Consider the following 119,270-nt stretch of genomic DNA (forward strand, 5'->3'; position numbering starts at 1 on the left):
ATCATTTAATCATGTCGATTCAAACCAAAAAATTAAAATACAAACAAGATGAAACTACAAGAAACCATTAAGGGGAGGAAATGTTACCAAAAGAGCTATCAGAAGAAGAACCACTATAGCAAAGGGGATGATTAAAGAAAAATCGAGCGAGAACCACTAGGGAGAGTCTCTGCAAACAAGAACCACTATGTCACAATGACAATGGAAGAGCTATGAAGAAGAAGAAAGATCGAGGCTTACAATTTGCAAAGAGACGTCAAGCTAGGGCGTGCGAAAATCTAGTGGGAAACTGGAACGAAGCAATGACATGGGTGGGAAAATGAAAGTAAATGAAATTGTATGAGTGATTATATAATTATATAATTTTAAATTTATTATACACATATCATATTTTTAAAATATAATGAAAGATAAAATATAACTTCAATGTGCAAATCATAAAATATGTTCATCAAAATATACCTATAAATAAAAATCGAATTAAAATTTCTTTATTGTATATTTCAACATTGCCTCTAAACCCTCTATCACTAAAATTGCCACGTAAAGCACTTCATTACTAAATGAAAATGAAATAATTCACAAAAAAAATGCAAAAAGAATGGTGATTACCAGTTGCTAACATTTAAATATTAATTTGCTAATATACATATTAATTTAAACATTCGTAGGTACATTTTTTTTAAGAAATTCATAGGTTTAAGTTTTTAACACTTTTGTTATAATTATTTTTAAATTAAAATAATTAAAAATTAACAAAACCTTTACATGTTTTGTATACACCTCACGCTCACACTTAGTTAAAGGGGTTTTGAGGTGCAAGTCCCACTATAAAAGCCAAACAGAGAGAAAAAACAGAGTATACAGAGATAGTCTAATTAAAGTACTTAGATCAAGGGATTTTGTGATCGTTCTTAATTCATAAAAATAATTTTTTTTATTAAATCATGAAATGAAATTAATAATTATTGTTTATAGTAAATAATCTTTCAAGTAATTTATTATGAAATTAATTTATAACTCTATCTTAATTTATTTACATTTTATAAACATATTTAAAATATGGCATCAAATTTATTTAAGATAGTTTAAATATGGATTATCAAAATAAGATATTTCCATTTTTTAATAATATCGTAACGATATCGAGAAAAAAATAGATAAAGTAATCACTTAACCCCCATGGTTTCAAATTTTCACGTAGACCCCTTGTGGTTACAAATTTTTTCACTTAAACCTCTTGTGGTTTGAAATTAAAAAGATTATTTCAGATGAAATTTAAAAAACATTATTTATGATCAAGTAAATAGGTATTATCAAAATAAGATATTTACTTTCTCTAAATAGATAAAATTAAAATATTTCAATTCAATTTATTTTCTTCATAAAATTAAGTTAATTTTTTAGAATTTTTTTTTTTTTAAATCTTTAATGCATTAGGTGAGAATATAAAATAAAAAGAGGTGAAATTTATTTTCCTATTATTTATGTTTTAACATTTTTATTTTGTAACAAGGGGTGTAAGTGAAAATATTTGTATCCACAACAAGTGAAAATTTGTAACCACATGGGGTTAAATGATAAAATTTTTCAGTACAATGGGTCTAAGCGATAAGTTTAAAACCACTGAGGCTTTTCTTATCAAATGTCACAAAATCTCAATGAGTGAAAATGAAATTTAGCCTCTTTTCTTACATACTCTCTCTGTTACCTCCATCGTTCTCATAGCCAACACTCCCAATCTATCGGTCACTCTTTCTTCCCTTTTCTTTCCACTGAACCAACATTGAAGGGGCAAGAGAAGCTTGTCCAACCTTCTTGTGTAACATTCTTGTCTCGGGCCAGTTCAATTAACATAAATATAATATGTAATATGCATCAGCGAAAGTCTTACTTAATCTTTTAACTCGATTAGCGGAAGTACAAGCCAAATTTTTCTTTTCTTTTCTTTTCTTTTCCATTAATTCACATGATTTATTGCAACTCATACATATTTTCTTACTTGTTCATAACATACTTTTTTCTTTCCTTTCATTATGTAATACATATGTGATCAATGACCAACATGATATAACCACAAATGTCATTACAGACCGAGGAAAAATTCATAAAAATGATTTCTTTTTGATTAATTTTTTTGTAATAATTTTTTACGGAATTAGTTTTGCGTCAAAAATCTTCGACGTAATTCATTTTCCGTCGAAAACCTTCACAAAATCAATTACCTTTCCATTTATTTTATTCATCCGGTTTCGACGGAATTTATTTTCCGTTCAAAATCTTCGACGGAATCCATTTTCCGTCGAAAACCTTCACAAAATAAATTTCTTTTCCATTTATTTTATTCATCGATTTTCGACGGAATTCGTTTTCCGTCGAAAACCTTCACAAAATCAATTTCTTTTCCTTTTATTTTATTCATCTGTTTTCGACGGAATTCATTTTCCGTAAAAAATCTTCGACGGAATCCATTTTTCGTCGAAAATATTCACAAAATCAATTTCTTTTCCATTTATTTTATTCATCCGTTTTCGACAAAATTCGTTTTCCGTCAAAAATCTTTGACAAATCCTTTTTCCGTCGAAAATCTTCACAAAATCAATTTCTTTTCCATTTATTTTATTCATCCATTTTCGACGGAATTTGTTTTCCGTCAAAAATCTTCGACGGAATCCATTTTTCGTCGAAAATCTCCACAAAATCAATTTCTTTTTCATTTATTTTATTCAACCGTCTTCGACGGAATTCTTTTTCCGCCAAAAAACTTCGACGAAATTCATTTTCCGTCGAAAACCTTCATAAAAATTTTCGTTTCCAATTTATTTTATTAATCTGTTTTTGACGGAATTCATTTTTCGTCGAATATCTTCGACGGAATCCATTTTCCGTGGAAAAATTTTCGACGAAATCAATTTTTCGTCGAAAGTTTTTGACGGAATCTGTTTTGCGTCAAAAAAATTCAACGATAAACGAATTCTGTCGAAAATTTCGTCAGTAATTGTCACGAAATTTTTTTCCGTCGAAAATAATGACTTTTCTAGTAGTGGATATGTAAAAAAAATTAATTAATAAATAAAATTTAATTCTATTCATTATGATTTACATGTTCAATAATTAAAAATAATGTTCTTCTTATTATTAACTAAATAAAAGTTGGACACTATATTATAATTGCATTCTCTAATGATATATAAGTAATGGTCGGTACATTACATATGAATGTTGAAACAAGAACAATTATGGATTACACGATATTATAAATTTTTAAGTAATTAAAATTTTACATAGAGTTTCTTTTACATGAATATGTATTATAAATAAATGTAATTTAATAATTAGGCAAAATTTTATCCACTAACGTTTTCTTATAGTCATTAAATTTGTCTTCTAAGTTAACTTGTAAAAAAACCATTGAGCGATGAGTGAGAGAGAGAAAGGTGATCATGGAAAGAATCCTGGCAAATCAAGTGAAGAACTTGACATTCTTCAAAGAAGTAATAAGAGGAATAAAGGTGAGGGAGATCAGTTTTCAAATGATGTATCTATGATACCTAGACATGAAGGTTGGATGGAAGATGAGAATGGCCAACGTTCAACCTGGAGGGAAATTCTGATGCGTCATAATGGAGAAGATGATGAATGGGAAGGAGAGGCGTCTGCCGAGGAAGACTTAGATGGGGAGGAACCTGCTGAGGAGGAGGATGTCAACCATGGAGGAATTAAGATGTGGGAGGAAGACGATGGGCGTACTTATTTTAGTTGCACCAAAAGAGCAAGGAAGAGAATGAGGAAACCTTGGGAGAAAGCTCTGATTGTTAAACTCCTTGGGAAGAAAATTGGGGTGGAGTTTATGAAGAAAAAAATAAATGTCTTATGGGCTAGAAAAGGCAAAATCAATGTCACTGATATTGGCAATGACTTTTTCGTAGTCCAGTTTAGTGAGAAAGATGATCTCAATTTTGCGTTGAACGGTGGTCCATGGATTGTTTTGGGTCATTATTTATCGTTGAGGAAGTGGGAACCAACTTTCAGACCTAATAGTGCTGGAATTGCTAAGATTGCTGCTTGGATTCGTCTACCGGATATTCCCATTGAATTCTATGATGAAGCTTTTTTTAGAAGGATTGGAAACTGGTTAGGCAAGATGATCAAGGTAGACAGCAATACAAATGCTCATGTAAGAGGACGGTTTGCAAGAATATGTGTGGAACTGGACCTATCTCAGCCATTAAAGGGTGATTATGTTCTGGAAGGATTTACCAAACAAATTGAGTATGAAGGATTAGGGCTCATTTGTTTTGGTTGTGGGAAATATGGACATAGCACCGAGAATTGTTCAGCTGCTCCAAAGCAACGCAGTTCATCCGATATTCATAATGACGATCAAATTCATCAAGAGGAACCTGGCAACTCAGAATTCCATCGAAGTAAAGGATTGGGACCTTGGATGGTTGTTAATCGTCAACGCAGGAGCCGGCAACCTCCTCAGACGGCCGGTGCAGTCCAGCCAGGCGCTGGTTCAAAAACGTTACAAAGGAATAATGATAAGGGAGTTATGACCAGCGATAATCATGGAGATAATCATGGTGATAAGAGAGTTATGACCAGCGATAATCATGGTAATCATGGTAATAAGGGAGTTATGACCAGCGATAATCATGGTAATCATGGTAATAAGGGAGTTATGACCAGCGATAATCATGGAGATAATCATGGTGATAAGGAGGAAATTACGCAATCACGGTTTGCAATCTTAACAGCTGGACCTATTAATGAGGAGGATCATAATCAAATAATTAATTCTGTTACTCCTCATATGGGGGCCCCTCAGTTTGAAATTCCTCAGAAAATATGGACTAAATCCAAAAAGTCCAAAGATACCCCTAGGACTAAATCAACGGTTCCTACTATGCATGCGGCTCATTCTTCAAGCACGGGTAAGAGGTGTCCAGTCCAGAGTGAAAATCGTGAAGATCATACTCCCGTTCCACCATCTCCATCAATTGCTACTCCCATGGCGGTTAGTCCTATGCAAACAAATCAACATGATCAGGAAAATGGGATGAAAACAGATAGCACTTTGAACCAGAATCAAGAGCAGTTATATGACACATTTCATAAAACTGGTCCTGATATATCAGTTGACAACAGCAGCGACATCCAAAATCCTGAAACCTCAACCATCTCTACGTGCATGGAGGTGGACAGAGTTCACCAGGAAGATATTTCAAGAATGAAGGATGCAAGAACCTTGGAGTCTTGCGTTCAACATAGTTTTTAATGAATTTATTCTTCTGGAACTGTAGGGGAGCAGTGAAACCCCAGTTTCAAAATTCGCTTTTTCTGTTTACTAGGAAATATAAGCTTAGTATTGTAGTGATTCTAGAACCTCGGTGTAGTGGTCAAAAAGCTTCTGACATTATCCGAAAATCTGGGTTTAAGCATGCTTTTGTTCAAGAGGCAGAAGGTTACTCAGGGGGTATTTGGATCCTCTGGAATGATGAGACGGGTCTCGTTGAAATTATTAATCACACAAAACAGTTTGTTCATTTTAAAGTTCAGAATTTTCATGTTCCTTCCTTTTCTTGCACGGCAGTTTATGCGAGTCCTAGGGAAGAAAATAGAAAGGAGCTATGGGATGATCTGCTAAACATTAGTCTCCATTGTAATGGGTCGTGGTTGGTGGCTGGGGATTTTAATGAAATAGCAAATCGGGATGAGAAGAAAGGTGGCTGTAGAGTTAACTTAAACAGATGTTCCAATTTTGCAAATGTTCTTCATAATTGCAAGCTGCTGGATCTTGGAGGATCAGGTCCTTGGTTTACATGGAAGGGTCCGAAGTTTCTTCATCTTGATCGTGTTTTTAAGAGGCTGGACCGAGCCTGTGCTAATGCAAGTTGGAAGACTACCTTTACTGATGCTGGCGTTAAGGTACTTCCACGGATTTATTCTGATCATAGTCCCATTTTGGTCTACTTGTCTAACTTGGACACAGGTTGGAAAAATCGTCCCTTTCGCTTTGAGATTGCTTGGATGGAGCATTATAACTTTACTCAGTTTCTGGCTAGGAGCTGGAATGTTGTGAAAGACACTAGAACGAATCTGCATGATCTGACTCCAAATTTAAAAAGATGGAACAAGATAGTCTTTGGCAACATTTTCAATAGGAAGACTAACCTATTGCATAGTATTGCAGAAATTCAGAATCATGTTGATTATCATACCAACTTATCTCTCCAATCTAGAGAAAAGGAGGTTAGGAAGGACCTTGATGCGGTTCTCATACAAGAAGAGATCTTATGGTTTCAAAAAGCCAGGGTGAAATGGATAAATGATGGGGATAGAAACACCAAATTCTATCACATTAAAACAGCTACTCGAAGAAGTTCGAATAGGATTCTTGAGTTAAAAAATTCTGATGGGATTTGGGTGAAGGAAGCTAGACAACTTCATCAATTGGTAACAGATTTCTATAGCAACTTGTTTAGTGAGGAAGTCCTTAATCGTGATTGGGTGAAATCAAAGACTACTTGGCCCCTTCTGCACGATGATCTGCTATCTAATTTGACTCGTAATCTTTCGGATGACGAAATTTCAAAAGCTGTTTTTAGTATCAATGGGTCAAAAGCTCCAGGGGAAGATGGTTTTCCAGCTGCCTTTTTTCATAAGAATTGGAGTCTTATTAAGACTAATGTTATTAAGGATGTTAACATGATGTTTCAGAATCCCAATCTGATTCACCTTGTGAACTCGACTCTTCTGGTCCTCATTCCAAAAGTAAAGAGACCTGAAAGTGCTAAGCAGCTCAGACCAATCTCTTTGTGCAATGTCATTTATAAAATCCTCAGTAAAATTCTGGTTAACAGAATGAAGCCCCTAATGGAAGAGATGGTGTCTCCCTTCCAAGCTAGTTTTGTTCCTAAACGACATATCCAGGACAACATCATCATCACCCAAGAGCTGATCCATTCAATGCGTAGAATGAGAGGAAGAAAGTGTTTCATGGCAATTAAAATCGACTTGGAAAAGGCTTATGATATGTTAAATTGGGAGTTTGTTCGTAAAATTTTGGATGAAATTCAAATCCCACACGGGTTCACAAATATTATCATGAATTGTATCAACTCTGATAAGGTCTCAGTGCTTTGGAATGGAGCCATTGCAGGTGACTTCCTTCCTTCAAGAGGAGTTCGTCAGGGTGATCCTTTATCTCCCTACATTTTTGTTCTAGCCATGGAAAAATTGTCTCATCTCATTCAAGATGCGGTTGACAATAAGAGATGGAAGCCAATCTCCGTGGGATCAAAAGGTCCTAAGATAGCCCATCTGATGTTTGCTGATGATTTGATGTTGTTTGCAGAAGCTTCTCTAGATCAAATCAAAGTTATAGTGGATTGCTTGGAGACTTTTAGTTCAATGTCTGGCCTAAAGGTTAGTATTCCGAAATCTAGTATTTTTTTCTCGAAAAATACAGATGCTCACATTGCAGATGATATCATAAATGTGTGTGGCTTCAAGCAAACTCACAATATAGGGAGATATCTTGGGTCCATGATGAAACATGGTCGAGTAACCAAAGACCATTATGCTGATGTTGTTGCAAGAATTAGGCACAAGTTATCTGGTTGGAGTAACCAGGTCTTATCTTTTGCCGGTCGAATTACACTTTCCAACTCCGTTATTTCAGCAACTCCTATATTTCAAATGCAACACAGTCTGCTTCCTGTAGCCATTTGTGATGAAATAGAGAAGTTGCAGCGTGCCTTTATTTGGGGTGATAAAAATGGTCAAAGGATATCTCATCTGGTTGAATGGGATAATATTTGCAAGCCTAAGAGCATGGGTGGCTTAGGGGTGATTAACCTTCGTGTCCAAAATATGGCTTTCTTTCACAAGCTTGCATGGACGATACTTACTTCGCCCGATTCGTTGTGGGTTCGAGTTGTAACAAGTAAATATAAGAGAGGTTTGGATCTTCGGAGGGAAGTAAATCATAAAGCATATGACTCATACTTCTGGAAAAATCTGTGTAGTGTTTGGCCATCTTTTCTTCAAGCAATGCAATGGGAGATTGGAGACGGTAATGATGCATTATTTTGGACAGACAATTGGTTGGGTTTAACTGAGTGTCTTGCCTCTCTGGCTACTCGTACTCCAACTGGTTTGGAGTTGAATCTCCCTGTTAGTGCCTTCGTGAACAGCAATACTGGTCAATGGAACTTTCCCTATATTCGTCAATATCTCAATGATCAAGCTGTTGCAAGGATCCAAGCTGCTCTCATTCCTAGCGCATCGGATGGAAATGACCGCATTATTTGGAGAAATCAAAAGGTTGGCTGCTCTTTAGTTAAAACCGCGTATTATAACATGCTTGGTTTCCCTCTCATGCCGTTGAAAAATTCTTGGACTACCATATGGAAATGGCATGGGCCTCAACGTGTTAAATCTTGTATGTGGATCATAATGCATGGCCGCCTTCTTACTAAAGACCGCACATCTAGATGGAGTGGGGAATCTGGTCATTGTAAAATATGTCCTGGTGAGTTGGAAACAAACCTCCATGTTCTAAGAGATTGTAAGCATGCTAGAAGTGTTTGGAATTCTCTGGTTTCAGCTAATCGGCAAAGCTTATTCTATAGCTTGGATCTTAGAGATTGGGTTGAAAATAATATCTCAAAAGCTTGGAATCAAAGTAATTCAGATGATTGGCGTGATGTCTTTTTTATCTCTTGTTGGTTCATTTGGGGATGGAGGAACAAAAGTGTCCATGATACTAACTTCAAGCATCCAACCCATGGAACGCACATAATTGCTATGTATATAGAGGAAGTTCGTAACTGCATGGGTAGGAAGGCTATGGCTACTACTAGCATTCATCCAACTCGTATGAGTTTATGGAAACCTCCAAGGTTAAATTGGGTGAAGATTAATATTGATGGGGCAGTTGAAAGGAATACTGAGGTGGCTGCTTGTGGTGGGATTATCAGATCTGATGATGGCTCTTGGTTGGGAGGCTTTGAGTATCATATTGGTGCTTGCACTCCTTTAATGGCGGAGCTTTTGGGAACTCTAAAAGGTCTGGAATTGGTTTGGCAACTGGGATTTAAGAAGGTGGAACTAGAAGGAGATGCTTCTGAAGTATTCTCTTTGCTTGCTGATTGCAATGCAGCTTGTCAGCCTCGTATAGTGGCTAAGATACAAGCACTCATCGGTCAGGATTGGGAGGTAACGCTTTCTCATATTCCAAGAGAAGCTAATTCCTGTGCTGATTGGTTAGCCAAGTCTGCTCTTCACAAAGATACTGGATTCTGGAGTCATAGAGTTATGCCGTTTCACCTTGCTCAGTTATTTGATCACGATCTTCAGGGAATCTCCTCTTGTAGGGGTATAGACCCTGGATAGTTATTTTTTGTTTCTGGTTGTTAGTTTGTTTTTGTTTGGGGCTTCGCCCCTTAATGTTATCAAAAAAAAAAAGTGTATTTAGGGGTGGCAAAACGGGCCGACCCGCCAAAAACGGGGCAGGGCGGATTGACCCGCATTTGGATGGTGGGTTTAAAAGTTGAACCCACCCCGTTTCAAAGTGGGTTGGCGGGTTGACCCGCATCTCACCAAAAAAATAATTGGGTTGGCGGGTTGACCCGCCAAAATGGTTCTTCTTTTTTCTATATAGGAAAAAAAACAGTGGAATGGTTCAAAATAACAAATTGGTGCTTTCAGGGTTCAAAATAACAAATTGAAAGCGAAGACATGAAAACATAAGTAACAAGATCTAATAAAATATTTACAAGAAATTTAAAAGAGATTAAGATCATGCATATGTTATAGGAGTTCAAAATATATACTTCCAGTAGCATCAAATGCACAATATATCAAATACTTCAATAGGAAAATTAACATTAAATTGAAATACCCAATCAAGTTCTATAAGATGGACATGTCAAACTCAATATTTTGAATATACCTGAATTAATATTCCAAGTGTTAAAAACAGATGACTACCGAGCACAGATCTCAAATGAGTTTTTCCCTTACACCGATGAGCCACTGTCACACTCAAGGAGAAAGATTAGAAAAAAATTTGAATAAAGTGAGTGACAAAGAGATTGCCAGAATACCAGATAAAGTGAGTGAGTGCTAACGTTGGAGCCTTGGAGACTTGGAGTGAGTGCTGCGAGAGTGAGAGTGAGAGTGAGAGGCAGAGACGAGAGTTGGAGGCGGAGGACTAAAGTTGGAGCCTTGGAGGAGCTCTTAGGGTTTCAGATCAGAATCAGAAAAAAAAAAAACGAGGTGAATCTGTGAATGATAACGTTATATATTTTTAATATTTTTAAATAAAATAAAATAATAAAAACCCGTGGGTTAACCAGCCCCGCCCCGCCCCGCCCATAACCCGTGTTAACCCGCTACTTGACGGGGCGGGTTAAGGTGGGTTGATGAGTTGTGGTATGTATCCCGTCCCGCCCCGTTTTGGCGGGTTGACGGGTTGACCCGCCGGGTTCAACCCATATTGCCACCCCTCATGTAATCTTATATATATAGCCCTAGTGACCAGCGAAAATATTAGCTTAGCATATACTAAATTGACTATTTTTCTTTATAACAAACAAATATTATCTACACTTCCCTTGGCTTCTTTGAAACGGCTGAAAGAATCTTATATTTCAAAACTGAAAAACTTAAATATATAACATAATGCAATAATAGTTTGATACACAAAATTGTAAATGTTGAATAGTCCCATTTCTTTCTTTGATGGCTACAATGACCAACCAACAAGAACTATATCAGCTATATATCTATCACTTGTTTGCAGACATTTCAAAGGCAATAATATTCATGACTAAAAGAATTGCCTTATATATGTGGACAATATATAGCAGGGTGAGGGTCAATCTTCTAGTTCTAGAGGCAGGGCACGTGACTTCTTCATGATCAGCAAAATTCACACAAAAGCAGCCTTTACTACGTCGTTTGCAAGCTTGCTACTGCTGCAGCCTAAACCCCATGATATTGACCTCAACATCTTGCACATCCCTTTGCAGCTTCTCCTCGCTTTGATCTTCACCTCTTCCCCTTGCTCCGGTGCCGGAAACATCGTCGCGGGAACCCTCCTGCTTTGTCTGTTTCTAATGTCTCTAAGTTCCATCTCAGTGGTGGACAACTTTGACATCCCAAACATAAACAAAAACCACCTAGACTTTGTGGTTGACCTCATTAGCGAGACCTTCCCTATTGATGTGTAATCACAAGCAAAACTCTTTGAACCCTTTGCTTCTTGTCCCTTCTTGAAGCTACCACCACCATCATGAGTAGATATTGTCACAGCCTCTTGAATATCGCTAAGGCTCTTCCCTCTATTGTGGACATGTGGATGATCTTTGAAGGGAATGAGTTTGCCGCAAAAGATTATATTCTCTGCAGTTGCATGAGTACTTGAGGTGGTGAATTCTTCACTGAAGAATTCAAAGAAGTCATCATCATCACCGTTATCCTCTTTGTTATAGGATCCTGCTGAGTTTTTTCCATCTTCTTTGGAGAAATCACCCCTTTGACCTGAATTTGAATCACTATGAATTGGAAGGTCACTGAGGGATAGAGTTTCTTCTTCTTCATATGGATCTTGAAGCAGAGTGTTCTCTTCATTTCCTGCTTCTTGGTCTGAGTAAGATTCTTTTGCCACCATTGATACTTACACAAGAGATAGAAACAAAAAGGAATGAGCATATAAATGTGAAGAATATTTGGTGACTTGATCTATTAGAGTATTCCCAATATATATATATATATACAAATATACATGGAGGATATAATTTATAAATTAGACAAAGAGATAAAAAGTTGGAAGCTATTGATTCGATACCTTCTAGATGAATAAATAGTTTAGGGAAACAAGGTACTCAAATTTAACAGTTTAATTATAATCATCTAGAAGAGCAAAAGTGCCAAAGGCTAAAAAGGTATAATTATAAAGTGCTTCTAGATGAAAATATTAAATGTGCATTTGGACATACCATATTTCTCTCACTTGAAAATTTTATTTTGTTTAATGGAGGCTGCTTGTGTTGTTTACACATGTCTGAGCTAAGTTTGTGTTTGGCTCATACCATACTAGTCAATATACCAAGGGCCCACCAGTTCATATATAGAGGGACTTAATTTATATATATATAATGTTTTGGGTACAGTTGAGGATTGTGGAGCCGGCATGTTAAGCCTAGAAGCATATACTCTTCTGCATTTTTGCCTATGCTCAATATGAGCGCATTGAGATTGACTTGTTTTTTGTTATTTTATGCTATCGAAGAAGATTTGATTTATTGTCTATGACTTGCTACATATCCAAGACTTTATTATTATTCATGGCCTAATTTTACATTTTGAAACTTCAGCAAAACATGCAAAATCTGCAGTCCAGAATTTTCTGTAAAACAATTTGTATACAATTACAAACACATCTCAAGTAGGGATTTTACACTGGGGAAGTTATATTTATAAACTTTTTGTTTACAAACTCTTACAAACTACACTATGTCTGACCTGTCATACACTAATCAAGAGTGTATGACCGGTCATACTTAGTGTAATTTATAAAAAAAAAATTGTAGATGGATACTTCCCCTTTTATATATGACATAAATTTGCAATATGAAGCTTCAATAAAAACATGCTAAAAGTTGCAAATATAATTTCGTAAAGTATTTCCATAGTGCTATTTGTTTTTCCAGTGCATTAATTAATTGTTTACTTGATTAGGTGATTGATTTAGTCTTTTTTTTAAAAAAAAGGTGAAACAATTAACTGTGCAATGGCCATTCAGCTTGGTCGGGTATAAGAAACAAAACAGGATCCAGAATTGTTAATTTTTGTTCAGAAAATCTAATTACTCCATTCAAGGTTCGGAAATGCTTATCCTATATGATTTATTTGCTGGGTGAAAATATGTTCTTGTCGAATTTAAGTTTTATATATTTCTGTTCAACCTTTGGCAAATGACTTTTTGAAGATGTTCCTAAGTCAAATGATTTGAATGGCCTTTTTTCATGAGATAACGTTGTGTGAATTGACTTTTAGTAGTGATGAAATCTAAATGTATAAATGTGAGTTCAGATTTTTGTTGGAAATTGAAAATCACACAAATTGTAAACGAAAAGAGAAAGAAAGAAAACAAACAGTGATTTATCCTGATTCACACACAATCTAAATGTACTATATTCATCTCAACGCCACTCGTTACAAGTCTAGAAGAAAAATATAAATAGAATTAGAAAATTTTAACCGCAACTATTCATGGGTTCAAGCCCAAACTACTAAAAAAATAAAAAATTATATAAATCAGAGACCCACAACAATATCTAGCCTCTACGGACCTGGAGGTATTGCCCCTCGGACCCCGCATGCTCAACTGGAAGCAGGATCCTAGTTGCCTTTCTGCTGACCCCGACAACAAGAATCCTCGTTAGCATGCGAAGTATGAGTCATACCCAACAATTTTAACTTTATTTTTTTATGGTACAAGTATTTTCATGTAACTTTCATATCATTGTAACTTTCATATCATTGAGATTAAAGTCCACACTAAATAATATTAAAGGATACTATGTACATATATCACCTTGTGCATTTAGAGAAATTAATTATCCTAAATACTAACATTAACCTGACTAACCAAGGAAAAGCACATCTTACTTACAACCAACTCTATAATTTCAGCTTTTCTATAATATTGTTATGAGGCTGAATGAATAAAAACCTGTATTGTAAAATACTATAAGTAAGGAATTTACAGCAACAAAGGTCGATTCAGCTGGTAGAAATAGCAAAACTTTGTAGCCCACGTGTACTTCTCGTAAAGTTTTTTTTTTTTTTTTTTTAAACTTAAGACAGGTAATGTTACATTTTAGTTCAGGTAAGATATATGTTAATTTTAATTCATACATGTTGAATGAAAAGTTTCAATTTGCATATGTCTGTGTTTTTTATGCAAAAAAATACCTTTCGTGGCGCTTTCTTTATATGCTTCAACTATGCAAATCAAAATTTTCAAGAATCCATAATCAAAGACATAAACTGACTCTTCATTCAGTATAATTTATAGCTTTATTATTGTTAATATTCTCAGAATATTCTAAATATATTTTAAATTTGCAACACAAATATGATGCGAAAAATATAAAACATATGTAGAAGTCACAAATCAGTTGTATGACAATTGACAGCTATTAGATATTATTTCTCAAATAAGTAAACATATAAACGAACCAAGCCATCCAGGCCAACATTTTATGGGCCTTATCATCGGAAGGCTTAGCTTGCAAAAATTTATGGGCTGGCTATTATATAGTCCATACCTGTCATAAAGAAAATGAAAGGATATGTTTAAAATTAAAAATTAAAAATAAAAAATAAAAAAAAATCCCTTCTATTTGCATATACAGATTGCCATCTAAAACTTTCAAGTAATGGAAATAATTTTATATGGATAAAGGATATTTATAAATATTATATTAATTATTTAAAAAATATTTACAAATTTTCAAAATGTTATATGTCATTTTATGATTCTTTAATACTATCAAATAAATCATGTGGAGTGATTTTTTTTACAGTCCATTGGCGGTTAGGGTAGAGAGGATAGATTATTATATTTTTCTTTAATTTATTGTTTGTTAAATCAATATAATATGATAAGTGTTATTGATATATATCATATCCTAACTAACTACCTAAATATCCACTAAAAGATAAATACTTATCCTAACAAATATCAAATAACAAGGCTACTCAAGATAAAACCTCTATCTCAACAGAAAAAAAGTTGAATCCTACTGCAACTGTAACTGAGAGATCTACACAAATCCTAGAGATAACCCTTATAAATAAGAGGCTAAAGACCCATGTACACACTTTTTGACCTATTTACTCTTACTGCCAACACTGTGCACACACTCTCATCTTGGCTATAAGCCTATTGCTTGTGCGCAGTGATTGAGATACTGACTATAAGCCAACCAAAGTACCTATTTATAGAGTATCTCTGAGCGCATACCATTCGGTATAGCAATACGGTCTTCTAGGACCTAACAATAAGTTTATGCCATTGACTCATTATTTTTTGTACATGACATGATATATTATTATAATGGAGGATTCAAGTAAGGAATGAACCAGATAAAACAACCAATGTCATCCCCCTGTCATCCCAAATAATCTATATGCTTTTCCCTTAGGTAGTGTTTGGTTGGGGAGAAATTTTTTAATATTGGGAAAATGTAAATACTAGGGATCTGGAGGAAAAGAGAGTTAGATAGAAAAGTTTTAAAAAAATTGTTTGGTTGGGCAAAATTTTACCATGAAAATTGAATTAAATTTCTGAATGTGTGTTTGGTTGAAGATAAAATATTGATGGAAAAATTTAATAAAATTACAAAACTATCCTCATAAAAACACCTCTGTTTTATTACATCCTTCGAGCAATCAAGAAACCAAGCCTGCAAAATTCACGAATACATTTTAACACAAGAAAAATGAATATAGGCAAAGCTCAAAAGGAACAAAATACTTTACCAATCCAACAGTGTACTGTACCTGAAAACTCCAAGTGCCATTTGAGTTATTCCTGCGCAAAGAAAGTTGCAGTAAATGCAAGACGCATGTTCAAATTTTCCTTCCACAGACAAATTCAACTCTTGTGGAGCTAAAGCCAAGCCATTGTTACGAGAGTATCTCTGCAAATGCCCATTAGTACCTGGTGCTTGAACCCTTCCCCTTCCTGGCATTGGCCTAATATCCCTGTATGGTCGAGAAGTCTGCAAAATTATTAGATTAACAGGGGTAAACTTGTCATGCGTAGAAACACCTTTTTCATTTATCCGATTTTGAAGATCAATTCCACATCTTCAAATGGCTTTCTCAACAGTGCCTTTCTCCATATTTTGGTCATCTTCCTCGTTTCCTAGCCAAGTGAGTTAGATGGGAAAATCAGCGTGAAACCTTCAACCAAACGTGGTTATGACAGATACCCACATACACTTAGCCATCAAAATTTTCACTTCTCCCCAACCAAACACTACCTTACAAACTTTGTTGGGTACATGAAGGTTAGTCATTGCCATCGATCAACTATTGGTCATTTCTACCATTTATTATTGCCACCAACTTTCGTCAGCTAGTCTTCATCATTGTAAGGTATCATTCATCACCGTTGTTATTATCACCACCACCATTGATTATCCATTGCAAATTCCATTGGTCATCGTCAGTGTTGCCAGAACCACCCTTCATCACCATTTTCACTAGCCACCCCCACTTGCCATCACCACTATTGTTGTCATTGGCCAGCGCCACCACTATCAGCGCCATCAATCACTCACCACAATTGCCACTAGTCACCGCCACCACTAGTCATCATCATCACCAACTCCCACAATCACTACTATTGCCACTTCAACTTGTTACTTATCACGTCAACCACCAGCACCAGCCATTGTACTAGTTTTTCGGCCACAAATATTGACAATTAATTTAAAACTTAATTTCAAAAGAATATTCGATGAGAATATACTTTTTATTTTAAAAATTTTTATAAGTTATTTATGTATTTTATTTTAAATTTTGACCCTTAAATTTATTTAATAACTAATATGTAAATAACTAAAAAAAGTCATTTAAAAATGAATTTTAAAAAATCATATAAAATTATATTGAGAATGAATATTTTTATCCATTTATATTATCTGTTTATTTAGTTTTAAGCACTAAATAGAATAATATTATCTGTTTATTTAATATACATCAAATATATTATACAATATGAGTTTATTATACACATATCATTGTTTAACTTTTATCGAGCCCCTTATCCTATCCATCCATATTCTATCATAAGAGACCAAACAAGCTCGTAACATATCTTAAATAATAATAATAATTTTTGTATTAATAAAAAAATAATTTTTTTTATTGTACTAACATATCCCTTAATATTTTCTCAGCAATAAATGAAGTGAATATTATATACTTTTTGTGTTTTTAAGATATTAAATATTTTGTGTGTTCACTTTATCAAATATTTATTTTAAAAATATATATATATATATAAAAAGAAAAATAAACAAATTGTTATTATTTAAAATGGGTTGATGCCTTGGTGGACACGCTTACTTGGCTCCCAAGTCACAAGTCACAAGTCACAACCAGAATGTTCTCTCTCCAACATATGCCGTCGGAGGAAATAACGCGACGCGTGAGAGTGGACTTTGAATTAGCGCCACGTAAGCGGAATAAGGATACAATTGGAAATAAATTGCAAAAAGCAGGAAAATTCTGTCATCAAAAATAAAGATTTGTTTTGTGCTATATAATCAACCTTGTAAGTAACCACCTATTTCCCAGTCACTCTATTCCCCACACCCTTCTCTCGCGTCTATAGTTTTAGCGCAGCTTCTTACTTCAAGGTTATCTCTCTCTCTCTCTCTCTCTCGATTTTCTTGTCATAAATTTTCTTTATTTTTTTCGTGCGGTTTAGTTTTGAGCTTTGGTTATGGTGGATAATCGATTCTTGGTTTGTGTTAATTTTTGCACTTCTTTGTTTTGTGATGTAATTTGATTTTGATTGGGATTTTAATTCTTGTTAACTTGAAATTCTGTATCCAGATACTGTGAAAATCATGTATACTCGAAGCTGGACATTTTGTCGGTTCTTGATGTATAGACTTGGGTTTCCATCTTTTGAATCATATACCTTGCTTTAGTTTTGATGCCATGCTGGATTTGCTTGATATGCTGTTAACATGTTATATCTTCTCTGTTTGATCTGTTTTGCTGATTTTGATTGCATGCTTTTGGATTTGTCAGCATGGGTATATTGTTGGTATTTATTTAGTTCATCTGAATTGTTTTCTTTGTGTATTGATGTTTGTTTTTTGTGTTGAAAGGACAGATCTTTATTGTTTCTGAAGCTTAAAGTGTAATGGGTAAGGAGAAGGTTCACATTAATATTGTGGTCATTGGCCATGTTGACTCTGGGAAGTCAACTACCACTGGCCACTTGATCTACAAGCTTGGAGGTATTGACAAGCGTGTTATTGAGAGATTTGAGAAAGAAGCTGCTGAGATGAACAAGAGGTCATTCAAGTATGCGTGGGTGCTTGACAAGCTTAAGGCCGAGCGTGAAAGGGGAATCACCATTGATATTGCCTTGTGGAAGTTTGAGACAACTAAGTACTACTGCACAGTCATTGATGCACCTGGACACAGGGATTTCATTAAGAATATGATTACTGGGACATCCCAAGCTGACTGTGCTGTTCTTATTATTGATTCCACTACTGGTGGTTTTGAAGCTGGGATTTCCAAAGATGGTCAGACTCGCGAACATGCTCTCCTTGCTTTCACTCTTGGTGTGAGGCAGATGATTTGCTGCTGTAACAAGGTATATGAATTTTTTAGGCCTCTATCTCCCCTGCACTTGAAAGTCACATTTAATTATTTTTTCAATTAATTTATTTAAGTTCTCGTTTATGTCTTTTTTGAACAGATGGATGCCACTACACCCAAGTACTCGAAGTCTAGATATGATGAAATTGTTAAGGAAGTTTCTTCCTACTTGAAGAAGGTCGGGTACAACCCAGACAAGATCCCTTTCGTTCCCATCTCTGGTTTTGAGGGAGATAACATGATTGAGAGGTCTACAAACCTTGACTGGTACAAGGGTCCAACCCTTCTTGACGCCCTTGACCAGATCAATGAGCCGAAGAGACCATCAGACAAGCCCCTGCGATTACCCCTCCAGGATGTCTACAAGATTGGAGGAATAGGAACTGTGCCTGTGGGACGTGTTGAAACTGGTGTCTTGAAACCTGGAATGGTTGTGACTTTTGCACCAACTGGACTGACTACTGAAGTTAAGTCTGTGGAGATGCACCACGAAGCTCTCACAGAGGCCCTTCCTGGTGACAATGTGGGATTCAATGTTAAGAATGTTGCTGTCAAGGACCTCAAGCGCGGTTATGTTGCCTCAAACTCTAAGGATGACCCTGCCAAGGAGGCTGCTAACTTTACTGCCCAAGTTATCATTATGAATCACCCTGGACAGATTGGAAATGGCTATGCTCCTGTTCTTGATTGCCACACCTCTCACATTGCTGTCAAGTTTGCTGAGCTTATGACCAAGATTGACAGGCGATCTGGTAAGGAGCTTGAGAAGGAGCCCAAATTCCTGAAGAATGGAGATGCTGGTTTAGTTAAGATGATTCCCACCAAGCCCATGGTGGTTGAAACATTCTCTGAGTATCCTCCACTAGGTCGTTTTGCTGTAAGAGACATGCGTCAAACTGTGGCTGTGGGAGTCATCAAGAGCGTGGAGAAAAAGGATCCTTCTGGAGCTAAGGTCACCAAGGCTGCACAGAAGAAGGCCAAGTGAATTGTGCAGGATTGTTTATCAAGGGAGGTCTATTATTATGTCTACAATAAAAATTGGTTCGTTGTTCGTAGTTCTTCTATTTGTTGTCTAGGTAACTTGTTTATCGGACATTGTGTTAAGTCTGCACCATCATCTCGCAACTTTTGTTCCCAGAACTGGGTTCTTGATCGACGGTGGCGAGGCTAGTTCTCTTAGTCATAATTATCTAGAAGAGCAAGCACCAAAGGCTAAGACGGAGATCATACAAGATATAAAAGTGCTTCTAGATGAAAATGTTAAATATATATTTTGATGTACCATATTTTTCTCACTTCAAAAATTTATGTTGTTTAATGGGAGATTGCTTGTGTTGTTGTTTACACATGTATGAATTAAGTTTGTATTTGGGTCATAGCATACTATTCCATATACCAAGGTCCCACCAGTTCATAGAGGGACTTAATTTGTATACTGTTTTGGTACAGTTGAGGATTATGTACCAGCCCATAAAATGTTAAGTGTACCTGCATATATTCTTTCTTCTGCCTTTTTTGCGCGTATATACTCAATTGGAGTGCATTGAGATTGACTTGTTTTTTGTTATTTTATGCTATCCAATAAAAATATTTCATTTGTCGTCTATGACTTGATACATATGCGACTTATTCGTGGCCTAAACTTGTATTTTGAAACTTAAGCAAAACATGCTAGAGAGTTACAAAGATAATTTCATAAACTTCAGCAAAACATTGAAAATCTGAAGTTTAGATTTTCTCTCAAACATTTTCATACAACACATCTCAAATAAGGTGTTTATATATACCTAAATTTACAATTTGGAACTTCAACAAAAACGTGCTAAAGAGTTGCAAATGTAGTTTCCTAAACTATTTCGATTGTGCTATTTTTTACTTTACTAGTGCATTAATTAATGGGAAACGAAGTTTTTTCTTTTTCATGCACACTCTTCAATTTTCATACTGATTCTTTCTTTTTTTTCTTTTTTTTAACATATGGGTCCTATACGATTTTTTTCTTTCTATGGAATAAGACGATATTTCTCATGTAATATGAGAACTGAGAAGTATAAAACCTTTAATTAATTGTTTACTTGATTATGGCTTTAAAAAATTGGACAATGAACAAAGTGCCACACTTTTTGTAAAAATTTACCTGAATGTCACATTTTGCAAAAAAAATAATTCAAAATGTCACGTCACCTAACTCGCTATAACACCTCGCAAGTTAGGTGTTGACATGTGGCAGAAGATGCATGGCCACATAAGCCGATGCGCAGTGCAACGAGATTACGTGCCATCAAACGTGTTATGCAGCATAGCATGTTTAGTCATCTTTTCTGACACATGGCAAACAACGTGCTATGCAGCATAACATGTTATGTGTGTGTCATGAAATTAATCAACGCTCCTAAAAATAATTAACTAATAGTTATAAAATAATTTAAATTAATAAAATAATTAATTTAAATTATTTTTAGGAGTGTTAATTAATTTCATTTAATTTAATTTAAGTTATGTTAAAAAAATTTGAACTGTTAAGTAATTTAATTTAATTAAGGAGTGTTAATGAATTAAATGTAATTTATGTTTGTTAATTATTTTAGTTTAATTCAGTCTATATTAATTTAAATTATTTTATAACTATGAATTAATTATTTTTAGGAGTGTTAATTAATTTCATTTGATTTAGTTTAAGTTAAGTTAATTTTTTTTGAACAGTTAAATAATGTAATTTAATTTAGGAGTCTTAATGAATTAAATGTAATTTATGTTTGTTAATTATTTTAGTTTAATTTTATATTAGTTTAAATTATTATATGACACACACGTAACATGTTATACTGCATACTACGTTTGTCATGCGTTAGAAGCTGACTAAACATGCTATGCTGCATAGCATGTTTGATGTCACATAATCTCACTGTGCAGCGGCTTACGTGGCCATGCACCTTCTGCCACGTGTCAACACCTAACTCTCCAGGTATTGTAGCAAGTTAGGTGATGTGATATTTTGAATAAAAAAATTACAAAATATGGCATTCAAGTAGTTTTTTGCAAAAAGTGTTAAACTTTGGTCGTTGTCCCCTCAAAAATACAAAGAGAGAGAGAGAGATAAACAAACAATGTCAATTAGGGGTGTCAATTCGTGTTAACACATAAAAATATATTAACATGACCACAACAAGAATTTTTATTTATGTCAAAACCTTTAACACAAACACGATTCGCAAATTTTGCGGGTTGACACGACACAGATAATACATAAATTCAACACGAACACGATCCACAAATTTTGTGGGTTGACATGACACAATACAAATAACACGTAAATTGAAATTTATGAGTTCTTGACACTAACCCAAATCACTTTTTACATGGGGCGACTCAACATTTCATTTTACACATGAATTGGTGAAAACAGTAAATGGTTAAAAAATTGGATAAAATAAAATAAAATAAAATAAAAAATTACGAGTCAGATGTGAATTTGCATGTTGATACACGGCACGACACGAATTTTTCGCGTATCATATTTTGACCAAAAAAACACAACACGAATTTAACTATGGATCAACTCGGATATGAATTTTCTTGTTGGCCAATATTTTATGACCATCTGAAGGCTTCGCCTGCAAAAATTTATGGGCATATTGTATAGCTCATACATGTTATAAAGAAAATGAAACAGAAATGAAAGGATATGCTTCTATTTGCATTTACAGTTTGCTATCCAAAACTCTCAAGTATTGAATTTACACTCAAAGTGTGTTTGGACGTGCAATTTATCTTCTTTTGTCATTTCATAAGTTTCAATAATCTTTACAATAATACACACAGTTAATTTATTAATAAAATATTAATAGAAATCGACCCTAAAACTTTTTTATTGACATTGTCTAAGAAGAATTAATGCTTTATTTATGGTTCTAAAATAAATAAAATTTAGATAAAGTTCTATAAATACATGCGGGTTTATTTTATTTTATTTTTGGGGTGAAAGAGTGGTGTTGCTCTTTAATTAAAAACATAACATACGCATTTTAAATTGTATTAAAAAATACATGTATTATGTTTTTATTATACATTAGTACATGTCAAATTTTTATTATTGAAAAATTAGAACAATCCAAAAGTTAAATGGTTAAACTATTAGAATCTAAACCATAATTTTAGGATTTTGAACTGAAACCCCATGGGGCATGGGAGTGGATCCTCTCATATGTTAGATAACATAATCATGTCATGTAAGAAGATCATAATCATTCATGTGTAAATCAATAATGATGATCTTGTCACTCCCTATTCTACTTTTTTTTTCTCTCGTTCTTCATCACTATTGATTTACCCATAAATAGTTAAGATCTTCTTACATGACATTATCATATTAAATAATACATTATCTGATCCAATTCCTATAAAGCACACATGTCAAATAATTAGAGGTGCTTAATGTTTTACAATGGAACAAAGGGTTTTTCAGGCAAAAACTAAAATAAAATAATGGGTTTTATTAAAGAGTGTTCTAGCTTCTAAGGACAAATTTTAAGAAATTAAAAAAAATACAACATTTAATATGTTAAGAATACTATAAATTATTGTTTTTATTCAATATCTTGATATTTTAAATCCTTGTCAAAATTTGAAATGTTTTAGGTTAGCATTTTTCTAAAATAAAATCACAGAATAAATGTGAAAATAAAAATATAAAACATAAACGAGATGTAAGATAAAGTTAAATGATATTTATTATCAAACATGTGGATCAACTGACAATGATTGTTTGGACTTAAACAATGATGTCAACTTTAAGTCATTGATACTCAATTGTGTTAAAATCTTGGTAAGTAGAGTTTACTAACTCCCATGGTTTTGCTTGACTCAAACTGAATTAGTCGATAATCGATAAACTTATAGATAAATATTTTAAAAAATAAATGATATTTAATAAAATGCAGTGTTGATAAATGCCTTGAATTTCTCATATTACACTGTTGTATAACACTTTTTTATTTCTCAATCAATTCATCAACTATCCAACTAGTCTGATTGGAGCAATATCATATTATGTTAGGTGGGTTATCTTAAGATTATTTTGTATATAATAATGACACTAAGACTTGAACATTTAACCGTGTGCAAATTATATAAACCCCTCGCAATTAGTCCAGCCTCATTGGCTTAATGTTATAAACATTAAAATGCCTTGAACTTTCAAAAAAAAATATCGATGTCATTACCACCATGTGTACCTTAGAAAATGAGTTAATACCAATGTGTATTGAAAAAATTCTGAATTGCAGTTTAATCGGTGGATAAACCAGACAGATTGAGTTAAATCATGTTTAAATTGACAGGATCAACTTACACCAGCGTAAAAATAATAAGTCTTACACTCAATATTAGCTATTAATTTTCGTGCATCAGATTAGGGGTGTTCAACCGATTCAAACCATGGTGACTGAATTAACCGAACCGAAAAACTGAAAATCGAAAAAAAATCATAAATTTTAATTGGATTGGATCGGTTTTCAGTTTAGTTGATTAAAATCGATTCAATCCAAACCGATCCAATATATTACTTCCCTCTAGGGGTGAAAGCGGGCTAGGCTAGGCCAAGCTTTGCTACGAAAAGCCCAAGCCTATGCCAAAAAATTTCAATTTAGCCTGGCCCAAGACTAGTACGAGTCTAAATGTTAGTCTGCCTTGGCCCGTTTATAAACAGAATAAATGGTCTGGCCTAGCCTGTTAGTTCGTTAATTTTTAACTCCAAGCAGAACCATGAATCAACTTCACAAAATACTCAAATTCTGTTGCTAAACCAAAAATCACAATTTCAACATCCAAACAGAATCATGAATCACAACAAAACTCATCACAATCTGCATTTAAGTCATTTTCATAAGCAAAATGCTCAAACTAAATAACATATATTTCATCAGATCCAACAAACAAATTCATACTATGTAAATTAAAATAACCACATCAATCCAACAAACACATCACGATGCTTGTAGTAAATATAACCCCTCCCAAAAACCTTTTAATATATTCATATACACAAACTAACATGCTAAGATATTGATTCCTCCTACATAAGAAATAAAGTTGATTTCTATTAAAATATAATCGAATATAATTGAGTTATAAATAATTGCAATTGATTAAATTTATATCTTTTGTTTTTCTTCGAGACATACTTATTCTATTTTATTTTATTTAAAATAAATAATATAATATAAGATGGCCTGTAGGCTTATAGGCCAGGCCTTACAAAAGTGGGCTTACAAACTATTTATTAAACAAGCTTTTTCAAGGCCCAAGTCCGGCCTATTTTACGAAATATACTACGTCATGTCTAACCTGACGTAGGCCAAGCCATAGGCCCCTGTAGGCCGGCCTGGCTCAGTTTCACCCCTACTTCCCTCTACTTACTTGGGCCTATTCCCTAATCATACTCCAAAAAATTCTAAACCCAAGACTCATTAACCCATCAGCTAAACCCAAGAAAATTTATTGGTAAATTCTAGCAAGTTTCCGTTACTACTGTCATTGTGATTTCAACATTTGTATAAGATACTAAAAAAGTATGAATTTTTTGCTACATAAATATAGCATTTGAATTGAGTTAAGGATTTGTTTTTATTTAGTTTTATAATTTTCACGTGAATATGATACTACTATAAAACTTATGTGCCAAAATCTGAAATAAAAAGTTGTTTTAAGATCTCTCTGTATTAGTAATTGAGATTAATTTTTCTTACTTTGTTATTGTCTAATTTTCCTTCTTATCCAACAAGTGAAAATACTTGAAATCGAGTTTACCCAATTTCAACTTTTTGTTGTACTATATTGAAAATTAGATTTACTGATACTTCTAGATTGCATTGTTGTCAAAAACTAGTGTAAAAATGTAAAAACTTACGTTTTTACTAGAGTTGTGCGTGTTAAAACGCAAGTAAAAACTGTGCTTGGTAAAAACTGGTAAAAACACCGTGTAGAAACGTAAAAACGGTAAAAACTTACTTTTTTACCGTTTTTACTTAAAATAAATTAAAAAAAAAAAGATTTACAAAAAAAGAAATTAAAAAAAGACGCAATTTTCATTTTCCCCAAATCATATGCACAAGGATCAGGATCATTTTATACCAGTGTAAGTTACACTCTTAATCTTGATCGTTGATCCTATTTCTATCTAATGGTTCTAATTTATTAGATATTTGAACCGTTAGATTCAAGTAAATCAATGATTCAGATTTGGTGTAAGACTTTTAATTCTTACACTGGTGTAAGAATATCCTGCCCCTATGCACAATATCTTGATATCTTTTTGTTTGGATATATGTCTTTTATAATTATGTCTTATAAAGCTGCAATTCTATTATAAGTTATGCTATGAGAATCGTTTTGTATTTTTGGATCATTGTGTGCTTTGAAAGAAGTGGAATTATATCTTAATGAGTGATGATCCAAAATCTAAAGAGTGTATGAAGCAGTTAGAGCAGATTGGTTATTCATTACTTGTTAGTTATCATTATTTATAAATTTGATAATTGGTTATCAAAAAAAAAATTCCATTTTAGATAAATAAGTGGCTCAACACACATGTTCATTATGTGATATTCTTTTTACATACATACATATGTATATATATATAATTTTGTATCTTGACCTTATGTAGTAGAAAGTAAAAACTTTACGTTTCGTGTCGTTTCTACGTTTTATATTTCTACCATCCATTTCTGTTTCTACGTAGAAACTCGAGTTTAACAACATTGCTAGATTGCACAGTAATCATTATACAAACTTACAAAGTCAATACATACAAAAGATATGTTATTTTCACAATAATCATCATGCAAGTTTTAGGCTTTTCAAAAAACTGATTCAATCCAAACCGAATAAAATTAGGTTGGATTGAATCGGATTTGAAAAAAATCCAAACCGAATGGATGATTAGATAATCAAACCGAAGGGATTTGATTTTTTCCTTTCAAAACTGATCCAATCCAAACCGCGAACATTCTTACATCAGATAATTGTAATTTATTGTGTTATACTTATTAATTAAATTCGCAATAAAATACCATTGTCATATGTACAAAAATCAACGCTGAAATTTTGTGTAAAATTTATTATTTTTACACTAGTGTAAGAAAATTTTACCCCTAAATTGATAACGTTCTTGTTTATCTCATTTTCTCCTAAAAATTTTTTATCGTGATTTATCTCTATTTCATGTATTTAAGATACATTTGAGATTTACATATTATTTTACTCATAAATTTCATTTATTTCTATCAAGAATTTCCTTGGAATAATTAACTTTGAATCGCTAAGAAAAAGGAGCATTTTTATACCAAAATCATGTTAACATATATATTTGAAGAGCGTGTAGATATTTGAGCAATGAAGTGCTGAAGTTGTTTTGAAATTTGAAAATAATTTTTTTTTAACAACAAAGATAATATTTTGAAGAGATGATATCCCATGATTTATTGATATTATGGTAAACCAAATCATAATAAAATAGCGATTCCTTACGCTATAAAACTGGGGCCAAGGAAATAATAACATATCCCGTTTGGTGGAGTATAAAAAATTTTATGTTAAAAAAATAAATTTCTCAAGAATGTTATTAAAAAATTATTTGGTAGGCTAAAATATTATAAAGAATGTTATAAAAAAGTTGTGTAAAATTTTTCAATGTCATGGAAATCCAAAAATATCACCCTCATGGTGGTATTCTTTTTTTTGAAAACCTCGTGGTGGTATTTTTGTATAGCATTTTGGTTCAAAAAGCTTCAAAAAACAATTTCCTGACAATCTGATTTTTTGGAAAAAAATTTAACAATTCTTATACCAAATATAAGTAAATAAGATTATCAATTTTAATTTTTCAAAAATTTAAAAATTTTCTTTATACCAAACTCCGGGGAGATGAATTAACACGAGAGGAAAACAATTAATGAATGACAATGGGAGAATGAGCAATCTAGAGTGGAGACATCGGTACTAACATTATTCCTCAATATCTTAATGGGTATTTTTTTTTTCTACTTTATTCTTTCTTTATGGTTTTCTAGTTTTTTTTGTGTGTGTGTGTTAAGACTAGATGAAACCCAAATTAATTTTGTTATGAATTAATTCAGTTTTGATTCAAAAAGATTCTATATTGAGTGATATGTCTTGCGCTTAATACTTTCATGGCTTTGTATACCATCAATTGATTTTAGGATTGTATATTATAATATGGTCGTTGACATGTGAATGTTCGCCATATTTCGTATATTATATAAGAGAAACATATGAAATATGCCACCTTGATAATTCATAATCTTAAGCCTCGGGCCCGTTTAGAGCTTATGAATTAAGGTGTGTTTGGTGCACAATATATAATAAGATAGTTTGGTAAGAATATGAAATGATAAATTCATATTTATTCTGTGTTTGATGTCCGCTAAATAAGTGATGTGATGAGATAATATTGTCATATTATAAATAGACAAAAATACCTTTTTCAACAAAATTTCATATGGATTTTTAAACTTATTTACACATTAGTTTTTTATTCTAAATTATTTAAAAAAATCATAATCTAAAATAAAAAATATTAAAACACATAATTTATAATAAAAAATTGAAATAAAAAATTTATATCCTCAACAAATAAAATTTTAAAAATTAAGATTTAAATTGATTGTCAATACTAATGGACTGGTGGCTACTGACCAGTGGTGGTGGTGGTGGATGGTGTGGTTGTGTTGTGGTGGCAAGTGGGGATGTAAAATTGAAGTGGTGGTGGTGGATAGTGGTGACAATGTATGCAATGACCAATAACACCTGTATGGTTGATTTAACGTTGCTGGTGGTGGCGACGGCAGTGGTGGTTACTGTCTAGTGCCTGGTGGTTGAGGGTGGCAGTGGCTTGAGGTGGTGGCTAGTTAGTAGTGGTGGCTTGTGTGGCAATGACAAGTGGTGATGATGGAGGTGTCAATAGTGATTGGTGATATTTTTAGGGGTTGCTTAATTGCTATGGTGGCAGCTAGTAATCCATGGTGATGGATGGTGTGATGGTGGTGGATGGCTATGTTGCACCAACACCGACACGGGACACGACACCATACAGCGACACGTTAATTCTAAAATTTCGACACGTTTTGATTTTAAATAATATTTTTAATATATATAATATAGTTTACATTTAATACATATAGTCGCCCATAATAAGTTATATAACCTATCAAATATTCAAATTTCATAACATAAATATAAAACAAAAAAAATATAATGGACGACGGTGATTGCATTGGAAGGGGGCTGATCAACGGTCCCTGTTTGAGATAGGAAGGTTATGGAATGGGATAGGGTAATCCCACACTTGATGCACTGATTGGCTGCAAATACGACTTCTACATTCCCATTGGTTCGTGATATAGGTGGGATAGGTCCACGAATAGCAGGTTGGGAGTGGGACGCGTTTTTTGGGAAGTGGAATGTGAGTCTCGAGACCCACTCCTTATGTCCTTTCGTCTGATTTCTCATTCTCATTAATTGGGGTATTCACGGGTTCAAAACCAAAATACTCACAAGATTGCTAAAGGGATCCCTCGCAACGAAGCTCCATTTGCTCGAATCAACACTCTCTAACCACCTCTTAGGCCTAAACTCAGCCCAATCATCTCCCCAAATACTCTACATCCTTCCCATCGCGTACACGTGATATGCGACCATTGTCCCTTTCTTCACCACAGTCGAACGTAACGTAGATGAAAGATGTGGGCGACGATGACAGACGACGGACGATGGACACATAGCTGCTTGAGAAGAGATCGAGAATGAAAGGCGGCAATTGAGGGTTCAAAATCAAATTTTGATATGTTTCGTGCCTCTACTTTTCTGTATTTTGTCTTTAATCGCTATTATTTTGGTTTGTTTCGTGCCATTGACCGTGTCAGACTCGATCAAAAATGCGTGTCGACACGGTCAACATGTCGAAGAAAGTTGACCGCATCTGACACACATGTCGGAGCTTGTCTGTGTCCGACACGCATTTTTTTGAAAGAAGTGTGTTCGTGCTTCATAGGTGATTAGTTTGTGGCTAATGGTGACAGTAGTGGGTGGTGTAAATGGATAATTTCTAGTGGAGGTTGGACGATGACATGGGTTGACCCTCATTTGTCGAATAAAATTCATAAGAAAAGAGCTTATGATTATATATTATATTGATTTAACCCGTTAAAACAATGAATAAGAGAATGATATGATAGTTTGTCTTATTTATCCTACCCAACAATGGGTCTTAGAAAAATCACTCCACGTGTGTTAATTTGATAGTATTATATAATAACTCAAATAACTAAATTACACTAATTATAAGTTAATTGTAATTAGAAGGTTAATTAGGTGAAAAGTCTTATTTAGAGTCAAAACACTCTTTGGGTCAAGAGTGCAAATTATGCAAAATGGGAGTGAGACCTAAAATAAATTAAGTGTGATACATTTTGATTGGACCCAAATAGCTCAAGCAACTTAGAGCAAGTGGTTTGAATTAATAGTTATAAATGAGAGAGGGATTGAGGGCAAAATAGTCATTTTATCTCAAAAATATCCTGAAGTATCTACTAGGGGTGGCAATACAGCTATTGACCCGAGGGTTGACCCGTGACCCAACCCGTCAAAATGCGTGTCGTGTCAACCCACGGGTAGGAGCGGGTCATGTACGGGTTGTATAAATGTGACACGTTTTTTTTCGTGATGGGTCACGGGTCAACCCGCGGGTTCACGTGTCAACCCGTACAAGGTTATTTTTGTAATTTTTATTATTTTTATTCATTTATATATTGATATATATAGTCATTATTATTTATATATTATCATTTTTATTCATTTATTTTTGTAATTTTCTCAAAAAACTTAAGCTAGTTTATTTTTGTTGTTTTAAATTTATTTATTTTTTAAAAAATCTCACTTTTTTCTTAAATTTTAAATTTTGCGGGTCGTGTGGTGTCGACCCGTGACCCGCAATGAGTCGTGTCCGGGTTCGTATTTTTTGACCTATTTACAAAACGTGTCGTGTACGGGTCGTGTCGAATAATGTACGTGTCGAACGTGTCGGGTCGTGTCGGGTTGACCCGTATTGCCACCCCTATTATCTACGTTCTCTCTCTCATTTCCCCTCACCCTCACTTCTCCTCTCATTTTCTTCCTCTCACGGTTTCTCTTTCTCCCTCTCTTCTTGCTTGGTCGATCCCTCCATTGGAGAGCAAGAATAACTCATCCCACTTAGTCCCTCTTATTAGTTCATCCTTTTTTCACCCATCACCACTAAAACCTCAAAAAATACCAAGAGTTGGGAGAAAAGAACCCACCAAAAAACCATACCCATTATCTTGCATCTCTTTGGGGTACTCAACAAAGGAGGTTTTGGGTCTCTTGGAAGCTTGAGAATCTCCCTTTTCTCCTCGGTTGAAGCTTTGATGTAAGGAACTATGAAATTCTTTGAGTTATCTTAAGATTCATGAGTTATGGTTTCAAAGAGGATTTGGGGTTTTTTGGAATTGGTGTTGGATGATGAAATTTGATAGTTTGGATATATTATTGTTGTAGGAATATTGATTCTAGTGGTGATATTGAGTTGGAATCACCATCGGAACCCTCATTGAGAGAGGATTTGGTTGTAGAACTTTAAAGAAATTAGGGTTACATGCCTTTTTCTTGGTATATGAATATTTGACTAAGATTATTGATGAATACATATATAATACAGGTTGTTGAGTTGTTGGGTTTCCTTGAAATAGGTGATTTGTTGTGAGTTGCATTGGTTGGCTATTGGACTTTCCAAGGAGAAAGGCTTAGAAAATGGTCACCAAGATAAACTCTTGGACCTTGAGATTAATCCTTTTTGTTGTTCCACCATTCTCCCTTGGAGTTATGGTCATGTTATTGGAGGATTGGTGGTTTATTTGTTGAATGACATATTTGCATTCATATAAAGTTGTTGTGCATTGGTGTACGAACCAATGTACAAGCATTAGGGGTGGGATTGTATAGTTAGTGTATGGACTAATATATAGTTGAAAGCTTAAATTGATTATTTAGTTCTTTGGCCATTTGAACATGCGTATAGACTTCCCTCGGGGAATTTTCCTAAAAGGTATGACTCTTAGAAGTTCCATACAGACACTAGCTTTGAGGTTCAACTCATTTAAGTGGTCCTAGTGTACTGGATGCACAAGTGATATCAATTTTATGTTACCTTTGTTTATATGATGCTTAATATGCTATGTATATTAATCTCTCATACAGGAAGTTAACTTAATGGTAGAGGAGTCTATCAAGAACCTAAGTTTATTGAGATTGTAATCTCACCTCGTTTGGGGAATTATGTTTCAGGTACTCCAGGTGAAGGAATTGGAACCTCTCAGGGCAAGAAACCTGTATAGAGCATGAAAGCTTTATATTTTGGATTGGCATATTTGAATAGTTAGTAACATGATAGGGTTATTCTTTTGGATGTGTATATATGAATGCTCATATAATGATTGTATATTTGGTCATGTTATATCCACGTAAGAAGAAATCCAAGTATGAGATAACTTTGATTTTGGCCAATTTGATGTCAAGAGTAATCATTGTAAATAGTTAATGGCTTGTTGCCAAGAATATTGATTCGTGGATGAAAATGTATATTGATGCTTGATTATCATGGATGTTTGACTATATGGTTCATTAGGTGCTCGAAAGAGTGTATATGAACTTGAAAAGGGGTTCAATTCTCCAAAAGGAACCTTTCAAATTCGTACCAAGTGTGCACAAGCGCCAAAACGCGTTGTGGACATTTTTCTCTGGTTGAGCGTGCTTGGAAATCAGAAAATGACTTACTCTAGCACGTTATAAGGCATTAAAACGCGTTATGAGATAGTAAGCAACCAATTGAGGGTGCTATAGCGTGCTAGATCACGCTGCAACGCACTAAATGCGAAGAAAATACCTGTCGAGCGCGCTACAACGCGTTAGACAAAGGCAAAACTAGTGCTACAGTGCGCTGAGCCAGTAACTTCAATTTATATTTCTACCCCTTTGGCTTATGTGAGCCATGAGGTTGTAGGCTAATGTAGGATACTTTTATTTATTTATTTTGATAAAAGTGTTATGATACTTCTAACAAAATAAATATAATAACAAAGTAATTATATGCTAACGAGCATGAAATGAATTAATTTAAAAAAGGAAAAAATGTATTCATAATTTTATTATAATTACTCTAATTTTAGCTGTGTTTAATATCATAATTAATGTTAATACACCGAATGCACCATATTACATAATCATAAACAAATGGTATATAATATTGTGAAAATTTGTAAATGTTTTTTTTAAATAGTTAAAGATGATTTGTATAAGTATCTTTTTTTTTGGAGTTACCCAACCCTAATTATCTCTTTGAGACGAGTTGGCTCCCTCCGGTATCCCCACGAGCTTCGACTCTTTGAGCCGGCTATGGGACTAATCCGGAGTGCGGGGGAACAGTGATGGCTAAAGGTTCATCCCCCTCCCCAAGAATGCATTCAGCGAGAATCGAACACATATCCAACCCCACTAACTCAACGCCAAATTACCACTTGTATAAGTATCTTAAATTTGTATAAGTATCTTTTATCACTTGAAAACTACTTTAAGAATAATCTTAAATTTTTTTAATCAATCGTCCAAGTTGTAAATAAAGAAGGTATTGAATGTGAAAAAAGTACAAGAAAACAATAAATGACAATAAGTAAGCACAAACAATGAAGGTGAAATAAGGAAAAATGTTCAGTGGTTTAGTTTTTATTTCTCTCTCTCTCTTCTCTTGATATATGCTCTCTCTTCTCTTGATATATGTGGGTCAAAATTAGGTATGTGCAGAGGTTGAATCGAACCAAATTTTTGAAAATCGAATCGAATTGGTTTAAATGGTTCGGTTCGGAAGTGGTTCAGTTCGGTTGGAAACGGTTGGCTTCGGTTCAGAACCGATTCAAGTCAACTCAATTTTGAAAAGAAAAAAATTAAAAAATTAAAAAATTAAGTTATAAAAATCAATTTGGTTCGGTTTGAAAACGGTTCGGTTCATTCAAACTGATTCGGTTCTTAAACTGGTTCTAAAAACCGGTTCGGTTCATGAACAGGTTCTTTAAAAACCGATTCGGTTCATGAACTTTCTTTAAAAATCGGTTATTTTAAGGGCGGTTTGGTTCATGATTCGATTCAGTTTTTTGGTTATTTTGCACTCCATAGTCAAAATATTCTCTGATGTAATCATATAATATCTTTTGACTTTCCAATTTTTTTTTGGGTTACAAATAGTAAATGAATAGCTAAGATCAAACTAAAATATACTAATTTCAATTAATATCCTTTTTATTATATTATTGGTTCACCGAATAATATACAAGAGCAACATATAATAATTTATTATATCTTGTCCTTTTTAAGTAAACATGCCGTGAAAGGATAGCATCGCATCTCTATTAAATTAGGTAAATTAATTGATAAAATATAATAAAAATAAATATTGATTGAAATTGATATATTTTAATTATATTAAAACAAAAGAATATTTAAAAAAGTTGAAACCTGTAATATATCATCATCATTTACTGTTTTGAGATGCCTTCTTTCACATTTAATACCTTCTTTATGTATAACTTACAAGATTAATTAAAAGAATTTAAAATTATTCTTAAAATTTTCAAAATATTATATGCCATTTGATTATGACTATGTAATACTATTGAATTATTTTTCTGACATATCTTAAATAACAATAATTTTTGTATTATACTTTAATATTTTTTTTTTAGTATAAAATGAAATGAATATTATATACTTGTTGTATTTTTAAGATATTAAATATTTTGCGTGTTCACTTTATCAAATATTAATTTTTCAAAATAAATAAACAATTAAATTGTTATTATTTAAAATGGGTTGATGCATACACGGGGTGTATTGGATTAGTATTTTTAAAAAAAAAATTGAGATAAAAAATCTTATAAATTTTGAAAGACCATTCAAAATTGGAAAGACTTTAAAGACTTTTTTGACAATCAATATTTTATAAGATTATATTTTTAATTTTTTTGATAGTATTGGATTAGGATTTTAAAAAACTTTTTTTGAGATAAAAAATCTATAAGATTTTGAAAGATTGTTCAAAATTGGAAAGACTTTAAAGACTTTTTTGACAATCAAGATTTTATAAGATTGGATTTTCAAATTTTTTAATAGAATTTATAAGATTTGAAAGGACAATATGAATTTTTAAGATTTTAAAAAACATATGAAATTTTAACAAACATTCAAAATTACAAGAGTCAATAAAAAAAGTTAACAAAAAAATGCAATGATATTAATAAAAAAAAGTAAAACGTAATATAATTTTCTCAATTAGTAAAATTCATGATAAATTTTCGTTTGAAATTTTTTGCAATTGATCTTGTAAACCTCGGCGTATTTGTTCTACGTGATGAGAGTTTTCTAACCATATATCACATGCAAGTTTTTATTGAGTATTCCAAGAATATTTAGAATATGAATTTTTGGATTTTATTACATGAAAGTTTAAAAAATTTCTCAAATTATTTTCAATCGATACATTGAAGTCTTAAATTGCTTTGGGGGGTTTTGAAAAATAAGTTTTTAGTTATCTATTAAAGCAAAAATTGTTTGAAATTATTTTTCATAGCGAAGGAATTTCGTTCATGAATGTATTATTATGAAACATAGGGTTCATATGATGAAAGTTTTAATCTTTCTTTAAATTGATCTTATTTCATTGATGTAAAATGAAAATTGGTTTGAGGCTTCTTGTTCCCTTGTTGTTTTTCCCACTACTTTATGTTGTTTTTAATACAAAAATCACACATTTTCTTACCAAGAAAAATCATGACCAATAGCTTGAAAAATCGTTTTTAAACTTTCAAAAATTCTTCAAATTTTGCTATTTTTAGATTAAAATCTTGTTGGGTTGTTATTTCTGGGTTGTTTTGTGATGGAAATTGCTAAAAAATCTGTTGTTTTTGAGCTTTGACAAAACTTTCATGGTGGAACTCAATTTCGAGCGGGTCGACCATCAAAGGAAGAAGAAGACACTACAATAGAGGAAATATCAAGAAATCCTAGGGGTTAGGATAAGATTTTGAGAGAGACATCATATTTATATTTCTCATTAAAAAGTCTCATGAAATCTACACCAATATAAAATATATTAAAATCGTAACATTTTTGAATACCACCAAATTGTTTTTATTATTATTTAAAATCTTAATTGAATACCAACGGATTTGGACGGATTCTGAAATAATCTTTTAAAATCTTAATCGAATACCACATTATTTTTTTCAATCTTAATTAAATACCAATAAAAATTTTTACCCAAAAATAATTCATTAAGGACTCGTTTGGTGGACAGGATAAGATAAGGGTAGGATATGATATGAGGCCGATAAGCCTATATCATGCCCTGTGTTTGATGAGCACCTGATTAGCAATCTGATAAGATTATGTAGAAGGAGAAAGGAGAAAGAAAAAACAAAATATAATGCAATAAATATTGTTATGGACCCGTATAATGGGCTCATTAAGTAGCAAGCCCAACAAGGGACAATCCAAGATATGGATTGATGCTAATAAAGGATACATATCCAACAAGGATACTAATCCTAATGCGACAGCATAGCTATCAGGCCTGGACCCTCACCGTGGGAACCAAAAGCCCATCCACACTACCTACAGGTAACCTCTATAAATACAAAGGCAAACCCTAAAGGTACACACATTTTCTCTCTCTTATTGTTATGTTGTCACTGTACACACACACACCCATTGGCTAACGCCGTTATAGTATTATGTGCACAGTGATCTGCTTGACTCAAGGGTATCTCCTTCATAGATACCTTGGAGAGAGCACCAAATCCAACATTAACGTACTAGCCTAATTGGGCTAGACATCTCTGTCTCAAGGACAAAACATTGGCGTCGTCTGTGGGGAGTTCTTTTCTTTGAATCTGAAGTTCCCACCGAATCTGACAAGGGATGGCAATCCAGACGAGGAGCAGTAGCCAGCAGCCACCCCCAAACCAGAATCAATCGTTGGATCCAGTCATTGAGGAGATAAATCAGCCCCACAACCAGATCGGAAACAACGTGGATTACGACCACGTCCAGGTCGAAGACGATGTTTCAGACACCGCTTCGTCTCCGGTGCGTCGAAATGGGGGTGCTGCGGCGAACGTAGCTCCAATAAGAAGCAACCCTGCCCAGCATCCTGGCGACCTGGCTGCGCGCATTGCTCAATCGGCTGATCTGGATACTCGGTTGGCCAACAACGCGTTAGCCGCAATCATGGAGCGAATAGCAGCGCTGGAAACCCGTACTAACTTGCAATGGCAACAAGATTTCAGGGCTATTCGAGAGGAAAATAATAGAGGGATGCAAGACCTGGAGCGGCGATTAACACGGCGGACTACGCCAGGAATAGCCAATGTCGAAGGCCAACCTGCCAATGGTCGAGAAGAACCTATGAACTCGGTTCAATCATACTAAGTTCTTCATGCAGAAAACCCTGATAACTTGGTGAACCAGGGATACCAGGTCGCTGATGGCCAAAATGCACAAAACCATCAGGCACATGCTGACGGTCAGGAGGACCGGGTTAGAGCTCAGTATCAACAGGATCCTCAAAACATCCGAGGGCGAGTAGAACCTGGCGGATATAGGATGAAGTACAGCAGGGGGAAGTACAATAACAGCCCATTCACTACTGAAATATTAAACGATGTCTTTCCTGAGGACTTTGACTCGGCACGCCTGCCGAAATATGATGGGAGCCAGGATCTGCAGGTGCACATAGATGCCTTTGACACGGACATGTACATTCGGGGAATTGATGAACCTCTCATATCCTGAATATTTGCTATAACACTAACTGGGGCAGCTCAGGCGTGGTTCTCAACCCTGCCTGCTAATTCCATCGGATCCTTTGAGGAATTCGGACATAAGTTCCTATTGAACTTTGCAACCAGCAAGAAGCATCCAAAGTCCGAGTTTGCTCTTGGAAAGATACGACAGCAACCTGGAGAAACCCTCCAAAAATACCTTAACCGATTCAAGGACGCTGCATTGCAGGTCCCAGGGTTGCAAGAGAATGTCCACGTCCACCTCATTGTGGCAGGTCTGGATGGTGGATCCAGACTCGCCAAGTCGGTCTATAAGGACCCAGTAAGAACGTTGGAGGGATTTAGAACTCGTTCGAAGAAATATCTCGAACTAGAGCAAATGAAGATTGTAAATGTGCAATCTGATGAAGGCAAAAGAGCAAGCCCGAGAAGGAGGAGCCCACCCCCGAAGGGAAAGGAACGAGTTGACAACAAGAAGAAAAATCAACGCCAACGAATCCCGGACATGAGGGACCGCATTGGGAGGTATGACAAGTATACACCTTTGAATGCATCGCGTTCTCAAATCTGGAGAGAAGTAGCCACGACAGAGATGAAAAAGGCGGAGAGACATCGCCCCATATTTGACAGAGGAGGATTAGATAAGTCCAAATACTGCGCCTTTCATGATGGGCCAGGTCACACAACTGATCAGTGCTGGGATCTTCGAGATGCGGTGGAGAAGTTTGTAAGAGATGGTAGATTACGTCAATACGTAATAAAAACCCAAGGTTCCAGAAACAACAAAAGGAAGTTGGGAAACAGGAATCGAAGCAAAAGTCCCGTTCATGAAAAGAAAAATAAACAGTATAAGAATCAGAAAAATGATTCCAACTATGACGAATTCCCAGAAGTAGAGTTTGATTATAATGTAATTAGTGGAGCCTTGGGGGGAGGAGGAGATACTGTAGGTGCTAGAAGAAAATACCTGAAAGAGGTACTCTCTATTCGAGATCGTCCCAAGTTCAAAGAAGACCCAACCAAGCCAGATCCACCTCTTTTACACTTTACCAAATAGGACATGTGCGAGGTGTTGCCGGGTCATGTTGACGAACTGGTCATTGCGGGGACCCTAGTGAATTGCCGGGTTAGAAAGATTTTCGTGGATGCAGGGAGTTGTGCCGACATCATACTCTGCGATGCTTTTAAAAAGATGAACCTGGATGAAGAGGACCTCAAACCTTGCAAAACGAAGCTGGTAGCCTTTAATGGAGAGCATACGCCTCCTAAAGGCTACATTGATCTCAGGTTAACCCTGGGAGCAAAAGAAGCGTTCAGATCAGAACGGGTTAGGTTCATAGTGGCCGACTTCCCTTCAGAATATAATACAATCCTAGGAAGACCGACAATACATCAGTGGGACATGCTGATTTCTACAAAACACCAGAAGTTAAAAATGGTGAGCAATAAGAATGAAATAATCATTGTTTGTGGAGATCAGAAGGAATCCAGGGGCTGTTACTTTGATACTATCAAAGAAAATGAAGGGGGACGTTCGAGCCCACCCCGAATTCACTCGGGGGATAAAACCGGTAGGAATCTAATTCCTCAGCAATCTAAGAAGCCGGTCAACATGGTTGAACTCAACATGAGAGAAGAAATAATGCTGAGACCCGAACCTGATGGAGAGCTTGAGGATCTCATGCTGGGGGAAGAGCCTGGTCAGTTTACCTGCATTGGTAAGGCCATAGACCCCCAGATTAAGCAAATTTTGGTTGACTTTCTTAAAAGCAACACGAATGTATTTGCATGGAAGTCGTCAGAGATCCCTGGCATCGACCCCGCATTCTGTTGTCACAAATTGGCAGCTTATTCGGGGTCCAAGCCAGTTTCTCAGAAGAAAAAAAACTGGGACCTGAAAAGAAACAAATTCTACAAGAACACGTTAAATAACTCTTAGATGCTGGGTTCATTCGAGAGATACAGTACACGAAATGGCTAGCCAATGTGGTGATGGTGAAAAAACCAAATGGGAAATGGAGAATCTGTACTGATTACACAGATTTAAACAAAGTTTGCCCAAAGGATGCTTATCCTATGCCTAACATAGATCAGCTGGTAGATAACTCGGCTGGATTTCGTCTGTTGTCTTTCATGGATGCCTATTCGGGATACAACCAGATCCCAATGTACCCAGCGGATACCAACTATTGCTACAATGTGATGTCATTTGGACTTAAAAACTCAGGGGCAACTTACCAGAGGATGATGAATAAGGTCTTCGAAGATCAGCTGGGCAAAAATATAGAAGTGTATATAGATGATATGATTGTGAAGTCATTTGATATGATGAATCATGTTCCACGGTCGTGGGTGGAAACCACAATCATCATGCGCGAAAATCACAGCGCAGAGGAGGCTAGGGGGCAAGGGCAAAACTGCCACTTCCCACAAAAAAAACAATGATTAGACAACTGAAGCGATGCTGCAATAAATGCGCACGAAACGCAATGACAACATAAGAACGACTGCAGCACGCTAAAGCACGCGGGCTGGAACACGTGGCACAACGCAATGAATATAGTTCGCAAACCTACATATGAGACAAGGTGTATATGAACATACATCTATTCACCGAGTTCGGAGCTGACACTGGGGTAATATCAACTCACGGTTATTTCAGCACAGCTTCTACCCGGCTACACAAGGAAGCAGCAGGCATACATGCATGCCCCAATAACCTGGGTAAAATGCCGACGCGGGTTCTTCATGAAAACACTGACGGGATCATGCACAACCGTCGACCAAATAAATATGCAGATACATTCCGAGATGAGGAATATCGCTTGGGGACAACCCGCAAGTGGGATTAAACAACTCAAGCGTATTCCTAACTCGGAGTAGCAATATGGTTGATGCTCAACCAGCAAGGCAATACGAGGGAAATGGCGCTGCATATAGCGAAGGTAAGAACCCGAAAGCAACACGTATGCTGACATTAGGAGGCAACCCGACAGATCGATATTGTACCCGGCCCAAACATTGGGGGTACGCAAAGTATCTCACCGGGTTGATGCTCAACCCGTCGACATAAGGGGGCAAAGAACATCCCGTGAGAAAAAGAATTCCCTCGCAAGTGGAGCATGCAAGTCTGCAAAAACGCAAACACATCCGGGAGTAAAAAACTAGAAGAGATGCACTCATAAGTTCATCCTGACTACCCGGGTACCCAGGCTGAGGGGCAACTGTTATGGACCCGTATAATGGGCCCATTAAGTAGCAAGCCCAACAAGGGGCAATCCAAGATATGGATTGATGCTAATAAAGGATAGGCATCCATCAAGGATACTAATCCTAATGCGACAGCATAGCTATCAGGCCTGGACCCTCACCGTAAGAACTAAAGGCCCATCTACACTACCTACAGGTAACATCTATAAATACAAAGGCAAACCCTAAAGGTACACACATTCTCTCTTTTTTATTGTTATGCTGTCACTGTGCACACACACACACCCCATTGGCTAACGCCGTTATAGTATTCTGTGCACAGTGATCTGCTTGACTCAAGGGCATCTCCTTCATAGATACCTTGGAGAGGGCACCAGATCCAACATTAACGTACTAGCCTAATTGGGCTAGACATCGCTGTCTCAAGGACAGAACAAATACAAATATATTGGGTAGCATGGAGATATGTTGGGTATCCAATATTGGTATCCTATCCTGTTAAATCATAACCCAGCTCCTCTAATAGGATAAGAAATCATGTATTGAATAAGATAAAATGAAACAATAAGATAAGTTAATCATATTCTATTAACTCACTAAACAAGAGATAAAAGTAAAATATAATAAATAATGATATCCTATCTTTTGTATCAATTGCTCCAAAGAAGACTGTGGATCTTTTGAAATCTGAGTACAATGCACTCCCTTAATTAAGTCAGAATTCACAATCCTAAGGGTGCGGTCTCTAAATCTTGTGCCGTCGGCCGAGATAACGCAACACGTAAGCAGAATACGGATATAATTGGAAATAAAATGCAAAAAGACAGGGCAATTCTGTCATCGGAAGGAAAGAGCTGTACTATATAAACCCTGTAACCCTATTGTCCAGTCACTCTATTCCACACACTCTTCTCTCGCGGCTAGGGTTTTAGCGCAGCTATTCTTCTTCAGGTTGTCTCTCTTTCCCTCTCCTATATCGTTCCATGTCGATTTTCTTATCATCAATTTGTTGATTTTTTTTTGGCGCAATTTAGTTTTGATCTTTGGTAATGGAGGATAATCGATTCTTGGTTTATGTTTTTTTTTTTTTTTTGTTCTTTGTTTTGTTATGTGGTTTGATATTGTTTAGGATTCTTATTCTTGTTAAATTGAACTTATGTATCCAGATGGTGTGAAAATCATGAATGTTGGAATCAGGTTTTTTTGTCGGTTATTGATGTATAGATCTGGGTATCGATCTTTTCACCGAGGACTTGGGGTCTTACTGGCTGTGGATAAACATAGAGGGATTTGATTACTGTAAAGACGTTTTATTTTGAATCTTATATACCTTGCTTTTGTTTGCGTGTCATGCTGGGTTTGCTTGATCTGCTGAAACATGTGGCATCTGTCCTGTTTGATATGTTTTGCTGATTTGGATTGTATGTTTTTTATATTTGGTTCATCTGAATTGTTTTCTTTGAGTATTGAAGTTTTTTGTTGTTGTGGGGAATGATGTGACATTTTGTTGTACTTTTTTTCTTATATGTTGTTTTTTTGGGTTGAAATGGCAGATCTTTATTGTTTTCAAGCTTAAGGTGTCATGGGTAAGGAGAAGGTTCACATTAACATTGTGGTCATTGGCCATGTCGACTCTGGGAAGTCAACTACCACTGGCCACTTGATCTACAAGCTTGGAGGTATTGACAAGCGTGTTATTGAGAGATTTGAGAAAGAAGCTGCTGAGATGAACAAGAGGTCATTCAAGTATGCGTGGGTGCTTGACAAGCTTAAGGCCGAGCGTGAAAGGGGAATCACCATTGATATTGCCTTGTGGAAGTTTGAGACAACTAAGTACTACTGCACAGTCATTGATGCACCTGGACACAGGGATTTCATTAAGAATATGATTACTGGGACATCCCAAGCTGACTGTGCTGTTCTTATTATTGATTCCACTACTGGTGGTTTTGAAGCTGGGATTTCCAAAGATGGTCAGACTCGCGAACATGCTCTCCTTGCTTTCACTCTTGGTGTGAAGCAGATGATTTGCTGCTGTAACAAGGTATTTGATTTTTTAGGCCTTTATCTCCCTGCACTTGAAAGTCACATTTAATTATTTTTTTCAATTAATTTATTCAAGTTCTCGTTTCTGTCTTTTTTGAACAGATGGACGCCACTACACCCAAGTACTCGAAGGCTAGATATGATGAAATTATTAAGGAAGTTTCTTCTTACTTGAAGAAGGTAGGGTACAACCCAGACAAGATCCCTTTCGTTCCCATCTCTGGTTTTGAGGGAGATAACATGATTGAGAGGTCTACAAACCTTGACTGGTACAAGGGCCCAACCCTTCTTGAGGCCCTTGACCAGATCAATGAGCCCAAGAGACCAACAGACAAGCCCCTGCGATTACCCCTCCAGGATGTCTACAAGATTGGAGGAATAGGAACTGTGCCTGTGGGACGTGTTGAAACTGGTGTCTTGAAACCTGGAATGGTTGTGACTTTTGGACCAACTGGACTGACTACTGAAGTTAAGTCTGTGGAGATGCACCACGAAGCTCTCACAGAGGCCCTTCCTGGTGACAATGTGGGATTCAATGTTAAGAATGTTGCTGTCAAGGATCTCAAGCGTGGTTTTGTTGCCTCAAACTCTAAGGATGACCCTGCCAAGGAGGCTGCTAATTTTACATCCCAGGTTATCATCATGAATCACCCTGGGCAGATTGGAAATGGCTATGCTCCTGTTCTTGATTGCCACACCTCTCACATTGCTGTCAAGTTTGCAGAACTTGTTACCAAGATTGACAGGCGATCTGGTAAGGAGCTTGAGAAGGAGCCCAAATTCCTGAAGAATGGAGATGCTGGTTTTGTTAAGATGATTCCCACCAAGCCCATGGTGGTTGAAACATTCTCTGAGTATCCTCCACTAGGTCGTTTTGCTGTAAGAGACATGCGTCAAACTGTGGCTGTGGGAGTCATCAAGAGCGTGGAGAAGAAGGATCCTTCTGGAGCTAAGGTCACCAAGGCTGCACAGAAGAAGGGCAAGTGAATTGTGCAGGATGGTTTATCAAGGGAGATCTATCATTATGTCTCCAATAAATATTATCTCCTTGTTCGTAGTACTTCTGTTTGTCGTCTAGGTAACTTGTTCATCGGACCGAGTGTCAAGTCTGCACCGTCATCTCGCAACTTTTGTTCCCAGAACTGGGTTCTTGATCGACGGTGGCAAGGCTATTTCTCTTTTCTTTTTTATGCTTTCTCTATTGTATGATGTGTCTCTGTCAGAACACTTACCTTTTTGTATGCTGCAGTGAATTTTAGGACTAGTCAGTCCTACGCTGCTGATTTGGTTTTTAAATATCAAACTCTATATTTGTGCTTTTATTCTAGTGTTTAATTTGAGTTTTTGCTGGGGCATTTATGGGGTGGCACATTATTTTTTTCCCTGTATATTTTCTGAAAATGTAGGTTGCATTTATTAATCTGGCTGGTGAGATCGTGGAAGTTTGCGTATAATTTTATTCGTATGGCACTTGGCCAGATGCATGATGTATTTCGTTGTTATGGTCCTTAATTTTCAAGGCTTAGTTTTTACTGGTCGTGTAGTGGAGTTTCAACGTTTTGATTGATTTGCTAGTCAAGATCCTAATTCATTATAATTTTTTTTATATACCAACACTTAACCGGAATGACTATATTAAATTTAGGGTTTTATTAATCTATCTTAAAAGAGATAAGTTATCTCATATCATAGAGATAAACTTATGGTTTCCATACCTGAAAAAATAAAATAAAAAATATGACACAGTTATGGTGTGTTGTAGAGAAATTTATCGCATAAGAGTAGTTTTTTCCTTAAATTTAATGTCATTAGTTCTTTCGGAAACAGTAACCGCGGTCGGTTATTTTCTTGCTGGCTTCTTTTTTTATGAATTTTTTGAAGTATGCTTTTTTAAAATTACCATTAATGAATGGGCCTACAAAGTTAATAGTATATAAGTGATTCATACAAAGTTAATAGTATTCGATAATTTTAGTTTTAATTTGTTTTTGATGTTGTTTGCCCTAGATCTGATAAATCCAAAGATCTTTGGGCATGGCAGGCAAAAGATGAAATTTAGTTCATTTTTTTTTTGATTGCTACACTGGTTTTCGGGGCTTTGCTCCGACTATGTCCAGTCCGACCTGAGTAGGTTACCTAGCATTGGCAGATGAGTCTCCCAACGAGGATTTTTTGCATACACAAGATCTCGAACTCGAGTCCTTGCTTAAGCGAACCCAAGTACCTTATCACTTGAGCCAACCCCCGTTGGTAAATTTAGTTCATTAAGACCTCACGGAGTTTGTGTTGTACTCGATAGGAGTATTTATCAATCGATTTAAATCGCAGTGACCGAATTGAAAAATTGATAACTGAAAAATCGAAAAAAAATCATAAATTTTAATTGGATTAGATTGGTTTTCGGATTGGATCGGTTTTCGGATTGAGTAATGAAAATCGATCAAATATATTAATCTCCTATATCTATTTGGGTCTTTCCTCAATCATAGTTCAAAAATTCCTAAACTCAAACCCATTCAACTAAATCCAAAAAAAAAAACGTACTCAGATCTCATCGATAAAATTTTATCTATGTAGAGCTTATCTTATTGCAAAAAAAAAAAACTATATTATCGATGCTTTTGTATTTCAATTTTTTTTTTTACAAAACCAATATATACAAAAGATGTTATTTGCACAATAATCAGAAACAAAATTTAGAATTTCCAAAAAACCGAAAACTGATCCAATCCAAATTGAAAAAAATTGGATTGGATCGGATCGGATCTGAAAAAAAAATTCAAAACGAATAGATGATTACATGATCAAACCGAAGGAATTGGATCAGGTCATTTTTGCTTCTAAAAATGATCAACACCAGTACTGAATTTATAAAAGAGTTTCTTCTGGTGTATAGATTATTGGAAAATGCTCCTGTAAGTGGGTATAGTTGACATAGTTGAGGTGGTGGGAAGTCATAGGTTATTGTTATAAGAATGACATAAACCAGTAATTAGTATTCCATAATATGGCTTTGATATAATTATAAAGGCTGCACGTTCTAGAAACGATGTCAGGTTCATGTATACGCTCTGTGGAGGAAACCAGTGTGCCAATTGGCTTGCAAAGGCTGCTGTCAAGTCCAAGGGGAAAAAAAATTTTATGCTCCCGTCCCACCGTTTATTCAGTGATTCTTTTTCATAAATTGAAATTTTTCTTTTATTTTTATCCCTCTTTTTTTGTTCTTTTTTCTCTTAATTCCTATTTTTTTTCTATTTTGGGAGGAGACCACTGTACTCCAACCCCACCAAAAACTTTCTCCCAAACTTGATATATCGTAGTTGAATTAGAGCCTCTCTCAAAGGTTGGGATATATCGTAGTTTACCTTATGAGTTAGAGCCTCTCTCAAAGGTTGAGATATGTATTCATTTAGTTCCTTTTATTAGTTTTTGTTTGGACGTCAGCTCTCTTTTAATACAAAAAAGAGAGTATGGCTTTGAGGTTCATCTCATCCAACCCTATTAGTTTTTACTTTTAAAGTTTAAAAAATTGAATAACATGTGTTCTGTCCCAATTTGCTAGCCCAATATCAAAGGCCTTTGTTGCGAGAGGATTTATTGTGGTCGGACCACCATTTTTTAGGTGGTCCCTTAATGTAAATGAGAAGATAAAATTGAAAAAGAAGAAAAATAGCAAAGGTAAAAAAGAAAAGAAAAAATTAGTATTGTGAAAGGGAGCACCTAATCATTAGGTGATCCTAGAGCATAAAAAATATTTCTCTTTCCCTTGTTATGCTATCCCGCAGCCCCAAGCTAGCAATGACAGCGCTGACACCTCAGTGTTGCCCACAAGAAAGCCCGACGTAGGACACCAAAATGCAATACGTTGGGATATATTCCCCCTCCCTTTTCTTGCACGACAGCGGTTGTAGTGCTGACAGTGGTTGCTGCCTTACCTAGCAAGGTCAGACTAATATGACTCTTCTCTATAATAGTTGACTTGGCTCACTCTTCCACGTAGGTGGAACTTAACCTTAACTATAAACACCTTTTCCTTCTAAACACTATGGACACTAATCACCTATTTCATTAGATGTTACTTTGTCACCTTGGAGAGCCATCACAACCTTTCAACACCCTCCCTCCATTGTTCACAACACCTAGGAAGTCCCTGTGTAGTATAGGTCTAATACCGTCGCTGCGCAGGACACCCCTATAGCGACATATCACACCCCTTGAGGGTACATACCTGGTTCTCATACACAGCTAACAGCTCATTGACACTGCCTATGGGAAAGGTAATTTTCGATTCCCATCTCTCTATTGAAACCATTGAACGACAGAGGCAACCCTCCCCTTCTACAGCTGTGAAAATGGTCCACACTAGAAGAACGAACCAATCTAAGGCACCCCAGATGGTCACATTCAAAAACTGCACGAGGACTCTGTTCCTTTAGTCTCATCGATTCCGGCACCGCTTCACAATGACGATAACACTTTTCTCATTACTCTTCATCCCAAAATTGTTAGCTGACAATATCTTTTGTTTTCATTCAGCTTGACAAGAACATAATAACTTTGTTCCTTTTTACGGGAGGAATGCAACACTTCCACTGGTGCTACCAATTGCTTAAAAGCTTTTACTCCCAAGGTCTATGAGTGAAACCGTAATGTCTTCAGACATATCAAACATCCGAAGAACATATTAATGAACAACCTCAATGGTATCCTATGTCATATAGTTGAGCAAAACAAAACCCAACTTGAATGACTGAAAAAATAAACACAGGTATGAACTGGATGAGATCATGGATTAAGAAGAAAAAACGTGACGTGAAAAGTCTTACAATAGATAGATTACTAAATTAAGGAGATCAAAACACACGATCGATATTACCATACGAAGACCATTACGAGGCAAAAGCGAATCAAAATTCTTGAACTATAAGGACCATATATGTTGGCCTATGGGTTGCATATGAGGCACGTTTGAGGAGCACAATTACAATCCTTCTTTGCAAAGTTATTTATCGAGGAGAATAAGGATTCAACCTAGCTAGTTTACTACCTAACTCACTTGGACTACACTTGAGAATGTTGTACTTTTGAGCCTTTATCTCTAATCACTAGATAAAAAAATTACTGCTGCTTTCTTTTCCATGAATGGAGCAAAAGCGTCGGGTGAGGATGATTACCCCGCTTCCTTTTTCAGCAAATCTAGGATGTTGTTGGGGACCATTAAACTTGCAGAGACTTGCTTCGGTATTCAGAGAACCTTGATATGTTAAGGGAGATTAACAAAACCCTTATTTCTCTTATTCCAAAGGTGTCTAATTAAGTCGAAGTAGGTGTCCTTGTTTGGCCCAATCTTTCTCTGCAATGTCATCTACAAAGGCTTAATCAAATTAAGTCATTGTTAGCAAACTCAAACCGTTGATGGGAAGGTTAGTTTCTCCTTTCTTAACTTGTTTTATACCAAATCACCACATGCAAGATAACATTGAGATCACTCAAGAACTAATTGACTCAATGAGATATATGAAAGGCACAAAAATAAAACCATACATAAAGATGGATTTATCCATCCATCACAAGCTTATGAGGCGATACTTAGTTATATTGAGGACGTTTAAAATGCACATCAATGACGTTCTGGGTCTCACCCCATCTATAATCTTACATAAATAATTAATAATACGTTCTTATATTATTTAATAAAATTAATTATCTTACATTATTATCCTATAATGAAACTTTTTTAAATCAGGTAATAACAAGTTAATGATGCATCCATTATATGTTTCATTATTATTACAGTTTGATGAATCATGTGTTTTATATCTCTTTTAAAAAATTATAAATTATAAATTATGTCTATTGCATTATTTTTAGGTAATATCATGTTTTCTGCATAAAATAACCAGTGTTATAATTTATGAATGTCCAAAGAATAATTTAAAAGAGTTAAAGTTTCACGTATTATTGAAAATAAAAATTATTATTTATATACTCGCAAAAGTGTGTGATTCTTAATTTTTCTCTTTCTCTTTTTTCTCTTCACATAACTTTACATATTTTTATGTGTGTTGGATATGATTTAAGGAATAGGGTTTATCTCCACTCTGAAAAATTTTGAACCCTAATTTAAAGCAGAATTTTTATTTATATAACTTAGGACCACATTAGTATATGACGTCAGCTAATAACACAAATTTTTAATGAGAAAATAAATAAATAAAATTAAAAATAAAGGGGAAAATGCTTTTTTTGGCTGCAGAATTTTTTTTCTACGACCCTAATATAAAAATAAGTGAATCCTATTATAAATAAAAGAGAGATAAAAATATTAATAGAACCAACTCACATAAGATGTGAGGATCAGTGTGGCTGATTTTTTTTTTTCATATATTAAAAGGGATATACATTTTTTTATATATTAAAAAGAGAGATAAAGTTTTTTATATATTAAAAATGAGTGGATCTCATTATAAATAAAAGAGAGATAATTTTATTTTTCTTTCTACTATTTTCTAACACCGTTAGATTAGAATCTCAATTACCTTTATCATTTATCTCGACTATTGAGATTCTGATTATGGTATTGGAGAGTAATAGGCACAAAAAAAAAAGGAAGAAGGTAGAAATAAACTATCCCATATTATGTGTCTTGGACCTTTCCTGAAGATGGGTTTGTGAAGATAAATACGGATGGAGCTTCCCGTTGTAATCCTGGTGTGGCATCTTGTGGGGTGTCTCCCAAGGTATTTGGTTGGATGGATTTGCGTATAAATTGAGTTTCTTCTCTTCTTTTAAAGTTGAATTATGGGGTATTCTGAGAGATTTGGAAAGGGTTTGGAGCAAGGGTTACAGGAAAATTATTATAGAAAGTAATTCGCTGTTGGCAATTACTGTGCTCACCAATTGTGATGTAGTAGTCCCTGAGGTGCCGTTGGTTTCTCGTATACGGACGTGGCTTGGAAAGGAGTGACAGGTTTATCTCCATCACAATTTCAAAGAAGGCAACTTGTGTGTAGATTGGTTAGCTAACTTTATTTTAGATTCTGCTGAGCCAGCTGATCAGTGTTTTTTTAGTCATCCTCCGCTTGGTGTGCAACATTTATATCTTGGTGATCTGGCTTCGGTAAGAAGGGAGCGTGATGTGGCACTCCCTGAGTAATTTCATCTTTTTTTTTTGGGGGCTCTTAGTCCTTTTGTTTATCAAAAAAAAAAAAACATTAAACTCAAAAATAAAATAAAGAAAGGGTTTTATTTTTTTAAATTGCTGAACAAAATTATCTTACGCAAAAAAAAAGTTATGTATTATGAATAATACATAGTTGTAATGGTAAAATTATTTTTTCTTTTTTTATCACATGAGTCGATAATGTTTGAGAATAGAGAAAAATAAAGCAATTTTAATATTATAAATATATACATGTGATAATTTTTTTATAAATTTTTTTATCAACATAAAGAAAAAGGATTTCAGGTAAAGAAAAGGGTTGTTTCACAGTGATACCTAGCCAAATTATACAAAGAAGAAACAAGTAAAGAAGGTTGGTGTGAGAGGGAATCATCTGAGTCTGGGTGCTCAAGTTCCACTACCACACTCACTGTTGGATCTTCTTCTCTTCTTCCCTCTTCAGCTCTCCTAACTACACATTTCTGAATCCATTGTTCTCAGTTCTATTTTCTGCCTCTTGGTAAGTAATATATTTACATTTTTTCTTTTAAATTTACCTTTTTTACTTTAATTCTCAATTACCCAGATCGTCGATTGTTCCACATAAGCTGTTTGCAGTGCTTGTGTTAAGTTCCTTAAATATTTAACTTGTTGGTAAAAACGATGAACATGTTTCATTTGGTGTCGGAGCTGAAAATAGGATTTTATTTAACATAAATTTATGGGTAAAATTATTCATCTGTCCAAGATGTTTTTTAATTCTTTTGAATATATGTTTTCTGGGATTTTACCCCCGAGGATATGGAGGTTTTAGGTGTATGAGGGAACGATAAGTTGATTTGGACTTTGAAGTTGTGCAGTTTTTTGATGGAGTGCGGTGTATTTGTCTGCAAAACAATTCCAGAATTTTTGGCCACAATATTCTTCTTCCACAACTGTTTTTGAGTATGTTTTATTAGCTTCCTTCTGGGTTTTTTTTTATATGCAAAGGGTCTGGATTTGTGATTCTTCTATTGCTTGTAATCTAAATGGTACCAATCTATGTCCATCTGCGGACTCAATTATATGCAATTTATCTCTTGCTTAATCTTTAATTGGTGGCTAAGTTGTGCATGTAAAAAATAGAACTCCTATTGTAGAGAGATATTGTGGCTATAGTTGTACCTTTGTTGTCATGCAATATTATTTTTGTACTTGTTAAATTTTATTGAAGATTTATTTGATATTTGTTATGGTTTTTTAAATGCTTGATTTTTGTAGAAATCATGTTGTCAACCCTTGCTGAAGTTTAAAAATAGTTTAGGTGGCTTTGACTTTTGACAGGCTATACCATCTTTCCTTGTATTAACAAGAATACAAAAGCAATTATGCAATGTAGGTAGTAAGATAGAAATTGAAAAGCAGTCATGACTGTGGTTTACTTGTTTTCCCAATATTATTTTGGAAACAACTGAACATTTAAATTTTAGTTAAATAATTCTAAGAAAGGATGTTTGAGGTGTAGGCAAAATGCAGAATCCAGGTGCAAATCAGCTTCCTGAAGTTGATTCATTGCCAGATGGTTTTGTTGAGAGCACTACAGAGCCTCTTGCTCCTGCAACACCGATTCCTGAACAAGAGAAGCCCCTGAATAGTTACAAGGAGGATGGTTCCTTTGGCTACAGTCATTCTAATGAATTATCAAATGAGTTGGGAGGAAAAGGGTTTCAAAACAATCATGGTAAGCTAGATTAGTGAGCAGCGGAGCTTCTCATCTTCTGTTAACTAAGGCACATGCTTTTGATGTCTCAGATTGCTCAGTGGAGGCTCCGTTTAATAGCTGTATGCAGCAGACAGAAGGTACACAGATTACGCCTCCTCTAGCTAGTTCTGTTTCTGAGTCTCCACTATCTAGCTGCTGTAAGTTAAAAGAGCAACAACAAGGAGAATTTCAAAGTTCAGAAGATAGATGTAATTATTTTAAGTCTCAATGTTCTTTTTTGTAGATATTATAACTAGTAACTGCATCCTAATTATTTTTTTAGCATCATGGGATTTGCACGAGTAACATATTGATCTTGACTAAAGACAGGCTCTTTTTTTATGATACTCTGCTATTGGGTGTTGTCACCCTAGTTCATTTACTTATGGAGGCTATTTCTATTTTTTTTTGTACATTATGGAGGCTATTTTTAGATGTTTTACTGTAGCTTCTGTTCTTTATTTAGATTATGTATCCTGCAAGACCATGGTGTTATGTACTTTGCAACGTTTTCTCGTTCCCTTATGTATTTTTCCTTATGAGTGGAAATTTTTTAAGAGCCTCCTGGGTGCACGGGGGCATTGTTTTTAAATGCATATGGATTTCAATGATGCATTTCTCATCATGTTTGGTACATACACGACTTTCAAAGTTGGAGGCCTCCATACTGATGTGTGTTTCTGGATGTGACTTAAAAGCCTCGAAATTCTTGTAGTCTCCATATTATGTGGAATATGGTAGTCCCTTTGTTATGAGTCCCAAAGTTTATATTGACCTAATGGCCAATTTTTTAATTTTTTTTTGAAATATCTGTATTATTATCTAAGTCTGTTTATCAAACAAGCAACCCCTTTCTTAGAGCTAAAAATCTTCTCCATCCAAGAGTAAATTGAGTATGCATGATTGGAAGATGAACAAAATCTCTTAAACTAACATTTCTTATGTTCTCTAGCGCTGCTGGACATTTTTACCCATACTAAACAGCTTCTAAATGATTGGAATGATTCTGTAAACTGAAATAATCATTGGTTTGCCTGATATGCTTGAGCATAAAAGATAAGTGTTTTATATGATTAAATGAAAAAATCAATAAATTGTTTGAACATGTCTGCAAACCTTTAAAAAAACATGCTACCAGATCTCCATGTTGCATTACTGATGTCTTCTAGTTCTTCTTTCTTTGAGTATCTAACATGGTTTTGTTGCTTTTGCCAATTGCTGCTGCAGCAACTGTTGAACCTTTGGAGAATAAAGCACTGCCTCTAAAGGATGCTTGTTCACCAGAGATTGTCGATTCTTCAAAAAACAGAAAACCAGTTAGTAAATTAATTCTATTAATTTCCATATATTAATACATGCATTGATACATAAAAATATATCTGTCCTGCTACATATTTCTCTCTCTCTCTGAGTTCCCTCTGCTTCTCGTTTTCTGCTATTTATTCCAAACAGTTGATTAAACATGTCCTTGACAGTTCAACTGTCATATTTTATTTGACCAGCAACCAGTTTTTATTTTTTGGGCTTTAGGTTTGGTCATACTTGTGAATAGCGCTGCTTTAGCGCGCTATAGTGGGGTTGCGATGCAGTGTGGCGGCTGGTCGCCACAAACAGCGTCGCGACGGTCAGACGAAGGGTAGGAGCTGTCGTAGCCACTATTGCAGCTGAATAGCGGCGCTGCAGTGGTTTCTGCAAAAGATGGATTGTCGGGCTATTTGGGGAAGAAGAGAGGATTTACCATAGATTTAAGTTGGGGTAAAATCGACTTTTACCTTGCTTTTATAAATGTCTTTGCTTTTAAAAAGGGTAAAGCAATATTTTACCCTCTTTAAACAGGGAAACAGCAATATCTTACCCTCCCTATATGTTAGGCGACTATCAGAGTACCGTTAGGGAGAACCACACGTCTTCTATAAATATTAAAACCAGAACTCTCAAATTTGAAAATCCTCCTCTCCCATCGTTGCTGCGCAACACAGGTTTATTTTATCAGGAAATGCTTTTTTGTTTCTGTTTTTCATTGTTCGAGGCTTCAAGTATTTATTTTCTCTCTCTGTTTATTTTCATTATTATATTTCTGTTTTATATTCATATGTTTGTTTGTTTTTTCTATTTTTTTTGTTAGACTATTTATTTTCTGTTTTATCTGCATTCTGCAAATGCTTATTTTATTTTTCTATTTTTTACTGTTCAAGTGTTTATTTTCTCTGTGTTTATTTTTGTCATATTTTTTATATTCATACGGTTTTTTTTTTTTCCTGTTAGTCTATTTATTTTCTGTTTATTTTCGTTTTTGTATTTATGTATTATATAAATTATATGTTTGTTTGTTTTTTTGTTAGACTATTTAATTTTTTTTATGTTGGACTGTTTTGTTTTCTGTTTTTATGTTGGACTTTTTTTATTTTTGAGTTTGAGATCCTTCAAATTTGTTTTTTATGTCATATTTTCATTTTTTAAGTTTTATATTTGTGGAGTACAATTTAGTGTATCACTTAGGTACACTTTGCACATAGTGCTACCTGCTATAGCAGTTTGAAGCCGTTATCCGAGATTAATAAGTATGGATTTGGTAGGAATAACTTGGATTAGATACCAGTAAACTGAATAAATAGCAGAGTAGTCCTTTTTGTTTAAAAAAAACCATTCCTCAATAAACCCCTACTAGCAAAGGTGGGGTGAGGATAATCCTTATACGCAGCTTTACCATTGCATATATGCAAAGAGACTGTTTCTCGGATTCAAACTCGTGACCTTTTAGTTACAAAGAAGTAGCTTTACCACTACTCCATGCTCACTCTCATTAGTGATCCTTTTTGTTTAATTAAAAAAATTAAATAATATGGACTATGTTTAGATTGCCAGGCAGGGAGTTTGTAGGTCTAATGCACTTTTCTTCCTTCAAGATAGTGATGAGGATGCATTGATTGATTCTAGAGTTGTTAGGTAATCTTTGCGGGGATGATATGGACAATTGTTTAGAAGTTTTCTGTCAATTTATAATGACTTTGAATTCCTGAAGAATATCTATCAGGACTACTGAATGATAGTGCAGTTCTATAAGGCTTTAGCTGTTTGGTTTGTTTAAAATAATTTCTTTATAAAGGAGCTAAGTCAAATACGAAAGAATGACCCTGGTAATAGAACTGTAATTAGGGCTAGATTAGGTTTATTGAGTAGAGAAATCATACGGAGGACCCTAATTGTTCTACAGAAAACCATATACTAATTTCCAGACAGTTGGTAATAAGGTTTAGTTTTGTTGAGTTCAGTAAGAACATCAAACAAAAGCTTCTGTGCTAGTGTTGCTAGTTTTGAGTAATTATTGATTTAATAGAGTGGCCTAATTTGCCGTACACACCAATCTTCTGCTTGGTTAACATTCAGGAACCTTTGTAGCAAACCTCCTTTATTCATATTCTAAAATGAGCTGAATCTGTATTGTGATTGATTCATCTCATTCCTTTTATTGCCTCAATATGTAAAAAAAGGACAATTTGCAGTATTCATATTTGAATTAAAATGTGACAGATGAACACTTAGCAGTATATTTATCTCATTTTTGTCAATATGAGCAGATATGTTTCATTTTTCTTTTTTTCTTTTGGCTTGTACATATGACTATGTGAGACTACATTCAGGAGAGACTGAACAGTTAAACTTCTCAATTTCTTAGGAAACTGGTGAAAAGCGTAAGAGTGCAAAGCGTACACTTAAATCAGAAAAGGAGCTTTTAGAATTTACTCTGAAATATCAACAAGTGTTGGCAGAAAGAGATGCAGGTATGTTGCAATGAATATATCTGACTTGGATTAATGAATGTTTTGAAATATGCCCTGGAAAGCATTTGTGAAGTCTCTGATCAAATTTTTGGAGCTCGTACTTTATACTGATGTAAATTAATACTAGGGCATTCAAGGGGTTTTCACTATATTAATCCGGGGAAAAGTATTTCTCCAGTAACTGGAGATAAAGTTATCTCCAGTGAGCTCAAAACGACGTCATTTTGGGGTTATAAGATTAAAAAATTATAATGATAAAGACTAATATAACCTTGCAATATATTAAAATTAAAAAACACCTTGATTTCCGCCCCAAAACGACGTCGTTTTGGGCTCACCGGAGATAACTTATCTCCATTGACTTGAGAAATTCTTTACCCATTAATCCGTTACCTCTGTAACTGAGCTCTGAGTAGTATCTTCTAATGGGTTAGTATTGTGCTCTTCAGGTTTTCCTTCTATATCCATTATTTTTCTCATATACTAATTAGTGTAATCAGCAAGTTATTTCTCTAAAATGGCCAATTATTTTTTTCTTTTGGTAGTTTGGGTTAGCTTGGAGGTTTGGGTAAGCTTTTGAGTTGTTTTGAGAAACACTGTTTGGGAAAATGTTTATCTAACAGACTTTTTTGGAATCTTAAATAGATGGTAGTGTATAATCTGTGGATTTGGCTCCTCTCAAATGAGGGGTGCATTCTAGAGGGTAAAGTGCAGAATTATAGGCTTTGATCGGAAAATCAAGGAAGTAGATTTTAACAACTTCATAGTTTGTTATAGATGTGCATGTCAACCATTGATTTTCTAGTCAGCTGTTATAACTCCCCACTTTACACTCTAAAGTGTACCCCTCACTTTAGAGGAGCCAAATTCCTAATCTGTAACTAACATTGATGCTAATTTTTGTTCATTGACTGTTGCCCTTCTTTTTGTAGCTCTTGCTGTCAGAGATAAGCTTGAGTCACTGTGTAGGGAGTTGCAACGTCAAAATAAAATGCTGATGGTATTTTTCAATTGCACTGCTGCCTCTGAAACTGGTTGTGTAATGTATAAGTATTTTCAGATGTGGAATACTTCAAATATTTGGTCTTTCTTATATTTAGTTGAGATCTGTTGATGAGAAATTTGCTGGGAAGTTAAATCCCCTTATTGAATTTAATTCTTTTTCAGTAAAAGAAGTTTATTAAATAAAGCAGTAATATAAGTTAGGATGGTCCACTAAATGCATTTTGTTGTGGTGGAACACCTGGACATGGGTTTTAGTTTCCATTAAATAACATGGGAAGATGACTCTGTTGTTTGCTGCTTGAAAATAATTAGCCCTTGACGGGGCTGGATGTCATCCATCCTACTCTCTAACGCCATGATGGGACACTAGTGTACAATGGTGCTGGTATCTAAATTTCTGATGTTGAGTTTATAACCAACCACTTATACAAAAATAACAGCCCACTAGCATAAGCAAATAAACTAAAGGCCGTGCCAAAGCAAAACTAAAAGACCCAAATAGAAAATAACTAAAATGACCCTGATAAATTAAAATAGGAACATACTTCAGTTTAGGAGAGTTCAGCTATACCATCCTGCCAAAGTATTTGAGTTTGGTTTTCCCCTCTAAAATATTTCCCAAATCTTCCTTGCATCATATTTGCACCCCCTTTCAGTTTCTAACTCACTTTCATAACCATTCAAAAGGTACCTTACTTGACAAAATTTGGAAGTTCAATGGCCTCTAAGGTTAATTATTTTGTCTGGACAACGTTAATTTGAGGGGATTAATGCAAATGACTTGTTACCAATGTAGGCCTCACATTTGCATTTAATGCAGTTGCTTTTCTTTGGAACAATCTTTTCGGGATTCTTCGTCATCATTTAGCGTGTCCCTCCTCTTTAGGACAATAGTTTGATTTGTTATAAAGGTTTTGGTAAAAATGTCAATGCTCAAATTCCATTGCATTGTGCAGTGCAGGAAGTCCTTTTATTTACCTAATTGGAGTAGAATGCTTGCATCTTCAAGGATGTCTCTTTGCCCCAAAACTAGTTATGGTGCATGGTAGTGTTTTTTTTCTCTTTGGCATTCTGCGCATGGCTGTTACAAGGGAGTTGCTATGTTTGATACCTTGTTGCAGTCTTGAGTTTTTCGTGTTCCATGTTGTATCTCTTCTCATCTACCACCGTCCCCAATTAACTTGGGTTGAAGGTGTTGTTGTTGTTGATGTTGAAGAAAGTGTGACTTCTTTTACATGGTTTATGTTTTGGAGGATTTTTAATTCCTGCCCTTGTTGTACTTTTGTATACAGAAAAAATGTCATCTAATTAGAAAAAGGATCCATTTTTTTTTTCTGTCCAGTTTATTATATTTTGTGTGTGTGTTAATATCATGAACTAGTATGGCCAGTATCTTACTTTAATATCTTGACTTTGTTAATGACGAGACTAAGTTTCACTTGATTATTTTCAGGAAGAATGCAAACGTGTATCAACTGAGGGACAAAACTTGAGGCTGGACTTGTCAGCCAAGTTTCAAGATGCAATCAAGGTGTGATATCTGTCTCTTGCTTAGAATGTATGAGATTCTGAACATAGTGTACATTGGGTATACTTGCTCTGTTTAACTTCTAGTGGGAAATGTGCTTATAAATGATTATGGAAACTATTATATTGTGAATTACTGCAACAATTTAATCTTTGATCAGAGAATAGAAAATGGGTTGCCTTTCACTGGAACCAGGGTTCTTGGATCTCCTTGACAGTAAAGATATAATTGCTACTCTCAAGCTGGATAATTATGTCAGACACAAAGGGGCAGCAGTCCTAGACAAGTCTAATATTTACCTATTTTGCACACGCAATATCAGCAAAACAATAAATTGTGCACTGGGGTTGTCCCTTTTATACACAAATATAGAGGAAAACCAGCTCCCGTAAATAAATTGCCAGATAAAGATCAAGCAATAATTGTTATTTGGTATATATGGTTGGAAGGAATTCTCTTCTTTTAAAGGATGCTTCCTTGTTCTTAGATTTGCTATGGAATAAGGTTATTTTCTTGGCATCTATTCAGTGCTCTGCTGATGATTTCTTTGGGTCAATATCTCTGACAGATATACAGAGGGGTTGCATAGTAGTGTGGATTTGATGAACTTGTTTGTTTCGCTATGTCTTTTCTTTGTATTTTTGTTATAGAGGATACCTAATCCTTCTCTCTCTCTCTCTTTTTCCCTCTTTGTCTGTTATTTTTTATCTTTCTGTAATCTGTTCTTACTTTTATTTGAGTTCATCCACTGCCTACCCCAACTAGTTTTGAAAAATAGGCGATGCTGATGTTGATTAATTTTTTTTTTTTGCACACTAAATAGTGCATAGTAGATGGTAAAATGTATGACTAGAATGCTAAAGCTATAGAAAAGTTATAAAAAAAAGAAAATGACACCATGGACACTTATTCCTAAACCCAAATGTCTTCATAAAGGTTGGAAAACTGATGAATTTTACCTCAGGCTTTAATAGAAAAAAATCTCTTTCCTGGCTGGCCCATGGATATAGCATCAAGTATCAATTATCTTATTAAAATGTGCTAAAAATAACCACAAAGTTACTGTATCTGTTATGTTTCTTCAACAATTCCTCACCTTCGGGGAATATGTTTCTATGTTTATTATACCTCAAATGAAACTTGTGTTTCTTATCTTCTGAGACACATTTTGGGGATTGCATTACATGTTATAATTTTTCTCACCAATTCATTTATTTTTCGTTATTTCTCTCTGTTACAGGATGTGAGCATTAGGCTTGAAGAACGAAAGGATGACTGTCTTTCTCAGCTAAAGGAGAATGACATGTAAGACCCTGAAAAGTTATGAAAATATAAACTTTTGTGCTTAGTTGACTATAATATGTCTCAGCAAATGTATAACGTTGACAGCTATATGTAACACGTGTCTGCACATGAATGTGGGTATTTTATTTTGCCATTGCCAAACCATATTTTATCTTGGTCTTGTATGCTAGCCATTACTCTTCAATACTTTGAGTGTTGAATTCAAATCCTGTTATCTCAATAATTAGTTAGTTTGGGGTTGCGTTCTTTTTTTCATCTGTGTCAATTACATTGCTTCTTGCTGTTTTTCAATAGAATTTGTGAAGATTCAATATGTTTTATTGCCTACTGCTCTCGGATAAGGTTGTCTTAAAATGTATTGACTGGCTTGTCTTTACTATGCAAAATCTTCATTTCCATTATGTTTGATATGATATTTTTAGTCTACTGTTGATAATCTGTCTCCATGAATTTTGACTTTGGTACTCATAAATGCTTTTTACAAAATAATTTTGCTTTCCACCTTTTTTAAGAATTTGATCATGCACTCTTACCTTAGCATCTTTTCTGAAAGAAAGACCTGGGCTTGCAAACTTTCCTTTTGTAATTTAGGGCTGGCAAATAGGCAGGTTAGTGTTTTAAGGTTATTTATGGGTAGGTTATTACTAACTCATCCTTTGACTTAGTATGCTAAGAAATTAATACGATTGTATATTTTGCTTAGCTCATTATTTATGGAATCGACAGTGTCAGACTTTGTAGCATTAGAATATTTTATGATCATATAATATAATACTCAATAGTAATTATAATAATGGTTTTCTTTGCACCTGTTTCAACCCCCACCCAAAATAAAAAAAAAAAGAATTTGTTTCGTGTTAGAGAATAATATAAACCATTAAGAAGGCCCTCGCTCAACACCTTAAGGTTTTGGATTGAATTGGTTCTTTACATAGTATTAGAGCTAGCTTTAGTGACCACAAGGTCACGAGTTTACTCCTCTCACTTGTGGAATTAAATAAGCATAAGGTAGACCAAAAAAAAGAAAATAAATAAATTGGGCCTATGCAATATCCACGCTTCAAGCCCAAAGGGCTCTTGTGTGAGGGGGTGTGTTAGAAAATAATATAAACCATTAAAAAGGCCCTCACCCAACACCTTAAGGTTTTGGGTTGAAGTGATTCTTTACATTTTGTGTTCTTGATTCATCATTTATTGAGTTTTGCTGCACCATACGTTTGCTCTTGAAAAAGAATAAATACCGGCTTCAATGTTGGTTTATTTAATGACCCTATAATTGTTTCATGATGAGCGTAAAATATTTTGTGTTAATTTCCATACAGGTTAAGAAACAAGCTAAAGCAGCTTGCTGATCAATATGAACTATCTGAGCAGCAATATGCCCAGAAGGTGATGCTTATTTTGTTTTCTTGTGGCTGACTATTGTGATAGAGTCATATCTATTAGTTTTTGAAACTGGTTTACTTTAACGATTTTGTATTTGAATCAACAGTTGAAGCAAAAGTCATTGGAACTACAGCTTGCTGATTTAAAAATAAAGCAACATGAGGAAAAATTGATTCAGGAACAGTCACAGATAAAATTATATGCAGAACAAGTATCTCAATTATTAGCAACTGAGAAGAATTTACGTTTGCAGCTGACAACTGATGGAGAAAAATTCCAACAGTTTCAGGTTTTATTTTGATTCTCTTTTTTTTGGATCTGTCACAATTTGAATTTAAAACCTACTTTACTTTAATGTGCTCAATTGTTTGCATAGAGGTCTGGTTTGTTTAATATTTGTAATTTGTAACAATATGATGTGGAGGTAAACAATTTGTAGATGGATTCTTAAAGGTCTTGCGATTAATGGTGACTTTGGTTTCACATCCTCTAGGTCTTTTTATTTTTTATTTTTTATAATTGAATAATATTAAGTTATGGATTCATATATTTATAGTTATTTGTGGTTATTTTTGTTTTCCAATATATTAATATCTTTCACTTGTTCTTTATCTTTTCTTTCAGTCAACTTTGTAGAATAACCCTTTCCTTTCCCAAAATCCCTTACCTACTTGAACTAGCTACACCCTTCACTAGTTCTTCCCTGTATCCAAACTAACTGAACCTTGGTTATTGCCATGCTCCATTTGCTGTTATCTTTCCAGTTAAAGGACTGGCTTGACCGTCCTTCTAACTGATTGTGTTTAGGCGTGTCTTTGTAAGTTAATTTCTGAGTACGTCTTGTGGCTACAACTTGGATTCTTTTTTAAGATTTTTTAGGCCTCAACTTTGCTTCTTGCTCAAGGCCTCTTTTATGATGGTCTCAGGCTGACCTCCATTCATTTCTTCTACATATGATTTGAAAGTGTAGGATGTATAATTGCTTTAGATGTTTATACATTACTATGAGTGCGTGTTCTTAAACATGCTTTGAATTTCAGGAAGCATTATCAAAGAGCAATGATGTTTTTGAAACATTTAAACAAGAGATTGAGAAGGTAAACTTAATTTCTCTTAAATGTTCCATTTGCTCAAGAGTCATCTTTACTGAATCATATCTTGGATTAGTGTAATTCTAAAGTCCTCTGCCTTTTCCTTTGTTGTGATTAACAACCAGATGGCAAAATCAATCAAGGAACTCAAGAAGGAGAATCAATTCTTGAAGAGTAAATCTGAGAAGTCTGATGTTACACTTATAGAGTTAGTTGATGAGGTACATTAGCTTGTGTTTCCTGTTTGTTCTTGACCATTTACCATTCTTGCATGTTTTAAGAAAGAGAAACGTAGATAAAGAGATTAATTGGCGATAACACAATTGTGTCAGGCACTATAGAATTACCCTTGCACGTTTTGCACACTGATCACTTGCTATTATTCGTAACACTTCCCCTCAAGCTGATACATAGATGTCAATCTTGCCCAGCTTATTACATATAACATCTACTCAGTTCACTACTAAGGCTTAAGTGAATATATAAACTACCTCGGCTTAAGTGTTAGTTTATTGAGAAAATATGTGAAATTTAGTTTTTTATTATCTGGGCAGCGTGAGCGCTTGAAGAAACAGCTGGAGAAAACGAAAAATCAGAAAGAAAAACTGGAGTCATTATGCAGGTCACTTCAGGCAGAAAGGAAGCAAATTTCCTCTGAGAACAAGAGCAATAACCCGGTTGCAACATGAAGAAGAGCTGGTTCCAAGCATTTTTAGAAAATAACTTTTGGAAGGAAATGTAACTTTCTATTACATGGTTTATATCTGGCATAGTGGCATGGCTTGGTTTGTCAGGGTACTTGCATGCAATTGCATAATTTGTGATTCTTTTGCTATATTAATATCTTTTATCCATTTCAACATTTTAACAGGGTAGAACATCTATTTTACTGACCTTGGCTTTCTTGCTTTTATAGTGCAGTTTCTCTCAAGGTTAACATATTTCTCTCATTTCTTTACTTTGGTTTTCCCATATCTTTTTTCTTGCTTTTCATGAACTATATTATATCTCGTGTTGTTTTCCAATTTTCTTTTCTCTCGTTTCTTAGGTTCGTAAGGAGGCTTAAGCACTTTGGGCATTTTCTACCCTTGTATGTGTTTGCAGGGTGGTTGTTCTGGCTTACTAATGATACGAAATTTCAAAACAAACTTTTATTTAGTTGTGAGAAAAGTTATCACATTTATAAATTGCAGATTTTGTGTGAATTTAATTAATAAAAGTCTAAAGTTTTTACTTACCTAATTTTTATATAGTTCTGTGACTTGGCATATCAAACAAGTGTTTTATAAGTATGTAATAAATTTATAGAAAAAAGAAATACATCATTTATCCAAAAATGTGATAAATTTATACCGTTTTAGAGAATTGGGTGTTCATGCAAAAGAAAAATAAACTTGTTAGTCTTATTGTAGGTGTAAATAGAGTACTGTGATGCAGCACGAAATACATCTCATGAATTTGATCCCGAATAATGTACAATTTTTTAGTGTAAATGAGCATTTCATGTGTAAAATAGACGGTGATAGCTTTATTGAAATAAAAACTTTATACTTTATTAAAAGCGATTAGCTAAATATTGAGAAAAAGAAATATGTACAAAAGGTAGAGTATATATCAAATATATGTTGTGCTGAACGGAAGTCTAACTACCAATAATGATCCTAACTTGCTTGATCAATAATGCTAAGGTCTAATTAAAAAAAAAAAAATTATACGTTAATGTATTTACCAATAACAATGACCCTAACAGAACAAGAGTTTCTACTAATTTAAATGACGCAATTCGCTTCAATGGGTTGTGCTAATCATTGTTGGCCATAATTAATTTATTCTGTTCATATTTATATAATTTTTTTAGTAATAACTGTAAATTTAAACTTTGTTTTGGACCCATCTCATAGCCTTGGTTCATGGGCTGACATTTAAAAGCTCATTTTCTTGTCTACTCAGCCTTCTAGGACATTTTATCTCATGCACATTCAAGGTGTGCTACCTCACACACAACAGTAGGGTTATTGGACAAAATGTTTATATCTCTCGTTGCGAAATAATTTTTCATCTATATATACTCTTTCATGCATTTAAAGAGCATCTTGCATCTATTACATTTATGGGTCATTACTAAATTATAGAATTATCCTGCTCTTAACACCATATGAGATATATATGGTGACTCCCTGAGGACATTGGTTCATATCACTCTCTCTAAGGGTGTGTTTGGTACAAGAGAAATTTTTTGATGACCGGGAATCATGATTAATGGGAATTCAGTAAAAATTGAGTTTACTTGGAATCTTACGAAAGAGGTGTTTGGTTCGCCAAAATATTACCGAGAATATTGGGTAAAAATTACTGATTCCATATTTGGTTTAGAACGAAATATGACTTGGAATATGAGGTTATTTTACAAAAATAACCCCAAACTATTTTTACTTTTGTAATTGATAGATTGGGTCTAGATTTTTATGTGTATTGAGGTATTTTTGTCTCAAAATTTATTGTTGTGCTTTCCCTTTACTTGGTATTCTGATTGGTATTCCGAATTACCATATTATTTTTGGTAATCTGAATAGTGACTTTTCTTTATAAATCAAATTACCGGTAATCCTTGGATATCCGGGAATCGTAATTTATTCCTTCTATCAAACGTGGTAATTACATTTACTAAAGAAGGATTACCGGTAATCCTCTTCAAAAACTTGAAACAAACACTCCCTAAGAGTACCATTATAATGAGATACTACACCCTACTAAATTATACATACTTGATCACATCACATAAATAGTTCAAACTTATAATTTTTTATAATAAGAAATAGATATGGAGACAGTGAAATTATAAACTTTAAAAAGTACTTACTTCAAACTTCAAAAAAAAAAAATTATTTTTGACTTTGACTAAATGAATAACAAAAGAATGAAAAAAAATATCTGTAAAATTTAGGTTTAGATTTTTTCATGTGAAAAAAAAAAATGATGTGATCAAGTGGAGAATCATAACTATTCAATAATAATAAAGAAATTTAAGAAAAATATATTAAAATAATAATTAACAAATTATAACCATTAATTTACTTTTGTATAATTGTGATTTTTTCACGTGACCATATCATATATTTTTTTATATAAGAGAATTCATTTCCGTAAAATTTAGGGATACATGAACTAATGACTAATTTATTTAATTTTTTAAATTACAAAATAAAAAAGAGTTGAATTATTTGAAGATAGTAACGCGTGAATGGTGTGCGTCAGTTGCAAAGAAACCAAGGATGGCTACTGACAACTCAAACCGGGTCGGGTTGGTGATATCCAGAACGGACTCCATTCGGGTTTTCCTCGCCGGAGCCTCCAACGACCCGAGTCTCTCCGATGAACTCCGGCAAACATCCTCCGATCTGCTCCTCCAATCCGAGGTACCGTACGCGCCACTTCGTGCTGTCTGGATGGCCTCTGATCCATCCACCAGACCCGAATTGACCCGACTCTTCTCGGGTACCCACTTTGTGTTCTCCAGCCCAAAACCCAGAGAGAAGGTAAATAATGATTACCCATTTTTGTTTTTCCAAATTTTCTGGCTCCAAAATGTGTTCTTGTACATGGAAAAGAATTTTCAGTTTTTTTTTTCTATCTCCAATATTTGTTATTGAGATATAGATCGATTCGATTCGATTCGAAAAATATATGATATATTATGTTACTACCTACATGTTGATGAAGTTCTACCTGATATTTTGTTTTGGGCCATGTAAGTAACTATTATGTTGACCCTTTGGTGTGAAGAGTGAAGAATTGAAGGCAAGGCTGAAAAAGTTGGAAGATTTAGCAGAGAGGAAAGCGTATCAAGAGCTTGTGAAGGATATTGCACCGAAGAATGATGTTGAGGAACCATTCTCTTCTTACAAGGATCAATTAGGATTTGGTAAATTCTTGTTCACTTCAATCTACTATGTTGGACTGTAGTTTAGCATATCAATCAAGTTATTATGTAGCTGGTAGGTCCTTCTTTGTTTATTAATTTAGTTATTGGTAAATTGGGAGAGGAGTGCTTTCTTCGGTAGCTTGTCTCTTGATTAATAGAAATATCGAGTAGTTCCTTATTGAAGCTGGTTAAGCTTTGGTTTGGTTTTTTAATTTGTTCATTGAGCATGAACACCCTTTTGCTGGATTAGGTAGCTTGTTTTGCTTTACAATCTCATTTTTGAGTACCTTATTTTGTTGCTGAACCAAGTATGCCATTCGTTGTAATGCAGTTTGGCCGTAAGTTTTGTTTAATTTTCTGTAGTTATTAGTATTACAGAAAAAATGTGATTTGAATGTGGTCAATTGTTGTGTTGTGTTTTATGTATGCTCATGGCTCCAAGTTTATTTCTTCTAGGAAGTTGTCAATTAGACTTAACAATGTGAAAACGTAATATTGTATTGCAATAGAAAAGAAAAAACACATAATTGGAGGTGAAAAGGAGATATTACATTTTATTGACTTTCATCCTTCATGATCATGCATTGGATATATGACACTTCATGCATTGCTGCTGACTCTGACTTTTTCTTATTTGATGCTTGTCATTTTCTTTTATGTAAAGAAATATCCTTCTGGCATTGGTAATAAGATCTTTCTGCCTGTTTTTCTGTTTAGAAACATACTGCCTTCTGTTTGGACTAGGGTATTGGTGGTACTGATGGATTATATTAGTTATCTTTGTCAAACTCACTTGATTACTGTACTTCTTATATACAGGAACAAGCTATGCATATTAATACTGTAGGTTTTGATGGGTGAAAATTATGGAAATATAAGATTTTTGGCAAACGTTTGAATATCGTTTAAATTCACAACTTCAAATATCCTTCATTTACTTCCATTTTGATATTTGTACCTTTCCCAGGATAACTTAATAAGTTTTCACGGACCCTTACAATAACTTACCCATTTTATTTACTTGCTACTGTCAGTGAAGAAGACAGGCAATTTTCTTTGTGCTGGAAATCTTTCCTTGCTGATTGGAAGTGCTGATAGTACTAAAAAGTAGTCCCTTTAATATCCTGGCTCTTACAATGAAATAAGGAAACTGAATTTAGGTGACAGAATTCTGTAAAGTCACCCCCCCCCCCCCCCTCTATTTTGTAATTTGCCAGATTTGATATCTCTGATGTCATATATATGTACTGTTTATGCCTCCATGCCTCTGAAGTAACTCTGTTTGATTTTTTTAAATATATTTTTATTTTTCATTCTTTAACTTCTTCAGGTTTGCACGTTGTGGTTACCATGTTTACTGGATATCTTCTCGGATATGCTGCATTTAGAGCGTTGTTTAATCACAGTCCTGCCATGGTAGAGTCTAAAATTTGTTTTTCATTATTATTCATTTATCCTCAAGTAGTTTAGTTATGAACTCTCATCTCCTCTTCGTATTCTTTCCTTCCTTTCTTATCTATATTTTCAGAATGCTGCTGGAGGAATTCTCGGATTGGTGGGTGCCATGCTTGTTGAGACTTTCCTATTCATTATTAGAAGTTCCGATGCAGATGTCAACAAAACAAGAAGGTCCAATCAAAAGCCAATATCATCCTTTTCCACATCCAGGCTCAAGAAAAACCAGTAGACATGATCAGGTTGGTTGTTTTTCAGTTTTACATTGTGCACCAAAATAAAATTATATAGTTTATCCCATTGAAATTGTAATCCACCTTGTTTTTCTTCTGCGAAGGACATGAATATTGTCTCTGAAAATGGAATCTACCTTGTATTCCAAAGGGGTAGTCTGGCCTATCTGGATCCTCATTAAGGACTGTGGTAGTGTTATGCTTTCACCTCAACCTGACATGACGTGATAACCTTGTCACCCCTCCCTGCACCACTGAAGAAAGAAGTAGCAATTCTTTCTTAACTGACCTGAGTATTTCATGATCTTTGGCCTCTTGAGATATAGCTGTTGAGGACTATGCAGGGATTTTTCTTTTTCCCATTTGTTTTGACTGGATTATAATTAGGAAGGTACATGTAATGCCCCCATAAACTGCGCCTTTTAGTTCTGATAAGCAGTGAATGCATATGTACATGGTGCTTGCTCTGATTCTTATTGTTTTATTTAGTTCAAGAAGTTGAGCAATGGAGCAGCGCACTTCCTACTGTTGGTCTTAGATTTTTTGTAATATATCATGCCCCTTTTGAATGTTTAGCATATGGTTTGAGTAAATTAGCACCCCCTGCACATGCATCTTTCTCTTTGGCTTCCTTCTTCTGCACCACATGGTTCTGCAGTATATCTGCATCATTATTTGCTTCTTTATTTATGGATTCTGTCATCAAGTGAACCTTAACATTCTGATCTACTGATACTCAAATGTTTTCCACGTGCTGACAATTTTTATGTCTTCGTTGTGAATATTTTGGAAAATTAAGAATGAATTTCTCTCTTAAGTGATGGGATACAGCTGTTCTATTGATAGGAACTGAATAGGCTATAGTTTTTATATTGCATGTGTAGAGAGCCTTATTTTTTTATTGGAAAATACTACTTTCATTTTACATGTGATAATTATTTCATGTTAATATAATATCTCACTTCGAAAATCTCACTCACTCTTTTTTTTTTATCATTTAATAGTGGATTTCACATAACTTCTCTCTGTAACAACATGAGAGAACTACTCTCGTGTAAGATGAGAGTAGCATTCTCCTTTTTTTATTATATAACAATGGTAATTACACAATTTTGTGCACGTTTCGTTATAACTCTTTTTTGTTACCGTCAATCCATGTAAGTGAGCCTCGTGGAATTGGATAAATAAAAAAGAATATGCCGAGCCTAATAATTTAGGGGACTTTTTAAACCATCGTTACTAACTCACCTTGAGCACGGTGTCCGAGAAGAAGAGTGAAAAAAAATGGAATGGGATTGCTCGAAAAAATAATAATATTTAATATGTTAAAGTTGTCCTGCATTAAGTTTGGTTTCAATTCGTGGATGAGAACTAAACCATTTAGAAATATCATTAATGAACATCAATTACTGTAAAGAGGAAAGAGGGCACGCCATTCACACAAAATACTTTTTTTTTGCTTAATCTCATGTGATGATTAAGTATACGGATTAAAAGTAGCTTCTAGCTTAAAAATAAGATGATATAAACAGGCACTTATATTATTATGAAGTTAAGATCTAAACTTTTTAAAAAGTATTTACATTTTTTTTTTTTTAAAAGATAAAAATATTCAATTTAACATTTGAAAACCATTTATAATATAAAGCAAATGCATGGCACATATGATAAATTTATCAAAAATACTTTCTTATTAAAGTTGAAGTTCTTAATTGGTAAAATTTAAAGCTGGGTACTAAATTGATTTGAACCCATATTAAGCGGTATGAAAAGTCCAATGTAATAACAGTACGAAGGCTCAAAGACAATAACTTAATCTATAAGGAAACTCGTATATGATGTGTATACGCAATTCTGAGAATACACAACTCAGTTTGTAGTAGTGGAGGACTCAAAAGCCTCCTCAATAGCCAATAGTTAAAAGTCTGACACCATATTTCAACCAAGCCTAGACAATAGCTTATCAAAAAGCATTCTGCAAGCGAGATAAATGGACAATCATCACAATCTACCAATTAGAGACATACCACTATACTAAGGTGGTATAACACGGCACTAAGCAAGTCATGATATTACTCTATAAAAAAAGGCTTAAAACTCAAATATGATCATCTTTTTCCTATTTACTACTTGTCTGTTTGGATCTTCTCTTTTTTAAACATAAGTTAGGCCAAACAAGTTTTGAGAAAAACTCTTATAATGAAAAGCTCTTTTTTCTATAATGAAGAAAAAAACTGAAAATTAAAAGCTCTTAGGAGGAGCTTTTTTTTAAGCTCTTATCTGTTTTTCTTGAATTGTGTGCTTTTTTTTAAATGAAGAGTGATAAAGATAGAGAGAGATAATTTTCTTGAAATATGTGCTTTTAAATAAATTTTAAGCTAAAATTTTCATGTAATTTCCAAACAGCTTTTAGCTTCTTCTTTTTTTAGCTCTTTTTTTTAGCTTTAGCTTATAAGTAGCTTCTAGCTTAAAAATAAAAAGATCCAAACAGACTCTTAAGCTCACAACTCAAATACTAACTTGAGTATCAAAGTGTTTTATAAATATCCACCCATATTTGTTCCTGATATAACACACTTCAACGATATCAAAATCAATATTTCATTGATACCACCCCTCATATCAAAAACCTCGTTACAACCTCCAAAGCACGGACACGTTACTTTTTGAATATTTTGCGTGTCGGACACGTGTCCGACACGGACACGCTCGGACATGCGTCCGACACGCGGTCAACATTTGGAGACACGTGGTCAACTCTCCGACACATTCTGACACGTTTTTTTCGACATGCAGTTAACTTTCTCCGATAAGCGGTCAACTCTGGGACACGCTCGGACACGTTTTTTTTTTTTTTAAATCTTAATTTTTTTTTTGTTAACTAAATATAAAAGAAATAATTTGTAAATTCATTTTTTTTTTCTTATGAAATTTGACATGAAAAATTAACAAAGTACGAAAAACTATTTTATGTTATGAAATTTAAATATTTGATTGGTTATATGACTTATTATGGACTCTTATATGTATTAAATATAATTATATTATATATATATATTAAAAATTTTATTTAATATCAAAACGTGTCCCAACGTGTCGAAATATGACATTCTTTAGAATTAACATGTCGGCATGTCGTGTCGTATCCCGTGTCCGTGTCCGTGCATCATAGGTTACAACAACCCTTCTAGCTATTCACTTGGACCAAACTCTATCGTGTGTGATCATGTCTAACTCCTCTTGGGCCAATATTTTTGTTTCAAATTAAGACGTCCATCACCTCACGAATAAAATGTGTAACAAAAAATGTTGTAACCTTGGAAAAACTATCGGAGAGTGTATCAACGGTTATTTACTCTATTGGCATTGGGCTGTCGAAATTCATTTTCAATTTTTTTTTTTTGATATATCAAATCTAATTACCTCTTCGAGGCAAGTGGGTCCTCCTATCTCACAAGCTTCAATTCTTTGAACTGGCTATGATACTAATATCGAATTGGGACTTAGTCACATTTAAAACTTCTCACTCCTCCCCAAAAATGTATTTGGTGAAAATTAAAATCAGGTTCTCTTCCCACTCTACTCAACTTAGCTTATATTGCCAACTGAGTTACACCTATTGGGTATTCAATTTTAACTGCATTAAAATATAATTATATCATCACTGTTATTTTTTTTATTAAAATTTAAATATTATTAATATTTATCATTTTAAAAAAAATTAATAAATATTTTAAAATAGAGTAAGTATCATAATTAAGTCATTTTAATAATATGATAAGAGCATGTTTAAGGCAAAAATTTTTAAGTTAAAAGTTATTTATAAATTAAAGTTAAAAAAAACTTTAAAAATCAAGCTAAAAATTATTTGGTAATTATATAAATTTTGACTTAAAATTTATTTTAAAACTCAAGTTAAAAATATATTTTTTGGTAAAATAGCTTTCATAAGATCTGTTTTAGTTGAAAATACCATAAAAGGAATTAGAAATTTATTATTTTGATAAATACAAATATGATAAGAAATAAAATATAAAAATTTTAAGATGAAGATTTTAAAGGAAAAAAATAGATCCAAGAATGAATAAAGCATTTTTATTAGAAGAGAACTTCATCTAAAAAGATTTGCATTCAAAGAATAAAAAAATTTATTATCAACTAATTATGTTGAAAAAAAGGGGAAAATTGAAAAAGAAAATTTTGAATATCAAACAAATATATCAAGATATTGTAACTCAATAGGTTGATGAAATATAATATTTTTTCATAAGGGTAGATGATAAAAATTATACAAAAAAATTTAAAATAAGGATATAACTAAAAAAATAAGTAATATGACTCCAAAAAAAAGTAGCTTATATCTTAGAAATAACTCCTCTAGAGAGCTTCTATTTTTTTTATTCATGATAGAAAAATATATTTACTAAACTTATCTTTCTTTTTTTTTTTTTTTAAAAAGACAAGCTAAAAAAAAAACCATTAAACAGGTATAAATGTGTATCCAAATTAGTTACAGGATATCAAAGGATTGATTTATGGAAAAGAATTCATATAATATGTTAACAAATACAACATAATATTTTTACAGATTAAATATGTCAATAATTCATTATCAAATTAAAAAAAAAATTAGAAATTTACTAATTTCATTGTAAACAAATTGTTTTTTCAGAAAGCAAAGGGAATTGATTAAGATATTTACAAGCTTACCAAAAAAATAAAAATAAAAAATAAAAAATGGGAAAAAGCTGTATTGTTTTAAACGACATATCTTATATCTTTTCACTTTCACAAAAAATGATACCTACATTTCAAAAAAAATTCACTCTCTTTTATAATTTATTTTTTTCTCTCATCTAACATGACATAACTTTGTATCATTTAAAATAATATATATTTTTTCAAATAAAAAAAATGTAGAAGCTCCGTTTAATATATCACTGACACATTACCGGCAATGCGTTAAAGATGAAAATAAAATTCGTAAGAGGTGTGAAGGGAATCTGTTCAGAGTTTGATGAAATCAAAGAAGCTTTACAGCTGCCAAACTACCAACTAAACTAATTGACCAAACCAAACCATAAAAACCAAAATTCATACTAGGCATGAAAAACTCTATAATTTGATACCAAAATTCCAGAAATCAAATATCAAATCATAAAACCTCATCGCTCATAAATAAATATAAATATAAGGAGAAAATGTGTATTATTTTGAAGGACATAAAGTTATATCATTTTAAATAAAAGAAAGAGATAATTCATGAGAGAGAAAATGGGTAAAAAAAGTTTTAAAGATATAAATCATACCTCTTCGTGAGAATGAAAAGATATAAAGTGTGTTATTTAAAATGACACACTTTTTTCCTAAATATAATATTCAACTTTGGTTGTGCCTGCTTGGCTTGTGCATGCCACGGCCATCATAATTGACTTTCTCTTCTAAATTTTTTTCAATATAATAAAATTCATAATTAATATTTTGGAAGAAGAGAGAGAAAGAGAAACACGTTCTTCTTCTTTCTTTTGTGCAGCTGTTGGCGTCTCTTTCACCTACCACGTTCTCATTCCTTGCTTCCTTAACCCTTTTCTCTCTCCTCTCTTTCTCTCTCTAGATTCCCTCGCTTGGCGTGTGCCTCTTGCAATCTCCGAAAGGTATCCATATGCAGTTTTTTGATTGTTCCCTTAATGCTTGAGTCTTTTTTGTTTTTGTTTTTATTTTTCTCCTTTTTTATTCTGCTGCTGGTGCTGATTGATTCTCTGTTTCTGTGGTGAGGCAATTTGGATCGAGTTTTTCATCTGTTAATTTGGGTGATTCGCCATTTTTTTTTTCTCTTATGAATTTTTTTGTTGGGGGTGGGGGTTTATTCTTTTTGAGGTCTATTGTTGAAAAGTTTCAATTTTTCCACCTGTTTCGAATTTAATGGGCAAATTTTTGAAATGGGTTGGAATTATTATACTTATTTTTCATTTGTTTGTGTAAATTTTTAAATTGGTTGTGGTGTTGGGGTTGAATCCGGAAAATGAATTGGAATTTGCCCTTGAGTTGACTTCTAGGGATGCAAAAGATAAGAGATGATAGAACCTCGAATGTTGTGAACTAATGCAAGTTGAAAAGTGGGAATTCTCAACTTGCTTAAATCTGTAATCACCAATGAGTCCAAGGATCAAGTTTTGACAAGTTTAGAGTAATTTTCTCTTTACCTGGACTTGAAGAAACAGAAAAATAATATAGATTGAAAATATTAAATGTTGTTCCGTTATATCATATGGGTTCAGTTTTAGGTTTTGAATCCTGATGTGGACTTCACGGGTTTGTATGCGTATCTTTGGCTTTCACTGCTAGAAGAATGTCAGTAATGTAGTCTGATTTTAAATGCTTTAGACCTTAATAGTCTTATTTCATTTAATTTTGTTTGTAAGAATTCTGAGAACTGAATTCACTGACTCCTCCACAGTTTATGTCTCTTACCCATAATTACATGAAGTATTTCTTATAGATGCTTTCCCTCCTTTTGCAGATCTTTTTGATTTGAAGCTGAAGAATGGACTTCTTTACTAGAGACATAAATGAGGACTCTATGCTTAGGTGTCCATTCTTGAGGAACATAAATGAGCCTACTAACTTTTCATTCTCTTCCCCCTTGGCTTTCCCAATGCCTGTAAGTTTTCTTTCTTAGTTGAAATAATCCTCATTTTATCTTTTACTTTAGCCCGCATATATGGGTTTTTCTGTCATATCTTTTCTCTTACTTCTTAGATCTATCTACCCAGTCAGGCCAAAAAGATGTGTATTGTAAACTAGAGCTTCTGTTCATGAAATGAATTATGTGTTTTTCTGAGCTTGGTGTGTCTTTTCGTCATAATATCATATGAAATCATCTTCAATATTTGGTGCAGGAACTTAATGCTGCAAGCTCACTATTTACCTGATCTATTATTAATCGTAACATAAATTGGCACACTTATAAAATATCTGTCTTCACAGGTGCGCGGAGCCAAAGGTCCAATTTTTGAAGATGGTCCCAATTTTGATTTGGCATTTAGGCTTTTCCATGGGAGTGATGGTGTAGTCCCCTTATCTGGGAGATCTTTTCGGCATTCAGAGAAAGTACAGCCTGAACCTCCCAAGTCCCAATTCAATCCTTTAGCTGCAAAGGCAGCAACTATTAGTCTATCATCATTTGGATTTGGCGGATTCAGTTTTGATGCATTTTCTGAGAAGTGGAACAAGTCCAAATCATCAAAAAAAGAACCTTCTTCACAGGTATACAGTAAATTCAATCTGCTACTCATGCCACTGCCAAGTCATTTTCCATAAGAAGATTCTCTAGTGAAGGTTTTGAAGTTATAAATAACATGTTTGGGCCTACTAGATTTTTCATCTTCCTTTTTATTGTAAGGCGGGTGGAATTAAGAAATCATGTAGTTGAAGAGAATCTCTGAGATATTTGTTTTTAAACATTTTAAAATAGTATAACTTTCAATCATGATGTGGATTACTTTTTCAGTGTCCCTGATGTGTATTTAATTTAACTGATATTCAGGATAGTTCATCAAAGCATGAGGCAGCAGGCAATGAGTGGCTGCAAAATGGGAACTGCCCAATTGCAAAGTCATACCGCGCCGTTAGCAATGTCCTTCCACTTGTTGCAAAGGCTATTCAGCCTCCTCCAGGCATGAAATTCAAGTGTCCACCAGCAATAGTTGCAGCCCGGGCAGCTCTAGCACAAACTGCATTCGCAAAGAACCTCCGCCCTCAGTCCTTACCTACAAAAGTTCTTGTGATTGGGATGTTGGGTATGGCAGCTAATGTTCCCTTGGGTATATGGAGAGAACATACTAAGAAATTTTCACCATCATGGTTTGCTGCTGTCCATGCAGCTGTTCCATTCATAGCAATGCTAAGGAAGACTGTCTTAATGCCTAAATCAGCTATGGCATTTACTATTGCAGCATCAGTGTTGGGCCAAGTAATTGGCTCAAGAGCTGAGAGGTACAGGCTGAAGGCAGTTACTGCAAGAAAGCTGTCTATAACTGAGACAACTGAGGTTGGTGCTGTCCAGTTACCAATGGTTAAAACAAAAGACAGGCACTGCAGTGATACTTCGGACTGGAATGCAGCTTCTCTTCAGCTTGCTATACCTTCATCAACTGATGTATTCTGTTGATGATTAATTTGTTATGTGTGTTTTGCACTGTAATTCTCTCTGTTCTCTAAGTGTGCAATTTGTTGCTCCTTTTATTGGTGCTCCCTTTTCACTCTGAATCTGAATGCCTCAGTTGGCAAAAATAAAAGTATTAATGTTTTATCATTTAGATTTTCCTCTTTACTTTTTATGTATGCAATATTTCAAGTATGCTAAAACCTTTAAATAAATTAATAAAAAGCCGATACAAAACTAGTATTGTGCTACCTTTATTTGCATGTTTCACTGATTCATTCTCCTCAATGCTCATCCAATTATGCTCTAGCAAAAGGGAAAGAATGCGAATATGGAAGTTTTATAATGCTGTTTCTCTTCTTGTTCCTCTCATATATCTTTTGTGAGATTAATTTCCGAAAATATTTTCAGTAGATTTGGTAATGGAAAAAAAGTAATTTATCTAAAACAATATTTATTCTATCATTCTTTTATGACTAGGGGCACGAGTCTTACTTTTATTTTTTCTGAAAAATGTGTTTTTTTTTTCCCGTCAAAATCATTTGATTACTTAATGGTTTACAGTTAATCATTGGTTGAGTGAACCGGTGAGGGTAGCATTATTATATCTTACTTGGGTGACTAAATTTTGGTGGCATGTGAGAAGGTTAAAAGAAAAGTGATGCCTCGAGCACGCGGCATCTGAATTAATGTATGGAGTTGACTATTCTAAGATTGGTGAATGGCTTATTCAACTAACACATTTCTTGAAAAGTCTCGGTTAGGTGGATTAAATGGGGAAAAAAAAAAAAAATATTACTATTTTAATAAAGAGTAAATATTCTTTTTGGTCCTCATCAAATTTTAAGATGCCCGTTTTAGTCTCTAGCAAATAAAAAAGCCCATCGTGGTCTCTAAGAAATTCAAAATGGACTCATTTTAGTCCTTGTAGGGACTAATATGGGTCTTTTTTGAATTTGTGAGGGACCACGATTTCAACTAAATAGGTCCATTTTGAATTTCTTAGGAACCACGATGAGCCTTTTTATTTGTTAGGAACTAAAGCGGGCATCGAGAAATTTGCTGAGGACTAAAAATGGTATTTACTCTTTAATAAATAATTACGAATACATAGCTGTTTTGAAACTATCTACGGATTTATTGCACTCATTTCCGCCCAAATTAGGAGTGACTATTCACGCCCAAATTAGGCGTGACTCCCAAGGCATTCACGTCTAATTTAGGCGTGAATCATCTGGTGTTGACACGTGGCAAAAAGTCTACTTACGAACCATAAAACTTTGGAAAGCCATAACTTTTGACTCGGGTATCCGAATGAGGTAATTTTTTTTTTTGATTCCACATAACTTTTCGAGTTTTACGCAATGACATCTCATTTAATATATTTTACCTCTCACAAACATAGTTCAAATTTGAAATAATGGTACTATAACATTACATTCAAAATTCAAAATTCAAAATTCAAAATTCAAATAACCTCCAATAAGTTGATTGCATTTTGTATTTAACAGGAGTTGATTGTGTTTTGTATTTAATAGGAGCTGATTGTGTTGTAATTTTATGAGTTGGTCATAAATTGTCGCCAATTCAAATAAATTTACTGGAGGTTATTTGAATTTTGAATTTAAGGTTAGGGTTTGTTTTTTCTAAAGTTACTTTAGATAACTTTATCTAATGTTCATCGAAACGACGTCGTTTTGGGACAGAAATCATGGTGTTTTTGTAATTTTAATTTATTTCAGGATTATAATAGTCTTTATCATTCTAATTTTTTAATTTTTCAACTCTAAAACAACTTCATTTCGATAAACTTTAGACAAAGTTGTCTAGAGTAACATTAGATTCTTTTTTTCCTTAATGTTATAGAAGTTGATTGCGTTTTGTATTTAATAGGAGCTGATTGCGTTTTGTATTTAATAAGAGTTGTATTGGAGGTTATTTGAATTTTGAATTTTGGGTTTAGGGTTTAGGTTACTTAATGTCATATTAATTTAAAAATAATCACAAAACAAATCTTTGTTTATTTTTTGTATTAAAAATTTTGATTTTTTTAATTTAAATCACAAATTAAGTCTTTATTTACTATTTTATATTAAATCACAAACTCAGAACTCTGAGGCTTTTGGGTTTAAACGCTCTTATGATACCATTATTGTAAATTTGAATTATTTTTGTGAGAGATAAAATATATCAAATGAGATGTCATTGCGTAGATCTTGAAAAGTTATGTGAAATCAAAAAGAAATTACCTGATTTGGATACCCGAGTCAAAAGTTATGGCTTCTCAAAGTTTAACTGTTCGTAAGTTGACTTCTTTGTGCCACGTGTCAACACCAGATGAGTCACGCCTAATTTGGACGTGAATAAGTACAATAAATTTGTAATTAGATTCAAAACGACAATATATTCGTAATTATTTATTAAAATAGTAATATTTTAATTTATTTATTTTTGCCTCAAATGAAGGGCTTCAATTAACTCTCCTTATTTATGATCTCCAGGGGATTATCCGTCCACTAAAGCTGGTAACAAATGAAACTTTTACACTTTTTTTTTCTGATTCCTGAATCATTTTACAAATTTTTATTCTTATCATTTTGTATTTTTCTTATTCTTATTCATCTCAGTATCAATAAGGGATTTGGAGCGGGTAGCTTGAGAGGAGATTAACAATTACATTGAGTAAAAGACAATTCTCTCGCACTGTAACTGATAATTTAGCATCACATCAATCATGTGTTATCCTTTTTTAATTTTTTTTTATTCTCTTTACTTTAAAATAAATATCCCTGTAAAATTTTAATTCATTTCAAATTGTGTCCTTATAATTATCCTTTTTTAATTTATCATGTACTATTACCCCACTAAAGGGCTGGTTCTCCACTAAGTAGAATGAGATAGCATTAATGATGTGAAAGGAAAAATTATTTAAATACAAATTATATATTCCTTAAATTTTTGGTCTTTCAGCATATTCGCACACTTGATAGATCTTGTGTACAATAGGATGCCCGAGGTGAGGACTTCTTCCAATGAATATCGGGTTTGAACTCAAGTCAAGACCACAATCTTCAAGGGAGTGTTTGGTTCAGGTTAAATTTTTTTTACTAAGGAAATGTAATTGCTAGGGATCTGCAGGGAAAGTGAGTTAGATAGAAAAATTTTAAAAAAGTTATTTGGTTGGACAAAATTTTACCATAAAAATTGAATGAACATCCTGAAAGTGTGTTTAGTTGAAAATAAAATATTGATGAGAAAAGTTATTGAAATTACGGAATTATGCTTTTAAAAATAACCCTCTGTTAAAACCAATTGTCCCAACAGCAATAAAAATTATCTTCGTCTTTGTCTTCCTTTTTCGTCTTAGTCTGTCTTCTTTTTTGGTTATGTAAATGTACCTTCGAACAATGAAGAGCAACTACCAAGAGCTGTGCCCAATCAACCAGTGTCAGTATACTTAGCACTTATTTAACCGTATGACGACCACTTCCATATTACTTCATAACGACACTCTTAAGGTGGACATCATTTCCCTCAAAAACAACAATAGCATCAAAACCCAGATAGGAATCATTCCCTTTTCCACTTTTCCACTCTGAAAAACTGAACCTTTGTTTGGAAAAACACACTCACAAAGCATAAACTAGAGAAAAAACACAACTGGGTATTCAAAAAATGGGGTTCAAAACACAGAGAAAAGGTGATAAAGAAGAAGAAGACGAACATAAGAGGATCTGATGAGAAAAAGTGAAACCCAGAAAGATGGAGATCGAGAGAACCCAGTTGATGATTGAAAATGATTCATGAACATGGTGAAAATGATGAAACTGATTCATACCAAGGAGGCATATTTAAAGGAAGTTGCCCAACTAAGCTCGACGGTGAAACTGATATCCATGCGGTTACTATTTTTGGCTATGGGCAGAGCAAATAACATGATAAACTTGATACCAAGCTTGATGGTGAAACTGATACCAAGGGGTAATGTGGTCACCGTTTTGTAGCTTGATAAACTTATCCGGATTTCAACACAAATACCACATTTCAAAGTGCTTTCTGGAACAGTATTTTTCAGACAAATAACATGCAATATTGGATAGATATGCAATTGGCATTGATGGGTAAATTTTATCAAATCTGTGAACCAAACGTGGACAATTCACAAAGCCAGAATCACTTTGATGGGAAACTCAGCAAAACACCTGAACCAAACACCCCCTAAGGAATACGAGTTTCTTTCACTCAGACCAACACATGTTGGTTTTTCTTAAATTAATTATATTTAATTACTTAATGATAACTATTTTAAAATGAAAGGAAATTGTAAAGAATCAATTCGACCCAAAAACTTAAGCTTTTGGGTGAGACTATGTTAATGATTTTATATATCTCAACAGAAATGTTATTTTTAAGTCAACAATAATTAACATTATAAATAAAACATCTAAACACATGTTTGATGAACTTATGAAAAAAAGTGTTTTTTATGTCATTTTTATTTTAGAATTATTTTTTAGAAAATTAAAGCTATTTAGATTTTAAAAAAAATATTTGGCTTTTGATTGGGGAAAAGTCCAAGTAGGTAGAGGAAAATTAATATATTAGATCGGTTTGAATTGGATCGATTTTCATCAATCCATCGAAAACCGATCCAATCCAATTAAAATTTGCGATTTTTTTTTTCAGTTTTCGGTTTATTCGGTTATCGGTTTTTCGGTTCGGTCACCGCGGTTTGGATCGGTTGTTAACACCCCTATTTTTACGTACGTATATATATGAAATAAAATTATTTTCTACAATATCAGAAATATTAATTTTTATTATTATTTTATTAAAAATATATTTATATTATATTTTAGGGAAAGTTTATACTTAGGCAAAAGTTTTCTGTAGTTGTGGTAGAAATATTTTGTCTATCACATATATAAAACTATCAGGATATGATGTTGGATCCTAATAATTTTTTAAGAAAATAAAATCAGTAGATCTCTTTTTTTGTTAATAACGCACACATTACTTTTCCATCACTGCTGCAGAAAAGTAATACTTATTCTTATCATCATTTTTTTTATCACTTGTCATTTCTAATTTTGTTATCATTGAATCAAAAATAAATCAATAGTTATAAAATAATATCAAGGGAAAGTTATTAATTTAATTTTAGGAGAATAGATCTGTCATGTAACATGATTAGAAAACAATTTCCTGCACAAACAAATTTTGGTGGGGCCTACCGTAAAAAAAAATTAAAAAACAAAAGAAATGTTAACACAATATTCGATGGGTAAGTAGGAATTTTTCTCTATCATGTTACATGATAGATGTATTTCCCTTAATTTTAAGGCAACGATTGGTTATGAAAGTAGTTAAAAAACGATGGTAACTACAATGGAGCATTTGGTATAGGAGAAATTTTTTTTATCAGGGAAATAATTATTATCGAAATGTAGTTGGAAATATATTTTACTAAAATGTTACTAAAAAACTGTTTGGTAGACCCATATTTTCTCGAAAAAATTAGGTTTATTTTATTGAATTTGTGAATCTGTGTTTGGTTGGTTATGAAATATCAGTGAGAATGTGAGGTTATTTTACCAAAATAACCCCACCTTTATCTACAGATCGTATAAATTGAAGGTCAATTTAGTCCACATTTTCTTGCTTTAATTTTTGCTTCCCCGAACAGCCAACAATTCCACCTATTTTATGGATCTCTCATTTGTCAGATTGTATGAAATTTATCACACAAAAGCATTTTTCCGGAAACATATTTGGCCTGGGAAGTTTTGAGAATTGAGCTACCAAACGTTGAATGCTTTATTCCTCTACCATGTTTTCCCGTGATTTCATAAAAAATTCGCGTATCAAACGCGCTCTAAAATATCCATATATATTTTAATATTTCTGATAAGGATAATTATTTTCAACGGAGATAACTTTTATGCGTGGTATATAAAATTAAGAAAAAAATGTTTCTGCAGTTAATGCAGAGAAGTTATCTGCATTTATTTCCAAAACGACGTCGTTTTGGTATTGAAATCTTAAAAAATTATAAATATAAAGGCTATTATAACCCTAAAATAAATTAAAATTACAAAAACACCATGATTTCCGTCCCAAAATGACGTCGTATTGACTTACTTATCTGCAGTAACTGCAGAAAAAACGAACCCTAAAATTAATCCCTAGTTTATCATTTAAAATAAGGGTTTGGTGTTTGTCATTTTAAATGACATAAGTCATGTCATTTTAGGAGAGAGATAGACACAGAAAATCATGGGAGAGAGAAAGTGGGTGATTTTTTTAATTTAAAATTCAAAATTTCTGTGTCTGTATCTCTCTTAAAATGACATAACTTTCTGTCATTTAAAATGACAAACACTTTTTCCTTGAAATAAAGAGAATAACATGTGTTATTTTAAAAAAGATATAAGCTTATATCATATTAGATTCTAACTGTTAATTTTTATTCATCAACGATTATATTTTATTTGATCAAAATTATTAATTAATTAATAATAAATTTGGCCCATTAAGTTTGACTTAATAGATTATAACGTTGATGAACGAAGATCAACGATTAGAATATAAAATAATATATGGGAAGGATATTGTGACAACCAAGTTGTGTTACTACCAAGTGACTACCAAGCAATCTCACCGTTAGATCGATTATGTTGATTCAACGGTTATATTTATTTCCATCTTTCTATGGTCATGATTCCCCATATTTAAAGTGAAAGCATTAAATATGGGAAATCATAACCATACAAAGGTGAAAATAAATATAAAATATTAAATTTGGGAAATCATGACAATACAAAGATGAAAATAAATATAACCGTTAGATCAGTATAATCAATCTAACAGTAAGATTGATTGGTAGTCACTTGGTAGTAACACAACTTGGTTGTCACAATATTCATCCCCAATAATATAAACATCTATCCTTTTAAACGATAAATGTGTTTCTCATAAATAAAACTAGGGTTTTGTGAATGTTATGTAACAGCAAAATGAATACATCATGTCATAGAAACATGTTTTTGCAGGCCCATCAAATATTAGAAAAAAAAAATAAACAAAAAAACTAGCACAAAAAACGATACGAGAGTAGGAGGAAACAAAATTGTACAGTAACATGACGTTAGCTTTTCCCATGAAACTATATTTTGAAAATATAATGGATTTATTGTTGCAGAGGTGAGGTTTTGTAATTCTGCTTTGGGAGCTTCTGTTCAGAATGGCGAGCACCAAAAAATTCGGATTTCCTTGGCCGGAATTCAACGACGGCCTCTCCTACCACGACGTCGTTCGACCCTCCGATTCTGGTTCACTACTCTCTCTCTCTCTCTCTCTCTCTCTCTCAAAGCTAGTAGCTATTTCCATTAAGTTAAGGGAACGCGCTTGAATTTTATTTGCACCTTCTTCTTTTTACCTTTTCATTTCTTTGGTTTGCTTCTTTTTTTGGTAATTCTTATGGATATTTCAACTCAATTTGATGGAATTTACGTTGTAACAATTTCAGGGTTGACACTGATAGAGTTTTACTCTAGCAAGTACAAGAGTTCAGCTCCCTTACAAGGGTAAGCTAAGATTTCCTCAACTACACACTTACCTTTTTATAAAAAAAAAAAAAATTAAACTTTACTCCCTTTTTATGCAATTGAAGGAAAATGAAGCAAGGGAATTTGGTAGTTTTTTTTTCTTCTTTGTTGTTTACCAAAAAAATAAATAAAGAACTTTAATTTGTTAATGTTACAAGTCCATATTGGTTGCCTATACAACTAATGTGGTCTTTATAAGACCTTGGGCACGTGGTGACCTCAAGGTCCGTAACAATTGATACTTTCATATTGAGAGTTGAGATTACGAAAAGGTTACTATATGCTGGATTAAGGTGCCTTTGGGCACTGAATATAGTGTCGATAGAGTGAAACTGAATATAGTGTCGATAGAGTGAAAGCCGCTCGCCCCATGACCTTGGCCAAAGGTTATTAATTGAAATGTTATCTAAAAACCTGAGGGAGAATGAAGTACATTAAGTGACATTTAATACAATGGGGATATAAATTAAGTTTTGCCAACTATAGTAGACCACTGAACTGAACTGAAGTGAAGTTATGAATTCTTGGTTAGCTATTTCTTCCTTTGCATCTTTATTGGGATAGAATAATCTTCTTGCCTCTATTGCAAATTCAATGTCTGCTTGTAGTTTCTATAACGAGGTTGATTTATCGGAATTGCTAAAATGGGAGAGCTATTGTCATGCATATCTCTTTTCCAGAGCATTTTTTGTTTTTAAGATGATTGTTGACCCTCCACTCTTGTGTTTTCCCCTCTCCCATAACATAATTCTTCTCTTATCTTAAGAGTAAATTTTTCTATCAATGTACTACTATTATTATATTGGAAACGAAGTTTGCTTCAATCCCCAAGACCCACAAAACAATAAAGAAAATATTATGTTCTGATTTTTTAACAGTTGGTTGCAGCGTATAAAAAGTGAGCAGGTTTGATCATCAACGTATCTGAAATAGTTGTCCACATGGAATGTATCATCTGAATGACTGATTGTCATATTAATTAATATGTTATCAACAGATAACAATCGATGGAAGAGTTGTTACTGATCTCAACACAGTCCTCAGGTTCTCTAATATAAATTTGCTATTCTTCTTAATACATGGTTTTATCCTATTATATGATGTTTCCTAACTTTTCCATATTAGAGTTGGCTCAAAGCTAGTTTATCATAGACATCCATGGAAGGAACCCGATGCACCACACATAATTGAAGTCTTGTATGAAGATGATGATATAGTAAGTGTTACTTTATGCACCATTGTGTATATCACTGCTTGTTTTCTATGACTGTTTTCGTCGGATCAATTATATTGAATTGAATATTTGAAATTACTTTCGTTGCTAATGGTGCTTTAGAATGCTATTGATGAGATTCAATTGACATTATACTTGTGTGTTACTTTAATAAAATTTAAATATGTTTGGTTCATAAGAAGGAGGAAAACAGAAGATAGAAAGATGTCTCTTAGCTAAATTGATATGTTTTTATAGTTTTCTGGCTGAATCCTCTCAGTGAGTGTTTAAATGAGTAGTGAGTACCTTCAGACTAAATTATGTGCTATTTTTGCTTCTCTCTACCAAAATATGTCATTGCAAGTACTAGGCAATTAGATTGTCTTCAATATTTGTTCTCTTAATTGAGACGTTGATTATGAATTCAGATTGCTCTGAATAAACCTTCTGGCCTGCAAGTTCTGCCTGGGGGTCTCTTTCAGCAAAGGACTGTTTTAACACAGCTTCAATGGGAAGCCAACAATCGGGGTACCTTTGAAGCACACCAAAGGCCTCATCCTGTTCCGGTACATCGCCTAGGGAGGGGAACTTCAGGTTATATATTGAATATTTCTGTTGAAGAGTGAAAGTGCTAGATTCTATCTGTTGCTTAGTTTGCTTTGAAAATGTTACATGCATGAACCAGAACTATGAGAGAAAAATAGTTTTATTTTTTTAGTAAATGGAAGTAGTTTTATTTTAATGTAATGCTAAACTTTGTTATCAGTTCTGAAAAGTTTATAGCCCTTTTATAATAACTATTTACTTGCTTGATTGTTTAATTACAAGTGGTAGTAGTATTTACATAGTTACCATTACCAGGGATTTTATACAAGTATGACTTGATCCTTTTCTTTTAATACCCTTCTGATGTTATAATTAACTATACCATGACACTTCCTATTGCTTTTATGATTGATTGATTGCATCACAGGAATTTTATTATGTGCAAAGACAAAACTAGCCAGAGCTCATCTTGCATCTTATTTTGCTGATGGAACATCTCACATTGGAGGAAAAAGGTTAGGAAAGAACCATATTTTTGGTTTGTCGAATCTTCTTAATTAAAAAGTTTTACCTTGTAGCCAGCCGCTTGCTTATCTTAAGTAGAAGGAGATTAAATCGAACACAGAAAAATAGTAGTTTTAAATTTTTAAAGTTGAAGTTAAATTTCTTACATAGGTACCTTGTTTCATTCATCTTATTCTGTTATTTATGGAAGCAGAGATACAAACCAGGAGCCTGGGAAGATTGCAAAGATATACCGAGCACTTGTGAGTGGGATAGTTGATAATGATAAGGTAACGCTGGCTAATTTTTTTCTCTTGTTTTTATGTGTATTGAGAATGATGTTTTTTGACTCCGCTCCCCTCTCCAAAATAAACTACACAGAAAAGAAAATTATAGGAGATTAAGAAAGCATGGATGTTTCATGGTGCATATTATTATGAATAATGATTAGACACCAGCAAGAACTTCTGTCAGTCATCTCTGCATTTATTTATACTACAGGAGATCTTTCACTTCTATAAATTTTATTTTACTGTCATATATGCTTCTTGAAAATAAACTAAAGTAGCTGGAATAGAGTTATTTGTTCCTTTTCCCATCTCTATGCAATTGTTATCATTTTCTTCTCGGAATAGAGTATTTGTTTAACTATCATCTATCCACTCTCCATAATTTCCATTAGATACGATAACTACTTTAGTGAGCATTTTATTCTTCTTTGAATATCAATCATACCTCCACCATATGTTTAATATCAAGGGACTATTGAGTTGTTGTTTATGCTTATTTAGAACATTTTGGTGCTCTGTTTATGTAGTTCGTAAATATTTTGCTATATTTTTTTATAAAATGCTTGTATAATTGAAGGTTGTTTCCTTCACAGGTGACTATTAATCAACCAATTGGAATGGTAAAATATCCTGGTGTTGCTAAAGGGTTGTATGTTGCTTCTCAATCAGGTTATTTTTAATCATTTTTTTTCCAAGTCTTCTGTTATTTTTATGATGTTTCCTTTTCATCATAAAACTGTCTTCTTTGACTTTCTGAATCATCCACTCATGCGTAGTTGTTCTCTTTGAACCAGGAAAACCAGCGCTCAGTGTAGTGGACATTCTAGAGAGAGACATACAAAAAAACAGCACATTGGTCCAGGTAGCTTAATTTTATGTTCAAGACCACATGTTTCTTCTTATGAGTCAACAGCCATGTAAACTTAAGGTCCTAGAAAAACATGAAGTGACAGGGTAAGAGAAAATAACTAAACTATCTACTACCACTATTTATCAGTAAAAACATTAATGAAAAATAATCATCATTTTAATAATTGATCACTTATAAAATATGAAACATCATATGAACCATTGGTTTAATTAAAAAATGTTTAGCACTGCTCTGTTCTCAGATATTGTTCAATATTCATTGATGTCCTATCAAACTGCATTCTAGGATAGTCATCCAAAAATTTTCACTATTATTTTAACATGCAACCTTTTGGCTACCCAAAGTTTTACTTGTTTTCTTCTCCTAATGATCCCTTTTAAGAGGCAATAGAAGAAACAAAGGCTACCATAAATTACAAATCCAGACTCTTTAGTGACATTTATCTTCTCAACTTATCTGGTTAAGAGTTGTCTCTATGGTCTCCGCATGTTTTTAAGATGGATATCTTGTCATATGGTTCTATAGTTTTCTTTCCCCTCTTAAATAATTCTTCTCACAGAAAAGAAATTACAATGTAGATATTAAAAAGTAAAAAATACAGAGAAGCCTATTGTTTAGAAGAATAATAAAAGAAAGACTGCGTGTTGCAAGACTCTGAATATACCATTATTGTGTTTTGATTAATTGGATGTATGCATGGTTCTTAAAACATCGTTCCAACTCGTAGAAACGGACATTTTTATGTTTTTTGGTCCAAAAACGTGTTGAAACGGTGGTAGAAACGGGATTTGGGTAGAAACGGTTGAAATGTCGAGTTGACTCGGTAAACTCGGTTGACTCGACGAGTTTACCGCGTTGACTCAGATCTGGAGAAAAAAAAAAAGAAATCGAGGGTATTTTGGGGAAATAACATTTCCCCCAAATTAAAACCAGAAGAAAAGCCCTATTCTGTCGGCGTTTGGCACTTTGGCTCCTCCTCTTCTTCGTGCCTTATTATTCACAAGCGACGAGAGGGCTGGTCAGCACTACAGTCCTTGCTTTTTCATCACCCAGACGCATTATTAGCTCTCTCTGTTCGTGTTGCTGTGTTTTTGCTCCAGCGCACCTGTTCACAAGTGACGAGCATCTCTGCTTAAAAAGTATGCCCATTTTCAACCTTTCGCTCCATTTACATACCATTCCTTTGTTAAACCATCTTCGCAGCATCCTTTGTTATTTGTTTTATTATTTGTTTTGTGTCTTTGTTAAACCATCTTATACCACACCCACCCCTCTTATTTTATTTGTTTTGCTCCTTTGTTAAACCATCTTGGCCGGAGCCAACCTTTTCTCCATCTATATACTATTTCCTTTATTTTATTATTATTTTTTGGTTAGCATGATGGCACCTTTTGATTCAAGTTAGATATTATATTTTATTATTTGGTTTGCTTCTTAGTTTCGTTTCTTGGCTGAAAGTCTGAAAATTGTTTTATTATTTATTGTGTTTTTGGCTTAAACGTGTTTTATTATTTATTGTGTTTTTGGCTGAAACTTGAAAGCCTTAAACTGAGATCATTTTTCTGAACTTTGATTAAATATAATTTGAAATCACATGGTTTCATCAAGTGCTATTGATAGTGTAAGCAACACTACCTCATGGTGTCAAACTCGCGAGTAAACTCGCAAACTCGGACAAGTTTACGCTTTTGGTCACCCTCAACGTTCCCGTTTCACTGCAAACTCGCTTTTGGCACTCAATCGGTAGAAACGCCGTGTTTTTTGGCAAACTCTTAAACTCTTACGAGTTTAACGATTTCAAGGAAATGGAGAAAAACCCATGGACCCGAAAATTTGACCAAAAACCCATCGTATAAATGGGTTTTTTAACACAAAAAACCCTAAATACTTGGTTCAGCCGCCATCGTTCTTGCTCATTGAGAGACAACGTCTTCTACGGCTCCTGCTCCACTGCCTTCTCTGGCTCCGGTAAGTGGAGGTTTTGTGGAAATGCAGTTCTGTGAAGCTGTGGTTCTTAGAAACCATCGTTGTTGCGGTGCTTCTTCCTGGTTAAGTTGTAGAAGACGACGCAGGCACTAGAAATCAATGTCGGCGGCGTGAAAGGGGAAAAGAGAAAGGAGGGGCAGAATGGGTATTACAAAAAAAAACTAGATCAATTAATTGACCTAATGGGCCAAGTCCAAAAGCAGCTCTATCCAACCCCTTAAAATAATTTTAGTAGTTATTTTGAATGAAGGCCTAAAGCTTTTAATATATATTTTTTTTTGGTGGATGAAAGCTTTTAATATTTAAATTTGAGAGAAAAATGCTGAAAATAATAATGATTTATTACTTTATTTAATTGTATTAATAATTATATGAAATTTGAAATGTGAATGTAAAATATTTTTACACTTATAATACATGAAAGTTAAATTTAATATTATGTATGTATATTAATAACTCATTTTTTATTTAAAAATCAATTGTGATATTAAAAGAAAACATATTTGATATTAAATTTGAAGTAAAAAAATTTAATATAACTAACATAACTCTGAATATGGATTTTAAGTAAAACATATTTGATATTTTGTTTTGGATCTTGATCTTTTGTGCTATGAATTTATGTGTTTGAGACATAATGTGAATATGACTATTGTATGACATTATTTTGCTGGTTGGTTAAATTAAATTTGCTTATTATATTACTTTATATGCATATAAATATATATAAATATTGTATCCTGTGTTACGGTTCTGCGATTTACGATTTTGGTTCATCCTTTCGAGTTTGCGTAGACTCTCGAGTTTGACAACCTTGCACTACCTTTTGATTTTAATATGTATTATGATGACTAAGTTTGAACTTAATTTTTATTTCCTTTAGTGTTTGGATTTAAATTTGTGATGACTTATGTATTGGTGTGTTCTGGTTTTATTTTGTACGTAGTAAACTCTTACGTTTCACGATTTTACGTTTTTGCTCACTCCTACCTTTTCTACGTAGACTCTATGTTTTAACAACATTGGATGTATGACTTTAACTACTAGTCTACTAGCTTCGAGTGCATTAAAGTTAACTGAGGGGATGGCCATTAATTGTGGAGTATAGTTGTTGATGCATGGCTTTTAGTGGATTACACTCTTTATTTTATTATATATAGCATATATGAATTTCTTTAGCATAATGCAAGACATATTGCTAGCTATTGGTTTTGCTCTAAAGAAGTTAGCCTGTTATTAGCAGCTTGCCATGATGAGATTGGCCTGTTAGCTAATAATTTGTTGGCCCCATTTTATTTATTTTATTGTTTAACCTTAGCTGAAAAACAATCAAGTGGGGAAAGGCTTGGTGGTTGTTTTTGATAAACACGATTTAAGTGCAAAAAATGGAAAGATATATAGTGGGTTGGGTAGAATAGAAGAGTGGTTTGAAAATTTTGGATTGTCATGAACAGTCTTATAACTTCCTCTGATTGGCTTGTTTAACAGGTCAAGATTCAGTCTGGACGGCCACATCAAATCCGCATTCATCTTTCTTTCATAGGACATCCTCTGTTAGGTAAATATTTAGTGCTAAATTATTTATGGTGCTTCATATGAAAGAGAAATAAAGTGAGATTTTCTTATAAGATGGACACAGTAATAAGAGAAGGTAGTAAGATTGCAAGTTTATCTTAAGCCTTTAAACTTATTCAATGGCTAAAATAGTAAAGTTTTGACCCTTTGAATTTGAAGTAAGTTTTAATGTTATTCTTGAAATATTTCTTTTGCTTCAGTTTTGTCTTCAAACTTTAAATTTAGCAAAGCCTACACCAATGTAATACTGTTATTAATGGAGAATGAAATGACTATTTTTATTAGGGTTTTAATTCGTAAATTAGAGTTTATGATTTGGGGGTTTTTAAGTTTATCAGTTGGGTATTTTATCCTTTGTTTAGTTCGTGTCTTAGGGATATGATTATCCTGGCTCATTGTATGTTTGTTTTTTACTCTATTGAGATTAAAAAATTTCATACAAATCTGTCTCTTTCAGAACGTAGGTTGCACCGACACACTTGATGATTGCAATTGCAAATTCTCATTTCTTAACATAATGAAAGAATAGTTAAACAGCATTTTTCCATACATCTTTTGACATCTTGAATCTTATACATTTAAATCAGTCTTTGAACGCATGCAACTACTGTTCCTATGTAATATGCATAATGACGGACTCACATTATCTTGTGAGTCTTGCCTCAGTTAACCTGAACTAGTCAGAAAGGGTTAATATCCTAGTCTTGTCCGTTTATCTTTCCTCTGGTTTTATTTGCAGGCGATCCTCTTTATGATGTTGGTGGGCAACCTAAATGCTTAGATTGTGACTTTGTGGATGAGACTTTTGCTGAAGATGGGTAAGTGCTTGTATTTTTATTTTACGAGAATACTTCCATTCATTCACACGATGTTCTTCTGTATAGTTACAGATTATTTCTCATTCTCTGTTACGCGATGATCTTTCCCTTACTTAACTTAAAAATTAAACACTAACTGAAGAAAGTTATGGAGAATCCAAGCAAATTTGTTAGTACCACGTTCTGGAATGTAAATCACTTCCTACCTCTGAACCAACATGTTTAAGGACATTCCAGCTGGTTAGCCACTATTTTTGTGCAACACTTTTTTTTGGGTACTTGAGTGCTTTTTTTGTATAAGAACACTTGGTGTTTGTAAATTTCTATCTTGACAAGTCATATGCTTCAGTAGAAGTATGTTATGTTATATAGGATAGGATCCTTTGACATCGGTGTCAAATTTTGAAATTTGACACCAAATTCCAACCGTTGATTTCCGCCAATCGACGGTTATCATTTATTGGAAATTACACTTATTAATTAATTATTAATTCCAATAAATGATAACCGTTGATTGACGGAAATCAACGGTTGGGATTTGGTGTCAAATTTCAAAATTTGACACCGGTGTCAAAGGATCCTACCCCTATATATATATATATATATATATATATATATTGTAGTTGCTAGAACTGCACAATTTGCGTTTCCATACGGTTTGTCAAGCCTCTGATTCATATCATTATTGAAGATGACTTTGAGAGAGGGGCTTTATAAAGTCGCTCACTCTTTGGATCTTATTTGCTATTCCATTGCCCTGTTCTCATTCTTTTGAAACACAAGCTTTACATAGCCACTTGCTCATTATTGTTTTGTTTTCATTCCTCTGAAACATAGTATTCATGCAATCATTTTATGTGATTCACTTATTACTTCTGATTATTTTTTTATTTTATTTTTGAGACTTATAGTTGTTGTGTCACTTCCCAGCTTAAAATTAAACATTTGCTGGGGAGGGTGGAGAGAGTCAAACTCAAACCGGATTAGTAGAGTCAATTAGGGCTTCGCATATCAGTTGGTAATTATAAAAAATAAAATAATAAATAAACATTTGCAATTCTTTGATATTTGTTTTACTGGCAGTTAATGACAAAAATATGATGGGAATTTGAGCATCAATTTTCTTTAATCAGAGTTGGATTATCCCTGGACTCCTTTAGTTCTTTTGGCTGTTCAATTTGTTGTAATTAAATATTTAAGGAAAAAAAAATATTGATTTGAAGTTTGATCCTAATCTCACTTTGCTTCTCTCTGTATAGGGGTTATCAAAGGCCTCACAAACCAGTTCCTGGAGATTGTGGCTATTATTTGCATGCGCATAAATTGTTTCTCTCCCATCCAGTAACTAATGAGGTATATTAAAAGTATTAATGTCAAATATCGATTCTTATAATAGTTGTTCGAAGATCGTATGACCAGGCATTTGGAAATGGAATTGAATTACCCTAGGATTAGTTTTAACCAGTTGATTTAAGAGTCAAAATTTACACTTATGCCATTTCCATTTGATTATATCATTTGAAGAATGAGTGCATATGGGTTGCTTTAAGCCATTGAGTTTCATTATCTGACCATTTTGGTGTTTTGCATCCTCAAGTCAAGAGATCCCTTCATGATGCCATATTATACGTGATAATGATGTTGCTAGACTTATATTTTTGGTTTCAGTTTCCAAATTTGAAAATTTTCGTGTGAACTTGCAGTTTATTGAAATCATTGCACCCCTTCCTTCCATCCTCCAGACATCGAAAGAGGCTCAGGAAATTAATATTACACAGCAAACAACTGATTAAGCTGTTGAAGTTGGTTGACTCCGAGGAAATGGAAAACATGGAGAGGAAGGTTTTAAGATGGGTCATCTCATCAGTTTGAAGGTAAACTGTCTTGCAATTATAGCAAATTACCATTGAACGATCTGAAACTTAAATTCGCGAATGAGGCAAACTATACAGCATTAAGTATGAATCACCAGGCTGTTTAAAGTCAGTCTCAAACCTTTTTATAGCCAATGAATCTGCTAGAAGTATCATATTCTCTAATGTCATATCGTTTTTAGGAACTCTAAATATACGCCAAGTCGGTCCACTGCATAATGTTTTTAAATTGCCGCACCATAAGACTTTGAGCACATTATCTCTAATTCGGTTGTAATGGATTAACATTATAATTCCATTCGAACTTATGCTTCTGCAAGAGGATAAGAAACCAAGAGAACAATGGTGCTGTTAAATTTTGCTTGCTGCTAGTCTGTTCCCTATCTTCTAAGGTGGTGTTTGGTTTGGAGCTTTTCAAGAGATATCTATGTTTCTCAAGTATGGCTTTTAGAAACACCATGTTTGTTTCAACATATTTTCACCAAAAATTCATCTATCCAATTTGTATGGATTTATGAGAAACATAGATATCTGCACTGTTCAGAAACCCAATTTGAAGGTAGAAATTTTTGAAAAACCAGTTATCTCACTTTTAATGCACTGTTGATTTCATAAAAGTTACCTAATTTTCCAGTAAAGTTTTTCCCCACCAAACAACTTTTTTTTACATAAACCCATCTATCTCACTTTTCAATCATTTCTCTATCTATTACATTTTCCTACTATTCCAAAAAAATTTACTCAACCAAACGCCTCCTAAAGAAATAATGCCGGTTTTTTGACTTCCAATACCAAAGCTACTTGAGCTTACAAATAAAAAATGTTACTTGCGAGATTAAGTCCTTCATGGACTTGAAAGGCGTATTGAAGACCTAGGGCCCCATGTTCATTATATAAATATACGCAATTTCCAACTATGGCACTTCAAAAGATGCTGCTCTTTTTCAGATTACCGATATTAAAAGAGCAAAACCATCGACTCCATTTCTGTTTTACTAACAGACAGAAAAGAAAGGGATACTAGCAAAAGCTTAAATTTTGTGCCTTTATTCTCTCTCTCCCATAGTGAATTAGAACCTCGAAATCTATCCAAACAGCCAGGTGACAGTTAGAATGAGCAGCGATGGCGACAAGAGATCCAGAATGGCAAGGTAATGGCAATCGCCCCTCCTAAATTTTTCAGAGATTATTTCTGTGTTTTCATCAAATACAACAAAAACAAAGCTGCTGCCATATTACAAGCACCTAAAAATTTTACCAAAAAGACGGGCTTGAGAACCATTAAATCGCCCCTACACTGTATTGAGCAATAACAAAAAACTATAATACAAGGCGCGGCGCGGCAAAAAGAGATGATTGCCGCTGAGCACATCAACTACCTGCCTAAGTCCCCTTTCCCTCCCCAAGATTCATCTTCTCTTTTGATACTCCCGGTCTGACCACCATACCTCTCAGAATTGGAATAATGCATTTTGATTGCAGCCACAGGATCTGAGACTCCACTGCATGATCCTCCCATAAGAATCCCCGCTCTTCCAACACCATTCATTCCCATCATTCCCATCCCCTGCTGTTGTAAACTTGAGATTGCTTCAAAACCATTTCTTTTCTGCATCTCTGAAAAAACATCTTGGCAGTGCTTGACATCTACCATAAATGGCTGCACTTTTGGACCGTCCCGACTTCTAAACATCTGATAATCAATCAACGCATTGCTGCCATTGATGTCTCTAGTTGTAAAAGCAGCTGCACCATTCAGGTGCAGATCATTATTCCTGGCAAATGCTTGCAATGTCTGTTGCTCCAATTTGGCAGAAGATGGAGGATAATTACTAAAGGCAGCAGGATATTTAGCTAGTAAGATGGCAGAATCGGGCAAGGATGAGAGACTAGTCTGAATTCTGTTCCCATCCCAATAACCATAACTCCTCATGGGAACATTTTCAAGGCCAAGATAATCATTACAGTCATTACGGTCGAACTTCAAAATTTTCAAATTTCCATCAGCATTATGATGGCCATTAAATTTCAGACTAGAAGACTTGCTGCTTAACTTGGGATGATGGTTACCATTTTCTTCACTTCCCTTGGCAGTCAAATTAGGTTTCTGAGCAGATGAAGGATTGGTTAGTATCTTACCAAACAGTTTCACATCACCATTTCTGGATGTTTTTTCAGAATCTGACAAATACCGTAATGATTTGAAATGATCATCGAATTTTTCAATCCTTTGAGACAGAAGAGGCAACTCAGTTGCTGAACTGCTGCAATTCATGTCCCCATTCACTTCTTTCTTAATGGATACTTGCAAAGGATAGCCCTGGAGGATGCTAACTGCCTCAACACGGTCTGATGAATTCCCAGGAATAGGAAGCTGATGGTCACCACTGCTGATGGACTTGTGACAAAGCATATCTCTACTTCCCTGAATATCACAAGTAGAAGACAGTCGATCTTGGCTAGCACTTTTCTCACTATGAAAATCTGTAGCAGCAGTATTTTGCAACAATGAATTTGCAGTTGGATGAAGATCCTCCATAGACAATGCTGACATATGAGGCTTTCCAAGGGACACATTCTTATTTTCAGTATTAAAACTCGATACTGAACAAGAATTGCCCAAAGAAGAGAGTGACGCATTTACTGTAGTGATTGAATCTTGCCCAGAGCTTTTCAATTTAACTACAACATCTGGGTCAACTTTACTTTTATCACTTCCATCAAGACATTGAGGTGAAGAAACTCTTTGCCTTTCCAATCCATTTACAATACCCCCAGAAGAAACCTCAGAAACCAATCTATACTCAGCCACAGAATTACTCTTGCATGGTTCACTTATCTCCAAAGCAGAAATCAAATCTGTAACTGCACCTCCCAATTTATTTGCATTATCTTTTCCAACTTCTGTACTATCTGACATAAATATAGCTGCTTGTCCACTGGTTGAACCAAGCTTCTCAGAACTGCACAAGCCAACTTTACAACCATCAGAGCCCAGTTTAGGTTCGTCCTTAATTGTACATGCATCAGAAACCACATTTACATCTTCAAGATCTGTTTTTGTCCCATTAATTTCCTTTGATTTGTTCAATTCAGCTGAAAGCTTCTGAACTTGACCGGGAGTAGATTCATCATGGTATGTGTTCATGACATAGGAAGGAAGGTCCTCATCTGTTTTAGTGCCAGACTTATCAGTATCAACAACACAAGCATCATCTGTGTCACTCCTGCCATCATTTGCATCATCATTCACTGGAGATCCAACATTTTCAGGTATGGGGCGCATGAGATCCAATCCAAGGCATTTTCGAGCCTTGCTGAAGAAAATTTTGCACTGTTCTTGGGACCTTGTTCCTACACACCTTGCTATCTTTGCAAAATCCTTGCCAAAAGATGATACAGCCTGAAGAAAAGCCGCCTTCTCCTCATCTGTCCAATCAGTTGGATCCATTTCGCCACAGCTCTCATCTGAACAAGTGTCATCATCAACATCCTGAGAAACATCAAGCATCAAGGGTTGTTTGCATAAAGGGTTCTCTTTCAAGAGCTTTCTATCCCTGTTACCTTCTACAGGATCAATTGAACTTGTTATGCAGGAACTCATAGCCTCAGATGAAAGAGAACCACATATACCAGCCAATACATCAGCTGCAGCAGCAGTGTCTCTTTCATCCCCAAAAATGTCAAAACTGCTTGATCTCTCTACGATGCTATACTCGCCCCTTGATGTTTTTACATTACCATATCCCCTCCAAAGGGAACTTCCTGCACGCAATTTTCTATTACATGCAATGCCATCTGCCATCACTGAAGCTGCACTTAAAATCTCAAGCGAAGCAGCATCCACTTCACGATTCCATTTTTTACCAGATGCCACCAAGCCAGTTTTAGCTGAAAATGACTTCCCTAGCTTACCAACATCTTGCTTCTTAAGTTTCTCAAAACAATCAGATTTGTGATTTTTGTAGTAGAATTCAACACAATCAGCAGTTGTCTTGTGGTCAAGGAAAGAAGCAATTTTCCGAAAATCTTTTCCAAAGGCAGCAAATTTCTCGAAGAAAATTTCTCTCTCATCTGATGTCCAAGGATTGATCATAGCCCTTTCTTTCTCAATAGCCAATGGATCTTCAACCAACCCATTACTAGATAAGAACTTTGAAATCATCTTCTCCTTCTCATCCAAAATTAATGCTGGCATCTTCAGGGTATTCCTCTGAACTTTAACTTGGGGTTCTGAAAGCAGTTTGCTTGTAAAATTAATTATATCAGAAGTTGGCACCAAGCTTAGATGATTTCCTGCTGCAAACAATTGAAAAAAGAAAAAGAAAATAAAGAAGCATAGTTATTATCACAACAAGGCTAAATAATTTAGGAACAGAACAAACAACCAAAAAATAATCATTGACATAAAATATTATAAATTTGAACCTATCATTGAATTCACAGGAGAAAGTGTCTTTGATTTGATTATTAGAAAAAGAAATTACCATAAATATCTGACTTTCCATTTATGTATGTTTAGATTGATTGCCAGCCACCAAGTTAGTTTGGCTGAGAGAGTGCCAATAGCCATGACTGACACTAGCAAATTCTCCACATTAGGGAAGTGCAGGAGCTTCTTTGGGGTTGGTTTCAAGTGTAGGCTCAAACCACAGCAAGGTTAGTCGGTTCCAAAATTTTTGGAACCAAAACAACAAAATTTGGAGAAGCTACCAATCCAAACCAAATAGGAATTTGATCAATCCTTTGCTCTAACCTTATGTCAGAGAACTGAACCAAAAACTCCCTCTATCATCAATTGAATCACTGTTAGAGACCAGTAACCTATCTTCTCTTCGATCCAATCACCATTACCATGTTTACTTTTTCTTTCCAAGGAACTTTGTTCCCTGGTTCCTTCACTAAAAGCATTTTACTAAGCAACTCTAATATGCATTTAGAAGTTTTGAACGGCACTAAAATGCACATTAACATTGAAAGAGGCTATTCATCATAACAAAAAATACGATCTAAATACTAAAGAAGACTAGATTATCACACATTCACACCCGATGATATGGTTGTTAAACCTGAAGGAGCTACATACTTTATTTACCTCTCCAAGGCAGAGAATCCTCTTCAAATAAAGCAGGCCCAAAAAAAAACTCGAGAGCTCATCAATACCTCTGGTGTATTTACCAAATAATAATAACAATCCACGAAACAATTCTACACCATAACAACTAAAGGAACAAATTATTGACCTCTCCAAGGTTCTAAAATCAATTTTGCACCATAAAAACTAATACTCTCTTTTAGAGAGGGTATACAAGTACATTACAAAGTTCTTTTCCTACACTAATAACAATCTCGTCATCACTTCTTTTATTCTGCCTAAATGACACAACTAAACCGATCCACGGCCTACGTCCCTATACACTTAACAGCAGCACTCTCTTTTAGAGAGGGTATACAAGTACATTACAAAGTTCTTTTCCTACACTAATAACAATCTCGTCATCACTTCTTTTATTCTGCCTAAATGACACAACTAAACCGATCCACGGCCTACGTCCCTATACACTTAACAACAGCACAACACTAGAAATATCCAGTGGTTGATTTCTCACATGGTATCATCATAATGCTGCAATAATCAAATATGAACTTAAAACCATGCCAATCACTGAACAAGGCTGACATAAATTTTGGTAATCTAAAAAAGAAATTCAATTGATAAATAATCAAGAGAAGCCCTCCTCCTTCAAGTATTGAGTTCACAAGGAGATATGCCTGCCAAGAGAGTAGCAAGCACCAACACACATAATAAAAGGTTTCGAAATCATCAAGAACTTTTGTTTCTAAAAAAAACCTATATGAGAAAATTGACAAGTTCTTTATTTCATCATAAACAAAGCACCAATTGCCATATGAAATCCAATCAAAAGCATAATTTTCTTAGCTGACCTAACTATACAAGGAAAGACAGTGCAAAATCACTGACCCATGTTAAGTAAAAGAATTGATAAAAATTCATACCAGGGAAGGCAAAACGTGATCGAATGGAAGATCGATTCTTGGGATTAACATTACAGGTAGTTCGCACACTTATTTCACTCTTCTTGTGAGATTTTGGGCGGCATTTCTTTATAGACAGTAAGCGCATATCTTCTTTCCACAGGTGATGCAAGGCTTTGAACTTAAGTGTGATAACTCTTTCCTTAAATCTTGCAAACTGCTTTTTCTCTGCAAATTTTTCCATAATCAATGTATGGGAGTATGAGTTCCTGCCAGCTCCCATATTACCAATCTCACAGCATCCTTTGGGTAATAACTTAGCAAATACTCCATCTGCTTTACTGACAGATTCTTTATTGGAAGAAATAATTGTATTGTATAAAACATCCTCCATGCCAGAACATAAGCTTGCACCAGAGGTGGCATCCATGCTATCCTTTACATCCATAGACATATTGCCATCACCACAAGCAGATGCACTGGCATCTTTCCTAGAAGTACAGGGAACTAAGCATTTCATGGCTGTAGACTGAACAGCATCCAAGTCCCCAGAGAGGTTCGTATCAATTGAAGAAACTGCTTTAATCAAAGGCAGAGGCTCAACAAATTTAGAAGTAGCTGTTCCTGGACTATCAATATCCTCTTCATTGCCATTTTCATGAGTACTATGTAAATTTGTTGAAAGAGGCATCTTCTCCACATCGGGTTCATCAGAAGTAACAATTTTCAATGGCACTGGCCAAGTGACCTTATCAGAGACTCCAACATGTTCTTCACAAGATTTTCCATTCTTATCTACCAGCTGTGAGCCCAATTCTGCTGGACGCGTACATCCATCCACAGATTCATGTTTTAGTGACTTCAGTTCATTTTCAAGTGAATCAATTTCAGATTCAGTCATCTCCACTACCTTTGAAATGTCAGCTTTCCATATCAACAACTTATTCATTGCATTGGATCTCACTAGACCAGAATCCACAGAACTTGGATCATCAGATTGTACTAACTCAACAATTGAAGAACCCAAATTATTCAAGGAGTCATCATCCAATTTCTCTAAATTAAAAGAAACTTCCGGTAGATGATTTTGGGACCCAGGAACAGGTGAAGTGGTCAAATTACTAACATCATTGTCCACATTGGCAGTCTTTCCAAATAATTTATCATCCACACCTGCCACAAGGTGAAAATCAGGTTCTGACAAACAATACATAAAAGGGAAAACAAGTAGTATATAATACAACAATTACACTACTGTTACAGTAAAATGAAGGGAAAATCTAAACTAGCATTTCTCATATAAGCTCAGGGAAAATTGATCTTGTCAAAAGAAGAGTATAAGCACACAAAAATGGGATAATTAAATATAAGATATCCTGGCAAAACTTATTTTCAATTTAAGGATGAATAGCCAAAAAAAGTGGATAACAATTTGCAAGACAGTTAATATGTTGACTTGATTGACCATTCTTTAGGATAATCCATCTTCAAATGGTCATATGTTCACAGAAGATATCATCTGAATTGTAACTCTCCAACTACACTTTGTCATGCTCCAACCCAAGTTACCTTAATTTAAAACCAGGGCACAATAAATATTCAAGAAACAGCATCTCAATAGTTAAAAACTGAAGGCAGCAGCAATACTGCAGTTGAAATGTCAATTCTTGTGAACATTGATCAATCATGGAAAGATGTCCAAAACAAATTCTTTTTTGTCTAATTAAAATTGTAGTCCCCATTGTTTCAACTTAGTCCTTAATTTTTATTTTTATTTTCAAATCAGTCTCCACACGTTTTCAAACTAGTCCCGAACTCCAACTCCTGTGTAACACCAACATTATATATTTAGCCCTATTGGACATTTTGAAGTAAAGAAAGAACATCTAAATGAGCACTTACAGAACAAAAAAGAGCACATGCTCAGAACAATTGAGTACCAACAAGAGCACATATGGGAGGTTTTACAGAAAAAAGAAGCACTTAAAGGTCCACCTACTAGAAATAGAAACACTTACCTAGTTAACCAACTGATGGTGTTAAACCAGCACACACTATCTTGAGATCGTTTGTAAGTAAGTGTATGTACTGATTTGAAAGGAGGGAAAAAAACTACACACACTAAATTGAAAACAAGTGGAACCTTTGTAAACCAAAATTTCAATTAACCTTTTTTTTTTAATAAAAGAAGGAATTAGAGTTAGGAGGATAAGAGATCATCCTTAAAATAAAAAGAAAACACAAACAAAAGAGAACAGAACAAGGAAAAATGAATGAAGCAAAGCTATTTTTGTGATAAAGGAAGAAATTCATTAAGATAAGATGATAACAAAGAGCTAGGAAGGTAAAATATCATTCTTAAAAAAAAGAAAAACACAACAAAAGAAAACAAGGAAATCATCAGTGAAACAAAGCTATTAAATCCCATTTTAAAATCGCAACTAAGAAAACAGTAAGTATAAAGGAATATTGACTCACGAACAGATTTGCCTTGCCAAATATCGGATTATTATTTCACTGCAGTTCTATATAAAATAGCAAAATAAACACCATAATATCAGAGTATTATTCACTATAATTATGAATATATGATTATATAACAAGATGTTAAGTTGTTAACCATGCTGTCCTGAATCAGATGTTAGTTGATTACCAGTAGAAAACAGTTAAACAAGTTAAATTGCATTTGGTTCTTATAGCTCTTTGATTGAAGGATTTGAAACACTAACAGAGTGCCCCACAACATACCTGGTGAGGAACTGCAGGCAACAGAAGATGGAGTTGCGGGAGATGCACAGCCCGAAAATCCTGTAACTTTTGGGCTATTATCTACTAAGCTGGGACTGAGGAAGTTACAAGGTTCCATGTTACTAGTAGACAGGACAGGGCAATCTTTGTTTGCACTTACATCAGGCCCCTCAACTTTTTTCTTCTCATATTTTGCAAGACCCTCTCCCCAGTTTAGCCTAGGCTTCTTTCTAGAAGTTGTATCTTCAGATGGTGCAGAAGATGTCACACATGCAGCAACTTCCCCAGAATGCGACTCAATAGCAGTTGCATTTTTGGGTTGCAACTCAGTCTTCGCTTCATAGGAATCTGCCCCTCCCATGCTCCTTGAGCTACTTGAGTGGCTAAAACCTGAGCCTCGAGAAGACAGGCTTCCAGAACGGGTCCATTTGAGTGGCTTCCAGTCAATTGAACCCAGTGAATTCTCTCTATCACATCTCGGACCTGTTCCCAACCCATTGACACCACCCATCCTATCATGCTGGTCTTTCAAATGGTGCTGATCCCAACTGTTTACGAGATCAGTATGTGGATGAGAGGAATAAGTTAGGTCATCATCAACTGACCTCTGGTCATTATTCACATCTGGTGGCCTCCTGGACACATTTAGAGAGCCATTGGTGGTTTCCCATGAATGTCCTCTCCAATCTCTTGGGCCAAAGGGTCCTCTATTCTCCCTACTGCTCCTGCTATATTTTCCATCCCCCCGTGAGATTGATGGCCGACTATCTTCCTCCAGCATCTTGTCACCGGTCCGAGAAATCGCATACCCGTGACCAGATTCTTCGGAAAACAGGTGCCAACCTCCCTGCTTACCATGACCTTCCGAAGATATTTAAACAAAAAAGGAAAATAGGAAAAAAATCAACAGAAGCAAAGTATATATTCTCACACCGAAAAAAGGGGGAAGAGAAAGAGGAAAGAAATCTTGTGTTGTTGTGTGGGGGGGGGGGGGGGGGCTTCCTTCTCAAGGGTTAAAAGTAACATTCCAATAACAAAAAACTACACGCACAGATCTTCAACAATCAACACAAGATTTACTATCAAGAACCTATCAAATAAGCAGAGGTTAATCGACCAAATCTTAAACCACTCAAAAATTCTATTTCTTTCCAAGGAAAAAAAAGGCACAAAAATGTAACCTACTCAAAAATCGGTGGGTTTTATTATTTGTTTCGGTAAACAAATCGCATCAAAATGCTAAACAAACATAGATTTGGAATCGAAGACCAAAACAATTCAAACTCACCTGGCGGTCTGCGGAACTCGGGGGATCCCCACCGATTGAAGTCTCGGTGGTGGGACGAATCTCTCCATCTCGCCACAGATCCTAGTGATTCAGACCTCTCGTGCTTCCTCTCCTTGAAGAAGTCCTTTCGATCCCAAGGCAATGGTTCAGGCGGCATCAAAACCAACCCAATAGCATGGGCAACCACGGAAAACAAAACCTTATTAACCACACAGCGTAGCAAACCAACAAAAACCAAACCACACCACCGCCAAAACAAATCCACACAACCTCCAACTCCAGATCCCACGCTCAAGCCGAATTCACAACACTGCACCAAATCTAGGGTTCACAGAGCTAAAGAACGCCGATTCGCAAGGTTCCTCGCCCAAAGATCGAACAAGAAACCGCACGCGGCAACCAAATCACCGCGCCGCACACCAATCTAGGGCTTCCCCACAGCTCCAAGACGAAAACCTCAAAAAACAAGAATCAAAACGTACAGAACAGAGAAAAACCTGCAGATTTCACGACGGAAAAGAAAAGCAAACAGACAGATAGAGAATAACTTCAGAGGCGGCGATTCAGATCAGAAACGGTCGCCATAAACAGTGAGGAATAATAAGCCACGGATGCTGGATTCAAACTTGGAGGTGAGATTTCTGTGTGTCTATAGCATAGACTGTGTGCATCCCCCTCTCATTGAAAATTTTCTCGGATGTTTTCTTGGCTGGTGGAAAATCTGCCTATGGGGCGAGAAAGTGAGAACATGAGACGATAAGCTTGAGAGCGAGAAATGAAAGAGATGGAGAGAGAAAGAGTAGTAGCGGATCTCAACGCTTCTTATAAAACCATATTTCAAACTCGTTTCGAATCCGTAAATATATTATTTTTTAATTTTTTTAAATTTTTTTTTGGATCTTTCGCTTTTTTTAATTTAATTACTTTTTCTTCTATGAGCTTTTCTTTGTGAATATGGCCGTCTTGTATAATCAAAATGCCCATTGTTTCGGCCGTTATTTACGGGAGCAGTAAACATCCTTCCGACGTGACCATAGTACCCTTGTGATGTTGTCATATTGCAGGAACTTTAATACTTTTAAACTGTTTTAAAAAAATTTAAAGTTAATTTTTATTCAATCTTTCAAAAAAATTGAAGACAATGTAAAATATTCAATTTTTTAAATAAAATTTAGTATCTTATTCTTACGAGCTTTGTTTGTGAAAATTCGAATATAGCATTTGATATCTGATTATATAACATTTAATATCGAAACAAATTATAATATTGACATTTGTCAAATGATATAAAATCTAACGTTCACTAAAAAGTTACATTCCATTTTCGTTCAGTCGTTAACTTTTCTCATTAATTAACAATGATTGGTTGCATTAATTTTTCGGTTATTTTTTAAATAAATTACTGGTCGAAGTAAGAGTAAATCTCGAAATAAATTTTACCCGTAAGGTCATCAAAATTCAGATCCCGAATCATAACTACTGTGTAGTGGATCTGTCAGTGAAAAAATTTAGGGAAAAATATTTTTTTTAAAATGACATAACTTATATTATTTCACTCTTATAAAAAAGTGAGATTCATATCTTTATATTTTTTGTCTATTCTCTCTTCTCTTTTATCTATCTATTTCTCTCACTTAAAATGACCTAATTTTATATCTTTTCAAATGATACAAATTTTTTCCAATAATTTATGGTTAGTACAAAGTTATCTTACTTGTTGCGTAGTATTTTTTTTTTGGTTTTTCGGGATTTCTGTGTTTTGTATGAAGTTAAATATTTTCTTCCCAGAAATATTGACAACCAAGCAAAAGATATAAATATATACATTTCTCTCTTAGCTACAAGCTATAAGTATTTTATTTTTTTAAATAATACTATTTACTTAGTTATAATTTTTTATTGAAAGAAATAGATAGAAGAAAATTAAACAACATTTTTTATTTAAAATAATTTTTTAAAAATATTTCCATATAAAAGTAAATCTTGGAAATGGATTTTCTTGTATCTTGTTCATGTTGAAGATCTCAATTATTTAGTTGTAAATTAATTATCATAATTTTAAGGAAGAGATTCATAAAATAAGAGAGTAAAAATTATAATTGAAATTTTAAAATAATATGATTATGTAAAAAGAAGACACGAAATTATCTATTCTCGTAATTTTTTAAAATTACTTTTGTCTGTGGCAAATGAGAATGATGACAAAGGACAAACTCTATATTAACTTTAAAATGCACGCATTACAGCCTTATTATTGCATTTTGTTCGAATAAATTATTTCGTAGGCGTAAATGTGTGACCGGAATTGGAACACTTTTTTTTTTACCAAACTTCAAAGGCTTGTCCTCTCATGACAAGAAAATGTTATACTATATAGAATATTTAAAATGATTAGAAATCCAATGCACGCCAACATGAACCATCACACGTAAAGCTACAAAACAAGTCAACTTGAGGGAGGTTATGTTCAAATGGGTTAATCTGGTCATACTCACTTTACTAATGAGCTAGAAAAATAGCAAACCCAGCTCCACCCACCCGAGTAAGTGTGTTAAACAGGTTGGCCCACCTAAATTAAAAAATAAAAGCAATGAAAAAAGTTAAAAAAAGTCTAGGAAGGAAGTCATCTATATATTTATAGGTAATGTGTATAGAATATATATATTTATAGGTAATGTGTATAGAATATATATATATATATATATATATATATAATTTATGTATTTATCTTTGCTACAAATCTGACCTTGTTCATAAGACTTTTCCAAAGACAAATGGACAAGCTTGCATGCCCTCAATAACTCAATCCATTGCTATCATGCTAACCGCCAATTTCAGTATGGTCCTTTTGTTAATTAAGCCATTGACCTTATTATAGGAAGACAGACAATCGAACTTAAAACAGTATATAAAAATAGAAAAATACTAGATACAGTCTTATATATATAATAAAAGGTTTTATAAGAGTTATGTTGTAAGAAAAGTGATTGTATAATGTTATAGGATTCGTTTTGCGTGCCGTAATTTTCTTTTCTTTTTTCTTCAAAAAGTGTGGGGCCCACAAAATGTTGTGTGTATAAAAAAATTTGTTGTATCATGTTAAATGACAAATGTAAACTCTCATAATAAAATAAATAAATGGTTTTTTTTTAATAGAAATCAAACTTAAAAGCCGTTTGTATTACACTAGTAGCTTTTCTTATACTGATTTTTTTTTATAATCTTAAAGGCTAAAACCAGCTTCACATAAATTAAATTAAATTAATTCTTATACTGATTTCAATTACCTCTTTGAGTATCCAAATCAGAATTTAGTTATAATTAAAGTTATAACTACAAAGATATATTTGGTAATTGAACCCAAATTTTCTCTTCATTTTATTTAGCTTCTGTTGTCAACTGAACTACATCTATTGAGTGTTGAAGACTTGAAATCCACAAGGTCATAAATTCAAAATTTATTGCCACAATTGAACATGTTAAAAAAATAATGCAAACACATTTTTTTTTTGGTAAATAACGACAAGTACAACATTTTTTAAATTTTTGATAAATCATATATATTTTTTATTGGAGACAATTCGTACTAAACTTTAAATTCTTCCTAAAAATAATATCAGATAAACGAGAGTTTCATCTACTAAACTCTTATATACCCACTAAACAACTATTATTTAATTACAAGTACAACATATTAAATTAAATGGCAGCGATATGCTTTTGCTAAATAGAAATCAAGTCCCAGTTTGGGAGTCAAGGCCCCAACCCGTCACTGCACATTTTGCGGTTTCAATCGTAATCGGATTCACCAAATTTAGTTTTTTTGTATTAAATTGGTAACAGAGTCAATCATTCATGATGAGATATTTTTGCATGTTTGACTAAACGTAATGAGAATTTTTCTTTTCTCCGTTTTTTTTTTTTTTTCATTCACTAGAAAAAACTTATTTTTTTTTATTTTTTTTTTTGTAATAAGAAAAAACTTATTTGATACAGGATAACCATGGCTAATGTGCAGACTTTAAGTTTTCTTTTCTACATGACTATGATCTTCAACTTAAGTATTTTTCTCTTCGATTTTAAAGACACAATCCAGACATCAATAACGTATTTATGAAAATTCTTTAATTTTAGAATGCTAGCTGGAAGTTTGAAGCTGAATAATCAAAATATAAAACGCACATCACTGACTTAGCTTATGACGTTATTTGGTATGCATATTTTAATACAAAATTTAATACGTGTGGGCAGCACCATAACTCTTTCGAAAAAGGTTGTCAATAGCAAATTTTTAATTCTTTCATTGTATTACTCCTCTCATTTTTAATCACTCAGAATATATATATTTTTTTTTTTTGATAACATAGAATATTTTTTTCATGAGAGTGTTCTGGACCTAGAAATGGGTTCCACCCCCTTGACTTATTGCCCTTGCATTCCCTGGTGATTATGCAAACCCCATTATTAATCATCTTCTTTGGATCAGGAAAAAAATTATATTATGCCATAATTTAAAGGATTTGGTGTTTATCATTTTAAATGATATAAGTTATGTCATTTAGAAGAAAGATAGACACACAAAAAATAGAAATCATGGGAGAGAGAAAGTGATAGTTTTTTTAATTTAAAATTTAAATAAAAAAAATTCTGTGTCTGTCTCTTTTAAAATGACAGAGTGTTATGTCATTTAAAATGACAAATATTTTTTCCTAATTTAAAATAAAAAATAAAGTTTTAGATAGATTAAAATGTTATTTAATAATTTACAATTAGGGTATTTATTAAATAGATCAGTGTAAATTAATGCAGACGTTATTATGCAATTTTTATTGAATTAAATTTAAAAGTTACAAGAGAAATAAATATGAGTCATTATGAAAATTTGACAGTACTTTCGTTTCGTCGTTACAAAAACAAATGAAAAAAAGAAGGTAAACTCGTAATTAAGGCAATAAACGGAGGGCATTTAGTGGAAAGATGCACCGTTTTCCCTTCCCGCCTTATGCGTTGAGGGTCAGGCAGAAACGACAAAAAGGGTGATTGGCAGTGGGTACACGCTTCTGCGGAGCGCGTGACATCGAATCTTAGGGCTTACGTGGCGAATCTTATTCGGCATCTTCCGTAGGGGTCCCTGATATTCCACTCCTTCGCTGGGTTCACTTTCTTTCAGTGTACCGTGTCTATAGATTCTGAAATTTTAAGAGAAGAAGAATAGTTTTATGCTATCTTAATGAAACTTTTTAAATATATTTTTAATTATTGAACAAATAAATATTAAATATTTTTATTTTTGTTTTTATTAAATGGTATTTGACTCATAAAAATTGAAACTAAGAAATAATTTAAATGTTTGTACTCTTGGGTACATTATTCCTATATCTATGTAACCTAATGACCTAGGGGATGTTTTTAGACCTGACCCAACTCGTACCATTTTAACGATGATCAACTCGAGTTTAAATTATGAAAATTTTAAGGCCAGTTTCAGTCATATTTGAATTTGATGTATCTTAATTCACTCTTATATAACATTTAGGACTTATACATTTCTAAAAAAAATTAAAGATATAAGTTAGAAAACATTTTCTTAAATTAATACATTCTAAATACTTTTATAGTATTAAGTAATTTAATTGTAAATTTTATATTTAAAATTTATTTAGTTTTAATATATTACTTCTAAAATTCTATTACTCATAGTTATGAATAATACTAAAAATTATACATTTTATCTAAATTGTAAATTAGTCCAGACATGATTTCATCATGAATTAAGTCATGCTTGAGTTAGAACTAAGTTTTAAAAACACCTAATGAAACTAACAGATCAAGCTCGAATAAAGTTAAATCCTAGTCTAACCTGCAATAATCACTTGGGTATCGTATGCTAAAAAACTAGGAATCAAGGATAGATCTAAGCCTGCTGTTGTGTTGTTGAGATCCGGAAAAATATTGCTCTGAATTGGTATGCTTGACATCTGTACCTTAAGATGTTATGGAGTTTCACGTTTTATATTCACACGGGTGTTAAGGGGCCGAGCCGAATCGAGCTTTGGTCTTAAAAGACTAAGTCTTTGTTTAAATGTGTTAGCCTGATCAAGCCTGCTACCTGTTATGAATATAATTATCGGTCTGTGGCATGACTTATTTATAAAAAATAAAAACCTGGTTGAGCCTGCTAACCTGTTTGAAAAAAATAAGACAACAAAAATTTATCCAAACAAAATATACAATCAACAACACTAGTAATTCCATAAATATTCATAAATTTAATGTATATCCAAACAGCATAATATAGAACAAAATCATTCAAAAAGTCTGTTTAATTAATAAAATGAAATGAAATGGATTGAGGAGAGAGAGGGTGCTAGTACAAGTAGTATAAAAAATATAAAATAAAAATAAAAAATAGAGGCAGGATCCTTTGACACCGGTGTCAAAGAAAAAGTTTGACACCTCATCTGAGAACCGTTAGATTAAAAAAAATCAACGATTCTTATTTGTAAACATGTGACACCATTGATTTTTTTTAATCTAATGGTTCTCAGATGAGGTGTCAAACTTTTTCTTTGACACCGGTGTCAAAGGATCCTGCCTCTAAAAAATAATATATTAGGCAAGTCTGAGAAGCTCTAAGGCCGAGCTTTTGAATTGGAGCCTGAGACCTTTTTATTAAACGAGTTTTTATACAAGTCCAAGTCTGGTTTCAATAACCAATTTTAGACATGTAAGCCTTCACGAGCCGAGCCAAATGCCCCTATAAGGCTCTTGGTTTGTTTAGCACCCCTATTGACATGTCAAATTAGCCTAGTTCACACCATCTTTGTATATGAAAGGAATTAGGGGAGAAATGACAAAAAAAAAAAAAACAAGGATAGATCTAAACCTTTCATTGCTTGTTGAGATCCGAAAAAATATTACTCTAGACTGGTTTGTTGAAATTTAGGCCTCAAGATCTAAACCATATGCTGTAATCTCAATTATTTTTTCACTTAATAACTTTTGTTCGCTAGAATTGATTGATGAAGATTTATTTTAAAATTATTAGACACATGAAAATAGATGAGATCTATTTTATCTTCTCTCTTTTTTTCCCCTCGTAGGGTTCTATTTATGTTCCGGAGTTAATTTTATCTTCAACTTTTCGAAGAAACGTGGGTAAGATTATTTTATGTACTTTTAGAATAAAAATCCTACATTTACAAATATTGCATCAATGCTTGAGTTTTCCACCCATTTACAAGCAAAGTATATTTAAAGAATGGTAAGATAATATACGTGCGAATATTATTATTATTATTTTTGGTAAGGTAAAGAGGAACAACCCCAAACAGAAACTCAAGACAACAAAATACATCTAGGAAAACAAACAGAACTCAGATCAGAAAAATAAAGCCACCGGATGCCATGAGGAGGATTCTGAAAAGTCACAAAGTCTTCGTGATTGTTGGGTGTTTACGTTCTTTTAAGGACGTTCCCTTTACTTAGTCCATTAAGAGAAAATGCATTTGTTCTCTTGATATCAACTCAATCGCGCAAGTGCACGCGTCAAGTAATAAATAAAATTATTAATGTCTAGATTATCGTTCTCACGAGGATAGAACTAGGGCTGGCAATATGGGCCAGCCCGCCCCGGCCCGCCACTAGCCTGCCCAAAATGGGATGGCCCGCCCCGGCCCGTTTTGACAAAATGGGTTGAAAGGAGTAGCCCGGCCCGTTTTATGAGTGGGCTGGCGGGCTACGGGCCAGCCCGCCTAAAATAAAAAAAATATAAAAATTAAATAAAAAAAATTAAATTCTGCATAAAATCACATAAAAAAATCTGCATAAAAGCATACAAAAATATGCATAAAATCCTAATGTGCTTATGAAACCAAGAAGATCAGTGTTTAATAATCTGCATATAAATATGCATCTTTTATTCCAAAAATAATAATAAAAAAATAAAATCATATCAGGATAAAATAGAGTAACAAAACAAGTAACAAAGTGTTGTATGAGCAGTCCACAACAATTCAAAAAAGCCACTTGCATGCAGAGAAATCTAAGATACGGAGCTACATAACAATTTGGTAACCTAAAAAAAAAAAAAAAAGGACTTGGCGGGCTAGCCCGCCCCGTGGCGGGCTGACCCATATGGGCTGGCGGGTTTGGCGGGGCGGGTTTGGCGGGGCGGGTTTGGCGGGCTGGTGGGTTGAAAAACTCAACCCAGCCCACCCCATTTGGCAGGCAGGGCGGGCCAGCCCGGTGGGCTCAGCCCATTTTGCCGGCCCTAGATAGAACCCTAAATAATACCTTTAACTATTTTAAAAAGAATTGTTAATAAGAGAAAAGACAGTAATTGAACTGTTTGGTCTGTCGTTCTCTACTATCCTGAAGATGTTCTCTCAGGATAGTAGGTTCAGTTTGACTCTAAACAACTACTCGCGTCATTATGTATCAAATCCTTCTTGGTGAGAGAAGGAACGACAAAATTCATTGGAGATTTGATTATATGGTCATAAGAATTATAAAGGAGAATAAATAAAAGATAAATATATTTAAGAAACAACAAGATTGATGGATAAAAACAGTTTTTAACACAATGAATGAATCCACTGTTCTATTCTTAAACAGCTATACTCTCGACTCAAGACTTAACCATTCTGAATTTGTTCGAGATTTTTCACTGCCAACTCTGATTCCTCAGCTCATGAATTTGAATGGGTCACAAGTTTTCATATTATTATGGTTCCCTTGACTCCAACAGTTACTAAGTTCACAACCTTCAGAGAACGAGGTAGTTCATTATTCCTAAGGTAACCAGTAGCATTGTTTTCACAACATTACCTTCCTCCTATGATTAAGTTGCCTGAAATTTCTTCCTTAAGGAAGTTCTTTTCTCAGTTGAGTTCAATTTCCATTGATACACAAAGAGTTAAGCTCACTTAAATCACAGAAATACAAAAGTTTGGTGCAAAAGTTTTGAGCATAGTTCTTTAAGAACTTCACAGTTTTTTCATTCCAAACTAACTTAGCCCATGGTTGAAAACATAAACATAATTATTTCAAACTGAAGTCCCATAGACACGAGATTCAGTTTGAAGATAACGAATGAAAGAGAAGAGAAATAACAAACATGTATTAATAAGAAATAACTTCAGATTACAAAGAAATAAAATGGAGAAGTATGGGTAATGCTCGTGAAGACTCTCAAATGGTGAAAATAGAGTGGGGGACGAGTTGTTGTCACTTAACTATTATTAAAACTATACAAACAGAAACTTAAACTATTCTATGTGATATCTTCTTAAGGAATTCAATGTTTTCTTCGTGTTGGATCGTCCTATTTATAGGCCAAAAGAATGGATAGCAAACTTGTAATTCTTTTTGAGTTGTTCCCTTGATTGCATGGAGAGGCGGTGCAAACAGTGCTCTATGTGAAGCAAGTTGTTGGATGGGACAAATTAAGGTTGAGATTTGCCTTTTCCTCTTACTCTCCCATGCTTGCTTTTTCTTTCACCCAATGGTTGCTCTTTATTATCTGTTGTACACGTTTCTTTCGGCTTGATTGTTGTACTTCTTTTTATTTTTTGGAAGCTTCTTTTCAACGTTTCTTGCAAAGTGGTCAGAGAGAGTGGGTTAGTGGAGCAAGTGTGCAAATAAGTCAATATGTTCCTCTTTTCTTGCATTTTTAACTGATTACATCATCATCCATTCCTTTCTGGTGCTTTAGTTCCAAATATCTAAAAATGTGTTTTTAGGGCAAAAATTGATCACCGGCTGAAGGAACGGATAGAATTTTATGATCAAAATGAGCTTAAATGGAAATGAATTTTCGTCCCATCACTGATTTACTGTGTTCAGTGAGAAATTAGCCAATCAATTTGCACAAACATTTTGTTCCCTATATGTGTACAGCTTATCAGTACACTGTAAGAAAAATCATTAATCCACTGCCCACTGAGTTGCGCCGGATCCCTAGCATTAAGCTTAATCCATCCCTCTTCCGTGGTACCCATTTTATTGGAATATTAACATAATTCCTTTGAATGCTGAAAGAGTCATCAGCCAGGAATGCTTAAAACTCCTCTTTGGCTTTTTCTTTTATTACTTGGATTTTATACATGCTTTCTACTGACCCGTGTCATACTTCAAAGCATTCCTCCATTTCCATGCAAGCCAGCATGTCATCCCAAAGATTGAGTGCTAAGGGATATTGAATGTGGAGGATTTTGTCTGCCTTATATTCTTAATTAGCTAGGAATGTAAATCATTGCTGAAAAAATTGGTCCCCCTATTTTTTATTTTTTTTTCTATCTCACATCAATAACTCAACCTCTACTGCCTATACGTAGTCTTAGGCAAATTTTATTTGATGTGAATACCTAAATGCCCAATATAACCCGTAATAATCTATCTTCCGGAACATCCTAGTTTTTTTTTTTTGGTAAACTAGAATTCTTTCTTTTAATAATTAGGAGGTTGGTTCAACCAATAATGATAAAAAACAGCTCTCGAAGGGATTCACAGTTCTCGGATCCTGATTACATTCTGATTTGGCTATCAACAATCTTCTAAGGATTGGTTTTGTTTATATTTTGATCAACAATCATTTATTTGGTTTATATTTTGATGAAATTATCTTTATAAGAAATAATTTGTGTTTGATAATAATATTTTCAAAAATAAAATAACCATTTTTATTTAAACATAATTAAATAAATACATTTTTTTAAATCATTAAAAAAGACATAATACAATTACGGGAACATATCATTATCACTATATGAGTAAATACTCTTTAAAAATTGGAAAAAAGTATCTAATATTACTTTCGCTAACTTTGTCTAATATTCATTGAAATGACGTCGTTTTGGGATTGAAAATTAAAAAAATTAAAATGATAAAGACTATTATAACTCTGAAATAAATTAAAATTATAAAAATACTATGATTTCCGCCTCAAAACGACGTCGTTTTGGTTAACATTAGATAAAGTTATCTAAAGTAAATTTAGAAAAAATAAACCTTTAAAATGTTTAGATAATAATAACAATAAAATAGTGAATAAAATGAATAAAGTCAATTATATTTTTTTCCCTAAATTTAGTAGAAAATGTACTAAATCTGCAATACTAATAAAGTACTAAAGATATTTTCTAAAAAAATATATATATTTTCTAATGAGAGTTATTTTTTTTAGATAGACTCTAATTATTTTCTTGAAACGAGTCAACTTCTAATATGTCCATGAATATTAATTTTTTGAGCCGATTATAAAATTAATATCAACTTGAAGTTTAATCACAATAAAAGCTGTTTACCCCGACCAAGTTGAGGCTTAAACACAAGAAAAGCTGCTGATAATAGCTGGAAGACTGGAATTAGAAAGTGAATAATTGCCAAACACAAGGCAATACTGTTCAACTACATTTTATGAAACGCAACAAATGCAAAAAGAACCAATAAATCGAAATTGAAACATGTGACATGTGCTCGTATATATTGAAATGAGATAATTTATTCTTTTTTAAAACTTTAATGTAGTAAAAAAAAAAACATTATATTTAACATGCCTGCATTAATCTTCGTCATTGAAAACGGTAATTCTGTTATATCAGGATCTTCTTATAGAACACTTATTCTTTTCCTTTACAAAGCATCAAGGTTTAATCCCTGTCAAACAAACATTGAAGCATTGTCACATCCATTCATTCAAAATCTTAAATCCATACCGACAGTGCAGAACATGGAGCTGACATTGACAAGCCTAATACGGATAAATCAGAAAGCAAGCAAATATTCCCCAGATAACCTTGAATATATATAGGAAAATCACATTGTTATGTTGTACCATATTAATTTCTCATGTTGTATTTGTATTGAAAAATGTGTTTTTTTAAAAAAAATAATTAACGGACACCATTTTATTTGTCTATGAAAAAATTTATCTCTTACTACTTAAAAGAAGTAATCTTCAATTCTCTCTCTCTATATATATATATATATGTATATATAGAAAAAAATATTTCTCAAGCTGCTTGAGATAAGTTTATCTCCGGCCACACTAAAACTACGTTGTTTTGATTATTTATTTCCTTATATTTATTGATTCACCTTTGAATGGTTATGATTCCCTTTTTCTCTCTTTTCCTTTATCACCATTGATCCATCTTTGTACGGTACATAGCAGTGTCCTCCTCCGCATGTTCTGAAACATAGCTTTCACCACTAAATATTGTGCTACCTAGCAGTTTCCACAATTTACCCTGACGCTCTCCTCTTGCAATAACCAAAGATCCTCGAGTCAGCTTGCAAGAATACTTGTCACTGCTAAAATTAATACCAACATCTGCCATACTACCAACGACGATCAGATTTCTGGTAAGCCCCGGAATATGCATCACATCCGGCAGATTCTTGATTGTCCCATCACTCATCTTCAGCTTTACCTTCTCACGCCCCACTATTGCATGAGTCGTGTCATCTCTCATTCTAACTGTACCGTCAGAATATGATTCATAGGTGCAGAACCATTTCCTATGAGGTGTCATATGAAACGATGCTCCAGTGTCAATAATCCAGTCATTACAGTCACTATGAGACCATTCCCTATGAGGTGTCATATGAAACGATGCTTCAGCTATGAAGGCGTGAAGGGCTCAAGGGGACAGGCATTATTAGAGCTGAGATGCTTTGTGGATGCTAATTGGGGAGGTGACATTGATAGTAGAAGGTCTACAAGTGGATATGTTGTTTCTTCATTTGGCGGAGCTATCAATTGGATAGTATAAGGTTAATTTTTCCTGAAGCTCCTGAAAAGTCACAGACGGTGGAGTTGGATGTGGGTTTGAAAGAGGATACAGTAAACTCACAAGTTGAATTAGGAAATTTGAATTCTGAAGCTGCTGAATATAACGAGGTAGAGGATGAATTTTCTGAAGGCTCTCATCACACTTGAATATCCCAACAATCATTTCTCAAGCTGCCGGAGATAACTTTATCTGTTATGGGATAAGAGGCTGGGGCATATTGGAGGAAAAGTTCTAGAGACTCTAACATCAAAGAAGTTAGTGGATGGAATTCCGAGCTGCTCTATGGGGTTTGGATTTTGCGAGCATTGCCTGCAAGGGAAGCAAAATCGGGTTTCTTTTGATTCCATAGAAGGAAGAGCTGAGGGGATTCTGGACCTCATACACAGCGACGTGTTTCGCCCAACACCTGTAGCATCACATGGAAAATCAAGGTATCATGTTTCTTTTACTGATGATTTTTCAAGACATGTGTGGTTATATTTTCTGCGCAGTAAGTGATGAGTATATAAGTGAAATGACCCATGAACCCAAAGCCTTAAGGTTTTGGGTTGAGACATGGTGTCGGATCCACTTGGTGTACTTGGAGTAACTTAGCTCATTGGTGGTGGCCCCCCGCCACGAGCTTCCCCTGGACCCGCATGACAATGATAAGCCCACACACACATATATATATATAGGGTTCGTTTTTTCTAAAGTTACTTTAGACAACTTTATCTAATGTTCGTCGAAATGACGTCGTTTTGGGACGGAAATCATGGCGTATTTGTAATTTTAATTTATTTCAGGGTTATAATAGTCTTTATCATTCTAATTTTTTGAATTTTCGACCTCAAAACGACGTCGTTTCGGCGAACATTAGACAAAATTATCTAAAGTAACATTAGATACTTTTTTCCCATATATATATATATATATAGTGGTTGGATCTTTTGACATCGATGTTAAACTTTAAAATTTAACATCAAATTATAACCGTTAATTTTCGTAAATAAACGGTTATCATATATATATATATATATATATATATATATATATATATATATTAGGGGTGGGAAAACGGGTCGGCCCACCCCGACCCGCCCCGCTTTTGAATTTGGGTTGAAAATCCTAACCCGCCCCGCTTTATGGTGGGTTGGCGGGTCAACCCGCTTAAAAAATGAAAAATAATTAAAAATAAAAAATAAATTATATTTTATTAATATTATAATATTACTTATTTTCATATCACATTCCCCTTAGTTTTTTTTTCAATCTTAAGTCTAAATGTATGCTAATATTTAGTCAGATATTCTTTACAAATTTATTTTTATCTCCATACATAAATTACCTTTATCATAAATAAAATTTTTCTTCTATATTTTTTCTAGAGAGTACTAAGATAACAAAAAATTGGATATCACAAAAGCTTAAAAACAAATAAAACACTACCTAATAGTAAAAAAAAAATTGACCCAGCGGGCCAACCCGTTTTGACCCACAACCCAACGGGGCGGGTTGAAATATGTAACCCAACCCGCCCCGTTTTGGCGGGTTGACCCGTCGGGTTCAACCCATATTGCCACCTCTAATATATATATATATATATATATATATATATATATATATATATAATGGGGTTTGCATTTATCATTTAACATGACACAAGAAAGTTTTCTACACAAACAATATTTTGTGGGGTCCACACTTTTTGGTGCAAAAAAAAAAAAACTACGGCACGCAAAACGAATCTCTATAACATTACACAATCACTTTTCCTATAACATAACTCTTATAAAATCCTATATATATATATATGGGAAAAATATTTATCCGGCAACTTGATATAAGTTTATCTCCAGCCTCTCCAAAACTACGTCGTTTTGTTTATTTATTTCCTTATATTAATTGATTCACTTTTGAATGGTTATGATTCCTTTTTTTTCTCTCTTCCTGTATCACCATTGATCCATCTTTGTATGGTTATGATTTAATAACCGGAGATAACTTTATCTCCGGTAGCTTGAGAAATGATAAGCCATATATATATATATATATATATATATATAGGGTTCATTTAATCTTATGTTACATGAGAGATCTTCTCTCATGTTGTAGAGATACATATGGTGGGGTCCGCCATTTAAAGAAAAAAGAAAAAGAAAACAAAGAAGTGTCACGATTTTCGATGAGTGTGTAGAAGATAAAACTACTCTTATGTTGCATAAGAGTAGTTTTTCCCATATATATATATATATATATAAACGGTCATAGATTATTTCTCAATTAAAAAACAGTACGAATGTATGAATTTCAAACAAATTTAAATAAGTCAAAATAGAACTTTGTAGAACCTTTACTTTTTGCACGGGAAGGTGTGGCTGTGTGGTGGTGATCATCCCCCATTGTTTTCGCTTATTTGTTTCTTCCATGTAAAGCAAAAGAAAACAACTTTGAATCTTGGTATGGTGAAGGCCCCAACTAATGTTGTCATTCATTACGATTGTGATAAAAAACAAATCGCTTATTAGTTCAATTTTATCACTCCTGTTGTCATTCATTCTGCAATTAATGGTTCTCATAAAATTTTAATATCCTTCTCTAATCTTATATATAAAAAAAAGATTATGATAATCACAACACAATGACCTTGAAGTTGGAGATCATCAAAAGACAAATAAATCAACATTCAAACAGTAATGTCTCCAAGCAAATCACGCAGCATTAACAGCCCGTTTGTTTGGAATTGTAGAAAAAATAATTTTTATCTATTTCTTATTTTAGAAATATTTTTTACAAAAAATTAAAGCTACGTATACTTTCATAAAAATATTTAATTTTTGAAAAGAATATTTGGCTCTTGATTTAAAAGCTACAAATTTTAGCTTTAAAAAAAATAATTAGATTTTTGACTTTTTTTTTATGACTTAACGTTTTTTTAAAGTGTTTTTTTTTTTCCTAAAAAAATAGCAACTTCTGAAAAGAAAAAAAAACCCATCCAATACACCAAGCAAAAACTAGGTTTAACTATTGAACCAATTATTATATTTGTGAGTGACGAAACTCAAAACTATGGATACTCTCTTCATTTTCGTTCTTCAATTAAGGCTATGGATTTCCCAAGGAAGTGACCATAACTAAGTACAAATATTACCAAAATAATAATAATTTGAACATGTGCTCCTTATCGAACTCTATGAACGGAGAAAGTGACATTAGGATAATCAACTCATAATGAATTTGACAATATTCACATTGATGAAACAGTAGATATATAAAAATATATACTTAAATAAGTTAAGCCAACTCAAATCTTTTTTTTTTTTGGGTACATAACTCAAATCTTTTTTTACTTACCTTTCTTATTTATTATTTTTTTGCTTTTTAATTATTTGTTTTCAATTGGTTTATTAGAAATTTAACTAATTCAATTTGAATATGGTTGGATTTATATGCGGACGATTTTCACAAAATTATTATTATTTATTCTTAATATTCAAACTTAAACTCATCACTTGAATTAATAATTGTTCATTTCCTTCTAATTATTCTTAACTTTTACCTTGATAAATTCACGCAAAATCGACAGTCATTGATAATTCTACACATAAAAGTTAAAAAGAAGAAAAAATAAATCTACACTTTGTTTTTTCTCTTTTTGGTAACATTTGTTTTAACATCTCAAAAACCTCACAAACTCCGTTACTAGTTATGGAAGTGATGTAAGAGACAAGAAAAAACAGGTAGGACTGTTCTTTTTTATACCATCTCAATAATTTTCTGCGCAAATTCACG

At 33.9% G+C, this 119,270-nt stretch overlaps 8 protein-coding genes across 13 annotated transcripts; 6 read left to right on the forward strand and 2 right to left on the reverse strand.

The window, feature by feature from the left end:
- Positions 1 to 10,942: 10,942 nt before the first annotated feature.
- LOC133292612 (uncharacterized) lies at positions 10,943 to 11,683 on the reverse strand. The gene has a single exon (XM_061491035.1). The coding sequence runs from the start codon at positions 11,681 to 11,683 to the stop codon at positions 10,943 to 10,945; it is 741 nt and encodes a 246-aa protein (XP_061347019.1).
- A 5,673-nt stretch (positions 11,684 to 17,356) lies between these two features.
- On the forward strand, positions 17,357 to 19,716 carry LOC133292645 (elongation factor 1-alpha). 2 transcript variants are annotated; one of them, XM_061491088.1, is made up of 3 exons: positions 17,357 to 17,453; positions 17,939 to 18,430; positions 18,536 to 19,716. In XM_061491088.1, the coding sequence occupies exons 2-3, from the start codon at positions 17,969 to 17,971 to the stop codon at positions 19,418 to 19,420; spliced, it is 1,347 nt and encodes a 448-aa protein (XP_061347072.1). In that variant the 5' UTR covers positions 17,357 to 17,453; positions 17,939 to 17,968; the 3' UTR covers positions 19,421 to 19,716. The 2 variants fall into 2 exon arrangements, with proteins under 2 accessions (XP_061347072.1, XP_061347073.1); XM_061491089.1 differs by lacking the exon at positions 17,357 to 17,453 and having other exon boundaries at positions 18,536 to 18,845; positions 19,068 to 19,716.
- A 21,663-nt stretch (positions 19,717 to 41,379) lies between these two features.
- Positions 41,380 to 43,933, forward strand: LOC133292644 (elongation factor 1-alpha). Its single transcript, XM_061491087.1, has 3 exons — positions 41,380 to 41,516; positions 42,119 to 42,609; positions 42,714 to 43,933. The coding sequence occupies exons 2-3, from the start codon at positions 42,148 to 42,150 to the stop codon at positions 43,596 to 43,598; spliced, it is 1,347 nt and encodes a 448-aa protein (XP_061347071.1). The 5' UTR covers positions 41,380 to 41,516; positions 42,119 to 42,147; the 3' UTR covers positions 43,599 to 43,933.
- A 6,189-nt stretch (positions 43,934 to 50,122) lies between these two features.
- LOC133292641 (uncharacterized) lies at positions 50,123 to 62,759 on the forward strand. Of its 3 annotated transcripts, none has more exons than XM_061491079.1 (14): positions 50,123 to 50,293; positions 51,262 to 51,493; positions 51,565 to 51,723; positions 52,742 to 52,830; positions 55,191 to 55,296; positions 56,229 to 56,296; positions 57,755 to 57,832; positions 59,070 to 59,134; positions 60,457 to 60,523; positions 60,627 to 60,809; positions 61,561 to 61,617; positions 61,737 to 61,832; positions 62,166 to 62,543; positions 62,660 to 62,759. In XM_061491079.1, the coding sequence occupies exons 2-13, from the start codon at positions 51,283 to 51,285 to the stop codon at positions 62,298 to 62,300; spliced, it is 1,314 nt and encodes a 437-aa protein (XP_061347063.1). In that variant the 5' UTR covers positions 50,123 to 50,293; positions 51,262 to 51,282; the 3' UTR covers positions 62,301 to 62,543; positions 62,660 to 62,759. The 3 variants fall into 3 exon arrangements, with proteins under 3 accessions (XP_061347063.1, XP_061347062.1, XP_061347064.1); XM_061491078.1 differs by having other exon boundaries at positions 51,278 to 51,493; positions 62,660 to 62,757; XM_061491080.1 differs by having other exon boundaries at positions 51,278 to 51,493; positions 51,565 to 51,612; positions 62,660 to 62,754.
- Positions 62,760 to 64,862: 2,103 nt separating this feature from the next.
- Positions 64,863 to 67,821, forward strand: LOC133292648 (uncharacterized). Its single transcript, XM_061491094.1, has 5 exons — positions 64,863 to 65,147; positions 65,395 to 65,533; positions 66,864 to 66,949; positions 67,062 to 67,230; positions 67,326 to 67,821. Exons 1-4 carry the CDS (start codon positions 64,884 to 64,886, stop codon positions 67,218 to 67,220), a joined length of 648 nt encoding a protein of 215 aa, XP_061347078.1. The 5' UTR covers positions 64,863 to 64,883; the 3' UTR covers positions 67,221 to 67,230; positions 67,326 to 67,821.
- A 4,893-nt stretch (positions 67,822 to 72,714) lies between these two features.
- On the forward strand, positions 72,715 to 75,578 carry LOC133292638 (uncharacterized). Its single transcript, XM_061491075.1, has 4 exons — positions 72,715 to 72,875; positions 73,742 to 73,882; positions 74,209 to 74,487; positions 74,768 to 75,578. Exons 2-4 carry the CDS (start codon positions 73,766 to 73,768, stop codon positions 75,389 to 75,391), a joined length of 1,020 nt encoding a protein of 339 aa, XP_061347059.1. The 5' UTR covers positions 72,715 to 72,875; positions 73,742 to 73,765; the 3' UTR covers positions 75,392 to 75,578.
- A 6,953-nt stretch (positions 75,579 to 82,531) lies between these two features.
- On the forward strand, positions 82,532 to 92,921 carry LOC133292642 (RNA pseudouridine synthase 5). The gene is made up of 14 exons (XM_061491081.1): positions 82,532 to 82,716; positions 82,914 to 82,971; positions 83,871 to 83,898; positions 83,990 to 84,036; positions 84,118 to 84,208; positions 84,634 to 84,799; positions 85,179 to 85,266; positions 85,470 to 85,545; positions 86,139 to 86,214; positions 86,340 to 86,407; positions 89,891 to 89,960; positions 90,717 to 90,795; positions 92,055 to 92,148; positions 92,499 to 92,921. Exons 1-14 carry the CDS (start codon positions 82,629 to 82,631, stop codon positions 92,586 to 92,588), a joined length of 1,119 nt encoding a protein of 372 aa, XP_061347065.1. The 5' UTR covers positions 82,532 to 82,628; the 3' UTR covers positions 92,589 to 92,921.
- An 834-nt stretch (positions 92,922 to 93,755) lies between these two features.
- LOC133292604 (uncharacterized) lies at positions 93,756 to 103,461 on the reverse strand. Of its 3 annotated transcripts, none has more exons than XM_061491027.1 (4): positions 102,703 to 103,461; positions 101,415 to 102,275; positions 98,688 to 99,839; positions 93,756 to 96,965 (listed from the first exon to the last, which is right to left on the reverse strand). In XM_061491027.1, exons 1-4 carry the CDS (start codon positions 102,857 to 102,859, stop codon positions 94,045 to 94,047), a joined length of 5,091 nt encoding a protein of 1,696 aa, XP_061347011.1. In that variant the 5' UTR covers positions 102,860 to 103,461; the 3' UTR covers positions 93,756 to 94,044. The 3 variants fall into 3 exon arrangements, with proteins under 3 accessions (XP_061347011.1, XP_061347010.1, XP_061347012.1); XM_061491026.1 differs by having other exon boundaries at positions 93,756 to 96,968; XM_061491028.1 differs by having other exon boundaries at positions 93,756 to 96,968; positions 101,415 to 102,261; positions 102,703 to 102,821.
- Positions 103,462 to 119,270: the final 15,809 nt, after the last annotated feature.

This window comes from Gastrolobium bilobum, unplaced genomic scaffold, assembly GCF_033153095.1.
Source record: "Gastrolobium bilobum isolate Gb01-03AN ecotype WA unplaced genomic scaffold, APGP_CSIRO_Gbil_v1 utg2408, whole genome shotgun sequence".
Lineage (NCBI taxonomy): Eukaryota > Viridiplantae > Streptophyta > Magnoliopsida > Fabales > Fabaceae > Gastrolobium > Gastrolobium bilobum.

Coding starts and splice junctions, on each gene's coding strand:
- LOC133292645 (XM_061491088.1), top strand. CDS start 17,969: ATGGGTAAGGAGAAGGTTCACATTAATATTGTGGTCATTGGCCATGTT. Junction 18,431..18,535: donor TGATTTGCTGCTGTAACAAG/GTATATGAATTT, acceptor TTTTTTGAACAG/ATGGATGCCACTACACCCAA.
- LOC133292644 (XM_061491087.1), top strand. CDS start 42,148: ATGGGTAAGGAGAAGGTTCACATTAACATTGTGGTCATTGGCCATGTC. Junction 42,610..42,713: donor TGATTTGCTGCTGTAACAAG/GTATTTGATTTT, acceptor TTTTTTGAACAG/ATGGACGCCACTACACCCAA.
- LOC133292642 (XM_061491081.1), top strand. CDS start 82,629: ATGGCGAGCACCAAAAAATTCGGATTTCCTTGGCCGGAATTCAACGAC. Junction 85,267..85,469: donor TCTCACATTGGAGGAAAAAG/GTTAGGAAAGAA, acceptor TTATGGAAGCAG/AGATACAAACCAGGAGCCTG. Junction 92,149..92,498: donor CCCATCCAGTAACTAATGAG/GTATATTAAAAG, acceptor GTGAACTTGCAG/TTTATTGAAATCATTGCACC.
- LOC133292641 (XM_061491079.1), top strand. CDS start 51,283: ATGCAGAATCCAGGTGCAAATCAGCTTCCTGAAGTTGATTCATTGCCA. Junction 51,494..51,564: donor AGGGTTTCAAAACAATCATG/GTAAGCTAGATT, acceptor TTGATGTCTCAG/ATTGCTCAGTGGAGGCTCCG. Junction 59,135..60,456: donor CAGCTAAAGGAGAATGACAT/GTAAGACCCTGA, acceptor ATTTCCATACAG/GTTAAGAAACAAGCTAAAGC.
- LOC133292612 (XM_061491035.1), bottom strand. CDS start 11,683: ATGGTGGCAAAAGAATCTTACTCAGACCAAGAAGCAGGAAATGAAGAG.
- LOC133292604 (XM_061491026.1), bottom strand. CDS start 102,859: ATGCCGCCTGAACCATTGCCTTGGGATCGAAAGGACTTCTTCAAGGAG. Junction 102,276..102,702: donor CGAGTTCCGCAGACCGCCAG/GTGAGTTTGAAT, acceptor TATCTTCGGAAG/GTCATGGTAAGCAGGGAGGT. Junction 99,840..101,414: donor TGCCTGCAGTTCCTCACCAG/GTATGTTGTGGG, acceptor ACCTTGTGGCAG/GTGTGGATGATAAATTATTT.
- LOC133292648 (XM_061491094.1), top strand. CDS start 64,884: ATGGCTACTGACAACTCAAACCGGGTCGGGTTGGTGATATCCAGAACG. Junction 65,148..65,394: donor GCCCAAAACCCAGAGAGAAG/GTAAATAATGAT, acceptor TTTGGTGTGAAG/AGTGAAGAATTGAAGGCAAG. Junction 66,950..67,061: donor TTAATCACAGTCCTGCCATG/GTAGAGTCTAAA, acceptor CTATATTTTCAG/AATGCTGCTGGAGGAATTCT.
- LOC133292638 (XM_061491075.1), top strand. CDS start 73,766: ATGGACTTCTTTACTAGAGACATAAATGAGGACTCTATGCTTAGGTGT. Junction 73,883..74,208: donor CCTTGGCTTTCCCAATGCCT/GTAAGTTTTCTT, acceptor CTGTCTTCACAG/GTGCGCGGAGCCAAAGGTCC. Junction 74,488..74,767: donor AAAAAGAACCTTCTTCACAG/GTATACAGTAAA, acceptor ACTGATATTCAG/GATAGTTCATCAAAGCATGA.